The sequence below is a fragment of the Bos javanicus genome, chromosome 9 (assembly GCF_032452875.1).
Source record: "Bos javanicus breed banteng chromosome 9, ARS-OSU_banteng_1.0, whole genome shotgun sequence".
NCBI lineage: Eukaryota > Metazoa > Chordata > Mammalia > Artiodactyla > Bovidae > Bos > Bos javanicus.
The window spans coordinates 19,113,177-19,235,760 of record NC_083876.1 but is presented as its reverse complement, the minus strand read 5'-3'; the positions used below and the strand labels follow the sequence as shown (position 1 = coordinate 19,235,760).

General features: G+C 39.6%; 1 protein-coding gene across 1 annotated transcript; it reads left to right on the top strand.

Moving 5' to 3' along the window:
* The first annotated feature begins 924 nt into the window (after window positions 1-924).
* Window positions 925-59,685, top strand: LCA5 (lebercilin LCA5). The gene is made up of 8 exons (XM_061427275.1): window positions 925-1,182; window positions 17,706-18,086; window positions 23,158-23,687; window positions 53,176-53,313; window positions 54,221-54,317; window positions 55,130-55,272; window positions 57,469-57,601; window positions 57,971-59,685. The coding sequence occupies exons 2-8, from the start codon at window positions 17,894-17,896 to the stop codon at window positions 58,789-58,791; spliced, it is 2,055 nt and encodes a 684-aa protein (XP_061283259.1). The 5' UTR covers window positions 925-1,182; window positions 17,706-17,893; the 3' UTR covers window positions 58,792-59,685.
* The last annotated feature ends 62,899 nt before the right edge of the window (window positions 59,686-122,584 follow it).

Here is a 122,584-nt window from a genome sequence, read left to right as displayed (position 1 = left end):
ACAGTGTAAGTCTAAAACAAGGCCAAGCAAGAAACGGAATTATCATAATCCATGGTCAGAAGGTTGATTAGAAACGCCTTTGCCTTCAAGAATTAGATTGTCTGCTGAATGGAAGTTTTAGACCTTTTAACAATGGCGAGACAGCGGAGTGTGGTGTTAAAACCATCTTGATAATCAGAAGGCTTAGAAAGGCTTAAAAGAACCTTCAGCACAAAGAGTAATTTTTTTTTAACCTTCCTCGCCTCCCGCAATTAATGCCGTTTAATACACTGTCCATTGTTTTTAAAGGGAAAATATGCCTACAGCAGCTCTTAATGGCATGCGCCACAGACGTTTTCTTTAAAAAAAAAAAAAAAAGCGCAAATGTTTCATATGTCATTCCATCTCAAACCCTTTTTAAAACATGGGGCGCTTTCGTCTTTCACGAAAGCCAGGACTTCGAGGCAGAAGAATCATTATGGTTACTCTACATCCTCTTGAAAATCAGCAATTTCAGTGCTAAAAACAGAGAAGCGACTGGCTTTTTCTAACTTCAAACCAAGTGATTTCCAAAAGCGATCTGAGACAATTTTCAGTGTTTTCAATTAGGCAGTGGCTCATTTTTACAATTCACTTCACCAGAGGCCTTCACCTCCCAGCCACACACGAAGCCCCTAGACCCTCCTGCGGCCACGACTGCCTCCGCGCAGCCTAAAAGGGGCCGGGCGCGCTTCTCTGGGCTGCGGCTTGCACAGCTTCGCCCCTCTCCTCTGCTGCCACAGCTAGAGCGGTCAGCCAACGGCCGCCTTCCGTTGTACGCATCGTTCCGCCTTCCAGTTCCACCGAAGCCAATGGAAAGAGAATCCAGTAGCAACAGAAGCCAATGGGAGGTCGGGGGCGGGCATATCATTGGCTGCGCGCGCCCCGCGGTGCAGTCTGGGCCTCCGCCTCCGTTACCCTGGAGCCGAGGTCGCCGCGCCGCGGCCGCCCACGGCTGGCTGTCTCCGCCCCTGCTCTGGCGCCGTGTTCAAACCTCCCGCACCCCGGCCCCCTCCGCCCCCGCCCCGCAGCTTCCCCTTCCCCCCCGCAGCCTAGTCAGGCACCCCCACCCCCTCTTTAGCCGACAGACGCTGAGGCCCCGCGGAGAGAGGCAAGGCGGCGGGCGCCCAGTCGGTGCTGAGGAGGGGCCGGAGGCGGTTGGAGGTGGGCTTCGGGGTGGGCGTGGAGACAAGGGGGGAGTTGGGGGTGCGGGGCGAGGCCGGGCTTTAGGGGCGCTGGCGAGGTGGCTTTCGTGGACTGGCGCCTGCGAGTGGACTTGTTAAAGGATTAGGAATGGAGGAGGATTTGGGGACGCGGGGAGGAGAAAGCCCCTAGGAAAGTAAATCTCGAGCCCGGCACTAGGAGGGTCCCGGGAAGAGGGGAATTTGAGGGGAACGAGTTGGGGGGAAAGGTTGATTTGGTGATCGGGAAGAGAAGGAAGGGAACGCATTGCAGGAATACTTAGGGGTTCAGAGTTATTAGAAAACCCCAGAGGCCTGTAGACTGAAGATGGGAAAGGAGGACCAGAGTCCAGAAGGGGAAAGAGGCTGTGAGGCTTTGGGTATCTCTGGGATGATAAATGATGGGAAATGAAGAGTGGTTACCGTGGAGAGGATCTTTGGTGCAGGCTGCGAAATTTTTATGACTCCTTCAGAGATGGGATGAGAGGAGGAATGAGTTGGCGCCCAAAATTGCCTTTTTGGCCTAGATGAGTTGGAGTGGGTGCTCAGACACTTGGTGTTTTAAGTTGGCAGGACCACGGGATAGTGTTTTAACAGTGGTGAAGAACACGGGTCCGATTCACCTGAGCTGCATCTGCTCTCTTGGACTCACCTGGGCTTAATCCCCTCTCATTATCTCACCTGAACGTAAATCCCTCTCATGCACTTTGTGGCTGTGGATAATCTACAAACATCAATTAGTAACAGATTCCTGGCTGGGAACAAATGACTAGCATCGTATTTTCCCATTTCAGAATGGGAATGGCATAGATATCGTGAAGATTAAGTTTATTGAGACTGTTCACATCTATTCCTACATAAGTGAAAAAAGAATTGGATATTAAATAGTCTGCTCTGAGTGGTGATTTTCAGTCGTGAAGCACCCCCTTGAAAGTCTGAAGAAAGTTTTGGCTCCTGTCTCTACAAAAGTACACTTGGGCACCTATATGTTTATGATGGTCCTTTACTTCAGGTTAAGAGTTTGGATTAGGTATCTCTTTGGGATCAAAGTCATCATTTAAATGATTTTTGTTGTTGTTGAAGGGGCTTCAGGCAATTTGGAAAACAGTAAAACAGAAAAGGATACAGTTCTGGAGATTTCTTTACTTTTTTTCTCACTTTAGTGTGGTTATTATTTTAATCTTTTTCAGTTGTAGTTTTACATTTGAATTTTATATTACTGTTCTAAATATTTCACTTTAGGATTTTGCTGAATGTTGACTTGCATGTTTATTCAAAACATGAGAGGAAATAATTTGTTTTGATTCTCTTAGGTTGACAGAGTGTCATTTTAGATGTCAGAAACTATCTGTGACTTCAGAAAAGTGATTTTTCTTTTGTCAGAGTCGCATCTCTTCTGTTAAACAATCATGGAACCATAATTCTGTATGACACAGTGGAGGACTGTTAGGATCAACATGCTAATCTCTCTCCTGGTTCTTCTCCTGCCTGTCATTCCTCATCTCCTGTATGGAATCCTCCTTTATCCACCACTTAATTATTGTGTTTCCTCATAATTCAGTCTTCTGCCTTCTGTTCACTCTGTGTTCTTTTCTTGGCTGAGTTCATTCTCAGGCTTTTGATAGTCTTTGCTTCCACCTTCCATATTTTTGTCAATATACAATGCATTTTTTTTTTTTAAATCTCTTTCCTGGAACACTTGAGGTAGCTACAAATTTATATAATTGATTTTTTGGTATTTCCACATAGATTTCCCATAGGCATCCTCAACTCACTGTGTCTGATATCAAACTCATCAGGTTTCCCCGCCAAATCTATACTGTTGAATGGTACCATATTCACCCAATTTTTCAAGGGTTTATTTAGGTTCGTTCTCCTCCATATATAATTGGCCTCAATGTCCAGTTTATTTTACTTGATAAACATGTCTAAATCAATTCTACATTCTGTATTTCTAAGTTACCGAACCTTAGTTCAAACTTCTATCATTTGTCACCTGATCTCAAGGCCAGTTGTTATTATTCCTTAAGCTTTATTGCTCTCCAGTTCTTGGGTTGAGGATGAATCATTGTATTTTTGAATCGTCGTCAGATCTTTGTCGGTGTGGTTATTTTAATCTTATTGAAGATCCTTTGCTTTCAATGAACTTCAGTTCAGTCGCTCAGTCGTGTCCGACTCTTTGTGACCCCATGAATTGCAGCATGCCAGGCCTCCCTGTCCATCACCAACTCCCGGAGTTCACCCAGACTCACGTCCATTGAGTCAATGATGCCATCCAGCCATCTCATTCACTGTCGTCCCCTTCTCCTCCTGCCCCCAATCCCTCCCAGCATCAGAGTCTTTTCCAATGAGTCAACTCTTCGCATGAGGTGGCCAAAGTACTGGAGTTTCAGCTTTAGCATCATTTCTTCCAAAGAAATCCCAGGGCTGATCTTCTGAAGAATGGACTGGTTGGATCTCCTTGCAGTCCAAGGGACTCTCAAGAGTCTTCTCCAACACCACAGTTCAAAAGCATCAATTCTTCAGCGCTCAGCCTTCTTCACAGTCCAACTCTCACATCCATATATGACCACAGGAAAAACCATAGCCTTGACTAGACGAACCTTTGTTGGCAAAGTAATGTCTCTGCTTTTGAATATGCTATCTAGGTTGGTCATAACTTTCCTTTGCATAAAAATCCTTCTTGTAATGGTCTCTTACACTTAACTCTGTTTTACTTATTATTATCAATACTTTATCACTACCTCCAGTCAATACAGTCATTTTAAACCAGCATTGTCCAATAGAAATATAATGTGAGCTGTATATATAATTTTCAGGATCAGCACAAGAAATACATACAGGTGAAATTAATTTTAATAATGTTTTATTTAACCCAAGATATCCAAAATGCTGTTTCAATACATATTGAATATTAAGATTATTAGAGGTATTTTATGTTCTTTTCATGTATTGTTTTCAAAATCCCATGTATATTTTTTACCTAACAGCTTATTTCTGTTCTAACTAACTGTATTTCAGGTTCTCAGTCATCACTGTTTTGGACAGCACAGTCATGAACTATTTACAGTTTTTCTCATGCCTTTTACTTCTGCACATGTTGTTTCCTCTTACCGAAATAGGGTCTTCCTTCATCAACTGTCTTCTTTTGCTAACCTTAGCTGTCATCTTGCCCCCACAGAACACAAATACACAACCCAAATCATACTTGTACTTGACCTCTGCTAATACCAAATAACTCAATTTTAGGCATTTTATCCTCTGGCAGTCTTCCCAAACTCCCTTCTGTCCTCTAATCGTAGTTTAGGGTTTCCTCAGCTTCCGTTACTTCCCTTTATCATTAGTATTTAATACTACTTATCTTTCTTTTCAGGCTGGGAGTTTCTTAATAGGGATTAGTTGTCTCATTTTTGTGTCTCCAGCTTTATCCATAGTTCAGTGCCTGATGGTAGTATTCAGTAAATGCCGAATGAATGAATATTCTGTGTTTTCATTTGACTGAATGAAGTTTGGGAATACATACTGTAGTTAAGATGCTTTAGTTTGACCCATGTTTCAGTGTGCTATTTAAAAGAAGTTGATTATACCTTAAATCTTAAGTCTAACCTTTACTGTGATCTGACCTAGAGTCTAGAAAACTATACTTAAAACCTAAACACAGTTTGATTTTTAACCAAAAGTCGGTGTTGTGTAAATATATGTAGAATAAGGAACCACTTAGCAACATCCTAGAATGTCGAGAAGTAGAGAAATGGAAACACTTTACTTGTTTCTAATCATTTCTCCCTTATAGGAGAGAAAGAGTTATAGCTTTAATGCAGCAATATTGTTTTTACCTTAATCTCATCTTCAGTTGTTTGTGGTTTTGGTGGGAGAGGGTAGATATTGCTCGTTATCTTTCTCTCCTGGTTTATTTTTATTTCACTCATCTAGTTGGCTATTATGTGAACTCATGCTGGCAGCAGAGGTAGCCAGGTAGCAAAGTTTTATGCAAAGAAGCTGAACACAGGGAAATGACAGGAAATTAACAGTTCTTTGATTTTACATAGGTTGTTTTTTTTTTCTTTTTCTTAAAATGAATTTTTCTTAAAGTCACGTGGATCAGACGCTTATTATGATATTCAGTATACAGTGGACTCTACAGCTTTGGTTTACTTTCTGATTCATTTGAAACTGGATTTGTGTATCCTTTATAGGAGGCAATTCTGTTACTGCAGAAGCTTGTGGTAATCTTTTTTCTGACTTGTGACATGTACTACTTGGGACTTTTAAAAGATGAGTTGGAAAATGATAAGTGCTAGATTTGATGGCTTTCTAGCATTGCCACAGTAGCACTCCTGGCCACTTTTGGAAGATAAACAATTCTTAGAAATTGAAATTGGACAAGATTTATAGTTTTTGTTTTCATCTGGTTACCCTTGTACAATTAAGAGAAACAGATGAACAACTGTTAACTGACTCATTCTATGTCACAAAAAATTAGTTTAAATTAGCTGGAGAGCTGTACCTGAAGTATAAATCTTCAGTGTTCTCTGTTGATAATTTTTTAAGAAAAAAAATTTTATTCACTTAATATGACTAGTTTATATTAGTCTAATAGAAATGTTTGTAACTCGGGTGAAATTTATTTTGTCTGAAGCCCTATAGGTTATTCCCATCATTTAAAAGTAACCCAGTAAGAATATTCCAACTTTATGATGGGAATGGCTCAGAGCAAAACTTTTGACTTGTTCATTTTCTCCCTTCTTAGGCATTTTAGAGATGTATGTAAGTCTTATACAATTAGTTGATTGTGGGACAGTTTAATTTCCTTTAAAATAGAAAGGTTCATTTTGTTGAACGAAACTACTAATATTATATTCAAAATAGCATTATAGATTAATCATTCACTTCACAAAGATTAATACATGGTATTATGATTATTCTGGTGAACTAGACAGATAAGATTTCTGTTCCCATGGGTCTTATATTTAACAGGAAGAGACAAATGTGAGATTATTCCCAATAGTAACGAAGTCTGTGAAGAAAATAAAGCAGAGTAATCTCACCCTTGTGAAATTCTAAGGGAAGGTCCTAGGTAAAAGGTGCAGCAGATCTCTGAGTTGGTGACATGTTTAGCACATTAGATGCACAAAAGAATGCCACTGTGGCTGCAAAAGATGAGGGGAAGAAATAAGGCATGAGGTAAGGGTGGAGAAGTAGGCGGGAGGGCCAGGTCTTACAGGAGTTTGCAGGTCTGGTTAAGGAGTCTGATGACTATTGGAAGCCACTGAAAGGTATTAAGTAGAAGGTCTGCTTGATGCTGTTTGATCTCTGTGTCAGGTAGCTTTCTGTAACTGGGGCAGCAAGAATGAAAGCAGGATATCAGTTAGGAGGCTATTGCGGAGAGAAGATGGTGGTTTGGACCAGGGCAGTAGCAGTGGGGATGATAAGGAATCATCCAATTTGGAATATATTTTGGAGATAAACCAGCCTGGTTTTACAGATGGTTTGGTTGTGGGATGTAAGATTAAGAAGAAATCCAGGATGATCCTTCGATTTGTGACATGGATAATTTAGTAGATGGAAATGCCATTTAATGAGGTCAGAAAAATAGGAAAGAGTTGGTGGGAGTAGAAAGCGAACAGATCATGATTTTGTATTGGCATGTTTAGATACCCAGCTGGAGTTGTCAAACAGGAAGGTGAATATATGAATCTGGAAGGCAGGGTAAGTGAGGTCTAGATGAGATCACCTAAGAGGAGAGTGTAGATAAAAGAGCGTCTAAAACATGGTGCCTTGTGTATTCCAGCCTTTAGAGATCAGAAAGAGGAGACAGATTCAACAGAAAAGACGAAGAGATGGCCAATGAGGCAGTGAGAAAACCAGGAAAGAGGAGGCTATGAAAGTTATAAAGAGAGTGTTGTAGGAAGGAGGGAATGGGTAGTCTTTTCCAACGCTCTGTGAGGTCAAGGACAAATAGGACAGAAAATTGATTTTTGGATTTCTCCAGGGTGAACGTCATTGTTTGTTTTGATGAAAGCTATTTCAGGGGAATGGTCAAGATGAAAACCTGACTAGTGTGAATTTAGAAAAACGTTGGGAAGGAAGTAGAGGTGTAACGTTCTAGATTATCATATAGTATAATATTCTAGTACAGATTGGGCTTCTATGGTGGCTCAGTTGGTGAAGAATCCGTCTGCAATGCTGGAGACGTGCTTCGATCCCTGGGTTGGGAAGACTATTTTAGTATAGATAGAATAGTCTTTTATTGGAAGATTGGCGTGGAGAAATTGGGTTGTAGATGCAATAGGGACCTGGAGCCAAGCAATAGCTTTATTAGAGCCTCTTTGTTAGTAGGAATGATCCAGTAAAGAGGGTTGAGTTGCAGGTGTACAGTCCTTGAGATGGAGAGGAGGAGTGGGGAAGAAGGTAGGTGAGTTTAGCTCTTAAAAGGAGCAACAGCGCTTCTTCAGTCTTAGTAGGAGAGCACCACAGAACCGTGTGGTTGCAGATGGAGGCGCCTGTAAAGATACGGTCGTCCTCACCTGATTGTTGCTATTGAAATATTGAATAGGTCCCTCAACTAAGAGTCAGAAAACTTGTAGTCCATTTCAGATTTTACTAATTTAACTCTGTGACCTTAGGTAAAATGCCATCTTGGGTAAATCACTTTGTTTTTCTGGGTCTTAGTTTCCTTAATCTATGCAAAGAAAGGACCGATTTCTCAGGGTTCCTTCCAGTGCTAAATTGTTACGCAGTCTTGTATAGTAGTAATTCATGGGTTTTTATTTGCTTGTACTTTGTAGCAAAATTATTAGTTATTATTCTAATAGTTGCATTATCTTGTCTGTATCCATTTCTTGCCTTTCATCTTTTTGGTCTAATACTTTGTGTATGTTCTTTAACTTGTTTTGTTTTTCTGTTTGCTTATTTGAACTGTGTTTTTCTGGCAGTAGTGTTAGCCAGGCAACTGTGTTTTTACAAGGACTAAGACCTAACTTTATAAAAGAAAATTTTCACGAGTGTCTAAATTTCTATTCTCTCAGATCAGATCAGATCAGTTGCTCAGTCGTGTCTGACTCTTTGCGACCCCATGAATCGCGCCAGGCCTCTGTCCATCACCAATTCCCGGAGTTCACCCAGACTCACGTCCATCGAGTCAGTGATGCCATCCAGCCATCCAGCCATCTCATCCGCTGTCGTCCCCTTCTCCTCCTGCCCCCAATCCCTCCCAGCATCAGAGCCTTTTCCAATGAGTCAACTCTTCACATGAGGTGGCCAAAGTACTGGAATTTCAGCTTTAGCATCATTCCTTCCAAAGAAATCCCAGGGCTGATCTCCTTCAGAATGGACTGGTTGGATCTCCTTGCAATCCAAGGGACTCTCAAGAGTCTTCTCCAACACCACAGTTCAAAAGCATCAATTCTTCAGCACTCAGCCTTCTTCACGGTCCAACTCTCACATCCATACATGACCACATGATAAACCATAGCCTTGACTAGATGAACCTTTGTTGGCAAAGTAATGTCTCTGCATTTGAATATGCTATCTAGGTTGGTGATAACTTTCCTTCCAAAGAGTAAGCGTCTTTTAATTTCATGACTGCAGTCACCATCTGCAGTGATTAGGAACACTTAGATCTTTGGATTGCAGTACATTCTAAGGAATGCTTGTTTGTTGTCATGAAGAATTGTAACATAATATGGGATACATATTTTAAAATATGGGATACATTTTTTGGCATAGATGCTAAGTAATCAGAAGCAAGAAAAATATTGTCTAGTGTTCCAGGGACTATTCTCTTATTTTTTTAATTTTATATTGGAGTATAGTTAATTTACAATATTGTGTTAGTTTCAGGTGTACAATAAAGTGATTCAGTTTACATATATCTATTCTTTCTCGGGTTTTTTCCCCATATCACTTATTACAGAATATAGAGTAGAGTTCCCTGTACTGTACACTAGGTCCTTGTTGATTATCTATTTTTTATATAGTAATGTGTATATGTTTGGAGAAAGCAATGGCACCCAACTCCAGTACTCTTGCCTGGAAAATCCCATGGATGGAGGAGCCTGGTAGGCTACAGTCCATGGGGTCGCCAAGAGTTGGACACAATTGAGCGACTTCACTTTCACTTTTCACTTTCATGCATTGGAGAAGGAAATGGCAACCTGCTCCAGTATTCTTGCCTGGAAAATCCCAGGGACAGGGGAGCCTGGTGGGTGCCGTCTATGGAGTCGCACAGAGTTGGACATGACTGAAGCGACTTAGCAGCAGCAGCAGCAGCAGCAGCAGTGTATATGTTAATCCCAAACTCCTAATTTATCCCTTACCCAGTGTTTCCCCTTTGGTAAACGTAAGTTTGTTTTTGAAGTCTGTGAGTCTGTTTCTGCTTCATAAATAAGTTCATTTGTATCGTTTTTCTTTTAGATTCCACTTGTAAGTGACATCGTATGGTACTTGTTTTTCTCTCTCTGGCCTACTTCACTTAATATGATAAATCTCTAGGTCCATCCATGGCATCCGCTGCAAATGGCGTTGCTTCCCTCTTTGAAAGGCTGAGTAATATTCCATTCTGTGTATGTACTCTATCTTCTCTATCTGTTGCTCTGTCAGTGGACACTTAGATTGCTTCCACATCTAGGCTATTGTAAATAGTGCTGCAGTGAGCATTGGGGTGCATGTATCTTTTCAAATTATAGTTTTCTCTAGATATATAACCTGAGGCTGACTTTATCACCTTAAAAAATGTTTTCATGTAGTTAACATGTAATATTTCTAGGGAATATATAAAGGATACATAGCATAATTTATTGTGATTTTTTTCTTAACTGGCCATCTTTGATGGAAGAGCCAGACCCTACCTTAAAGGAACTCCTAGTGTGTTTTGCTCATCTTAATTTCCTCATTGTCTTTAAATGGCATCTGTAGCCATTAGTAATTTAGTAATTTTTGTTGACTGAATTGAATAGGTGTATGAATTGAATAGTAGTTTCATAAACTTTGGAAAAGTGATTGCTTGTATCAAGTTCTCTTAAAAGTTTGAGACTTATTATTAGGAATAATTAGCCAAAGATGACTCATCCTGTGGCTGATTGATGTTGATGTATGGCAGGCACCAACACAACATTGTAAAGCAGTTATCCTCTAATTAAATTTAAAAGAAATAGCCATTTACTTAAAGAGTTATACTTGCTGTTAAAGATGTAGATCTGACCATATGTATTTTTCTTCTAGTTGGAGACAACATTAAAATCATATTAAGGATAAAAGAGAATAAACCTTTAACATTGAAAGGATGATAGAGTACCCTCAGTGGATGAGAGATTATTAATACAACACATTTCTGAAACAGGAAAGGAAAATGATGCATGGAACAGATTAGAACAGAGAGAACTATGTCACAAGATACTCAAGAGGGAAAGAAGTATTCTGATGTATCCTGCAGATTCTCAGAGAATCTTAGGATTTAAAAAGAAAGGAAAAATTAAAAATGGGAAGAAAGAATAATTGAAAAACTATCAATGGAATAGTTGTGTCTCAAGCCTGTGCACATCAACAGTGTGATTCTCTCTGCCCTTCACCCCTTCCTCTCTTTCCCATTAAAAAATACAGACTTAGTTTCTTCTGGAAATGAAAACAAAGATAACACTTAAAAAGTAGAGTTGCCATGGTGGACATTTGTGTTTGGAGATAATCCCTCCTCTTTGCTAACTTTCAGTAAGTCCCCCGTATAGTGCTGGTTCTCCGCTGTTCATCTTGAAGCAACGTGTGCTTGTCAGGAGGCCATGCTCACGTGCAGTTTTGTTCATTCTTTCCTATGGGTGACCAAAAATTCACAGAAATAAAATTGGCAGGATTTAAAAAGCCTAGGCTAAACAAAGTGAAAAACTGTAGCTATGTGAAACATAATTTCTGCATCAGAAGAGATCTTAAACAAAATGTCTAGAGTGTTCTCAGGGGAAGAAAAAAAACGTATTGCCTCATTAAAGCAAGAATAGAATAATTGTTTAAAAAAATCAAAACAAGAAAGAGTTCTTAGAAACTAAGATTTTTGCACAAATTCAAAAATCCTGGATGGTTATGAAGATAAATTGAGTAAATGTCATTGAAAACAGAACAAAAAGACAAAGAGAGAAAGTCTGTTATTTTACCAGTAGAAGTTTAAAAAAGAGTAAAGGGAAAGTCAATTATCAAAAATGTAACCTAAGCACAATAAGGAAGAGGGAAGCAAAGGGCAACGCAATGAAAAAAAAAACAAAAAACCTCACACCTATGTGTGCATCTTTGTGACATTTCACTACAGCAAGAGGAAAGGTCCTAAAGGCAACTAAGGAGTTTTTTGTTTTCTTTAAAGGTTTCTATAAAGAATGAGAATCAAGTGGACATAAGTGTAAACTCCTTAAGGCAGAGATTTTTCGTTGTTTTTTTTTTTCATTTCTTTTGCTTAATGAGAGCACAAGAAACATATGTTGAATAAGAGAACGACTGTCACATCCCATAAGCAGCTCTGAGGTTTTAAAGACAGTGGAGCAGTGTCTCCAAAGTTCTGAGAGAGACGGACTTAGAATTTGGAACCTAGAAAAATAATCAAGTATGATGCAAAATAAAGACATTCTCAGGCATACGAAGACTCAGAGCTTTCACTTCAGGTAACCCAGAAGAAGTTGCGTGAAAGTATGGAGCAGTGAGACACAATGAAAACTAATACAAATGACATGGACTACTAGAAAAGGTATATTAACACAGAAGTACAATAAAAATAATTCCAGAATGACAGTCGTACAGCAAGTAGAAAGTAATTAGTTTAAGTTAGAATAGGAAATTACTCCAAGAAGAAAATGTCTTTAAGAAGAATAACAGATTTCAGGCTACAGATAGAATGACTAAGAAACTGATTGATATCAGTGACATGGTAAGAAGGATGTTTTTTTCCTTTCAAAAAAAAAGGACAGCAATTCTAAAGAAAAAACTCTGCATAACCAACATGTAGTTGCATGTTGCAGCCATTTAAAAATGAGATGTGAGTTAAATCCTTATCTTTCATAGTCTAAAATTACTAGTTGAAGAAATAGTATAAGCGCACTACTATATATAAAACAGTTAACCAACAAGGAACTGCTATAAAGCACAGGAAACTATACTCAATATTTTGTAATGACCTGTAAGGGAAAAGAATCTGAAAATGAATATATATATGTATGTATATATAATTACTGTGTTGTACACCTGAAACTTCCCAGGTGGAGCCAGTGGTAAAGAACTCTTGCCAATGCAGGAGACTTAAGAGACTCAGATTCGTTCCCTGGGTCGGAAAGACCCCCTAGAGGGGCATGGCAACCCACTCCAGTGTTCTTGCCTGGACAATCCATAGACAGAGGAGCTTGGCGGGCTGCAGTCCATAGGGTCACAAAGAGTCAGACACGACTGAAGCGACTTAGCGTGCACGTACACACACTGAAGCTAACACAATATTTTAAATCAACTATACTTCAGTAATAAAAAGAAATAATAAAAGCAAAAAAGTATAGGCCATTAAAATAGTTGTCCCAGGGAACAAGACTTGGATAATGGGGCAATGGATATTTCCTTATTTTTTTTTTTTAAAGATGCATATATTGGGGGCAGGGGGTGGGTAGGGAGATAGCTAGTGTTGGTACATAGGAGGTGAATGACAGGTAATGTTTTTGTGGATTCTTACCCTTTGCAAGAAAAGTTAGGTGGATTCCTGACTTAGAGGGGATAGGTCATAGGGAACTACTTCTGCTGTATGCATATAAACAGAAATATATGTTATTATTTTTGCATATATCATATAGTTAACTTTTAATTATGCTATTAAAATTAAAACTGAAAGTCATTGACAGGGAACGTTAATCAGAACTTACCGATCATCTTGTATGTTTGTATTATAAATATAATTATTGATATTTACCAAGTGCTTACTGTGGGATAGTAAATTATTCCATTTAGTTGTCACAGCAGTTTTCTAAGGAAGATACCATTATTATTTCCATTTTACAGGTGAGAAAATTGAGATTTAGATGTAGATTGAGGTTTGCACAGCTGATAAGTGATGGATCCACTTAATTGCCTTAATTCATTATCCTTTTTTCTTCGACAGTTTTTTACGTGTGTAAATATTTTCTTTCATGATTTGCAAAGTGAAAGATTCAGACTGATTTATATATTTCTAATATTAGTCCTTGCCTTTGCTGATTTCAGCTCAAATAGCTAATTGTAACAGAGAGTGAGATTGCTAGGCAATAAAATCTAAGTTCTAGTTTGCTTGATTTTTTAAAAATATTTTTTTACTAAGGAAAATTTCAAACAAATACAAAAGCAGTGATATTAGAGTAATGAAGCCGCAGGTGTCACAGTTTTTACATTGTTTTACTAACTCATGGCCAGTCTTATTTAATATATACTTTTACCTCCTTCCCCGTGGATTATTTTGAAGTAAACTCCAGGCATTATTTAATTTTATCTATAAATATCTCAACATCTACCTTGAAATATAAGGACTCTTTAAAAAAAAAAACCATATCATGATCTTACCTAAAGCAATAGCAGTTCCTTAATGTCATTAAATATCTAGTCAGTGTTTTAATTTTCTCAGTTTTATAATTTTGCAGAATTTGTTTGAATTAGGATTGAAACAAGGCTCATAGATGGCAGTTGTTTGTTTTCCTGAGGCTTTTAAAATATATAGATACCTTTTCCTATCTCTTCCTTTTCTGCTTGCAATTTATGTTAAAGAAGCCAGTTGGTCCTACAGAATTGGCCACAGAGTAGATTTTGCTAATTGCTTCCTTGTACCTCTGTCCCCTGAATTTTCTATAAATTGTCATTTCAGTTTAGAAGCTTGATCAAAATCAGATTTTATTTTTCTTGTAGAAGGAATCTATTACCTCAGTGGAATTGTTGCGTCTCCTCTGGAGGCACACTGTCTGATAATTTTCTGTGGTGTTAGCCATTAGTGAGCATGATCTAGTTTCATTATTTCGTTAGTAACTGCAAAATGACAATGCTCTAATTCTGTCATTCGAATAATCCCCTTTTTAATTGACTAACTAGAGTAATTCTGTAAAGAAATACTTCCTCTTATCTACTATTTTGTTGTTCTAAGATACAGCTTGTAACAGTGTAGACAGGATACATGTTGGATTTTTTTCCTCTTCATGTATCAATTTTCAGATGAATGAGTTGATTCCTTAGTATCTTTCAGGGGTAACTCATTAGTTTTTTAAAATAACATATGACCTCATGAATTTAAACATGTTCTATGTGTTTTAATCCTTTGCTGATACAGTTCTTATTGAAGATGCAATTGTCCCATCGTTGACTGGTCAGAGCTTCCTGGAGCACTGTCCTGAACCCTTCTGACAGTGTTTCATAGCTTTCTTGCTCTCTAGTATGACCACATTTCTAGATTGTAGGATGGCACCCCACTCCAGTACTCTTGCCTGGAGAATCCCATGGATGGAGGAGCCTGGTGGGCTGCAGTCCATGGGGTCGCTTAGAGTCAGACATGACTGAGCGACTTCACTTTCACTTTTCACTTTCATGCATTGGAGAAGGAAATGGCAACCCACTCCAGTGTTCTTGCCTGGAGAATCCCAGGGATGGGGAGCCTGGTGGGCTGCCATCTATGGGGTCACACAGAGTCGGACACGACTGAAGCGACTTAGCAGCAGCAGCAGCAGCAGCAGAATAATACCAGCAATGCAATTATTGAAAATTGTTTTTAGAAAAATTTTGGACCTCTTTTGTCAGTAGGATCATCTTCCTAGGGATTGTGTTCTTTAAAGTTGTTAGTACTGGTTAATGTGTGTAGCTTTGCTGCCAACTGTATATATGAAAGTGAAAGTGTGAGTTGCTCATTGAAAGTTGCTTTGTTGGGTCTGACTCTTTGTGATCCCATGGACTGTAGCCGCCAGGCTCCTCTGTCCATGGGATTCTCCAGTCAAGAATCCTGGAGTGGGTTGCCATTTCCTTCTCCAGGGCATCTTACCCACCTAGGGATTGAACCTGGGAATCCTGTATTGCAGTTGGATTCTTTACTGTCTGAGCCACCTTCAGTTAGATTTTCTTTTGATTCATAGGAAATGCTTTTTAAAAACCTAATTTCCACAAAGTATGATTTCCAGCATTGAGTCTACAGAAGTTAAGGTAAAGAAGTGTAACTCCTATCCCTGTCCCTCAGCTCAGCTTCCTCCCTTCCTCTGCAGCTGTATCGTCCAGTCAGCTAACCACCAGTGCATTTGGCTTTTAACAGTTAAAGTTCAACATAATTAAAAATTAGTTCCTCATTCACTCTTAGCACATTTCAGTGTTCAGTAGCTGCATGCGGCTAGCTATCATACTGAACTGATTTTAAAACATTTCTGTATTCTAAAATTGAAGTATGGTTGATGTACAGTGCTGTGCTAATTACTGCTGTACAGCAAAGTGACTCCATTATACATATACATACCTTGTTTTTTTTTTTTTTAATACATACCTTCTTTTTCCATTATGGTTTATCATAGGATACTGAATGTAGTTCTTTGTGCTGTGCAGTATCCATTCTATATATAAAAGCTTACATCCGCTAACCCCAACCTCCCACTCCATTCTTCTCCCAGCTCTTTCCCCCTTGGCAACCACCAGTCTCTTCTCTAAGAATATTTCCAGTCTTGCTCATAGTTCTGTTGGACACCCCTGCCATGGAGAACCCATTGTGTTTTCATGAACTGTATAGTTTATTCCTCTACTTTTTAAAAATATGCAAGTTATAGATATGAATTTATAACCCTCCTTCAATAAGTGGTAGCGTACTACGCATGCCTTTTTCCCTCTTCCTTTTCTTAGTGTCTCTTGGCGATCACTGCAGACTGCAGAGATTATGCAGAAGTAGTCCTCATTGCCTTAAGAGCTTGGTAGCACAGTACTTTGGAGAAGGAAGTGGCAACCCACTCCAGTATTCTTGCCTGGAGAATCCCAGGGACGGGGGAGCCTGGTGGGCTGCCATCTATGGGATCACAGAGTCGGACACGACTGGAGTGACTTAGCAGCACGGTACTTCGATGTGTGGGGGTGTCCAGTGTGGGTAGCCGGTTCCCTGCTGATGGTCATCGGGATGGACGTGGTCCTTTCCCACTGCAGTGCCGCAGTGAACGGCAGTAATGCTGCCTTGTGTATGTCTCTTTCATTTATGACCAGGCCCAGTATTCTTTTAACACTAATTTCCTCAGTGGACTTTGTTTCTTCTAAATATTAAGAACAGTTGTTCTGATTATAAAAGTAATCTGGTTTCATTTTACTAGAAAATTAAACTCTGTTAAACAGACTAACTTATCTAAAATTCGTGTTGCCCAGACAGAAATTATTTTTGTGTACATGTATACCTTGGTTTTTACAGGTGTGTGTGTGTGTGTGTTTTCCCCCCAGTTCCTGAGCTCAGTAAAAAAGAGTACTCAGCATTTTTCAATGACTGTAGTGGAGATCATATTGTATACAACACTTTGAATTTTTCCTTTACCATAATAGTATAAGCATCTTCCTTGTTAAACTTTTTGTAAACATTTTTGACATCTGCATAATATTATGCTGTATTGATTTTTTCAATACTTTTCTTAATTTTTTATTTTGCAATGGTTAGACATTTAGGTTACTTTTTTTCTTTTTAATTGTGCCACAGTCAACATTTATGCATAACTTTCCTCCTGTTTTTAGGGTAATTTTCTTGGTATCCAGGAGTAGAATTATTGGATCAAAGGTTAAAAGCATAATTAAAGTTTTAACCTATTTTGCCAGCTTTTTTTCCCCAGTCTTGTCTTGATACTCAGTTTGGAAGCAGTGAGTGTTATTTTGAGGAATCTTTGGAAATTTGATAGATTTAAAAATGATGCATGAATTTGAATATTTTTTGTGCCTATTTTTGTATTGCCTGCTGTGGGTCTTAACATGTATTTGCCCATTTATCTTTTGACCTCCTATCTTTCTTGTGGCGTGATATGAGGTATTTATTGATTGTTAAGGATGGTCATGATTTTTCTGTCATGTTGCAAATATTTTTCTTCAAGTGCTTTAATTTGATTAATTTTTCTCATGGTTCAGTTTTACATTTTTATGCAGTCAGTCTTAGATATTTTTCTTATTTTTGTTAGCAGGCTTGTTCTTTACCACATTTCTCCCTACCCCCACCACCAAAACCAAAAACTGGTGACTTTATTATTCACCTAGCATTTGTGTTTGTTATAAATCTTAAGATTCAAGGGAGTCAGATTCAGTTATCATTTCTTCAGAAGCAAGTGTATGTCAGGTACTCTAGATGTTCTCTGTCTAGTCTATGACAGTCTATCTTTTCTCCAAGTGCTGTAGACAACTATGTATGAAAATACAGATGATTTAAATTATGGCCTCTCTTTAAATTCTAAGCAGTATGTTATTTTGCTTTTGGTATCTTTCATTGTAATTAACTCTTGAAATCTATTTCATGAAATATGATGAGTTTCCCTCCCTCTTCCTTAATTGTAGAGGAAAAAAGCCGATCTTCTGGTTGCTATTGTGAATTGTGGACTAAAGATACATAGAGAAAACAGATAGTACAGACCTGAATATTATCCCCAGGATCTGAAGACTCAGAAATTGCTCTTCAGGCTTGTTGTGGAGTTTTCTGAGAAGAGTCTGTGAAATGATGTGACTAGAGACTATTTTGCAAAGCCATGGGGGAAAGAGACAGAAGTCCAGCTACTGATCGAGAAGGTAAGACAAGCAGAAGCCATTACTGTTCATCTGATTTTGGAACTACTCCACAGTCTTCTGGCCGGTCGTCGCTGGTGCATCCCTCCCCACCTGCAAGTATTAAGGGAAAACATGATAAAAAACAAGCTTCAGATAGCCAAGTGCATCATCACGGTAAGCATCCTTTAAAAGACTCCAGTAGACCTAGAATATTCATTCTGAGTGCTTAAGGAAACCTGTGTGAATGAGAATAGGATATATTTTTATAAATGTTGTTTACAGTGTACTATCCTTTGTTACATTCACAGCCATACTGTATCCAGAAGAAAGAACTCTGAGGTTTCTCATTTTTGTTTTCGCTTGTTCCTGAATAAATGATTGTCTTGGGGTTTGTAAAGGCGGAAAAAAAATCACAAAACATTTGTACCTTTCTTTATTTTCAGAAAGTTGTGAAAAGCATGGATATAAAGTGGTTAAGGGACATTTTTATAGATTGGGTAAAATTACTTCTACTTACTGAAAAAGTTCAAACTCAGCTTAGAAATGAAATTTGGGACCACCAGTCTGTTTTCTATTAAATGGTGTTATAATGGAACAGCATAAATCTTTAGAAATAATTTTTCTTGTTAGAATGTTATTAGGCTGGAGCTAGGTATTAATACATATTTGACTGCATAATGTTGTGGAAATCTCTTCATCTTAATAAATCCCTAGTCAAGAAAATCTGTATGTACTTAGTAACAAAATATGTAAGGACCGCTAGTACATCATAGGTAAGCTAAGGGAAATGAGGTTTTATTTGTTGTTATTCAGTCGCTGAGTCGTGTCCGACTCTTTGCAACCCCATGGACTACAGCACGCCAGGCTTCTCTGTCCTTCACTATCTCCCAGTGTTTGCTTAGATTCATGTCCATTGCGTTGGCGATGCTGTGTAATCATCTCATCCTCTGCCACCCCCTTCTCCTTTTGCCTTGGGTCTTTCCCAGCAGTAAAATGAGGTTTTATAGTATCGGTTAATAGATACAATACAGCCATCACATTAGTAGCTTGCTGCTGCTGCTGCTGCTAAGTCGCTTCAGTCGTGTCCGACTCTGTGCGACCCCATAGACGGCAGCCCACCAGGCTCCCCGGCCCCTGGGATTCTCCAGGCAAGAACACTGGAGTGGGTTGCCATTTCCTTCTCCAGTGCATGAAAGTGAAAAGTGAAAGTGAAGTCGCTCAGTCGTGCCCGATTAGTAGCTTAGAGTGGTAAGATTGCAAGGCAGGAAGTAGTATGTAAGCTGAAAAGGAAAACAGGTGAGGTCATGAAATGCCTAGAATGTGTTAAGATAGTGACTGTTTCTGTGGGGGGGATAGTTAGCTATTGAAAAGTTCGAAGCAGGGGTTTGATTACATTTGCCTTTATAAATTTTTACTTTGAAAAGTAACATTTGCCTCTTTAAAATCTGCAAAGAATGTGTGTTCCTTTTGAAAGCAACCTTTTCGGTGAATCCTTGATCAGGCTTCCCAGAGACGTTGACACTTTTAACAACTTTTAACAACAACTTTTAAAAACTTTAATGAGTTTTTTCTTTTTTTTTTTTTCTATATGCTTTTTGCTGGTATGTTTTTGTTTGTTTATTTTTGCTACAAGTACAGTGCTGCAGGTTTCATAGTCTCTTCCTCCAAATCTGTCTGTGTCATTTTCTTGTTTTGATTTTGTGGTTGAGAGCATGATCTGATATTAAACTTTTGCTGCATAATTAAGAATAAACAGACCTTAGGGTTGAATCTTAGAAAATGACTGTTTATTCCCAAGAAATCATTCACATACCTTGGGAATTATTGGTAGGAATACTTTAATTTTTCACTCCTTACCTAGAAGCAGTTTTATTTAAGAAGATAATTGAGAAAAAGCTGTGAGAAACATTTTGAGTATCACCCAGAAAAATTTCAACCTGACTTGTACTGTTTTCTGGTTTGCATTGTCTTTTCAATTAAAGTCTGTGGTAATATGTCTACTTTAGTGCAAGCCAACAGGGCCAAACTGATAACGTCCTTAAACACTGATTTCTTTTGGCTTAAGTTGGCAATTATCAGTGTGTAGACTAAACTGAGTTTTTCCTGGTGGCTCAGACGGTAAAAGTGTCTGCTTGCAATGCGGGAGACCCGGGTTCAATCCCTGGGTCGGGAAGATCCCCTGGATAAGGGCATGGCAACCTGCTACAGTACTCTTGCCTGGAGAAGTCCATGGACGGAGGAGCCTCACAGGCTTCAGTCCATGGGGTCGCAAAGAGTCAGACACAACTGAGCGACTTCACTTCAGACTAAACTAAGGAAAAACCAAATGTGATTTAAAAAGCATCTTGAACACTTGAATTTGCAGAATTTCACATTTGGTAACATAGTCTTCCTTCTTCCTTTTATATTTTCAGCTTATTTTATTATTTTGGAAATAAAATTTGTGCTCTATCAGGAGTTACATATATAATACAATTTAATAATAATTTAGGTTATACATATGTATATATTGCATATTATGTACATATTCTATTTCTCATTTTATCAGTAATATAAACATACTAAGTTTTTGGTAGATGCATAGTTTATCTTTGTTACATGTTTTTTTAATGAGTCATACTATAATTTTAACACCTAATGGAAGGAAAACAGTATTTGTCCGCCCTCTTTTTGGTGGTAACTTAATAAGGGGGAGATGAAGAATGATATATACAACAGTCAGTTATCTTTCTTCTGAGTGTTACTAGCCCTGTATTTCATCTTGATCGTTTTGAAAATGAAAGAGATAGATGAAAGGTGAGAGATATTTTTTGAGTTCTGGTTAATAGAATATAGTAGAAAACAATGTTCAGATTTTTAGGATGTCAAATGTTGGTGGCAGAAGCCCTTTTTGTCTGGCTATATCATAGAATAAGATATTAATGGAGAATTTGTAACCTGATTCGTATAATATCTGCTTCTGCTGCTAAGTCGATTCAGTTGTGTCCGACTCTGTGCGACCCCATAGACGGCAGCCCACCAGGCTCCCCCGTCCCTGGGAAATCTAGGCTTTCACTTCTCAAATTAAGTTTCCATGTGCATAAAATCTTATTTGCTGAGCAATATAATTTTATACATAAAAATCAGATTTGGGATGATTAACATTTATTCTTATGTACAGCCATTTTTATGTATAAAGTTTCTGTCATTCCAAGAGCTGAATACATACTCTGTAATAGCACATAGACACTAAAACTCTGTTCACTCAGTATGTTGGGAAAGAAAGAAAACTGAAATGATAGATACTCCAATTTAAAATTGGAGCAGTTTCTCCAATGGAAGTATTATGCAAATCACAAATGCAAGCCACACATACAATTTTTTATTGCCACATTTAAAAAGAAAAACAGGTAGAAAGGTGGAATTAATTTTAATAATTTTTATTTAACCCAGAATATCCAAAATATTATCATTTCTAAATATATATAGTTAGTATAAAACATAGTGTGTGGAATATTCTGCATTCCTTTTTTTTTCTTTGAATTAGGTGTTTGAAACCTTGTGTGTATTTCAGTTATGGACTCAATTTGGATCACCCACATTTCAGTTTTCAGTAGCCACATGTGGCTGCTGCTGCTGCTAAGTTGCTTCGGTCGTGTCCGACTGACTCTCTGCGACCCCATAGACAGCAACCCATCAGGCTCCCGCATCCCTGGGATTCTCCAGGCAAGAACACTGTAGTGGGTTGCCATTTCTTTCTCCAATGCATGAAAGTGAAAAGTGAAAGTGAAGTAGTTCAGTTGTGTCTGACTCTTAGTGACCCCATGGAGGACCCCACTAGGCTCCTCCGCCCATGGGATTTTCCGGGCAAGAGTACTGGAGTGGGGTGCCATTGCCTTCTCCACTACATGTGGCTAGTGACTACTATATTGGATAGCATAGTTTCAAAGTTACTAATAGGCTTTCCTTCATTTCTTTTTATTACTACTTCCTTTCAAATATTCAGGCATGTATAGAGCTGTAATCCCAAATCAGTACACATTTAATATACCCTCACAAAATTTCTGTCTCTTTAAATGAAACTTTATAATGTTAAATTGTAAACATGTTTTTCTTTACCTGTTTACATAATAAAATCCATGGCTCCTGAAGTAGGTAGGGAAAGATTGGATTTTCTAGTTTTTCTTCATTTTTTCCCCTCTGGAATGCGTTTCCTTCTAGAAAAAATGCAGTCACCTTGGAGATTCAAGTTTGCTGTTCTCCACTATGGCAAACTTCCAGATGCCTCTTTTAAAGGGCAGGTGCTCTGTATATTGAGGCCAAGGTTTAATGAACTTTGAGTAAATAATATTCAAAATTTTTGTGAAATGTGATATGTACACTTTAAAGATTTCGTGTGCTTTTATTTTTTTAGGCTGGAGTCATTTATCTTGTTCTTAAATTATGCCAGATGTTTTTGATTTGAACATCACACAAAAGAAAGCCTCTGAGAAAGCATTTAGAATCACATCTGTACTGCTAAAGTGTTTTCCATTTTCAATCACTGATACATGGGATTAAGTTCTTAATACTGACGAGAGTATTTTTGGAGAATTTTTGTCTTATACGCATACTTCAGTTAATCCTCACAACAAAAGGAAAAATAGACCTGGAAAGGGTTTAAGTTGAATTGCCCAAGGACCAGTGAAGTGGTAACTCCAAGTCTCAAATGTTCTGTCATGTTGTCATCATCTTTCCAGAAACAAAGATTTCTAATTAATTTTAAAAACCATCATTAATTAATGAGATTAATTAATTAATCTAATTAATTTTAAAAAACCATCATTTCAAATTATAATCCCAAATATCTTGGCACAGATGACTTGATTATCATGACATTTTGTATTTATTAGGCACCATGCTAATGCTGACGGTGACCATCTTATCTGCAGAGGTAAAAATGGTGGAGCCTGGTGTTGCCATCTTTTAAAACAGTGTAAAATAATTCCTTGTAAACCATGAGATATTGTTTTGCTGGATCAGAATATGTTTCTTGAACTGTCTTAAAAGATTTCAAACATTTCTTAATAAAAACAATGTATTAAAAGCTCTAAGTAAAACCAAATATTTAAATATTGTAAAATCATTTAAAAAAAGTTTTAAAAAATGTTTCCTTAAAGGAAACAAAATGACTAAAGAATGTTATGGAGTCACTTGTGTTAGGATAAGTCAATAATTCTATATCTGATACAGCTTTCACTTTACGTTATTACTGTTTCTTTTTCAGCCCCTAGGAAACCAAGCCCTAAGTGTCCTCCAAACAGAAAGGGAGTCCGAGCAGGATTTCGCTCCCAGAGCCTCAGTAGGCAGCCATTTCCGAAAGATCCTGATCTTGTTACAAAACAGGTTCTTTCTGCAAGACTGCTAAAAATCAACGAATTGCAGAATGAAGTAACTGAACTCCAGGTCAAGTTAGCCGAGCTGCTAAAAGAAAATAAGGCTTTGAAAAGGCTTCAGTACAGGCAAGAAAAAGCCCTGAATAAATTTGAGGACACAGAAAACGAAATCTCACAACTTATTGCTCGTCATAACAATGAAATTACAGCACTCAAAGACCGCTTAAGAAAATCTCAAGAGAAAGACCGGGCAAATGAAAAAAGGGCTAAAGAGACAGAAGGTGAACTACTTAAGACCAAAATTTCCTTACAGAAACTGAAAAAGATCTCTGAAGCTAAACACCTACCTGAACGAGTTGATTTAGCAAAGAAACTTGCTTCTGCAGAGTTAAAATTAGATGACACAGAGAGAAGAATTAAGGTAAAATTCCCACAGTTTCTAATTGTGCTGTTTTGTGTTATTTTTCATTGGGCATTTGATGTGCACTTTTAAGACTGCTTATTGCAGTTCAGCATTTGCTTGGAAATTAAATCTGATTTTTTTTTTTTAAAGTATCTTTCTGAGTAAGAGATTAGGAAAAATTTAAGATTTTATTTTTAAGAGCAAGATGTGAAAGATTGTATACATTAACGGGCCACATGATAATAGATGTTTAATTCCCAAAATCTTAGCTATTTGGGGGAAATACACTGTTTGATTATGTGATTATTTCTTTAAAATTGAAAATGATACTATAAGAGCTATGCTGAGTCACTTAAGTTGTTTCCAACTCTGTGCGACCCCATAGACAGTAGCCCACCAGGCTCCCCCATCTCCGGGATTCTCCAGGCAAGAACACTGGAGTGGGTTGCCATTTCCTTCTCCAATGCATGAAAGTGAAAAGTGAAAGGGAAGTCGCTCAGTTGTGTCCGACTCTTAGCGACCCCATGGATTGCAGACTAACAGGCTCCTCCGTCCATGGGATTTTCCAAGCAAGAGTACTAGAGTGGGGTGCCATTGCCTTCTCCAACTATAAGAGCTATAGTATATAAAACTGACATTTGGGGCCATTGTGTAAGAAATGCCACATGAATAACTTCTGTTTTTATTTCTTTGAACATTTGTGAAAGATATATTTTGGGGCAGGGTGTGCTTCTACTCCCTCAAGTAAGACTTGATGTGAAAAGTGGGTGGAATGATGCTGAGTTAATAGTCTGAGAATATAGCAGATCTTACAAAAAATTTTTTTTTCTTGAAATTAAAGGAAAAGAGTACTACCCCATGACTGTTATATGGAGAACATATATTAGATGCTACCTGGTGTGTGTGTATATATATATAAAATCTGTTTAGAAAGTAAAGGTTGGGGAAAAGTATGAGAATAATGTTTGCTGTAAGAATTCTTTGAACAAGAGAGAGTCAGAACTATAAACTAGCTTCTCTGCAATGTATTAATTAGATGTTTTTAGTACCTGGTATATACATAGTACTTCTTAGTCTATGTACTATACCAGACTCTCTATACCAATGCCCTGCCCAAAGAGAGTGGCTTATTAAATAGAGTATATATCAGTGGCCAGAAAAAGAACTTAGCTTATTCTCAAAAATTAGCAACCATTAACTTTTGCTTCAGTATACAGAAGATATCTTATTGCATAGGTTCCACCAGTGATCAAGTCAAACTGCAGAGCAAACATATGAAAACTTACTTTGTAGGACCATTTACCTACCTATGTAGTGGGGTGAGGGTAGGGGATAGAAGCAACTATTGTCATGAATAGCTGACGTTTATTTTTAAAGGGAAGTACAAAATGTGACCATATGGATTTTAAAATTAGGAACCAAGAGCGCAGAAGGTTGATTATTAAGTATGGTTAAAAACAACCCACACCTCAGTGTGTATTTCTGTAAAACTAGAGAGAACATGGAATTGTAGTGCACACGCATGTACGCACACACCCCACACATGTATACTGCAGTTCTGTCTTATAGCCTGTTATGAAGGGGGTTGTTGGAATGATAGAGGAGGAAAGAAAGAGAAGGAAGAAAGGAAAACTTGAACAAATCTGTGGATTCTGTGTTGTAGATGGAGTTGAATTATGTGGCTACCCACTTGAGGGCATGAAAATCAGTCATCTGTGATAAGTGTGAAAGTATTAGTCAGTCAGTCACGTCCGACTCTTTGTGACCCCATGCTCTGTAGCCCTCCAAGGTCTTCCGACCATGGGATTCTCCAGGCAAGAATCCTGGAGTGGGTTGCCATTTCCTCCTCCACGGGATCTTCCTGACCAAAAGGGATTGAACCCGCATCTCCTGTGTCTCCTGCCTTGCAGGCAGATTCTTTACCCGCTGAGCCCTCAGGGAAGCTTCAGGTCTTTGAAATACTTACTGTATAGTGTTCTCAATACTTAGGTTTTTCTTACTGGAATAAGAAAAAAAGAAATTGGTGTTAATTGTAGATTTACATGTATTTAAAAAAATTAGATCACATAGTCCCTCCATCCATTTTCCCCAGTGGTAACATATAGCATAAATAGACTATAATATGTTGTTGTTTGGTCACTTTTGCAACTCCATGGACTGTAGTGCACCAGGCTTCTCTGTCCATGGGATTATCCCAGATAAGAATATTGGAATCGGTTGTCATTTCCTTCTCCAAGGAATCTTCCTAACCCGGGGATTGAATCTGTGGCATCCACTGATCTGTTCACCATTTCTATAATTTTTTAAAGAATGTAATATAAACAGAATCTTCTAGTATTTAATCTTTCAAGGTTGGCAGATTATTTTTTCTCTTGAGCTCCATCAGAGCTGTTGCATGTATCAATAGTTCGTTCCTTTTTTATTCCCAAGTAGTAGTCCATGACATGGATATCAAGAGTGTTATGGTATATTCTGTTGAAGGAAATTTGGGTTGTTTCAAGTTTTAGTTATTAACTAATGAAGCTGCTGGCTTCTCTGGTGGCTCAGACAGTAAAGAATCTGCCTGCAATTCAGGAGACCTGAGATGTCTCAAGACATTTCCGTGAGAAGAGAATGGCAACCCAATTCAGTATTCTTGCCTGGAGAAGTCCATGGACAGAGGAGCCTGGCAGGCTACAGTCCTTGGGTCTATGGCCATTCAGGAACAGGTTTTTGTGTGAACATTAGTTTTCATTTCTCTGGGTTATATGAATGAAAGTTCACTTGATGAATTGTTCGATAAGCACATTTGGTTTTGTAAGAAACTGCCATTTTCTTTTGTAAAGTAGTAGTACCATTTTACATTTTTACCAGCAATGCATAAGTGATTCACTTTCTCCACATCCTTGTCAGCATTTGATGTTACCACTTTTTAAAATTCTAGCCGTTCCTATAGGTATGTAGCGATATCTCTTAGTGTTAATATTATTCCTAATGGCTTATGATGTTGAACATCTTTTTAAATGCTTATTTGCCATTAGTAGATCCTGTTCATTTGCTTGTTTTTTGCCTATATTTCTAATTGTTCTTTTACTGTTGATTTTCGATAGTTCTTTATATATAATAGATACAGGTTCTTCGTCAGATACATGGTTTGCAAATATTTTCTCACTGTGTAGCTTGTCTTTTCATCCTCTTACAGAGTCAGAGAGTTTTTAAAATTTGATGTGGTCCAATTTGTCAGATTTTTCTTTCATGGATTATCTTTTTGGGGTCAGGTCTAAGAATTCTTTGTCTATCCCTGTCAGCCTTTGCCTGTAGACCTAAAGATTTTCTACTATATTTTATCCCCAAACTTTACAGTTTTATGTTTTACTTTAAAGTTCATGATTCATGTTGAGCTGATTTTTATGTAAGTTGTGAGGTTTAGGTTGAAATGCATTTCTATTTTTTTCCCTGCCTATGTAGTACCTAGTTGTTCTAGTACCATTCATTGAAAAGGCTATTCTTCCTTCACTGAATTTGGCACCTTTGTCCAAAATCAGTTGGGCATATTTTTGTGGGTCTATTTCTGGATTCTTTAGTCTCTTCTTCTGATGTATATGTCTTTTCCTCTGCTGACACCACATTCTTTTCATTATAGACTACATCATAAACCTTATATATGTGATTATGGTAGAGTGATTCTGCTCATCTTATGCTTTGTTTTTAAAGTGACAGTTGCTCAGTCATGTCCAACTCTTTGCGATCCCATGGTCTATACAGTCCATGGAATTCTCTAGGCCAGAATACTGGAGTGGGTAGCCTTTCCCTTCTCCAGGGGATCTTCCCAACCCAGGAATGGAACTGGGGTCTCCTGCACTGCAGGCGGATTCTTTACCAGGTAGTTGTTCGGGTTTTTTTGTTTCATGCCTCATTCAGTTTTTCAGATTTTACTTAATCTTTTTTCTTCCCACCTCAGTACCACTGACTGTAAGGGTAAGGGAGGAGTCTAAGAACTATTGTGTTTCATTTTGCAAATGAACTAAAATCAGAGAAAGTCCTGAGCGTCCCTTGAAATTGCAGTAAAATCCTTGTAGTGCTGACTTTAAGTTTTATGCTATTCTCTGCTAAGGATGACTGGTGTTTTTTTGGTTTTGTTTGGTGTAGCCTAGTAGCTCAGATGGTAAAGCATCTGCCTGCAATGCAGGAAATCCGGGTTCAATCTCTGGGTCTCGAAGATCCTCTGGCAGGAAATGGCAACCCACTCCAGTATTCTTACCTGGAGAGTTCCAAGGACAGAGGAGCCTGGCAGGCTACACAGTCCATGGAGTCTCAAAGAATCAGAAATAACTGAGCTACTAACACACAGTATTTTAAGAGTCCTTAAACTGGAACTTGTGACAGGCAGATTTGTTTATCTGTTTGTAGATTGCCTCATCCCGGAAGGGATTTTAAGCCACAATTCTTATTCCCCTTGTGTTGTATTTTCTTTTTAGGTGAGGAAAAAGAAAGCATTCTTCAAGGTTACCTCTAAATAGTTGAGCTGTGAAAAACTTATCTCTGCACCCTCTATAGGTTGTTTTCAGGTTTATTTTGTTAGTTGATGAAAGTGACAGAATGCATAGTCTAAGTATAGAGCATAGTCTTAAGTAACTTAAGAGTACAGTGGCTTAGAAGTAGATAGATGGTTAGATAGAACCAAAAAAAGTATGAGTCGGGACAGTCACCCATGGGAGTTGCTTCTTGCCAACCTTGTGTGATGTGGTCTGCTGGGTCCTCGGCCATATGTATACTTGGGATAAAGAGCTGCTTGACAGGGTTAAATTTGTTAAATTTAAAATTGGTTAAATTTGAACTCTGTCCGAAAGGGCAGACAGCTAAATCAGGCTGCATGTTTATTTCTTTATTTACAGTTGGCTTTATACCTTCATTTTGGCTTTTACTTCAGTAAGATTGTTGAATAGAGTCCTGTCAAAGTATCAGCCCCATTTAAATATATTTATTTTCATATTAATAGGTATATCAAATTATTAATATTTAAATAAAACTGCAACAAACTGTAAAAAGCTGCAAAAAAAAAAAAAACCTGTTAAGGTGCTAACATTTATGGCAGTAAAATATTAATAGTTATATAATGCAGCAATTCTCAAAGTTTTTGTTTTGAAGACCCTTTTATACTCTTAAAAATTATTTCACACCCCCCAATACCACAGGAGTTTTGTTTATGTGGGTATATCTATTGATATTTACCATATTAGAAATTAAAATTGAGAACATTTTAAAATGTTTCTTAATTTATTTAAAATTAATAAAAACCTACTACATGGTATCATAAAATCTTTTAATGAAAAACATCTATTCTCTAAACCAAAATAAATTGGGTCAAGAGTGGCATCATTTTATATGTTCACAAATTTCTTCAGTGTTAGGCTTAATAGAGGACAGCTGGGTCCTCATAGCTGCTTCCACATTCAGTCTGCTTCGATATGTTGTTGTGGTTGATAAATACAAGAAAATTCAGCCTCATACAGATGTCTATAGGAGTTAGAAAATAGAAGAATATTTAAAAGCTTTTCAGATTAACTGGATATTCTTTTATACTATTTTAAAACTTGGTAAGTGGTATTCTCAAAGGTTTGTTGCAATGTGGAATCTAAAATCATATCAAAGAACTTTTCATACTCTATCGCATTAAAATCCCTTGGTCTTCTACTTTGAATGAATGTTTTATCCATGAATGATTTTGTATTACCATACATTACTCATTTGGAAAATGTTCATTTGTTGCATTAAGCAATAAATGTTGACGTTTCATTCGTTATGATACATTCATGATGGTGAGTGAAAATAGCAAGCAATATTGTATCATAAAGTAGTTCTGACCTTGCAGACTCCTGAAAGTGTCTCAGATCTTTAGGGTCCCTGAACCACTCTTTGAGAATCACTGACTGAATATCAGTGGTTCATTGTTATCAGCTTCATTAGCAGTTTCCCCAGTTTGCAGTTTCTATTAATGACTGCCCAACTGCACTGTTGTTCACTGGACCTGGAACTGGTCTCCAGTAGGGGCTGAAGACACCAGTTCTCTCCCATCCCTTGTAAGAAAGACTTACAGTGGAGGTTGCTTTCCTGATCTAAGGATGTGGTAGAGATGAGTCAGAGCCACGATCAACTCTGTCATAAAGCAGATACCAAGAGTTGCTAGCTATTGTAAGTATCCTTAGTCACTAAATGGGAAATTATCTACTAAGCTTTATGAAAAGATCGTAAGTGTTAATAGCATGTACATAATTATTACAAGTACTCCAGTAAACTGTAGGACACACATTTTTAATACATTAAAAAATCCAGCTCTGTTTTAAGATTAAATTGGCACAGAGTGAATAACCTTGTCAGAAAAATATAATCAAACTATTAAGTAGGCTTTCTCTCCCTTTTAAGAAATTTCTAAAGATTTGGGGAAATGATTTGAGTAGCCTGAATATCATAGCACTCTCAAAGAAAGTTTGAATAGACTTCTTTCTCTTCTGTTAGTTTTTCTTACAAGAAACTGGCATTCAGATTCCTTTCACCCGAAAGCTGCCTTCAAGTAGGTATTTGTTTCTTGTTGATAAAATAATAATATCATCCTCCACTGGAAATCCGTTTCAGAAGAAAGAATTGATTCAGCCTTGTCTTCCCTACCCTTCCTAGTTTATTCAGAATGAGAACTGAGCTGTGCAATGTTGGCCAGGTAGATTCCTTTTTCTGAATCTTTCCCTGCCATTTAGGTCTCTGCTCTAAATGTTTTTCTGCTCTTTTACTTCCCCATTCCCCACCCCCACGCCCTGAAACTCAAATCCAGAAGGCATGTTTGCCTCACCTACCTGCTTTGTGTCTTAATAAAAGAATTAAGTTAACTAAGACAGAGTAATAGAAGTCAAACCAGGAGTTCAGCTCGATTCTTCCCTGCTCTGTTGCTGTGAGCCCTCTTAATGCTCAGACTTCGGTTGCTTCATTTGTGGAATTAAATGATTCTGAGGCCACTCTCAGGTCTGAAAGCTGATGAGTCTAAATAATATTTTTAAACTTTTCATGTGTCAAAAGGTTTTAATATGGTAAACCATATTTATTTAAAAAATTATCCTTATGTCTATTACTGAATGTTGCAGAAATGAAACATTTCTGATGTTGAAAAAAGGAACTGATTTATTACAATTTATTTATTGTAAAATAAATATTTATTGAGATCCTGTTAATTTTTTATTGCAGAATAATTTAAGAAATTGGCTAGATTTTGTTATTTACAAGTTTCTTTTTTTTTTTTTATCATTTTTGGTAGACAAAGATTTACAATGAAATTATAGGATCTGTGATTGAAGCGCAGTTTAAACCATTGCAGAAAGTAAATTTTGTAGTGTTCTTAAAACTGCCCATTTAGATAGAACAATTATTATAGGAATTTCAAGTTAATATTTAAAATCATAACTGTCTACTGAAAAAATAATAGAAGCACTAAAAAAGGCCTGAAAGTTCAAATAATACAGAGAGGTGTGTAATGCTATGCTATCCTTTGTAACCCTCTTCCCAAGAATTAATGCACATGGTTATATATGTGTATATTTTTTACTCTCTAACTACAAGTGAAGGTGTACCATACACATTGCTTCATGTTTTTTTCACTGAAAATGTATTTTGGTGCTCTTTACATATCCTTGTGGATATATGTGTAATATATATATGTGTGTACACTCACATACACATATATTAAATCTGCCTCACTTTTATTTTCTGTTTTTCCGGTTTTATTGGGGTGCAGTTTGACATATGTATACGTTTAATGTGTACAGCATAAAGATTTGACATAAATATTGCAAAGATATTCCTGCAACAAGTTTAAATCTCCATCACCTCATATAGATACAGTGAAAAGAAAAAGCAAAAAAAGAACTTTTTTTTTGGTAATGAGAACTCTCTGGTTGCTCTGTTAAACAACTTTCATATATATTCTACAGCAATGTTACCTTTAGTCCTCATCCTATATATACATCAAATGCCTAGTACTTTTTAAGTAGAAGTTTGTACCTTTTGACTACTTTCATCCAATTCTCCTCACCACCCCTGCCCCCTGCCAAGTCCACCACCGCTACTGGTAACCACAAATCTGACCTCTTTTCTCTATGAGTTTCTTTTTCTAAAGATTATTACATACACACACATACACACCCCTCACAACTTCTTTATCCACTGATGAATAATGGACATCAGTGGACACTTAGGTTATTTTCATGTCTTGGATATTATAAATATATGCTGCTATAAACATGAGAATGCACATATCTTTTTGAGTTAGTATTTTAATTTCCTTGAGCTATATTCCCAGAAACAGAATTGCTGTATCATATAATAGTTCTATTTTTAATTTTTTGAGGATCCTCCATCCTTTATCCCATAGTGGCTATACTCGTTTACAATCCTACTACCCATCGTTCTAATGGGTATGAGGTGTTAACTCATTGCGGTTTTGATTTGCGTTTCTCTAGTGATTAGTCATGTTGAACATGTACTTTTGGCCTTTCGTATATTTTCTTTGGAAAAATGTCTATTCAGGTCTTTTGCCCATTTTTTACTTTGGTTATTTGTGTCTTTTGTTAACCAGTTGAATGAGTTCTTTATGTATTTTGGATATTAACCTCTTAGTACAAATAATTTTTTCCGCATTCTGTAGGTTTTCTTTTCACTTGATGGTTGTTTCCTTTGCTGTACAGAAGCTTTGTAGTTTGATGGACTGTCACTTATCTGTTGTTGCTTGTGCTTAGGTGTCATATCCAAAAAAAGTCATTGCCAAGACCTATATTGAGGAGCTCACTTTCAGTGTTTTCTTCTAAGGGTTTCATGGTTTCACATCTTACATTTTTTAATCCATTTCAGATTGACTTTTGTGAGGCATAAGATAGGGGTATAGTTTCATTCTTCTATATGTGATTAGTTAATTATCTCAGGACCATTTGTTGAAGAGGCTATGTTTTCTCCACGGAATGTTTTTGACTCCCTTGTCAAATGTTAGTTTTGACTTTATATGTGTGGATTGATTTCTGGCTCAAAACTGTTCCATTGATTCTTTGTTTTTATGCCACGGCCATACTGTTTTAATTACTGTGTGATTATGTGCATCCTCAGTTATGTCTGACTCTTCGTGACCCACTAGGACTGTAACCCACCAGCCTCCTCTGTCCATGGGATTTCCCAGGCAAGAATGTTGGAGTAGGTTGCCATTTATTTAGGGGATCTTCCTGACCCAGGAATTGAACCTAAGTCTCTTGTGGCTCCTGCATTGTCTGGTAGATTCTTTACCACTGAGCCACCTGGGAAGCCCCTTTAATTACTATATAGTATTAGCTTGAAGTCAGGAATGTGTGATGCCTCCTGCTTATTGTTGTTCTTCTTGAGGATTGCTTTGGGTAATAGGGGTTTTTTGCCATTCAATATAAAATTTAAGATTGTTTCTTTCTGCTTTTGTTTAAAAAAATGCCATTAGGTACAGCAAAAACTAATACAACATTGTAAATCAGATATACTTCAAATAAAAAAGATAATTTTAAAAATAGCATTGGAATCTTAATAGTGATTGCATTGAATCTGTAGATGGCTTTGGAAGTGTGGACATTTTAGCAATATTCTTCCAATCCATGAACACTGTATACCTTCCATTTACTTATGTCTTCTTTGATTTCTTTATTAGTATCTTGTATCTTTCAGAGTAGAAGTTTTTTTAATTTCCTTGGTTAACTTTATTGCTAAGTATATTATTGTTTTGATGCTGTTGTAAATGGGATTGTTTTCTTTCTTTTTCAGATAATTTTTTAGTGTATAGAAATGCTACTAATTTTTGTATTTTAATGTTAGGTTCTCTAATTCTACCCAATTCAGTGATAGCTAACAGTTTTTTGGTTGAAGTCTTTGGCATTTTCTGTATATAAAATCATGTCATCTGCAAATAGAGACAGTTTTTACTTCTTCCTTTTTAATTTGGATGCCTTTTCTTTTCTTGCCTGATTGCTCTGGCAAGGACTTTCAGTGCTATATTGAACAGGAGTGGTGAGAGTGAGCACCTGTCTTATTCTTGATCTTAGAGAAAAAGTTTCAGCCTATCACAGTTGAGTATCATATTAGTAGTGGGCTTGTCATATATGGCCTTTATTATGTTGAGATATAATTCTTATAATTTGTTAAGAATTTTTATCAAGAACAAATGTTGAATTTGTCGCATACTTTTCCTGCATTTATTGAGATAGGAGGTTTTTTTTTTTTTCGTTCTGTTAATGTGGTGTACTACATTAATTGATTTACATGTATTGAGCCATCCTTGCATCCCAGCTATAAATCCTACCTAATCATGATCATCCTTTTACTGTGCTACTGACTTTGATTTGCTAGTATTTTATTGAGAATTTTTGCATCTCTATTCACCAGAGATATTGATTGGTAGTTTTTTATTTCCTGGTACTGATACTTTCTATCTTTAGTGTTAGGGTGATATTGGCCTTGTAAAATGAATTTGGAAGCATTTCCTCTACTTTTATTTTGTTTTTGTTGTTCAGCAAAGTTACTGGTGAAGCCATCTGGGTTCTGTTCTTTGCTTCACTGCATTTGGTTGCTGATTCAGCCTCCTTACTAGCAATTGGTCTATTCAGGCTTTGTTTCTTCTTGAACCGGTCTTGATATATATATATATATTTTTTAGTTGAAGTATAGTTGGCTGTACAGTATTATGTAAGTGACAGGTGTACAATATAGTGATTCAAAAATGTTAAAGGTTATACTCCATTTATAGTTATTGTAAAACATTGGCTGTATTTCCCTTGTTGAACAGTAATATATCATTGTAGCTTATTCTATACCTAGTAGTGTGAACCCCTACCCCTGTATTGTTCTTCTGCCTTCTCTCTCCCCACTGGTAACCGCTACTTTGTTCTCTATACATGTGAATCTGGAGACAGGGAGAGACACAGGCCTTGCTCTCCATTCAAGTGCCACTGTCAGCAGGGCTGTCGGGTGGGCTCCACAGCCTGTGGTGTGCTCTGCTGAGGCTTCCTGGTCAGGCAGGCTGAACACTGTCTTCAGCAACAAGTGAGGCTGTGAGTTCGTTTCCCGACCCGAGCTCATCAGCTAAGTATCTCCAAGGCCACTGGTGCTCTTTGTGGGCTTGACTCAAGTCAGCCTGCGCCCCAGGTTCACTGGCTGAACAGGTGCTACTAACTTTGTTCTGGGGGCCACCCGTTTTGCCACTTACCTGCCCATCAGCTCAAGAACTGCTGGGTTGTGCAGCTTCCGGGTGTTCTTGTCAGCCCTTCCCGTCAGATGGGGGCCAGCAGGGACCACACTCCATGGTGGACAGGGCTGTGACCTGACTTCTGCCTGGGTAGAGCTGGGAGAGCCCACTTCAGGCAGCTCCTCAGTTTTCCTGAACAGTTTCTCTGGTAGGAGGGGCTGGGCGCCATGATCCACATGGTGGGGCAGGGGGGCTAAAACTCAGCTCCTCTGTTGGATGTGGGCAGACCAGGCTGCAGGGCTGGGAGATCTCTTCATTTGAAGGCCCGAATTAGGCAGACTTGCGCCCCACCCGAGTTCCCTGGCCAGACTGTGCCAGCCACTTGGGCTGCAGCAGAGCAAGCTGCTGGTTGGGTTTCCTGTGTGTGCTCTGCAGGCAGGAGCTCTGTCCTCCAGGACCCCAGTGCTGCTGGCTGGAAGCCCCTCCTCCCTTTCTCTGTCACAGTCAGATTCCCAGTGGTTGAGCCCACAGATGCTCTGTGATTCCCATGGGGCGAAACCAGAGCAGGAGTTCCCAGAGGTGACCCCCAGTGCTGGGGGTGCTGGATGTCAGCCCTGTGCGCTCCTTTGCCCCTGGAGCTGTAGGCAGGGTGCTACACTGGGGAAAGGGCCCTCGGTCAGCGCGTAGCTGTTCCTCTCACCCTTTCTTGCAGTCTGTCGCGATCTGTGTGCTGCGGGACGTGCTTCAGCCTCATTTCTGTGTTCTGAGATTCGCTCAGCAATGTCTTATTCTTGCATAGTTACTTGTTTTTCTTTTAAAGGGGAGCCAAGTCAGGAACAACTGTGTCATCATCTTGGTTATGCCATTCTTGCCTTCTCATTCTTTTTAAAGGCTCTGTATTACTCCACTGTATGTATCTCATCCTCTGTCGTCCCCTTCTCCTCCTGCCCCCAATCCCTCCCAGCATCAGGGTCTTTTCAAATGAGTCAGTTCTTTGCATCAGGTGGCCAAAGTATGGAGTTTCAGCTTCAGCATCAATCCTTCCAATGAATATTCAGGACTGATTTCCTTTAGAATGGACTGGTTGGATCTCCTTGCAGTCCAAGGGGCTCTCAAGAGTCTTCTCCAACACCACAGTTCAAAAGCATCAGTTCTTCAGCGTTCAGCTTTCTTCACAGTCCAACTCTCACATCCATACATGACTACTGGAAAAACCATAGCCTTGACTAGATGAACCTTTGTTGGCAAAGTAATGTCTCTGCTTTTTAATATGCTATCTTGGTGGGTCATAGCTTTTCTTCCAAGGAGCAAGCGTCTTTTAATTTCATGGCTGCAATCACCATCTGCAGTGATTTTGGAGCCTGAGAAAATAAAATTGGTCACTGTTTCCATTGTTTCTCCCATCTGTTTGCCATGAAGTGATGGGACCAGATGCTATGATCTTAGTTTTCTGAATGTTGAGCTTTAAGCCAACCAACTTTTTCACTCTCCTCTTTCACTTTCATCAAGAGGCTCTTTAGTTCTTCTTCACTTTTTGCCATAAGGATGGTGTCATCTGCATATCTGAGGTTATTGATATTTCTCCCGGCAATCTTGATTCCAGTTTGTGCTTCATCTGGCCCGGCATTTCTCACGATGTACTCTGCATATAAGTTAAATAAACAGGGTGACGATACACAGCCTTGATGTACTCCTTTCCCAATTTGTACAGAGATTGAATGACCACCTAACTAGGAATGTAAAAACTGTTCCTATAGGGTACACGGAGGTCCTTGGTTATACAAGGGTCTAAGGCCTTTCTAATTAAGTTACAGTAACACTGAGGTATACACAAAACAACTGACATTTGTAGACCTGTTTTAACAATGCAGTTATTAAAGTATATATTGCTTTATTAACTAATAGAAAAATAAGTGAAAATAAATTCAGTTATTCTTTGGGTTTACTTGCAAAAATTCAATTCTGTAAAGCTTTATTTCTCTCTTTAAAGAGTTAGAATTCTATCTTATTTCTTCAGATATTTACATTTTTTTTTCTGTAATGAAAATGTTTGTTACAGTTTTAGACAAGGGCTTCCCTAGTGGCTCAGAGGTTAAAGCATCTGCCTGCAATGAGGGAGACCTGGGTTCAATCCCTGGGACAGGAAGATCCTCTGGAGAAGGAAATGGCAACCCACTCCAGTATTCTTGCCTGGAGAATCCTATGGACAGAGGAGCCTGGTGGGCTACAGTCCATGGGGTCGCAAAGAGTCGGACACAACTGAGCGACTTCACTTTCACTTTCAAAGTGAAATAGAGGAAAAAACACCCATGGTCCTTCCAATCAAAGATTTTTTTTCTTTTTCTATCCCACATCTTCAGTTTCTTAAAATATTTGAAATTTTTCCTTATGAAATACTTTGAACATAGAGAAGACAACAATATTTAAAACATTCTACCTATTTGATATTTTGCTAATTTTGCTTAGATCATTTTTTTAAATTCACCCATTCCAGTCCATTTTAGTTCACTGATTCCTAGAAAGTCGACGTTCACTCTTGCCATCTCCTGTTTGACCACTTTACAGCATCGGACCTTGCTTCCATCACCAGTCACATCCACAACTGGGTATTGTTTTTTGCTTTAGCTCCATTCCTTCATTCTTTCTGGAGTTATTTCTCCACTGATCTCCTGTAGCATATTGGACACCTACCAACCTGGGGAGTTCCTTTTTCAGTAACCTATCTTTTGCCTTTTCATACTGTTCATGGGGTTCTCAAGGCAAGAATACTGAAGTAGTTTGCCTTTCCCTTCTCCAGTGGACCACATTCTGTCAGACCTCTCCACCATGACCCATCCGTCTTTGGTGGCCCCACACAGCATGGCTTAGTTTCATTGAGTTAGACAAGGCTGTGGTCCAAGTTATCAGATTGGCTAGCTTTCTGTGATTATGGTTTCAGAGTGTCTGCCCTCTGATGCCCTCTCACAACACCTACCATCTTACTTGGGTTTCTCTTACCTTGTGAACTTGGGTTCACTCTTGGCAAGAGTGAACGTTGACATTCTAGGAATTAGCGAACTAAAATTAACTGAAATGGGTGAATTTAACTCAGATGACCATTATATCTACTACTGTGGGCAGGAATCCTTTAGAAGAAATGGAGTAGCCCTCATGGTCAACAAGAGAGTCAGCAATGCAGTACTTGGATGCAATCTCAAAAACGACAGAATGATCTCTGTTCAATTCCAAGGCAAACCATTCAATATCATGGTGATCCAAGCCTACGCCCCAACCAGTAACGCTGAAGAAGCTGAAGTTGAACGGTTCTATGAAGATTTACAAGACCTTTTAGAACTAACACCCAAAAAAGATGTCCTTTTCATTATAGGGGACTGGAATGCAAAAGTTGGATGTCAAGAAACACCTGGAGTAACAGGCAAATTTGGCCTTGGAATACGGAATGAAGCAGGGCAAAGGCTAATAGAGTTTTGCCAAGAGAACGCACTGCTCATAGCAAACACCCTCTTCCAACAACACAAGAGAAGACTCTACACATGGACATCACCAGATGGTCAACACCGAAATCAGATTGATTATATTCTTTGCAACCAAAAATGGAGAAATTCTGTACAGTCAGCAAAAACAAGGCTGGGAGCTGACTGTGGCTCAGATCATGAACTCCTTATTGCCAAATTCAGACTTAAATTGAAGAAAGTAGGGAAAACCACTAGACCATTCAGTTCAGTTCAGTTCAGTCGCTCAGTCGTGTCCGACTCTTTGCGACCCCATGAATCGCAGCACACCAGGCCTCCCTGTCCATCACTAACAACCGGAGTTCACTCAGACTCATGTCCATTGAGTCATTGATGCCATCCAGTCATCTCATCCTCTGTCGTCCCCTTCTCCTCCTGCCCCCAATCCCTCCCAGCATCACAGTCTTTTCCAATGAGTCAACTCTTTGCATGAGGTGACCAAAGTACTGGAGTTTCAGCTTTAGCATCATTCCTTCCAAAGAAATCCCAGGGCTGATCTCCTTCAGAATGGACTGGTTGGATCTCCTTGCAATCCAAGGGACTCTCAAGAGTCTTCTCCAACACCACAGTTCAAAAGCATCAATTCTTCAGCACTCAGCTTTCTTCACAGTCCAACTCTCACATCCATACATGACCATTGGAAAAACCACAGCCTTGACTAGATGGTCAACAAAGACCATTCAGGTATGACCTAAATCAAATCCTTTGTGATTATACAGTGGAAGTGAGAAATAGATTTAAGGGACTAGATCTGATAGGTAGAGTGCCTGATGAACTATGGATGGAGGTTCACGACATTATATAGGAGACAGGGATCAAGACCATCCCCATGAAAAAGAAATGCAAAAAAGCAAAATGGCTGTCTGAGGAAGCCTTACAAATAGCTGTGAACAGAAGAGAAGCAAAAAGCAAAGGAGAAAAGGAAAGAAATTCCCATTTGAATGTAGAGTTCCAAAGAATAGCAAGGAGAGAGAACAAAGCCTTCCTCAGCAATCAATGCAAAGAAATGGGAAAAAAAAAAACAGAATGGGAAAGACTAGAGATCTCTTCAAGAAAATTAGAGCTACCAAGGGAACATTTCATGCAAAGATGGGCTCGATAAAGGACAGAAATGGTATGGACCTAACAGAAGCAGAAGATATTAAGAGGTGGCAAGAATACACAGAAGAACTGTACAAAAAATATCTTCCTGACCCAGATAATCACGATGGTGTAATCACTCACCTAGAGCCAGACATCCTGGAATGTGAAGTCAAGTGGGCCTTAGAAAGCATCACTACGAACAAAGCTCGTGGAGGTGAGCTTTTCCAGTTGAGCTATTTCAAATCCTGAAAGATGATGCTGTGAAAGTGCTGCACTGAGTATGCCAGCAAATTTGGAACACTCAGTAGTGGCCACAGGACTGGAAAAGGTCAGTTTTCATTCCAGTCCCAAAGAAAGGCAATGCCGAAGAATGCTCAAACTACCGCACAGTTGCACTCATTTCACATGCTGGCAAGGTAATGCTCAAAGTCCTTCAATCTAGGCTTCAGCATTGTGTGAACCAAGAACTTCCAGATGTTCTTGATTTAGAATAAGCAGTGGAACCAGAGATCAAATTGCTAGCATTGATTGGATCACAGAGAAATCAAGGGAATTCAAGAAAAACATCTACTTTAGCACTGACTGTGCTAAAGTCTTTGACTGTGTGGACCACAACAAACAGTGGAAAATTCTCAGAGGGATGAGAATACCAGACCACCTTACTGGTCTTCTCAGAAACCTGTATGTAGGTCAAGAAGCTGTAGTTAGAACCAGACATGGAAGAACAGATTGGTTCAAAATTGGAAAAGGAATATGACAAGGCTGTATGTTGTCACCCTGCTTATTTAACTTATATGCAGAGTACATCATGTGAAGTTCAGGGCTGGATGAATCACAAGCTGGAATCAAGATTGCCGGGAGAAATATCAATAACCTCAGATATGCAGATAATACCACTCTAATGGCAGAAAGTGAAGAGGAACTGAAAAAGAGCCTCTTGATGAGGGTGAAAGAGGACAGTGAAAAAGCTGGCTGGAAATTCAACATTAAAAAAAAACTGAGATCATGGCATCCGGTCCCATCACTTCATGGCAAATAGAAGGGGGAAAAGTGGAAGCAGTGACAGATTTTATTTTGGGGGGCTCCAAAATCACTGATCACAGTCATGAAATTAAAAGATGTTTGCTCCTTGGAAAGGAAAGCTATGATAAACCTAGGCAACGTATTAAAAGGCAGAGATCACTTTGGCAACAAAGGTCTGTATAGTCAAAGCTATGGTTTTTCCAGTAGTCATGTACAGATGTGAGAGACAGACTGTAAAGGAAGTAGAGCACTGAAGAATAATGCTTTTGAATTATATTTCTGGAAAAGACTCCTGAGGATCCCGTGGACTATAAGGAGATCAAGCCAGTCAATCCTAAAGGAAGTCAACCCTGAATTCATTAGAAGATCTGTTGCGGAAGCTGACTTTCCAATACTTTGGCCACCTTATGCAAAGAGCTGACTCATTAGAAAAGACCCTGATGCTGGGAAATAGTAAAGGCAAAAGGAGAAAAGGATGTGGCAGAGGATGAGGGGGTAAGATAGCACCACTGACTCAATGGACATGAATTTGAGCAAACTCCAGGAGATACTGGAGGACAGAGGAGTTGATATGCCTCAGTCCATGGGGCCACAGAGTCAGATATGACTTAGCAACTGAATAACAAGAAATGATTTTAAAATTTCTACTACTTCTATAGTTATATGCCCCATTTTAATTCCTAATACAGTGAATATGTTCCTCCTCTTCTTGATAAAGCTTGCCAAAAAAATGTAGCATGTATGGAAGCTGTGTTATTTATAAGTTCAGAATTAAAAGTAAAACCAGTTCAGGTTTGTTTACCTTTCTGGTGATTGTTTTGTTTTGTTTCACATTAAATAAAAAATCTTCTCTCTCTAATGCTTTCGTCTTAAAGCCTATTTAATCTACACTACTTTTCTTTTTTTTCTTTTGCCTAATATATTTTTTCCTTTACTTTCATCTTGTTTGTGTTAATGTTTTATCTCTGTGCTTGTACAAAATTTGACTAAATTAATTTTTAAAACTAATTCAGCATAAGAATGTCTTGTTCCACATTTATTTACTACATTTGTTGGCATTACTGAGATAGATCTACATGGGTTATTTTTTTTAAACAATGTTATTATCACCTTTTCTCTGCTGCTTTTTTTCATCCTGCCTCTTACTCTTTTCCCTGCCTTTGCATTGATTTCAGAATGACAGATTATACTACTTTTCTTTTAGAGTTTAGCCTCGAATTTTTAAGATAATCTGTATTTGAATTAAGGGAGTCTAAAGTCTCAATACTTGTGTTTTTTCAAATTCTATCAGGACAGTGGAACATTTTCTCTAGTCTCGTGTCATCATATTATTGTCTGTTTTAATTTACCTTATTTAAAAACTCCTCAATTCTTCAATCATTTTTATGGGGTTTACAGTTAGTTTCTGGCACAATGTTATTACTGGCATGTCACTATTTTTCATTAGTGTTCACCTTTCCTTCAGGGCTCACTTTCTTTCTGATCCTTTTGGTCATCCTTTCAATGAGGGCTTTTGAGTGGTTAGTTTTCTAGTCTTTCTGTTTAATTTATCTTCATTCTTGAGTGATAAATTTACTGAGTCTTAGATTCCAGGTTGACAGTTACTATCATTTAGAATTTGATTTTCTCTTTTAACCTCCAGTAGCTTTTTAAACATTTTGCTTGAGTTCAGTGGTTTCTTGTTTTGCCTCTAAGTGTCTAAAGGTACACTTATTTAAATTAACTTTTTATATGGGGATAATTTTAAGGTTATAGAGAGTTGCAAATATATACATAGTTCTAACAACACTCTCATACTCTTTCCCCAGATTCACCTTTGTTAACATTTGCCCCATTTATCTTATGTACACATATCCTTTCTCTGTCTTGTGTGAACACAAACATACATGTGCCCATACATACACGTGGAATTTTTTTCTCAGCTATTTGAGAGAAAGTTCTATGTGTTTCCTCAGTTGCTTAGTTGTGTCCTACCCTTGGTAATCCTGTGAACGGTAACCTTCTGGGCTCCACTGTCCATAGCATTCTCCAGGCAAGAATACTGGAGTGGATTGCATTTCCTACTTCAGGGGATCTTCCCAACCCAGGGATCGAACCCATGTGTCTTATGTCTCCAGCATTGGCAGGCAGATTCTTTATCACTGCACCACCTGGCAAGCTCCTGAAAGTTCTATACACATGCTTTTCACCTCTAAATGTATTGCTGTTATTTCCTAAGAGTAAGGATATGTCCTTGTATAAACCAATTATGATATAAATTTACATTTAGAAAATAATTTTCTAGAATCCCTCCACAATATATTGTTTTTTTTCAGTTGATGTAATAATGTCTTTTATACTACTTTACTGCTGTAGTACAAGATTCAATCTAGAGTCAAGTATTGTGTTGATTGTCCAGATATCTTTAGCCTCCTTTATTCTGGAACATTGCCTCATACTTTTGTTGTCTCTTTTACGACATTCATATTTTAAAAATTTTAGTTCCCTGACCAGGGATTGAACTCATGTCCCCTGATTGGAAGGCAGTCTTAACCACTGGATCACCAGGGAAGTCTCAACATTCATGTTTTTGAATATGGTACCCCATCCCTCTTCATTTAATAGAATATTGTTAATTTGCATTTCTCTGATGTTTTATTAGACTGAGGTTTTTGTATTCTTCTCCAGAATACTGAATAAGTGATGTGTTACTTCCTTGTTAAGCTCTCACAGCTGGAGGTACATGATGTTCACCTGTCCTTTACTGTTGATGTTAATTTTGATCACCTTGCCTATGTATTGCTTGATAAAATTACTGTTTTCCTTTTTCATTGAAACCAATAAGCAATCTGTGGTGAGCCACTTGGGATGTATATATATCTTTTACCCATTAAAATTTAACATCCACTGATGATTCTTTCGTAATTCCATCTTTATCATGATGGTTTTCCAGCTCTAATCTCTCTTTTTATATCTTTAGTTCTAGAAATTTTGTAGCCTTTTTGTTTTGTTTTTAATATTGTTTTCCCCCATTTTGTCATTGTCTTCTAAATTCCTGTTACACTATATTAAACTGTTTATAAAGGATATGGATGGCCAATAAACATAAAAATTAACTTCAGGATTATTAATCCAGGAGATAGAAATTAAAACAGTAATATTCTGTTTTTTGCTAGTCCACCGATTTTAAAATGTCAGTATCCAATCATTCCAAGAATATAGTAAAATAAAGGCTATTAGACTTTTGAAGAGAATGTAATTGTTACAATCTTTCCAGAGGGCATTTTGATAATGCTTTTCAAAAGCTTTAAAATCATATAAATGTCAGTCAATCCAGAAACTTCATTCCTTTACATTTACCCTGAGGAAATAATATAAAACTAAGTTGAAATGTATATATAATAGGATGTCCACCATAGGAGAAATTGAAAATGCTTGGATGTTGAGAAGCAGAATATGGTTAAATAATGATAATTTATTGTAGAATAATAAATTATTCTACTGTAGGCAGTGTTCTCTCCTGTTCATTTTTTTGGAATAGTTTGAGAAGGATAGGTATAAGTGCTTGACATGTTTGGTAAATTTCCCCCATGAAGCCACCTGGGCCTGGACTTTTTTTTCTGGGTGTTTTTTTTTTTTATTTTTATGAATTTTTAATTAAAAATTCTATGTTACTTCTAGTGATCAGTCTATTTAAATTGCCTTTTTCTGCTTGACTCAGACTTGGCAGACTGTGTGCTTCTAGAAATTTGTCCATTTCTTCTAGATTGTCCAGTTTATTGACATTTAACTATTCATAGTATTTTCTTACGATTTTTTGGATCGCTGTTGCATTGGTTGCTATTTATCATTTTTCATTGCTTATTTACTTGAGTCCTCTTTCTTTTTCCTCACCTCTTTCTTGGCGAGCCCAGTTAAAGGTTTATCAATTTTATCTTTCAAAAAAAACAGCCCTTGTTTTCATTTGATCTTTTCTACTGTTTCTTTTAAATCTTTATTTCCTCTCTGATTTTTATTATTTCCTTCCTTTTGCTGACTTTGGCCTTTGTTCTTTTTCTTATTCTTTATTCTTTTTCTTATTAAGGTGGTAAGTTAGGTTGTTTGAGATTTTTTCTTGCTCTTGAGGTAGGCCCATATCACTATGAACTTTCCTCTAAGGGTTCATTTTGGTGTATTTTGGAAAGTTGTGTTTTCATTTTCATTAGTCTCTAGGTATTTCTGATTTCCTCTTTGATTTTATCATTGATCCATTTTTTTTATTAGCATTAATATGTTATTTAATTTCTACATGTTCTTTAGCTACTTTTCTTCCTGTAATTGATTTCTAGTTTCATACCGTTGTGGTTGGAAGAGATGCTTGAAATAATTTGTCTTAAATTTGTCAAGGCTTGTTTGTGATTTTGGTGTGCGATCTACACTGGAGGACGTTCCGTGTGCATATGGTATGTGTGTGTGTTCTGCTTGTTTTTTGCATGTAGCTTCATGCAGGTATCAATTAAGATTAGCTGGTCTGTTGTGTCATTTAAGGCCCCTGTGCCTTTTTGGTTTTCAGTCTTGATTATCTGTCCATTGATGTCAGTGGGATGTTAACCTCTCATACTCTTGTTGTATTATTATCAGATTCTCTCTTTGTGTTTGTTAGTATTTGCTTTCTGTGTTTAGGTGCTCCTGTATTGGGTGTGTATATGTTACCAAGTGTAATACCCTCTTATTATATTGATCCTTTTATCATTATACAAGGCCTTCCTTGCCTTTATTATAGTTTTTATTTTAAAGGCTGCTATGATTTTCTGTGAGTGTTGCTACCCACACTTTGTCATTTTTATCTTCATGGAACATCTTTTTCCACCCTCTTACACACCGTGTGTGTCTTCAGCCCTGAAGTGAGTCTCCTACAGACAGCATATTTAAGGGTCTTGGTTTTTGTTTTTAAATCCAGTCAGTCACCTACATCATTTGACCAGAACATTTAGTCCACTGACATTTAAAGTAATTATTAACAGGTATGTACTCACTGCCATTTCATTGCTTGTTTTCTGGTTGTGGCTACCATGGGGTTCACATATGTTGACTCATATCTACTTGCTTTAAACTGGGCAGTCTTAAATGTTTGAACTTTAATGTTCAAATACATTCTGAAAGATCTACATTTTTAAGCTGCATAACCCACATTCTGTATATTTGATATCACATTTTACATCTTCCTGATTATTCCTTAACTGTTTTAGTTACAGTTGCTTTTCTACTTTTTTCGTCTTTTAATCTACATACTGCCTTTCCTACAGGGATTTTCTTACTTCATTTCAATTTACACAAGACCCTTCAACATTTCCTTAGGGTAGTTTTCGTACGTTGAATTTTTTTTACTTTTGGTTGTCTGACAAGTTGTTTATCACTTCTATTTTAAATGATAAATATCTTTCAGAGCAGAATATCGTAGGTTACAGGTTTTTGCCTTTCAGGGCTTTGACTATATCATGTCACTCACTCCTGGCCTGCAGAGTTTCTGCAGAGAAATCAGCTGATAGCCTTATGGGGACTCCTTTCTCCTTTGCATATGACTCTTCTTTTCTCTTGCTGCCTTTAGAATTCTAACTTTTACCATTTTATTGTATATCTTGGTGTAGGTCTGTTTGGGTTCATCTTGTTTGGAACCCTCTGTGCTTTATCTGAATATCTGTTTTCTTTTACAGGTTTGGGAAGTTTTCAGTCATAATTTCATGGTATGAGATGGGACTTCTCTCTGTTCAGTGGCTGTCACCTCTTTGTCAGGGGCAGGGTCTGATCCCAAGTTGCCAAAACAGAAGCTCTTCATGTCAGGCACAAGCTGCCTCTGTTCCCTTTAAGTGTCTATGTTTCTCTCTCTCAGCACCAGGACCTTTGCCCCCAAGCAGGGCGTGCTGAAGCAGGTGGGGCCTGTTCACAGACAGAGGTTCAGCGCACTGCTCGGGCAGGTGTCTGTGGCTCCTTTGGATGCAACCCATGGCAGAGTCTTTTCCCTGGTCATGGCCATCCCACATCCAGTGCCACGCTGTGGCATGGACTGAGCAGGGATAGAGCATTTGCTTGGCTTTGGCTGGGGCACATAGTGAAGTAGTTCCAGGAAACTCAGAAACCAGCCAGACCTCTCCTCAGAGGCATGGCAAGACCCCTCACAGCAGATCACTGTCCCCAGTCTCCACTTTGCTCCACAGGGGAGGAGGAGCCTGTGTGGTTTCTCTGCATTTGTGTGGCAAGGGATATTGAGGTGTGGTACAGTGGCTGCTCCCAGAAATATGTCTTGCTTCTGGGCACTGCTTTAAAAAGTGCCAAAAATGGCTGCTGCAGACCCACCTGGGCCCTGTTCCAGGACTCTGCTGCCTCTGTGTCCAAAGGTTGAGTCTTTTCCCTGATCCTGGATACCCCAGATTTATTGCTGCATAGTGGCATGGAGTGAGCAGGGCTTGACTATTCACTTGGCTTGAGCTGGGGCTTGGAGTGACATGGTTGTGGGAAACCCGGTAGCTGCTAGAGTGGACCTTCCTCCACCCAGCCTCAGAGGCAGGCCAGTGTTCATGTGCTCCTCTTTAGTGGAGTCTAGGGTTCCCCAGCCTTTCCGTCTGTCCAAGCAATCCAGGGTGCTTCTCTCCTCCACTAAGACCCTAGGACTGGGACCCCAGTCTGTGGCTCAACATACTTACTCCCCATGTAATTTCTCATTTCCTGAGTTCTTGCCCAGAAGCACAAGTCCCTACCCAGTCACTTTTCTTTCATTCCTATTTACCTGTTTATCTTCCTTACAGCTTTGGTTATACAGCCCTTTTTTCAGTTTCTAGTTAGTTTTCAGTGAGAATTATTTGATCTGTAGACATATTTTTGATGTGTTCATTGGGGGAGGTGAACTCCATGTCCCCTTAACTCCACCATCTTGATCTCCTTTCTTCCATGTTGGGAATTTGATTATTGATTCAGTCTCTTTACTCATTATTAGCCTATTCACATTTTATGTTTTTTCCTGATTCATTTTTGGTAGGTTGTGTGTTTCATTTTTTCTAGGTTATGTAAATTTTTAGCATGTAAATTGTTCATACTAGTCACTTATGATTCAGAGCATTTCTGTAGTATTGGCTGTAATCTCTCCTCTTTCATTTCCAGTTCTTTTTTCCTTAGTCCAAGGTAAAGATTTGTCAGTTTTGTTTATCTTTTCAAAGAACCAGCTCTTAGTTTCATTGATCCTTGCTGTTGCTTTCCTGGTCTCTATTCCACTTACTTCCACTTTGATCTTTATTATTTCCTTCCTTTCGCTAAATTCGGTCTTATTCTTTGAGCTCCTCAAAGTAAAGTTCAGTTCAGTTCAATTCACTTCAGTCGCTCAGTTGTGTCCGACTCTTAGCTACCCCATGAATTGCAGCACGCCAGGCCTCCCTATCCATCACCAACTCCCAGAGTTCACCCAGACTCTTGTCCATCGAGTCAGTGATGCCATCCAGCCATTTCATCCTCTGTCGTCCCCTTCTCCTCCTGCCCCCAATCCCTCCCAGCATCAGAGTCTTTTCCAATGAGTCAACTCTTCGCATGAGGTAGCCAAAGTATTGGAGTTTCAGCTTTAGCATCAGTCCTTCCAAAGAACACCCAGGACTGATCTCCTTTAGAATGAACTGGTTGGATCTCCTTGCAGTCCAAGCGACTCTCAAGAGTCTTCTCCAACACCACAGTTCAAAAGCATCAATTCTTCGGTGTTCAGCTTTCTTCACAGTCCAACTCTCACATCCATACATGACCACAGGAAAAACCATAGCCTTGAGTAGACAGAGCTTTGTTGGCAAAGTAATGTCTCTGCTTTTGAATATGCTATCTAGGTTGGACATAACTTTCCTTCCAAGGAGTAAGGGTCTTTTAATTTCATGGCTGCAGTCACCATCTGCAGTGATTTTGGAGCCCCCAAAAATAAAGTCTGACACTGTTTCCCCATCTATTTCCCATCAAGTGATGGGACCAGATGCCATGATCTTCGTTATCTGAATGTTGAGCTTTAAGCCAACTTTTTCACTCTCCTCTTTCACTTTCATCAAGAGGCTTTTTAGTTCCTCTTCACTTTCTGCCATAAGGGTGGTGTCATCTGCATATCTGAGGTTATTGATATTTCTCCCTGCAATCTTGATTCCAGCTTGTGCTTCTTCCAGCCCAGCGTTTCTCATGATGTACTCTGCATATAAGTTAAATAAGCAGGGTGACAATATACAGCCTTGACGTACTCCTTTTCCTATTTGGAACCAGTCTGTTGTTCCAAGTCCAGTTCATGTTGCTTCCTGACCTACATGTAGGTTTCTCAAGAGGCAGGTCAGGTGGTCTGGTATTCCCATCTCTTTTAGAATTTTCCACAGTTTATTGTGATCCACACAGTCAAAGGCTTTGGCGTAGTCAGTAAAGCAGAAATAGATGTTTTTCTGGAACTCTCTTGCTTTTTTGCTGTTCCAGCAGATGTTGGCAATTTAATCTCTGGTTCCTCTGCCTTTTCTAAAACCTGCTTGAACATCTGGAAGTTCACGGTTCACGTATTGCTGAAGCCTGGCTTGGAGAATTTTGAGCATTATTTTACTAGCGTGTGAGATGAGTGCAATTGTGCGGTAGTTTGAGCATTCTTTGGCATTGCCTTTCTTTGGGATTGGAATGAAAACGGACCTTTTCCAGTCCTGTGGCCACTGCTGAGTTTTCCAAATTTGCTGGCATATTGAGTGCAGCACTTTCACAGCATCATCTTTCAGGATTTGAAATAGCTCAACTGGAATTCCATCACCTCCATGAGCTTTGATCGTAGTGATGCTTTCTAAGGCCCACTTGACTTCACATTCCAGGATGTCTGGCTTTAGGTGAGTGATCACACCATCATGATTATCTTGATCATGAAGATCTTTTTGATACAGTTCTGTGTATTCTTGCCACTTCTTAATACTTTCTGCTTCTGTTAGGTCCATACCATATCATTTATCAAGCCCATCTTTGCATGAAATGTTCCCTTGGTATCTCTAATTTTCTTGAAGAGATCTCTAGTCTTTCCCATTCTGTTGTTTTCCTCTATTTCTTTGCACTGATCACTGAGGAAGGCTTTCTTAGCTCTCCTTGCTATTCTTTGGAACTCTGCATTCAGATGCTTATATCTTTCCTTTTCTCCTTTGCTTTTTGCTTCTCTTCTGTTCACAGCTATTTGTAAGGCCTCCCCAGACAGCCATTTTGCTTTTTTGCATTTCTTTTCCATGGGGATGGTCTTGATCCCCGTCTCCTGTACAATGTCACGAACCTCATTTGCCGGGGACCAGCCCCGGCTGATCCAGGGTACTCGAAGGAGAGACGGCGTCGGCGAGGGTCAGGATACGATAGCTTCAATTAGATATTAATTAGAGATATAAAGAGTAATAGAATAAGGATAGCTCAGTAGGAAAATTCAGTGGAGAAAAGAGGCTGAGTAGCTTGGTTTACGCGGGGGACCAATAAAACTTCAAGACAAGAAGCTTGCACCACTTACGTAGGCCGCAGGCGTCCTTCTGTTCTCCCGAAGGAGAGGAGACACTGAGGCCTCCCCGGTCGGATCTTAGAAGCCCAGGCAAAATTAGTAAGCATGGTGGGTTCCGCGCTCCAGATGGAGACTCAGCCAGAGGGAGAGAGAGACATGGGGAGACCAGTATTTCGAGAAACTGATCCCAATTCTTTATTTTCCAGAGTCTGTTTTTATACACTGAGATGTTATACAAAAGTCACATGGGGACAGCAGTCCTGACTTTTATTAAAGTCAGGTGCTTCACACAAATGTATACAGAGGTCTTAGGGGTGTTACATCATCTTCTGGCCAGGGGGGCCTGCTGACAATTTACGACCCTCTCCTTGTGACAGCGGTCAGTCAATCAGGACACTTATTTCTCCAGGGCTGATTATTCTCAAAACAGATGCCACCCAAGTAAAGTTACATTCCTACAGGGTGAGGGTGTAGTGGGTTTTAGTTAAGGAAAGAATTTACTTAGCCTAAGGTCTAACGTGATTAATATCAAAGGTTAATTCTATATATTCATTAATGTGTGTAAGGGCAGGGGATATGGAGACTTAGCAACAAACATTGGCTCAACAAATGAAAAACCCTTCACCAATACAATTTCTAATCAGCCCATTATACTTATAGTTTTCTAACTTCTCTAAAGAACCTGTTTTTAGAGGGTTTAAAGCATCTTGTGCCTCTCACGGTTGGGAGGCTGTGAGCGATCACATGTGGCCGGACAAGCCTGTCAGGCAGGCCAGAGAACCTTCAGAGGAGTTTGTAGGTTAAAACACTCTTGTCACACCCAAGAGTTTTTATTGACTGGAGCTCTAGGTTAACTCCTTCTCCGAAAGAGGTGGTGGGGGACAGCCCCCCGTAAAGTCAGAGGTGTAGGTAAGAGCACAAAGTAGTAAAGTAGGCAGGCTCTGGTTATGGGGGTAGACGCTTGAGGATTTCCAGGGGGACTCCTGAGGCTCGATCCCGCCTTTGCGTATGTCGAGCCTCCTTCCTCATGACCTTTGCCATGGGCAGAGTACCTCACTCTGGCCCCCAACACTCATTCCATAGTTCATCAGGCACTCTATCTATCAGATCTAGTCCCTTAAATCTATTTCTCATTTCCACTGTATAATCATAAGGAAATTGATTTAGGTCATACCTGAATGGTCTAGTGGTTTTCCCTACTTTCTTCAATTTAAGTCTGAATTTGGCAATAAGGAGTTCATGGTCTGAGCCACAGTCAGCTCCTGGTCTTGTTTTTGCTGACTGTACAGAGCTTCTCCATTTTTGGCTGCAAAGAATATAATCAATCTGATTTCGGTGTTGACCATCTGGTGATGTCCATGTGTATAGTCTTCTCTTGTGTTGTTGGAAGAGGGTGTTTTTTATGACCAGTACATTTTCTTGACAAAACTCTATATTAGTCTTTGCCCTACTCCTTTCCGTATTCCAAGGCCAAATTTGCCTGTTACCGCAGTTGTTTCTTGACTTCCTACTTTCACATTCCAGTCCCCTATAATGAAAAGGACATCTTTTTTGGGTGTTAGTTCTAAAAGGTCTTGTAGGTCTTCATAGAACAATTCAACTTCAGCTTCTTCAGCGTTACTGGTTGGGGCATAGGCTTGGATCACGTGATACTGAATGGTTTGCCTTGGAAACGAACAGAGATCATTCTGTCGTTTTTGAGATTGCATCCAAGTACTGCATTTCGGACTCTCTTGTTGACCATGATGGCTACTCCATTTCTTCTAAGGGATTCCTGCCCACAGTAGTAGATATAATGGTTATCTGAGTTAGGTTGCTTATTTGAGATATTTCTAATTTCTAAATATATGCATTAATACTCTAAACTCTGAGTTTTCACTGCATAACACAAGATTTGTTGTGTGTATTAAATATTTCCATTTTTGTTGGTTTTAAGATAATTTTTTAAATTTCCCTTTTGATTTCTTTTTTGACCTAGTGGTTGTATAGACATGTGTTCTTTTATTTCCACATTTATAAATCTTTTCACTTTGTTCTTGTTGATTGATAGCACTAGTGGTAAAGAACCTGCCTGTCAGTGCAGAAGACATAAGAGACAAGAGTTCAGTCCTTGGGTCGGGAAGATCCCCTGAGGAGGGCCTGGCAACCCACTCCAGTATTCTTGCCTGGAGAATCCCAAGAACAGAGGAGCCTGGTGGGCTACAGTCCATAGGGTCGCAAAGAGTCAGACATGAGTGAAATGACTTAGCACAAGCATACAAGCATAAGTCATCAGAAAAGATAGTTGGTATGATTTCATTCTTCTTAAATTTGCTAAGATTTGTTTTGTGATCAGTATGATCAATCTTGGAGAATGTTTCATGTGTACTCGAGAAGAATAAGTATTCTGCTACTGTTGGATGTAGTGTTCTGTATATATCTGTTATTTCATTTGTTCTAAAGTGTGGTTCCAACATTTCCTTGTTGATTTTCTGTTTGGACAGTCTTTCCATTGCTGATAGTGTGGTATTGAAGTTTCCTACTGTTATAGTATTGTTGCTGATTTCTTCCTTAAGATCTATCAGTATTTGCTTAATATGTTTCAGTGTTTGGGTGTTGAGAATGTGTATGTTACGATTGTTATGTCTTCTTAATGTATTGACTGCTTTATCATTGACCTTTGTTTTTGTTACCTTTTTTGGCTTGAGGTTTATTTTATCTGATACAAGTAAAATTATGCCACTTTCTTCTGGTTTCTGTTTGCTTAAAATACCATATTCCATCCTTTCACTTTGATCTTGTATGTCTTTTGAGCTGAAATAAGTAAAAACTGGGATGATGCTCTCTGCACCTTGAATAGTGCTGTGTAATTTTACACAGCTGTCTCAGTTTCTGTTTGCTAAACAATGATTCCCAAAGCCAGTGTTTCTCATCACATCTTTTAGCTGTCTTTTGCTCCCAATTTAAATGACTGTCCATGTACTCTTCATGCAGCATTTATATATAAATCATTGTGAAAAACAGTAAGTGAAATAATAGGCTAAATATCTTACTAAATTGTTGATAAATCTGTGTTCCATTTCATTGTATATTTATGAACACAAAGCCCAGTCTAATTTGTGTCTTGTTTGGTACCACAAAAAATGTCATTTTGACACTGTGTGCAGTATTTTACTGTTGAATCATTTTTTAAGTACTTTTTTCTATGTATTTATATACATATCATAGGATCTATCAAGAAACCTTGAGCTAAGTACTAACAGTTACCAGCGACAGTTGCTTGCCGAAAGGAAAAGGGCATGTGAGGCTCGTGATGAAAATAAACTTCTTCAAAAAGAGCTACAAGGACTGAAAGACAAATTAAAGGTAAGCATTTTATTTTAAATTGCATCGTTTCTCCCTATGATATATATTAGATGAAAACTCCATATTTTAACATTGTTATCATTTATATTTGGAACTTTGATTTTGACACTTATAAAGAAAATATTTATTAATATAATCACTGTAACTAAAAATGAGACATTAGATTCACTAATGTAGATAGAAATGCAGCAACTGAAAAAAGTTATAGAATCCTGGAAGGAAAATTATGGGTCTAGAGTCTTTCTGTGTTGCATGGTTGAATAATCCAATGTTTTTCCTCATATAACCCCATGATTGATTATTTTTAAAGTTGTTTCAAATAATGCCCATTCTTTTCATAGTTTTTAGAGGAAACATTCAAATTATTTAATTTTGTTGAAATAGATGTTCTTAATTCTACCCAGAGGTCACTGATGGGTTGACATATTGCGCAACTTAAAGCATTTATGCATTATCTTTCATAGAATTTTCATTTTGATAATCAAATTTTCAGAGAGAGAAAGTCTTAGCTGCAAAATGGTGAAAAACACTTGTGTTTCTAAAAAAAAGGTCTAATTTTTAACTCATCTTTAATTTGGAACTCAAATTTGAGAGATGCTAATTAAATTCTTTGTCTCTGAGGCTAGGCCTGGAAGTCAGTTGAAGACAATAGGAGTGGGTAGAAAAAGACTTTTGCTTTATTCTGATTTTCTTGACTGCTAGTGTGTATTGGATTTTTAATGGAGAATCATTGGTCTCCCTAACCTAAATGCCCTAACAGCATTCCTTTCTATAGTTGGTAGTTGCAAAGGGAAGCTGGACTTAAGTGTATTCCAATTTGATGAGGAAAATACCAGTGGACAAGATGAGGATTTTTATTTTAAAGTGAAACTCTATACATTCTTAATTATATTGGGTTTGTTTTTAGGAAAAGGAGAGAGAACTGGACATAAAAAACAGATATTCTAATCGTCTGCCAAAGATTTCTCCAAAGAAAGAAAAAGAATTTACATCAACAATAAATGGTATAGTAGTTGTTATTGTTGAAAGACATATTGCAGTTTTTATTATTAATAAAATAAATTAATAAATTAATTTTTAAGTAGAAGGAAGCTGAGGGGAAAGAACTTTATTGAAATAAATTTAAATTCCCTTATAGGTACTTTTCAGAAATCTTTCACTTTCTCAGCTTTTTCCCTTGAGGTCATTAAAGTTATTTTTTACATAATTAAAAATGTTTTTAATACAAGTTATTTTTTTATCTTTTATGAAAAAATATAAGCATACCCTAAATTGGAGATTATAGTATAATGAACCTTTATTTATGGATTACCTACCTTTTAATAGTTATACATTTTACTAATTTTATTTCATCTAGTTTGTCTACTTTTTTCTACCTTAGAGGAAATCCCATCTGTCATTCATTTCACTCATAAATACTTTGGTGCTTTTATGCATATCCATACTTTTTTTAAAAAACAAAAGTGTAAATTTCCTTCTTCTCTGAATTCCAAAAAGTTAAAAACATAAACTTCCAAAAAGTTTAATAGAATTTATTCCTCAGAACTGTCTTCAAGTCACAAAGTGAAAGTGAAGTCGCTCAGTCATGTCCGACTCTTCACAACCCCACGGACTGCAGCCCACCAGGCCCCTCCGTCCATGGGATTAAGTCACAAAATTGCCAGCAAATCCTAGAAATAAACAAATAGTAATAGTGAGTAGTCATGGACCTAAGAAACATGTATTATCTCATGTAGAGCATGAACATATACCAGTTGAATTCCATATATCTTAGCACTGTACAATTAGAAAAATTCTTTTATAATTTTCATGGTAGCTGCATGCCAGAGTGATTTTACAAACCAGTGTACAAAAGGAGTACAAACTAATGAAGACTTCAAGCTGGAGGAATATCCCATAACACCACAGACAGTTATGTGTTATGAAAACAAAAGGGAAGAACCTGAACGTCTTTCTTTGGTGAGTTTAGCAATATGATTAGGTACTAAACTCCAGGTGTGGAGTATTCCTAAATACACAATATCAAGCATTTACAAATCTCAACAATGAAGTGAGTGCTATAGCTGTATAAATATGCAAATAGCCTATTATAAGGAAAAAGATAACATCTGTGCTTTTTATTAAACTCCTTTGGATTGACTGTCAGTTAACACTATCTTTCAGGTGCTTCAGAAAGGTTATACTTTCTGGACTGGAGGAAGAAGAAAAGTTTTTAAGTGTCTTAACCTTTTTATGTCTCTTACCAGTTAGTCTCTAAAAATCCTTCTTGCTTTTGTGTTTAATAGCAAACTATAGTAGCTTTCAAATGATTTGTTAGAATTTGACTATTTTTTTGGCCTCCTGCATAAGAGACTTTTATAGGTTAGATGAATGTTGAACCAAGTAAGTGCAGTAGAATCTGACTTTATATCATTCAAATTAGAGTGGCATTCAGGAGCTCTGTGTTGGATCTTCATTAAAAAGGATTCATTGAGTACTGAAAGGTCCTTTTCTCTAATAGCGTTTTGTCTTTGGTGTTTACAGTTGAGATCTCCTGTGGTATAAAATAGAAAGGATGGACTAAATTGGTTCCTGTGTGTACTCTAGTTTTTTCCTTTATTTCATTTTGTTTTACAATATAAGTTATTGTATCTCTTTCTTTCTACATTTGAATATCATTGAAACTGTGTGTGTGTGTGCTAAGTCAGCGTGTTCAGCTTAGTGACCCCATGGACTGTAGCCCACTAGGCTCCTCTGTCATGGGATTCTCCAAGCAGGAATATTGGAGTGGGTTGCCAGGCACTCCTCCGGGGGCATCCCCCCAACCCAGCGATCAAACTCGCATCTCTCATGTCTCCTGCATTGGCAGTTGGGTTCTTTACAACTAGCACCACCTGGAAAGCCCATCTCATTGAGACTAGATTATGTTAATTTATTTTTAAAGGTAAAGCGTAGAATACCAAAGCAATTCTTAATTTTAGAAAGGTAAAAAAAAAAAAAAAGTTGCTCTTTTTTAAGAGTCAGCACAAGCAGCAGCAATCTGGTGTGGTGAAAGAGAGGATGTGGCCTTGGAATTAGCACTGCTTTTTAGTTAAATTATGATTCTCACATTTTAGTGACTTGTATGACTTCTTGGAACATCAGTTTCCTAATCTACAAAACAAGGGTGGGTTACCCTTCAGGTCTGTGGTAGTAACTAATCAGGAAGCTTATCCTGTAACTTTAAGGGGTCCCAGCAGATGGGAGCTGTTACTATTGGAAAGAGACCTAGAATACAGTGGTGCAAGCAAGAATCAAGACACTTTCTCTTGTAATAAACTGAAGGCCAGGGGATAGTCCAGGATGGGTGGACACCTTTGTTCCATGGTGGCCATTCTTTGCCTGTTTTTCAGTCATAAAGAATGTACCCTCATCTGTGTGGTTGGAATTGGCTTACCATACCTGGGAGAAGGAGGAATGAGGAAGTGCAGGGCAAGCAGTTTTTGTTTAAATAAATGTGGTCAGAAGTTGCATACATATTTCCACTCACTTTCCACTGTTCCTGTCTAGCTTCAGGGGAAGGCTAGCAAATGAGACCTCCAGTTAGGGAGCTCTATGCTCTGCTGAAACTCAAGGGATTCTGTAACTAAAAGGAAGGAGGAGGAAGTGGATACTAGGGGACAGTTCTTTCTTCTGCATGTCCACTAATTATATATTCTACTTTTATTAAGAAAAATCACACACACATATGAAAGGGACCATAAGAAACAATACATTTTAAGTTTACATTTTTTACTGATTTTAAATGTTATGAGATTTACTAATTGGAGGCCTTGGGCATAGTATAAACTTGAAAGATTGAGTGCGTCACTTGGGCCTTTAATAGCCTTTTCTTGTTAACTGAATTCATCAGATTTTGTTGTGAAATGTATGAAGTAAGGGTACTTTAGAATTTTATGTAGGATATTGGTTCTGATATGTCTTCCAAATGCCTCTTTAAAAATTTAAGAATTTTGTGTGCTTGTGAAAATCTTTCAAAGGTGGTAACTTGTGGCTTGCTGCTTTAGAAATGGAAAATTTGCTTTAATTTCTAACTTAGTTGGAATATGCTTAATGGGAGATAAATTTATGATACTTACTTTTCCCCCTTTTCTGGCATGTGAACTTGCTTTTTTTTTTTTTTTAAACACATAATAGGATATGGAATCTCAAGAGAGAGATAATCTTGGAGAAGCTGGGATTCTAAACCCAACTGTGGAAAGAGAAGACAAATTTGCTAAAGGTCAAGGACTCCGTGTTGTGAAACAGAATGTTGAGAAGCTGGAAAATGGTAAGAGTTTAAGCAAATGATGAGTCAACATCCCTTGGGAAAGAAAGGGTTAATATCCCCTAATATCTTCCAGCTGAACAGTGAACTGGTTATACAGAACAAGGAAAGGTTGAGACAGTGGTGGGGGGATTCTTATCAAGAGTCACAAACATCTGAATGAAGTTTTGAAGGAAAGAAAAAGAATGAAGACTTTAAGTCTTTAAGTATGTTTTTTAAACCCAGAATATCAAGTATAAAAATGAAATTTATAGTGTACTGATCATACACAAATTAGCTGAAACTGGTTTGTAAATTAAGATGAGAGTTGTTTTCTTATTTGAAAATACTGACTACTATAAAATCCCATTTTAAAAATTTGATTTCTTACAGGTTGGGAAAAAGAACTTGCTAAAAAGCCAAAGGAAAAGAAATCTTTGTTGGAGAGAGAAGGAAAGCCAGTGGAAATGTACCAAGTTCAGAAAATTGATAAACTGGAAGAAGAGAGGCTAAAGAAAGAAATGCTACCTGCTAAACTGAATGAAATCAACAGAGAACAAGACTCTCAGAATGTAAAATATCCTTCGCTGCCACCACTTCCCGACTTAAAACGAAAACTGCGTTCCCCAGAGAGAAACCCCAGAACACACATGTCCTCCGGATCCTCAGAGAGATTATTTAACGGGCATCATTTGCAAGACCTCAATCTTTCAACGACCAAAGGAGATGGTCAGAATCCAGGCCATACTCGAAGCGCAGCCTCTCCAGTTGAGCTTGTGTTTGGTAGCTATGTGCCTTCATTTGCAAAAACACCAGCAAGGTCAAATCCAGTTAGCCAAAAAAGTGACCTTTTGGGTTTCTCAGGAAATAATACAGAGAAATTTAGTAAAGACGGTACAGATTCAATTTCCAGACAAGAAAGAAAAGCCAACCTGATGGAACTGCTGTTTGGTACCAGTGGCAGCAGCAGCCTTTCCTCTAAAAACAGTGACCCAAATTCTCTGGCTGCCACTAAAGACGGTGACCCTCTAGATTTTCTCCCTGGAGATAAAAGCAGCTGGGGTAGGGAAAATAGAGATGATGATGACTCTTTGCTCAGCGAAGAAAGAAGTTTTAATCCAAGTAGACACCGATTAAGACGTGCAAACAGTAAGCCAGCGGTAAAAGTAGTTGATTCTGTAGAAGATGAAATTGAAGAAGTAGTGCTGAGATAATTGACTAGAATGTTTTTTTCCAATTGTAATTATTAAGATATTTTAATACAGTATTTAGCTAATTCAAGAGGTAAAACCTATTTGCAAAAAGGAAGTGAGATACATCTCTATTTGCACAAAGAAAGTAAGATACATCTCTATTTTTGGTTTCATTCAAAAGAGCCTCCTTCCTTATTGGCAAACTAGCTACATGGTGTGGTATGAGCTACTTTTCACTGTATTTATATACTAAAAATTATTCCTTAATAAGGACTTTTTAATACATTAATAAAAAATATAATACATTAATAAAAATATATTAAGTCCTTATTAAGGAATAATTTTTAGTATATAATTAGAGACCTACATCTTCTAAATTGTGTTCCTGTTACTTACTAGGAACTGAATTTCTCAAAAGTGCTAAACTATATCAAATTTTTTTATAAAGAGATTTTTGGATTGATATAAATAAGCATTTACTATGTTGTAAATCATTCTAATATATGTAAACCACAATATTTTTGTAATGCAGTCCTTGATATTATCTAATGTTAATTTTTTTCATAGCTGCTAATTTTTCAGCCAAAAGTATTCTAATTTTTAGGCTGTTTTTTTTATTAAAGGCTTTTTTCTTTCAAAAGTCCTTTAGTAAAGTTTTAAATTCAAGTCATTTTTTTCTACTTGATGTTTTCCAGTCTTTTTAACCAGATGTAATACGGCAGAATTGTTAAAATTAAATCTAAAGTTATAGACTTAGAAGCATTATGGAGTTAAGCATTAAAATTGGAGATTAAAATGTACAGAACAGGTTTTTCTTTATGAACAAACCTTAATGGATACATTTTTTTCTAAATGTCAAGTTAAATTTATTTGTACTCCAAACTCTTACGAATAAAAATTTAAAATACACTGTGACTCTGTTTGAATGATACTTTCCTTAGGTCACTTAGGAAATATATAGTGGAAATAAGACCTAAAGGGTTTTTATTTCCTTATTCACCTTTTTAATTTTCCTGTTCAGTATTTTTAGTTGAAGTAGATGAATTTGCCTTAAATCAGGTTAGACAGTATGCTTAGTCTTATCAGATAGTTTTAATTAATCATTTCACCCTAAATAGCTATCATAATGGCATATATTGCTCATAATATTCAAAGGTAAGGAGGATTAAACTGAATCATAAATCCATTTCATGGCTGACTCACTGTTGTTCTGATGCTCCTCTCCACCTCATTTTCAGACATACCTCACTTCTGTCCTGGGCTGGGTGTTACTTGGGTAGAGCCCGCAAGTCTGCCTGGTGAAAAGGGGACGGGAAATTTGTATTACTGTGACAGTGTGGACTTTCTAGGATTAAAGAAGTTACCATAAATTGTCAAGAAAGGATCTGCTCTTAAAGCTTTTTTTCTTTCCACACAATAAGTGCCCCTTTCACATTAAAGTCCCCTTTTATATCACTTGAAAGTGCTTTTTTACTTTTGTGAAGAGCATGGCATGTATTCATTCATTAACTGTTTGAGTGCCTCCTGAAGGTGCCCTGCTCAGCGTTAGGTGCCAGGAAGAGTCAGACCCTGCCCCACCCTCGGTGTGGACATGGAGCAAGGCCACCCCTGCCCTTTGTCCACTCCCTAGGTGGCCTTGGGTTCCTTAGCACTCTCTGGTCTTTTATAATACTGCTTGGGCTTCCCAGGCGGTGCTAGTGGTAAAGAATCCGCCTGCTGATGCAAGAGATAGGGATTCAATCCTTGGGTTGGGAAGATGCCCTTGAGTAGAAAGTGGCAACCCACTCCAGTATTCTTTCCTGGAGAATCCTATGGACAGAGGAGCCTGGTGGGCTACAGTCCATGGGGCCACAAAGAGTCAGACGTGCTATGAGGAGTAAATACTTGGGTTAAGCTTTGGCAGGGGGCCTGGTACCTGACAAACAGTAAACACCAACTGTCGTCCCAGCTATTTATAGAGTTTCCTTGAGGGAATAATTGGAAAAAATAGAGCAGAGATGTGTACATGATAGATGACACAATACTTTGAGTACAATATAAGCAAAAAGAGCTGCTAAACCTCTTAGGCCTGCACTTCGCACATCCCTTACTGTATTCAGCACTGACCATGCAACGTGATTGATGAGCTGCTTTCCTAATCTACAAATGCGTAGAATAGCTAAATTTTGGAAAGGTTTCCTGAAGACAGGTTTAGTGACAAAAGGAGGAGAGTTAGCTTCATAAAACAATGAAATCCAAAAAACCCAGGACGTTACAATGTGTGTCCCAGAGCTCCCTCAACGTGTGTGTCCCTGGATACTGCCCTTCGCCTCTATAAGATGGGCTAATTGTAGTCTCTAGCTCATGGTACTTGCATACATTAAATGAGTTGATGCATGAAAAACACTTAGAACTATCTAATGCTCAAGTTGTTGATATTTTGGAAAGGTAATGGAGGAAAGGGGGAATGATGTGGTATTGTTGAATTCTATATGTGGCAGTTGGCATTTTTAATGTACATGCTCTAGTTCATTGAATCCTCACAAAGTTTTTTTCTAAAGAAGGTACTTATTGCTCTCCTTTTATCATTGAGACTAACAGATTGCAATATGTGCTAAATCTATCACACACAGGTAATAGACTGCATTCACCAGTCTCAGTTTGCGTCCAGAGAAATAGAATATTTTAGGAAGAGTTTTGCATTAGTACTTTTTAAGTGGTAAAAGACAGATACCTAAATTTATGAACCAGGAGATTATTTTGGCTTGAATCTGGAAGGCTCAAGAAAATGTAGTTTACTCTGGAGGTTAAAAGAGGAGTGCTTACTCTGTCCACCTCTCAGCCTTGCTGGTATCATTTCCAGTTTTAATTCTACGTTTGCTAATAGTATGGGAATTAGTAGCCTCAAGCCACAGCATCCCTTCAGCTCGCACCTGCCTCAGAAAAAGAAAATCTTTTCTGTAGTTTTGGCAAAGGTCTGCTTGGCTAGTTGATGTAACGTGCTCGCCTGTAGGGCTGGTGGCGGGGGAGAGGTAGACACCCTACTACATCTCTTCATGGAATGATCAGTATTGCTGTGGAATGGGGAAGGCATTTTTCTCTGATGACACTTTGGACACAAAAAACCATATTTACTGCATTGCCCAATTTGTTAAAAATTAATGGCTATTGCCTGGTGGCTCACATGGTAAAGAATCTGCCTGCAATGCGGGAGACTCAGGTTTGATCCCTGGGTTGGGAAGATCCCCTGAAGAAGGGAATATCAAGAAAATTCCATGGACAGAGGAGCCTGGTAGGCTACAGTCCACAGGGTCGCAAAGAGTTGGACACAACTAAGTAACTAACACTTTAACAGAGAAAAATATTGGAAGGTTCTTAGTGGACTAGTACTAGTTACTTACTCAACAAGCCTTATTCCTAGGAATAAGCCATTTTGGGGATAAGATCTTGCTATGAAGTTCATTTTGTTGTTGAAGGTGAGCAGTTTCAGCAATAGATGAGTCTGCAAGACATTTAAACTATGCTTTAGAGTTTATAGAAAAGGCTTAGCCATCCAGATACATATTTTCTCATACAAATACTATATTTGTGAAATCTACATCCATAGAAAACAAAGATATTCCATCTCAATCCAGAATAGAACAAAAATTAGAAGTAAGTGGCCAGGGTAGCAGAGAAAGAACATAGGCTTTGGGGTTGGGAGTTTGTAACTTAAACTACGTACAACTTTGGTCAAATAATTTTTCTTAAGGATCCTCAGATGCAAAACAGGGCAGATCATATCTTACAAGGGTATTGTGAGGATGAATGAGACGATGTATTCTCAAGAAAAACTGCAGCAGGTCAGCTGAGGGACAGCACCACCTCATCAGTATTTTACTTCTGTCTCAACACCCCAAACTTCTCTTTAACAAGAGACACTTGTTAATGTGGAACCGAAGAAAGTAAAACGTGCTGTTTTACCCTGTGATCTGCCATCTTGGAAGTGGCTCTTGTCTTTACAGACCCACATGGAGGTTACGGTCTTTGGCAGAAGGCACTTTGCTGCTTCTGGGAATCAGCAGCCCTTGGGAGGAGCAGTTTTACATACATAGTTTTGCTTCACCAACCGTTTCCATGGAGGAGGAATAGATGGGAATCAGGAGCCCACACTGTGGTCTGAAGACGGCATTGAAATGCAGGGTGAAGCCTCCTTGCCACGGAGCGAGGGTCGCCCTGAATAGCCTGGCCAAATGCAGCTGCCTTGCCTCTCTAACTGGCCTGAGTATCAGATTTCAGAATTCCTGTCCCATGTGATCTGTGATATTGATCCTGGCTAGGAATACTTTTCACCCAATCTATATAAAACAGGACATCATAGATTTCAGATATTTTTTTTTATCCTGATGGAAAGAACCCAAGAGTTACCTACCTAGGCAATCATGGATACTGAAAACTTCTGGGTATATCTGGGAGCAAATGTGTATTGGAGTCTTTTTGTTCTCTAAGAACTTCCCCCTCTAAATCTTAAATTTAGCTTCAATATTTGCTTCTAGTTTCAATGATATCTGTAATATTTACTCTCCCTAAGCACTTACAGAGGAGCTCCTTGAAGTAATCAGCACAAAGCTATTCTTTACCTAAAATATTTTCAGTAGAGAAGAAAATCTGTTCATGTTATCACCTCAAACATTATCACCAGGGTTCAGAATCAATGCTGCCTATAACTCTGAAGTCAAACTGTGTAATAAATACACAGTCCTTGGTCCCAAGCAGGAAAGTATGGCATTTCCCTGTACAATAACCACAGTTTTCCTCCTGAAGAACAGACTCGGCATCATTTAAATAGACATTTGCTTTATACTTGAGGCAGTAGTTCTCAAAGTGTCTCACCCCCTGACACACACCCCACGGAGCTGTCGCAGTATCCCATGAGAACTTGTTAGAAATGCAAGTTCTTGGGCTCCTCTCCAGACCTCTGAAACCAGAAATTCCCAGGGGTGAGACAGTCTGTATATGAAGAGTCCCTCTAGGGAATTTCAATGCAGTTCAAGTTTGAGAACTGTTGGTCTAAGGTCACACGAGGCGGTGAGGGTGGGGGAATGTTGCTATACAGACCGACAGGGCTGCCTGCAGGATTTGGCAGCTTTGAATCCAGCACGTAGGACTTGGGGTCACAGTGAGCAGCTTCAGGATATGGACTCACCTTTGTCCATCTCACTGCCTGCCACCTAGACTAGAAATAATCCACTTTTTTATGGCTGTAACCAGATATGGTCTGTCAGCTCTCTGTGGATAGTGTATCAGAAGATTTGATCTAGTCTTCTAGTTCAAACTAGTCTTCTATTCAAAGATTTGAACTAGGAAAGCGAAATGCCTTTAAACAACCAGTGCCAAAAAGATTGGGTCACTCCTCTGTCACAGCCTGTAACCCCCAAGCTTCCAGAAAAACCTTCTGAACATCCTCCAACACTCCCTGAAGGAAAACTAATCAATGGGGTTTACATTTGAATTCTTCATGAACATGTATTTTGTCATAGAAACACATTTTTTAAATTTAATTTTTATTTCATATTCAAGTATAGTTGATCCAGGTGGTGCAATGGTAAAGAATCTGCCTGCCAATGCAGGAGACACAAATTTGATCCCTGGTCAGGAAGGTCCCCTGGAGTAGGAAATTGCAACCCACCCTAGGAAATAGCAACCCACCCTAGTATTCTTGGCCTGGACCCTTTAAAATTTACAAAGCACTTTCACAAGAGCTTCCCTGGTGGCTCAGACGGTAATGAATCTGCCTTCAATGTAGGAGACCTGGATTCCACCCCTGGGTCAGGAAAATCCCTAGAGAAGGGAATAGCTACCCACTCCATTATTCTTGCCTGGAAAATTCCATGGACAGAGGAGCCTGGTGTGCTGCAGTCTGTGGGGTCGCAAAGAGTTGGACATGACTGCGCAACTAACACTTTCACTTTTTTTACTTCATAGTTGATTTACAATGTTGTGTTACAGCAAAGTGACTCAGTTACACATACACTCGCTGTTTTTCAGATTCTTTTCCCATATAGGTGATTTGAGAATTTTGAATATAGCTCCCTGCTATACAGTAGGTCCTTATTATTTATTTTATATATAGTAATATGTATATGTTAATCCCAAACTCCTAATTTATTTTCCCCTTCCAAGACCCAGTCAATTTCTACAATAAATAAATTTTAAATGGTCAATTTCAAACAGTAAATAAATAGGTGTCATGGAGGAAATGTAAAGAATAGGAGACTGGTTGCCTATTCAGATCCTCATAAAATAGGAAAACGACAAACTATCTTGGAGCAAGCTACTCAAAATATGATCTGTGGGCCTGTCCTTGTTACTGACATAAGTACTGCAATCAAGGGTAAACATTTAGAAACTTCTAGGGCAAGTTTATTGGATGAATTAGGAGCCTGGAATTAGTAACAAGTTTCTTAAATTTAAAAGTTCAGCTTTCTCAAAGTTTGAGGTGTGTGTGTGTGACCTGTGTGTGTGTGTGTGTGTGTCTGTGTGTGTGTGTGTCTGTGTGTACTTAACGACCCAGGCAAGTAGCTTCTGTACCTGAGGTTTGAGAAATATTAAAATTATCTAAAAGAAATTAGCCTGTATACAGAGACTATGTTAAATAAAATAAAAATGAGACCTATGTATTCAGATTTCTTGAGTCCATTCCTTAGTGCTGGTGAAGGCAGATGTAAATAAACAAGAATGCCTATAGATGTCCGGAGGAAGTTTTTATTTATAGATAAAGTAGGTCATGTTTTCACAAGTGTGGATTTTGTTTGCTATACAGAGTCTCCATCTGTCTTTCTCTGGCTTCTTAAAAAAAAAAAAAAAAACCCTACCTCATCTAGAACAGAACTGTTTCTATATAATCTGTTATAAACAGATATAGATATAAACAGATCCAGATGGGGCCAAATATCAAGCCATGTAAAATAATGGGGATGATTAGTGGGTTTGGGGACTGGTGGTTGAAGGAGGTAGTGATGATGAAATTAGCTCTATTTCCTAATGCTTGGTCAAGAGAAATGTGTTTCTCCAGGGCTTAGTCTCCTTAAAATACATCAATGCATCACCACTAGAAAACATACATGTAGGAAGTGCCTTGAAAATGTAGTGGGGTTTCAAGTTTATCTATCAAGCTATGATTATTCCCATGTAACTTTTGACCCTGGGACTAGCAAGCTCTTAGAGTAATTAATATATTGGTTCTAACACCCCTACTGTTATCATAACTTTACCAATTTCATTGCTACTCTTTTTGATAAACATGTTTCAGAGTAAAAATTTCTCTTTATAGTCAAGAAATTCTTCCCTTATGCCCTTTTACCAACAGTTCTAATTTTCAGCTGTGGGCTTAATTTCTGTTTCGGTTTATAAGTATCTTTTTGATTAACTGCATAATTTGCTGGAGACCAGCAGCATAATTAAATTGGTGTATATTGTCATCTGGGTCTTTCCTTAGCTCCTGAGGGGTTTCTGGGATGCTCTCTTAAAGGTACAATTCTCTTGACTAACTGTAAAACCCAGATTACCCAAAGTAGCATTTTTATTGATTCATAAAAATACAGGTCAGGATTACACTTAAATTTATAGCAAGATGAGTGTTATATATCTCTGGATGCTTTTAATTTTATAGAAATGTGTGTAGGTACATTTACAAAGGTTGTGTTTTTAATAACACATTCTTAATAATTTAGTAGATGAAAATTAGTCACTTTTATTTTTTAGGGAGAATATTCCTTTGTGTTGCACAACATATGGATTTAGCACTGAAAGAATTCTGCATTTTAAATTACCATTAAGAAAGACATCTCTACTGTGTCTATAGTACTGCCAAAATCCTCTTGTGATTATTATAATTATTATTTACTAGTCTTTTCAACTCCAGAATTTCTTAAAATTGCCATCACCGTCTCTGGTTGATTTAATGAAATAAAATCAAGAAACTTACAAAGAAAAACAATTTCATCTGTAATGGTTTGATGTGATTGGACAGCTGTTTCAGAGGTTAAATTCTAGCAAATCCTTTTAATTGGTTGGTATTTATTCTAACAATTGATTTATAGCTAATAAGTCTGAAAATAAAAGTGCCTAAATCTACTCACTGCTCATCATCCGGGTGTTCACTTATTTGTTTTTTTAACAAGAGTTTGTGGAGCTTCTGTTATACAAAATGAAACTTCCTAGAAGTCAAAGAGGACTTTTGATGACATAAGGGTTTCATTTTGGAACAATAATTTCTATACCAATGTGGAAAATGGGTTCAACTATTTAGGAACTGTTTAGATCAGAAAAAAAGAATGATGCCACCAAGATGGTGGCACAGATCATTCCCGACTTGACTCCCCTTCCCACAAAGAACAACTAACAACTATGCAAGAATAAGACATCGCTGAGCGAATCTCAGAACACAGAAATGAGGCTGAAGCACGTCCCACAGCACACAGATCGTGACAGACTGCAAGAAAGGGTAAGAGGAACAGACACGCGCTGACCGAGGGCCCTTTCCCCAGTGTAGCACCCTGCCTACAGCTCCAGGGGCAAAGGAGCGCACAGGGCTGACATCCAGCACCCCCAGCACTGGGGGTCACCTCTGGGAACTCCTGCTCTGGTTTCGCCCCATGGGAATCACAGAGCATCTGCGGGCTCAACCACTGGGAATCTGACTGTGACAGAGAAAGGGAGGAGGGGCTTCCAGCCAGCAGCACTGGGGTCCTGGAGGACAGAGCTCCTGCCTGCAGAGCACACACAGGAAACCCAACCAGCAGCTTGCTCTGCTGCAGCCCAAGTGGCTGGCACAGTCTGGCCAGGGAACTCGGGTGGGGCGCAAGTCTGCCTAATTCGGGCCTTCAAATGAAGAGATCTCCCAGCCCTGCAGCCTGGTCTGCCCACATCCAACAGAGGAGCTGAGTTTTAGCCCCCCTGCCCCACCATGTGGATCATGGCGCCCAGCCCCTCCTACCAGAGAAACTGTTCAGGAAAACTGAGGAGCTGCCTGAAGTGGGCTCTCCCAGCTCTACCCAGGCAGAAGTCAGGTCACAGCCCTGTCCACCATGGAGTGTGGTCCCTGCCGGCCCCCATCTGACGGGAAGGGCTGACAAGAACACCCGGAAGCTGCACAACCCAGCAGTTCTTGAGCTGATGGGCAGGTAAGTGGCAAAACGGGTGGCCCCCAGAACAAAGTTAGTAGCACCTGTTCAGCCAGTGACCCTGGGGCGCAGGCTGACTTGAGTCAAGCCCACAAAGAGCACCAGTGGCCTTGGAGATACTTAGCTGATGAGCTCGGGTCGGGAAACGAACTCACAGCCTCACTTGTTGCTGAAGACAGTGTTCAGCCTGCCTGACCAGGGAGCCTCAGCAGAGCACACCACAGGCTGTGGAGCCCACCCGACAGCCCTGCTGACATACAGTTCACATGGCACCTGAACAGAGAGTATAGCCCATGTCTCTCCCTGTCTGCAGGGCAAAACTGCTGGCCTCACCTGACCAGGATATTCAGCACACACACTCTTGCCTGATTTAGGTCCCAAAACAATGAGCTGCCCAGGCCCTGGGTCCAATCCCATAACCCCACGAGGGCAGGGACGCTAAGTCATAGCCCGGACCCCTGCTGAGGATAGCACCCGGTCTGGACTGTCTGGTGAGACATCCAGCGAAGCCAAGCAAAAGCGAGGCCATCCCGCAGCCTCATCTGTGCAGGGAACCAAGCCAGCCATCCACCCAGCTGCGTGCAGCCAGAGGCACACCCACCCCTCCTAACCTCAGAGCTCAAGTAGTTGTCTCAGCCAAAAACAGACCTTAAAATCAGGGCCCCCCACCCGTCCAAGGATGTGACCAGCAGATGCATCCAGAAACCCAAACTGAGCTAACTGGTAAAGAAACATCTCTGCCCAAGCAAACCTGAAAAGTTCAGAAGAGCACACCACTCAAACACAGAGATAACCAATGCCAAGAATCAAGGATCCAAAAAAAAATTAGGTAAATGTGACACCACTGAAGGAAACTATTAAAGCTCTGATAACTGACCCTAAGGAAATGGAGATCTATGAACTTTCAGTCAAAAGGATTCAAAATAATCAATGTATGAACAAAACAAGAAGTTCATAACAGAAACAATAAAAAGCAAACAGAAATTCAAGAGTTGAACACTAAAATAACTGAAGAACTCAGTAGAGAGCTTCAAAAACAGAGTTGACCATGTAGAAGAAGGAATCAACACCCTGGAAGTAGGACGCTTGAAATTATCCAATCAGAGGAACCCAAAGAAAAAGGAAGAGAAAGGAGTGAAGAAAGTCTGTGGGACTTAACGGGACAAAATGAAGAGAAACAATAATTGAGCTATGTGAATTCCAGAAGGAGAAGAGAATGAAAAGGGGGCAGAAAGTGTATTTAAAGCAGTTATGGTTGAAAACTTCCCAAATTTATGGCAAGAAACAGACTTCATCTAAGAGACCCCAAAGACTCCAGATATGCTGAACCCTAAGAAGGCTAGACTGAGATACATTGTGATTAAATTGTCAAAAGTCAGACTTCAATAAAGCAACAGAAAAAGGAAGGGAGAGAGAAGTTACATAGAAGGGAAACCCTGTAAGACTATGGGTAGATTTCTCAACAGATCAACAATGTAGACAACTTATGAAATGGGACAAAATATTTGCAAACCATATATCTGATGAGAAGTTAACATCTAAAATATATAAAGAACTCATATAACCCAATAGCAAAATTCAAATAACCCCATTTTAAAATGGGCAAAAGACATTCTTCCAAAGAAGATATTTGTCAGGCCATCAGGTACATGAAAATGCTCAACATCACTAGTCATTAGGGAAATACGAATCAAAACCACAAGGAGAGATTACCTCACACCTGTTAAAACGGCACCATCAAAAAGATGAGAGATGACACATGCTGGTGAGGGTGTGGAGAAAAGGGAATCCTTGTACACTGTTGGTGGGATTGGTAAATGGTACAGCCAGGATAGAAAAGAGTATGGAAGATCTTCAAAAAATTGAAAACAGAACTACCATATGATTTGGCATTTCTGCTTCTGAGACAAGGAAATGAGAATAGACTCAAAAATAATATCTGCACCCCCGTGTAATAGTAGCTCTATTTACAATCGCCAAGACATGGAAACACTAAATGCCCATTGATAGATGAATAGATAAGGAAATCGTAAGCTATATCTGTATTTACATCTATGTCTGCATCTTCCCTGGTGGCTCAGCTGGTAAAGAACCTGCCTGCCAATGCAGGAGAGCCAAGAGATGGGGGTTCTATCCCTGGGTCAGGAAGATCCCCTTGAGGAGGGCAAGGCAACCCACTCCAGTATTCTTCCCTGGAAAACTCCATGGACAGAGGAGCCTAGCAGGCTACAATCAATGGGGTTGCAAGAGTTGGACATGACTGAGCACAAGTGCACACACATACACACACGTCTATGTCTATATAGATACATTAAATATATTAAAACAGCCATAAAAACCAAGGAAATTCTGCCATCTGCAACAGCATGGCTGGACCTCGAGGGTATTAGGCTTGGTGAAATTAAGCGAAATAACTCAGAGAAAGACATATACTATACGATCTCATTTATATGTGGAATCTAAAAATGGACAAAAAAGCTCATAGAAAAAGATTAGTGGTTAACAAAGAAGGCAGGGTAAAGCAGAGGCAGAGGAATTAGAGGAAAGTAGTCAAAACTACAAACTTCTAGTTATAAGAAACCTAAGTATAAGGGATGTAGGGTATAATACGATGACTATAGTTAACCCTGTTGTATCTTATACACACGGAGAAGGAAATGGTAACCCACTCCAGTATTCTTGCCTGGAGAATCCCATGGACAGAGGAGCCTGACAGGCTACAGTCCATGGGATTGTAAAGAGTCGGACATGCCTAAGCAATTAACACATACACATATGTTATCCCATGGACGGAGGAGCCTGGTAGGCTGCAGTCCGTGGGGTTGCTAGAGTCGGACACGACTGAGCGACTTCACTTTCACTTTTCACTTTCATGCATTGGAGAAGGAAATGGCAACCCACTCCAGGGTTCTTGCCTGGAGAATCCCAGGGACGGGGGAGCCTGGTGGGCTGCCATCTATGGGGTCGCACAGAGTCAGACACGACTGAAGCGACTTAGCAGCAGCAGTAGCAGCAGCATATGTTATACATAACTGTTATTAAAAGAGTAAATCCTTACAGTTTTCATCACAAGGATTTTTTTATTTTTTTTAATTAAACTATAATCAGATGATGGGTGTTAACAATTTCATTTCACAATATACCTAAGTCAAACCATTATGCTGTATACCTTAAACTTATACAGTGACATATGTCAATTATATCTCAATAAAACTGAAAAAAACAGAAATAATGAGAGACAGAATCAATGGGAATACCCTATGGATGAACTGAGTTATTTTTGAGAGAACTGACAGCACTTGGTAATCCACTGGATATGGGAGCGGGGAGAGAGAAGAGGCACCATGTAAGTGAGGAGGTGACAATGCTGCAGGCTGAAATGGGGTCTCAAAAGAGCAAGTATGAGAGGCAGGAGGTGGGAGAGCGTGTTGAGTTTGTTGTGGGTTGTCCACATGGACACGTCCAGCAAACTGAAGGAAGATCTACACCAGAGATACTGATTCAATCACACATGTAAGGAATTTGTAGCCATGGGTCTGCACAAGGCTCCGAAATATAAGTGAAAAAGTGAAAGTCACTCAGTTATGTCTGACTCTCTGCAACCACATGGACCATAGCCTGCTAGGCTCCTCTCTCCATGGAATTCTCCAGGCCAGAATACTGGAGTGGGTAGCCATTCCCGTCTCCAGGGGGTTTTCCGACCCAGGGATTGAACCCAGGTCTCCCACCATGTGGGCAGATTCTTTACCACCTGAGCCACCAGGGAAGCCCTTCTAAATATATAAAAGATGCAAATAGAAACATCAATCATAGCAGACATGATCCTGTCAGTTTCCCTAAAGATCATTTCTCACTTTTAATTGAGTTTCATGAATACCTGTGTTATACAATTAATGAAGTTGCTGGACCTTTCTCCTTTCTTTTGTCCTTCAAATCCTTCAAAGGAAGAAATGCATCTTTAACAAAAAATATTGGAGAGGCACTCAGTTTTTTAACATTGTTATGAAGATGAATTCTCTGATTCTCAAAAGGCTTTGATCCATAATCATTTGCCTCTGCTAAACTTTCCAAGAGTGATTAAGGACATTTAATTATTTTTCTAGTGCTTCAGAAGAAACAAATTCATTGAAGAAATAGACAATACAGATAGGGAAAAAAATGGGGTGTGTGTGTGTGTGTCTATTATTGGACTTTGTGACTTCTTTTAATCTGCCTTTTCTTACACTAGTACCACAGATCTTACTGTTGCATCTTTTTTTTTTTAATTAAACATTTTTGCCTAGGTAATACATTCCATGGTTCAACAATTAAAATATGAAAAAGTTTCCTTTCCTTGTCCCTAAACAGTTACACACAGGCACATATATAACTATGAGGATCCTTCCAGAATTTATGCAAATACAAACAATAAGAATCCTTATTCTTACTCTTGTAAATAAAACAGAGCATATTTTATATACTGTTGTGAACCTTGACTTATTCTTCACTTAATATATTATTGGCAATTGTGATATCTCATTTTATGTGTCAACTTGGCTAGCTGTGGTACCAAGTTATTCAATCAAACACTAATCTAGAGAAGAACAGCACATGAGGAGGCAGGCAGGTATTAAAGTGGTGTCTACAGGTGAAGAAACACCAAGGGTTGCCTGCAACCAGTAGTATCTAGGAGAAAGACATGGAGCAAACTTTCCAGGATCTTCAGAGGGGATGTGTACATGCTCAGTTGCTCAGTCCTGTCTGACTCTTTGTGACCCCGTAGACTGTAGCCCGCCAGGCTCCTCTGTCCCTGGGATTCTCCAGGCAAGAATACTGGAGTGGGTTACCATTTCCTCTTACAGGCAATCTTCCCAACCCAGGGATAGAACCTGCATCTCCTGCATCTCCTACATGCACAGGTGGATTCTTTACCACTGAGCCACCTGGGAAGCCCTGAGAAGGAATGTGGCCCTAAAAACATCTTGATCTCAGACTTCTCATCTCCAGTAAAAGAATAAATTTCTGTTGTTTTAAAGCCACTCAGTTTGCGGTGATTTGTTACCGCAGCTTTGGGAAACTAACTCAATGATCTTTTTACATCATTACATAAAAAGCATCCTTATTTTTTTTAAAATAGCTCTTGCCAGAAGATACATCATTTGTTACTTTGCCAGATGCTACAGTATTACCGTCCACGGTTTTAACCAATTCACACTCTTATCAGCAATATAAGTGCCTGATTTGCCTTTTTGAAGATCTCTAATATGGCTTTTATTTGCATTTCTCTTACCAAGTGTGGGATTGTGTTTAAGAGTCATTTACATTTCTGAAATGCCCATTCATATTTGTTTCCATTTTATAGTAGGTTATTAACCTTTATTTCTAGGATTTATTTACCTATTAGATAGATTAGCTCTTCACCTGTGATATGACTTAGAAACTTTTCCCCCATATTATCCCTTTTTTTTTGACTTGCTTATGTGTTTTCTCTTTTCACATAATTCTTTTTTATGCACTGGTCATTTATTTTGAATCACTATAGGGTTATAATTGGAGAAGGAAATGGCAACCCACTCTAGTATTCTTGCCTGGAGAATTCCATGGATAGAGGAGCCTGGCGGGCTACAGTCTATGGGGTTGCAAAGAGTTGGACATGACTAAGCAAGTAACTCGCACATGGGGTTATAATAGAATTCTTCCTTATTTTCATCTAACAATTTCTTAGTCTCATTTTCTATAGAATTTATACTCATATATGCTTTCCTGATGGCTCAGTGGTAAACAATATGTCTGCCAACACAAGAGAAACGGGTTCAATCCCAGGGTCTGAAAGATCCCCTGGTGAAGGAAATGGCAACCCATTCCAGTATTCTTGACTGGGAAATCCCATGGGCAGAGGAGCCTGGCAGTTTACAGTCCATGGGGTTGAAAAGAGTCAGACATGACTTAGCAACAACAACAATCCTTGTATATACTGTGAGATGTGGCTTCAACTTAATTCTTTTCCCAAATGGCTATCCAATTGTCATGACACTATTTGTTAAGAGTTCATCTTTGGACCTTGATTTGAAATTCCGTCTTTATTATATACTAAATTGTTTTATCTATTTGGATGTATTCCTGGTATTTCTATTTTGTTCCTCTGGTTTTCTGTCTATGTACTTGCCAATATTACATTGCTTTAACTTTTGAAACCATAAAATATATTTTAATATCTAGTGGTACTAGACCCTCCACCCTATTACTCATTTATGTTTTTCAGAGCTCTCCTTGCTATATATTGCTTTCTGCATTTTAACATTCAGAATCATTTTGTCTAGTTCTTTTAAAACTTTTTGGTATTTTTATGAAAATTATACTAAATTGATGCTTTTATAATATTTAGCTGACTTATCTAAGAATATAGTATGTGTTTCCATTTGTTCAATTTTTCCGTATCTTTCAGAACATTTTACAGTTTTGTTATTGTTTTTGTATGTGATTAATCTTTCAGTCATGTCCGACTCTTTGTGACCCAATGGACTGCAGCCCACCAGGCTCCTCTGTCCATGGGATTCTCCAGGCAAGAACCCTGGAGTGGGTTGCCATGTCCTCCTCCAGGGGATCTTCCCCACCCAGGATTGAACCCAGGCCTCCTGCATTGCAGGTGGATTCTTTACTGTCTGAGCCACCAGGGAAGTCCTGTTTTTGTATAGGCTTGCACATTTCTTGTTAAGTTCATTCCGAGGTTTTAAATATTTTTGCTGCTACTGTAAATAGTAACTTTACTTTCATCATATATTTTATCTGATTATTATTTGTGTATGTAAAAGCTGCTTTTTGAGTTTTCCTGGTTTGTGATTATTTTGATAACAGTAGTTTTAGCTCTTTGGTTTCATTCCACATCTCTAATTTCTTTTTTGTTAGTGACTGCATTGTCTTCTTTATCCAGCACAGTTTTATAGAATAGTTGTGATAGCAGTTGTACTTGTTTTGCATACGATTTTTGATAGAAATACTTCTATTGTTTTCCCTTTAAGCATGATGCTGACTTCTGGGCTGAAAAAGATTTCTTTTATCATGTTAAGCAAATAATCATACTTTCCCATTTCTCTTGAGTATTTGTAATCAAGAATGATTGTTCAGCTGTTTTCCAAGCTTTTTTGGTGACTATAGATAGGATTATATGATTGTCTCTTAAGGTCTAATAATGCAGTAAATTATATTAGTATTAGTAGACTATGTTTCTATTTCTCCTTATAGGTTCTGTAATTTTTGTTTATAAAATTGCACCAGCATTATTTAGTGCATGAAAGTCTCTTAATTACATGCTTCCTGAGAATTATGCCCATTTAGGGTTAAGAAAGTCTTTTTGTGTGTGTATTGTTCACTGCTTTTTGGTATGAATTCTACCTTTTTTGATATTAAGATCCTGACCCTATTTTTATTTGGGGAAGTCTTTCCTTAGTATTTATTTTGAAATGTTCCAGGTTGTTTAATTTTTTTACACTTAAAACATTATACTTATTTATTTTGGCTGCACTGGGTCTTCATTGTTATGCATGAGTCTCCCTGGTGGCTCAGATGGTAAAACGTCTGCCTACAATGCGGGAAACCCGGCTTCAATCCCTGGGTCGGGAAGATCCCCTGGAGAAGGAAATGGCAACCCACTCCAATATTCTTGCCTGAAAAATCCCGTGGACAGAAGAGCCTGGTAGGCTACAGTCCATGGGGTCGCAAAGAGTCGGACACAACTGAGCGACTTTCTTTCTTTCTTTCTTTTTCTTTAATTTCAGAAAGTGAGGGCTACTTTATAGTTGCAGCGTGTGGGTTTCTCAGTGTGATGGCTTCTTTTTGCAAAGCACTGGCTCTAGGGCACAAGAGGCTTAGTTGCTCTGCAGCCTGTGGAATCTTCCTGGACCAAGGATTGAACCCATGTCCCCTGCGCTGGCAGGCAAGGTTTTAACCACTGGACAACCAGGGAAGTCCTAGATCATTTTGGTTTAGACCTGTGTTTTGTATAAAACATACAGTTGGGTATTATTTTGTGATCTAATCTGAAAATCTTTCAATACACAAAGTAAATTTACATTTATTGATATTCAGATAAGCTTAATCTTTGTTCCATTGTATTATTTTATGTATTCTATTTTAGCAGTTTTTAAAATGTCTTGCATTATGTGGCCTGTTTTCTTTGCATGTAAATATGCCTCTCTGTGTGTATTTTGTCTGATATTAAGAGAGGTTTGTGGCTTTTCTTCCCCCTACTACCTAGTACTCTTACTTAATCTTCCACTACTTTGGACAATATCTACTAATTTCCTACCCCGCAATGTTAAAAAAAAAAAAAATTAGCATGTTTCTTCCCCCATCCCCTTTTCTTTTCTCCAACAAATTTTAGCTGATATTATCTTCTTGTTATATTGTTAAATGTTATTATATTTCTACTTCTTGGGTCACTGGCCTTAAATGATATCTTTTAATTCTGAACTATTACAGATGAAGAAATTAATGTTCTTATAATAGCTATTTCATTCTCCCTTCTTTCCCCAAGTTTTATTAGTTTTATCATTTCCCTAATACCAGGACATAAAACATTTACACTCTGTTATGACACCCTGCATTTGCTTTAGTCTTAATTCTAAAGTTAAATATACTCAGCACTCATAGGCATCCTTTCCTGGCAATATTCTCAGTCCTGTCTCAACCACCTGAAGTTCATCCCCCCACAGTGGGGTTCTTATTGCCACCTGACTGGTGAATTGGTTTTCAGATACCATCCTGAGGGTAAACTTTCTAGAACCTCGCTTGACCTAACTTGTATTCCTGGGAAAGGAACAAGCGAGCCTGAGACAAGAGTTTGTGTACAAGTACTTTTTTGGGAAGTGATACCAGAAGCAGGTGGACTTCCCCGGTTGGTGAGATAGTAAATAATCCCCTAGGAATGCAGGAGAGGCAGGAGATGTGGGTTCAATACTGGGTTGGGAAGATCCCCTGCAAGAGAGCATGGCAATCTACTCCCGTATTCTTGCCTGGGGAATCCCATGGACAGAGGAGCCTGGCAGGCTACAGTCCAAAGGGTCGCAAAGAGTCAGACATGACTCAAGTGACGCATGCACGCACGCACCAGGAGCAGGAGTGAGAGTCTAGGGAAAGAAGGGACATTCAACGCACGTGTGCATTATTGAATTGATGATCATTATGTGAAAAGAAAGCTGAGCGCCGAAGAATTGATGCTTTTGAACTGTGGTGTTGGAGAAGACTCTTGAGAGTCCCTTGGACTGCAAGGAGATCCAACCAGTCCATCCTAAAGGAGATCAGTCCTGGGTGTTCACTGGAAGGACTGATGTTGAAGCTGAAACTCCAAAACTTTGGCCACCTGATGCAAAGAGCTGACTTCATTTGAAAAGACCCTAATGCCGGGAAAGACTGAGGGCAGGAGGAGAAGGGGACGACAAAGGATGAGATGGTTGGATGGCATTACCGACTCGATGGACATGGGTTTGGGTGGACTCCAGGAGATGGTGATGGACAGGGAGGCCTGGTGTGCTGCGGTTCATGGGGTCACAAAGAGTCGAACACGATTGAGCAACTGAACTGAACTGAACTGATGTGAAAATGGCCCTTGATTTTAGAAGGACATTCTGAGGACTGCATTGAATGTGTCATAGAATTGTCTCCCCAAAGGACAGGAGTAAGAATTTCTTCTCCACTGACTGCCAGCCCCATTGGCTGAGGTCTTAACTTACCCACACGTCCTGGTTGAGAATCCATGAGCGCTGAGTATGCCCACCCTTGAGGGGCATGGCTGTCCACACAAAACAAGCTGAAGCCTGTGGGGAAATACTTGCTGAGATACAGATGGAATTAGAGGTGAAACCAAGAAGGATGCAAGGTGCACAGGCAGCATCTGATGTAATTCATCTTAACTTTCTGAAACTGTGACTTGAATTGTCTCTTCAACTAGCAGGTTTTACTGTTGTGATTCAATTGCTAAGTTGCATCTGACTCTTTGCAACCTGTGCACTGTGGCATGCCAGGCTTCTCTGTTCTCCTCTGTCTCACTGACTTTGCTCAAATTCATGTCCATTGAGTTGGTGATGCTGTCTAAGTACCTCATTCTCTGCTGCCCTCTACTTTTGCATCTATCTTTCCCAGCATCAGAGTCTTAGTTCTGAGTCAGCTCTTTGCATCAGGTGACCCAATATATTGGAGCTTCACCTTCAGCACCAGTCCTTTCAATAAATATTCAGGGTTGACTTCCTTTAGGATTGAATAGTTTGATCTCCTTGCAGTCCAAGGGATTCGCATGAGTAATCTCCAGTGACACAATTTGAAAGCATTAATTCTTTAGTGCTCAGCCTTCTTTATGGTCCAACTCTCACATCTATACATGACTACTGGAAAAACCACAGTGTTGACTATACAGACCTTGGCTGGCAAAATGATGTCACTGCTTTTTAATATGCTGTCTAGGTTTGTCACAGCTTTTCCTTCAAGGAGGAAGCGTCTTTTAATTTCATGGCTGCAGTCATCTCCACAGTGATTTTGGAGCCCAAGAAAATAAAATATGTCACTGTTTCCACTTTCCCCCCTCCTATTTGCCATGAAGTGATGGGACTAGATGCCATGATCTTAGTTTTTTAATGTTGAGTTTCAAGCCAACTTTTTCACTCTCCTTTTTTACCCTCAGAAACTAGGATTACTTAATATTTTTAATTTATTTAAAATTTTAGTTTACTGTTATTTGTATTGGTAATTTTCAGTTTCATTTTTTACAGTCATAGGATATAGCAGGTAGAATTGTCACTTGTTGAATTTTATTGAGTTTCTATTTGGGCCTTAGTATATGAACAAATTTTGTAAATTTTCCTAAGAATACATAATAAGAATGAGTATCCTCTCTGTTCGCAGAGTACAAATTTCAACTTACCTTTTCATTTCTATTCTTATTATTTGTTCAAATTCTCTATCTCCTGTTCTACTTTTTGTCCTTTCATTAAGGATAGAAACAATGTTTAAGTATTCCTTCTAGAATGTGGTTTTGTCAATTTCTGCTTATACATTGCTTTAATGCATTTTCATTAAAGTTAATGGCCTCCATTTTGGAGGTTTGGAGGGTATAATTACCCACAGCTCTCTCTTTTCTAGTTTGTAAACTAATTGGGAAAGATACTCAGAAATCAGATTGAAATGAAATATTAACTTTGTTGTGTACTAAACTGATCTGGAAGATTTAGCTTGGATTTCTGCCAAACTGGGCTTCCCTGGTGGCTCAGATGGTAAAGAATCCACCTGCAATGCAGAAGATGCAGGGTTCGATCCCTGGGTCAGGAAGATCCCCTGGAGAAGGGAGTGGCAATGCACTCTAGTATTCTTGCCTGGAGAATTCCATGGACAGAGAAGCCTGGCAGGCTACAAGTCCATGGGGTTGACAACAGTTGGACAGGACTGAGCAACTAACACTTTCACTTCTAGCCAAATTATTTCTACTACTGACTTCATTTAGTCATTAACTCAGCAGTGGCCACAGGACTGGAAAAGGTCGGTTTTCATTCCAATCCCAAAGAAAGGCAATGCCAAAGAATGCTCAAACTACCGCACAATTGCACTCATCTCACACGCTAGTAAAGTAATGCTCAAAATTCTCCAAGCTAGGCTTCAGCTATATGTGAACCGTGAACTTCCTGATGTTCAAGCTGGTTTTGGAAAAGGCAGAGGAACCAGAGATCAAATTGCCAACATCCGCTGGGTCATGGAAAAAGCAAGAGAGTTCCAGAAAAACATCTATTTCTGCTTTATTGACTATGCCCAAGCCTTTGACTGTGTGGATCACAATAAACTGGAAAATTTTGAAAGAGATGGGAATACCAGACCACCTGACCTGCCTCTTGAGAAATCTGTATGCAGGTCAGGAAGCAACAGTTAGAACTAGACATGGAACAACAGACTGGTTCCAAATAGGAAAAGGAGTTCATCAAGGCTGTATATTGTCACCCTGTTTATTTAACTTATATGCAGAGTACATCATGAGAAACACTGGGCTGGGTGAAGCACACGCTGAAATCAAGATTGCTGGGAAAAATATCAATAACCTCAGATATGCAGATGACACCACCCTTATGGCAGAAAGTGAAGAAGATCTAAAGAGCCTCTTGATGAAAGTGAAAGTGGAGAGTGAAAAAGTTGGCTTAAAGCTCAACATTTAGAAAACGAAGATCATGGCATCTGGTCCCATCACTTCATGGCAAATAGATGGGAAAACAATGGAAACAGTGGCTGACTTTATTTTGGGGGGCTCCAAAATCACTGCAGATGGTGATTGCAGCCATGAAATTAAAAGACACTTGCTCCTTGGAAGAAAAGCTATGACCAACCTAGACAGCATATTCAAAAGCAGAGACATTACTTTGCCAACAAAGGTCTATCTCATCAAGGCTATGGTTTTTCCAGTAGTCATGTATGGATGTGAGAGCTGGACTAAAAAGAAAGCTGAGCACTGAAGAATTGATGCTTCTGAATTGTGGTGTTGGAGAAGACTCTTGAGAGTCCCTTGGACTGCAAGGAGAAAACCAGTCCATGCTAAATCAGATCAGTCCTGAATGTTCATTGGAAGGACTGATGTTGAAACTGAAACTCCAAAACTTTGGCCACCTGATGCGAAGAGCTGACTCATTTGAAAAGACCCTGACACTGGAAAAGATTGAAGGCAGGAGCAGAAGGGGACAACAGAGGATGAGATAGTTGGATGGCATCACCGACTCAATGGAGATGAGTAAATTTCAGGAGTTGGTGATGGACAGGGAGGCCTGGCGTGCTGCAGTCCAAGAGGTTGCAAACAGTCGGACGTGACTGAGCGACTGAACTGAACTGAATGGAGTAGCCAGGATACGAAAGGCAGTGGCCCCAGGATTTCTATATTGTTGGAGTGATTTTGTATAGTGAAGTTGGCAGAGCATGGCAGGGAGCAGACCTCGAATCTGGGTCTACAGAGCAAGCATACTGTTTCACTGTTCACTCTAGTGGCTTCAGTGGGCACCTTGCAAGGTTTCCCCAAAGCCACTCACTAATGGAATCATTCTATGGTCCAGGGAGATTTCCAAGTGGAACTCATTACAGTTTTAGGTAGGTGGCTCTAAGACATTGTGCACAGAGAGGAGTTCATGAGCGTACACTGATCCTTGTCCGATTTCACAGATCATAGAAGCCATCCCTTGGAAGGGACATCAGAAAGCAAAGGAGAAAGTCCTTCTGGAGGTGGGACGCTTCTATTGTAGGGAGGGAGACAATGGCATCTCTCCTTCTGGTCATCACTGTGCAATTTTCAACAACATTAAAATCTCCCCTTTTCTCCGGATAATTATTTTTTTACCTTGAGTTTTATATATGGGGTGTTGATATCAAGACCTCCAACTTCTTTATGGTTTGCATTTCTCATGATATCTTTGTTTATCCCTTGAATTAGTTTGTGCATTCTGTATGATTTTGTTTTTGATAGATTGCTTATAAAAAGCATATAGCTGGATTTCTTTAAAAGCCAGCGTAAGTGTTTTCGGTTTTTACACTTACAACTGTCATTATCCACTTTTATTTTACATCTGTTAAATAATGCTAGAATTTCTTGGTGCTTTTTCTCCATTAGGCTTTCTCTCTCTTTTTACTTGAAAGCTATTAATCCTAATACTTTGCTGTTACTTTAGCATTAAATATGTATGTATGTTTTTATGTATATGAATATATTTATTTTCCTTTTTAGCATCAAGAATGAATCTAATCAGTGTAGAATATAAAAATTAGTATACTTTCTTCATTCCTCCTCCTCACTTCCTGCCTTCAGTCTTTCCCAGCATCAGGGTCTTTCCAGTGAGTCAGTTCTTCACATCAGGTGGCCAAAGTATGAAGAGGACAAGAGAGGATAAGATGGATGGATGGACATGAGTTTGAGCAAGGATCAGGAGTTAGTGATAGACAGGGAAGCCTGGCATGCTGCAGTCCATGGGGTCACTTAGAGTTGGACACAACTGAGCGACTGAACTGAACTTCATTCCTCCTTTCCCACTTTTTAGTTTTTTGTTGAAGTATTATAGGATTTTAAATTTATACTGTTATTATTATCATCTTACTTTATCTTTCAAGACTTTTGCTTAACGTGCATTTTAAGTTTAGTAGCCATATTAACAATTATTTAGACTATTTGATTGGTTTTATAGTTTGCTGACTTTTCTTCTAAATCCTGTCTCTGCTTTTTAAATTCTGATTTTTTTGGTGCCTCAAATATTTCCCTACTATCAGATCAGATCAGTTGCTCAGTTGTGTCCGACTCTTTGCAACCCCATGAATTGCAGCACGCCAGGCCTCCCTGTCCATCACCAACTCCCGGAGTTCACTCAGACTCACGTCCATCGAGTCAGTGATGCTATCCAGCCATCTCATCCTCTGTCATCCCCTTCTCCTCCTGCCCCCAATCCCTCCCAGCATCGGAGTCTTTTCCAATGAGTCAACTCTTCGCATGAGGTGGCCAAAGTACTGGAGTTTCAGCTTTAGCATCATTCCTTCCAAAGAAATCCCAGGGCTGATCTCCTTCAGAATGGACTGGTTGGATCTCCTTGCAGTCCAAGCGACTCTCAAGAGTCTTCTCCAACACCACAGTTCAAAAGCATCAATTCTTCGGGGCTCAGCCTTCTTCACAGTCCAACTCTCACATCCATACATGACCACAGGAAAAACCATAGCCTTGACTAGATGGACCTTTGTTGGCAAAGTAATGTCTCTGCTTTTGAATATGCTGTCTAGGTTGGTCATAACTTTCCTTCCAAGGAGTAAGCGTCTTTTAATTTCATGGCTGCAGTCACCATCTGTAGTGATTTTGGAGCCCAGAAAAATAAAGTCTGACACTGTTTCCACTGTTTCCCCATCTATTTCCCATGAAGTGGTGGGACCAGATGCCATGATCTTAGTTTTCTGAATGTTGAGCTTTAAGCCAACTTTTTTACTCTCCACTTTCACTTTCATCAAGAGGCTTTTGAGTTCCTCTTCACTTTCTGCCATAAGGGTGGTGTCATCTGCATATCTGAGGTTATTGATATTTTTCCCAGCAATCTTGATTCCAGCTTGTGTTTCTTCCAGTCCAGCGTTTCTCATGATGTACTCTGCATATAAGTTAAATAAACAGGGTGACAATATACAGCCTTGATGAACTCCTTTTCCTATTTGGAACCAGTCTGTTGTTCCATGTCCAGTTCTAACTGTTGCTTCCTGACCTGCATACAAATTTCTCAAGAGGCAGATCAGGTGTTCTGGTATTCCCATCTCTTTCAGAATTTTCCACAGTTTATTGTGATCCACACAGTCAAAGGCTTGGGCATAGTCAATAAAGCAGAAATAGATGTTTTTCTGGAACTCTCTTGCTTTTTCCATGACCCAGCAGATGTTGGCAATTTGATCTCTGGTTCCTCTGCCTTTTCCAAAACCAGCTTGAACATCAGGAAGTTCACGGTTCACATATAGCTGAAGCCTAGCTTGGAGAATTTTGAGCATTACTTTACTAGCGTGTGAGATGAGTGCAAATGTGCAGTAGTTTGAGCATTCTTTGGCATTGCTTTAAGAATAGTTACTAGGACTATATTTTTTACATCAAATTGAAGTGCACTAGTGGAGAAGGCAATGGCACCCCACTCCAGTACTCTTGCCTGGAAAATCCCATGGACAGAGGAGCCTGGTGCACTGCAGTCCATGGGGTTGCAAAGAGTCAGCTACAACTGAACGACTTCACTTTCACTTTTCATTTTCATGCACTGGAGAAGGAAATGGCAACCCACTTCAGTGTTCTTGGCTGTTCTTGGCTGGCAGTCCTGGTGGGCTGCCGTGTATGGGGTCGCAAAGAGTCGGACACGGCTGAAGTGACTTAGCAGCAGCATTTCCCAAATAATGACTGTCACTCTGTGAGTTTGGGAAATACCAGGGTCAACAAAATTAAGCATGCTTCCTTATTGTAAGCTTCTCAGAGTCTGTACTGTGTAATTACATATTATGAATCTTTACATGGAACACACATCATTTCCAAAACTTGATACCACTCCAATTCTCTTGCTGTTTAGTATTAGAGAGAAGAACTATTATTCTCATTCAAATCTCCTCCCCTTAATAACTTCTTTTTTTGCCTAGATTTTCTTTCTTTATTACTGAAATAAAAATATCAACAGGCCATGTTAACTGACAGTGTCTCCTATTTTTCCTGGTACTCAGTGTATCAGACAGAGTTTAGCATAAGACAGAAACCACTCTAGAGACTTTGAACAGAATGGATTTAATACTGGGAATGAAGTGCTTGGGCTTCCCTGGTGGCTCAGATGGTAAAAAATCTACCTGCAGTGCAGGAGAGGTGGGTTTGATCCCTGGGTTAGGAAGATCCCCTGGAGGAGGGCATAGCAACCCACTCCAGTATTCTTGTCTGCAGAATCCCACAGACAGAGGAGTCTGGAGGGATACAGCCCATGGGGTCATGAAATGGGACATGACTGAGTGACACAGCACAGCACATATGAAGTGCTTATGAAAACAGAAGAACTGGAGGAGTGAGGCCGAGACTGGACTCCTACAACTCACTCCCAAAATACTGCCTGACTCATCACTGCACAGTCAGGGGCTCCCTCTGACTTCAAGAATGCATTATCAGGGACTTCTCCAGTGCTCCAGTGGTTAAGACTCTGCCTTCCAATACAGTAAGTGCGGTTCGATCCCTGGTTGGGCGCTAAGATCCCACAGGCCTCACAGTCAAAAAATCAGAACATAAACAACAGAAGCACTACTGTAACAAATTCATAAAGACTTTAAAAATGGTCCACATTTTAAAAAAAAAAGAAAGGAAAAACAACAACAACAACAAAGGAACGAGTTATTGCTGCTGCAGTCAGGGAATTAAAAGCTGGTTTTGGAATACCATCACCTCGATTGCTGGACCCTGGAGCCCAGAGTTCAGTTCCTGCTGCCTCAGCAGTAACTGGAAGCCGCACATAGGGTTTCCACAGTCTTGGCTGCCAGCAGAAAAAAACAAAGTGCCCCAAACTGAGAGAAGGTAGCTTTCACTTCATTGCATCCAGAACCCTGCTGCTGCTGCTGCTAAGTCACTTCAGTCGTGTCTGACTCTGTGCGACCCCATAGATGGCAGCCCGCCAGGCTCCCCGTCCCTGGGATTCTCCAGGCAAGAACACTGGAGTGGATTGCCTTTCCTTATCCAATGCACGAAAGTGAAAAGTGAAAGTGAAGTCGCTCAGTCCTGTACGACTCTTCACGACCCCATGGACTGCAGCCTACCAGTCTCCTCTGTCCATGGGATTTTCCAGGCAACAGTACTGGAGTGGGGTGTCATTGCCTTCTCCGATCCAGAACCCTAGGTACATGCAAGTCTGGGGAATGTCATCTTTAGCTTTCTAGTCTTTGGAACTCAGGAAACTGATGGGTCCTGACCGGTGGAATCTTATACAGCTGGAGTGAGCCAGTCTAATGGAGGCCAAATGCCTCCAGGGATTGACCCTGTAACCTGTACAACTGCAGAAAATGTCCTCAGGATTTATTTTCATTCTCTTTATCAGCAGGCTCAGAAAGCAATTGTTTGCAGTGCATATTCTGACCCCAGGCTCATTTGGTAACAGGCCCACTGACCCCTACCAGCTCTTTCTTCCTCATCCCGTCTTACATGTGTGTGCTCAGTTGCTCGGTTGTGTCCGACTCTGTGCGACTCTATGGACTGCAGCCCGCCCGTCTCTTCTGTCTGTGGGATTATCCAGGCAAGAATGGAACAAGTTGCCATTTCCTCCTCCAGGGGATCTTCCCGACCCAGGGATTAAACCTACATCTTCTGTGTCTCCTGCATTGGCAGGATTCTTTACAACTAGCAACACTGGGAAGCCTCCATCCTATCTCACTGCACTTCAAATCTATCCCAAACTGTTCCTACTCTTCTGGTCACCAAAGCAATGCACAAATCCAGCAAAACAGAAGTAAAATGTATGAAAATAATTGCCCCATTATCCACAAGAAACATCATGAATGACTCTATAATTGAATGACTACGGTGTGCTGGCAGAAGGTTCCCATATATACAGGACACAATCCTTTATCTAACTGATGCAGTGCCCACACCCTGTCACTCTGCACTTCCAGCCCAACACAGAGCAGAATCCTAGTATCAGGGCCAGTTTTCCTGAACAGCCAAAAGACCTGTGATGTATTCCTGAACATCCTACAGGAGATCTGAAAAGGTACACATTTACTCACTGCTTTTCATCACCTACCCCTAAAAGCCACAAGAAAATGCTATCCTTTTCAGCCCCAAATTCTTACCAAGACAGTGAACACTTCAAGATGCTGTCTCCAGAAAGATCTTGGAGAGGGGAGACCAAGGGGAAGTTACTTTCGATCTCTTCTCATTAGTGTTAGTCCCTTTTTCAGATTGCGTCATGGAAATCAAGTGCAGGAAAGAAAGAAGATGGGTATATGACAGAAAGCAAAGAGCACTGCTCACACAGTGGAGCCAAGGGTTGTCAGCCGGCCAAGTGTCCTCAGACCCAATCATTTCATTTCCGCCTTGGTTTCCTAGCAGCGCGGTAGGGATAATAATCTTTGCTCTTCTACCTTGTGGAGTTGCAGTCCATGCCATGTTCGAGCAGGACAACCATACCAAGCAGTATAATAATAATCATTCACAAGACAAGGCAGAACTGGTTTGTGACAGTGAGAAGAACCACTCCCAGTGGTTATGGAGTCAGTAGCATGGGGGTTCCCTGGTGGCTCAGACGGTAGAGAGCTTGCCTGCAATGCAGGAGACCCAGGTTCTGTCTCTGAGCCAGGAAGATCCCCTGGAGAAAGGAATAGCAACCCACTTCAGCACTCTCAGCTGGATAATTCCACAGACAGAGAAGCCTGACAGGCTAAGTCCATGGGGTCACACAGTCAGACACGACTGAGCAAGTAACACACATAATAACTTACCAGCCCCCTCTCCCACCCTCCCTGCTCAGGGCTGCAGGCTCTGACCTCAGACAGAGTTTAGTGCATAAAACAGAAATTACTGTGGACTTCTCTGGTGGTCCAGTGGCTACGACTCCATGCTCCCAATACACAGGGCCTGGTTCAGTATCTGGTCAGAAAACTAGTTTCCACTTGTTGCAACTAAAAACTGATTCCACATGCCACAACTAAAAGAGCTTTCATGCTGCAACTAAGACCCAGCAGAGCCAAAAAAATAAATATTAAAAGAAAAAGTACTGCTTCTGTTCACTGGCCAAGGCACTGAAGGCAGACAGCTTCCAGCCCTCAGTTGTACTTAGACTGTTTCTTGGTTAGAAGCGTTCTTGCTCACCCATCCAGAAACCCCCATGAGCAGAAACTCCATCAAGAGCCATTTTGTTTTTCCCTAAGTGGAGGCTTGGTTCCAGAAATGAATTCTGAAAATGCTGGGAGAAGGCTGCCCACATCCCACCCACACTGAGATGGGCAGTCAGAACCAGGGAGCTCTATGATCCGGGTCCTGCCAGCTACTGTGTTGGGCGGTGGTGGTGATATACCCTTAGAAGTACATCTTCAGCACCTACATTAAAATAGCCTCCAAGTTGAAAAGGATAAGTCATAGGAGGAGGGGGTTTCGTGTAACCTCCTGCCCTGGAGATTTAAAGAAATCTATAGTTTCCAGAATATGCCTTTTCCAAGAGCTATTTGGAAGGGAAACAGAAATGAACATTTAAAACCCCTTTTAACTCTAGCCTGTGAAGTTCAAATGCATTCTAGGAGGCCCGTGAGTCAATGTAGTGCTGTAAGTGAGCCATTGGCTCCTGGTAGCTTCCACACACCTGCTGCTCTGATGATATACCTTTTGGCTTCAGTCGTAGTTTGGGGAACCTGCTAAGAATGACTCTAATTGCTGTAATTCTCCAGTCAAATGAATCACATCTAATTAAGATGGTACTTGCTCTACTAACCATGGGCTTCCCTGGTGGCTCAGTTGGTAAAGAATCTGCCTGCAATGTTTGATCACTGGGTTGGGAACACCCCCTGGAGGAGGGCGTGGCAACCCACTCCAGTACTCTTGTCTGGAAAATTCTGATGGAGAGAGGAGTCTGGTGGGCTGCGGTCCATGGGGCTGCAAAGAGTCAGACACGACTGGGCGACTAAGCATACACACTTACTACTGACCACAGCCATCTCTCCTGAACCGCCCCAAAAGGTGGGGGACAGCTCTGCTGTGGCTGTTGGATCATCTTAGCAGATTTTTAATTTCCTCTCATCTTTAACCTCACATATCTCCAGGTGTTTTAATATTCTAATCAATAAGTAGCAAAAAGGATGATGAGAAATTAAATGCTTATGTGGTTTCTTTCATAGAATAGGCTCTGTTACTGTAAGAGTTGACCTGCTCACATCACAAGGTCAGTGGGAGGCTCAATGCAGTCTTATATTTGGATGTGCCAGGTCTCACCTGCTAAAGGTGTATGTGCTGAGTGCCACCCTCACCGTGATCTTTATCGGCTGACAAAACTGAACATGAAGACTGAAGCAGGAAGTTGTGGAGTACATTTGTGAGTGAGAGAGCAAGGACCTACTCATGTGCACGAGGGAGATGTGGCCTTGGGATAGGAGTGCAGTCCTCTTGCCTACTTTGATGACAGGGAAGACAATGAAAAGATCAAGCCCTGACCCTTTGGAGTGGAAGCACTGACTCCAAGACCCTACACTACCAGAGAACTAACCCCAGGGAGTACCAAATAGTGAACTCACACTAAGGAAACCACTTGAATACAAGACCTGGCATCACCCAACTACCAGCAGCACCCTGTACAGGACACCTCATCTAAACAACAAACAAAACAAATACAAACCCAATCATCAGTAGACAGGATCACCACCTCATTCAGCCTTGCCCAACAGAGGAAGAACAAGCAAACAAAAATAAAAAGTCAGCACAAATCTCACCCTATACGAAGCTTACACAAACCACTGGACCAAACTTAGGAAGGCAGAAACCAAAAGTAAGAAAGAATTCAACCTTGAAGCCTGGGAAAAGGAGACCTCAAACACAATAAGTTAAAAAAAATATATATATATATATATATATATAAATGAAAAGGCAGAGAAATATTGCATCAACAAAGGAACAAATTAGAAACACAGAAATTCAAATAACTGAAGAGGAATTAGGCAAAGTACCTGAAAAGTAATTCAGAATCATGATAGTAAAGATGGTCAAAAGCCTTGAAAACAGAATGGAGAAAATGCAAGAATCAATTAACAAAGATCTAGAAGAATTAAAGAATAGACACACAGAGAAAAACAACACAGCTACTAAAATTAAAAATACTCTGGAAGGAATCAATAGCAGAATATCTGAAGCAGAAGAATGAATTAGTGAGCTGGAAGATGAAATGCTTGAAACAACTTCTGAAGAGCAGAATAAAGTAAAAAGGATGAAAAGAACTGAGGATAGTCTCAGAGACCTCTGGGACAATATCAAGTGCACCAACATTCAAATTATAGGGGTCCCAGAAGAAGAAGAGTAAAAAAGAAAGGGTATTAGAAAATTTTTGGAGATTAGAGTTGAAAATTTCCCCAACATGGAAAAGGAAATAGTCAATCAAGTCCAAGAGGCACAAAGAGTGCCATACAGGATAAACCCAAGGAGAAACATGCCAAGACACATACTAATCAAACTAACAAAGACTAAACATGAAGAAAGAATATTAAAAGCAGCAAGGGAAAAGCAACAAGTAACATACAAGGGAAATCCCATATGCTTAACAGTTGATATTTCAACAGAAGCTCTGCAAGCCAGAAGGGAATGGCAGGATATATTTAAAGTACTGAAAGGAAAAATCTACAACCAAGATTACTGTACCTGGCAAGGATCTCATTCAAAATTGATGAAGAAATACAAAGCCTTTCAGACAAGCAAAAGTTAAGAGAATTCAGTACCACCAAACCAGCTTTACAACAAATGTTAAAGGGACTTATATAGTCAAGAAATACAAGAGAAGGAAAAAGATCTACAAAATCAACCCCAAACTGCCAGGAGCTGGCATATTGCATATTGAGTGCATATTGCATATTGCATATTGAGTGCAGCACTTTCCACAGCATCATCTTTCAGGATCTGGAATAGCTCAAGTGGAATTCTATCACTGCCGGGAGCCAGCGTGAGGAACTCCGCCCATGACAAGGGTCATGAGGAAGGAGGCTCGGCATACGCGAAGGCGGGATCAAGCTTCAGGAGTCCCCCTGGAAATTCTCGAGCATCTACCCCCAAAACCAGAGTCTGCCTACTTTCTGCTTTGTGCTTTCACCTACACCTCTGACTTTACGGGGGGCTGTCCCCCACTACCTCTCTCTGAAAAAAGAGTTAGCTTACAGTTCCAGTTAATAATTCCTGGGTGTGACAGTGTTTAACCTACAAACTCCTTTGGAAATCCTCTAGCCTGCCTGAATAGGTTTTTCCGGCCACATGTGATTGCTCAGAGCCTCCCAACTGTGAGAGGCATGAGATGTTCTAAACTGTCCAAATACAGATTCCTTCGAGCAGTTAAAAGATTGACTAGAAATTGTATTGGTGAAGGGATTTTCACTTGTTGGGCCAATGTTTGCTGCTAAGTTTCCATATCCCTTACCTGCTGTGTCCCTGGCAGTGTATTGATTAATAGAATTGGTGTAAGTAGTAGCTTTAATGTTTGTAACCTGGGACCCTTGAGTTAATTCTTTTTCTTGTTATAGCCCACCACACCTTTGCTCTGTAGGAATGCAACTTTATCTAATGCTTTTGGAGGGTGGCTCCTGACCAATCGCCTTTAGAGAAAAATAAGTTTTCTGAAGAAAGGGTCTTAAAATGTTAACAGGCCTCCGGGCCAGAAGATGATGCAAATCACCTAAGCTTTTTCGTATGATAAGTTTGCAGGAAGAAAGCCTGGCTTCGATTAGGACCAGGAGCTGCTGTCCTTGCATGACTCCACCCCTTCCCCCATTATCCTCTATGCACAATTTAAGGTATAAAAACTACTTTGGAAAATAAAGTGCGGGCCTTGTTCATGAAACTTGGTCTCCCCATGTCGTTCTTTCTCTCACCTTCTGGCTGAATTATTCAGCCTCTTTTCTCCACTGAATTTCCTCACTGAGCTATCCTTATTTTATTACTCTTTACATCCTTAATTAACGTTTAATTAAGCAGTTGTTTCCTGATCCTCGCCGATGCCGTCCCCGCTTCGAATTCCCTGGATCCACCGGGGCTGGACCCCGGCACCAAACAAGTAAGAAAATGGCAATAGGAACATATATATCAATGATTACTTTAAATGTAAATAGATTAAATGCTCCAACCAAAAGACACAGGCTGGCTGAATGGATACAAAAACAAGACACATATATATGCTGTCTACAAGAAACCCACTTTAAATCTAAAGACACATATAGACTGAAAGTGAGAGGATGGAAAAATATATTCCATGTAAATGGGAAGCAAAAGAAAGCTGGAGTAGCAATCCTCATATCAGACAAAATAGACCGTAAAATAAAGAATATTACAAGAAATAAGGAAGGACACTACATAATGATCAAGGGATCAATCCAAGAGGAAGACCTAACAATTGTAAATATCTATGCACCCAACATAGGAGCTCCTCAATACATAAGACAAACACCAAGAGACATAAAAGGAGTAATTGACAGTAACACAATAAAAATAGACTTTAACACCCCACTCACACCAATGGACAGATAATCAAAACAGAAAATTAATAAGGAAATACAAGTCTTAAATGATATATTAGATGAGATGGATCTCATTGATATATTCAGGACATTCCATCCAAATGCAGAAGAATACACCTTCTTCTCAAGTGCACATGGAACATTCTCCAGGATAGACCACATCTTGGGTCACAAATCAAACCTCAGTAAATTTTAAAAAGTTGAAATCATAACAAGTATCTTCTCTGACCACAATGCTATGAGACTAGACACCAGTTACAAGAAAAAAACTGTAAGAAACACAAACACATGGAGATTAAACAATACATTTCTAAATAACCAACAGGTTACTGAAGAAACCCAAAGGGAAATAAAAAAATTTTCTAGAAAGAAATGACAATGAAAACATGACAACTCAAAACCTACAGGATGCAGCAAAAGCAGTTCTAAGAGGGAAGTTTATATCAATACAACCCTACTTCAAGAAACAAGAAAAACATCAAATAGACAACTTCACTTTACACCTAAAACAACTGGAAAAAGAAGAACAAAAAAACCCCAACATTAGTAGAAGGAAAGAAATCATAAAGGTCAGAGCAGAAATAAAAGAAAAAGAAATGAAAGAAACAATAGTAAAGATTAATAAAACTAAAAGCTGGTTCTTTGAGAAGATAAACAAAATTGACAAACCTTTGGCCAGACTCATCAAGAAAAAAAGAGAAAAGAAATCAACAAAATTAGAAATGGAAAAGGAGAGGTTACAACAGACAATGCAGAAATAAAAAGGATTATAAGAGATTATTATGAACAACTATAGGGCAATAAAATGGATAACCTGGAAGAAATGGACAGGTTCTTAGAAAAGTTCAATCTTCCAAGACTGAACCAGGAAGAAATAGAAATTATGAACAACATAATTACAAGCACTGAAATGGAAACCGTGATCAAAAATCTCCCCCCCCAAAAAAAAGCCCAGGACCAGACGGCTTCACAGGAGAATTCTATCAAATACTTATAGAAGAGCTAATGCCTATCCTTCTAAAACTCTTTCAAAAAATTGCAGAGGAAGGAACACTTTCAAACTCATTCTACAAGGCCACCATCACCCTGATACCAAAACCAGACAAAGACAACACACACACAAAAAAACTAGAGACCAACATCCCTGATGAACATAGATGCAAAAATCCTCAACAAAATTTTAGCAAACAGAATTCAGCAACACACCAAAAAGCTCATACACCATGATCAAGTTGGGTTTATTCCAGGGATGCAAGGATTCTTCAATAAATAGAAATCAATCATGAAAGATAAAAAACATATGATACACTCAATAGATGCAGAAAAAGCCTTTGACAAAATTCAGCACCCATTTATGATTAAAACTTTTCAAAAAATGGGCATGGAAGGAACCTACCTCAACATAGTAAAGGCCCTATATAAGCCTACAGCAAACATTATTCTCAATGGTGAAAAACTGAAAGCATTCTCCCTAAGATCAGGAACAAGACAAGGGTGCCCACTTTCCCCACTATTATTCAATATAGTTCTGGAAATCCTGTCTACAGCAATCAGAGAAGAAAAAGAAACAAAGGAATCCAGATTGGAAAAGAAGAAGTAAAGCTCTCACTATTTGCAGATGGCATGATACTGTACATAGAAAACCCTAAAGATAGTATCAGAAAATTAGAGCTAACCAGCGAATTTAGCAAAGTTGCAGGATACAAAATCAATACACAGAAATCACTTGCATTTCTCTATACTAACAATGAAAAATCAGAAAGAGAAATTAAGGAATCAATCCTATTCACCATTGCAACAACAAGAATTAAATATCTAGGAATAAACTTAACTAAAGAGGCAAAAGAACTACACACATAAAATTATAAAACACTAATGAAAGAAATCAAAGACTACATAAACAGATGGCGGGATATTCCATGTTCCTGGGTAGGAAGAATCAATATTGTGAAAATGACTATACTACCAAATGCAATCTACAGATTCAGTGTGATCCCTATCAAATTACCAATGGCATTTTTCACAGAACTAGAACAGAGAATTTCACAATTCATATGTAAACACAAAAGACCTCAAAGAGCCAAAGCAATCTTGAGAAAGAAGAATGGAGCTTGAGGAATCAACCTTCCTGACTTCAGATTATACTACAAAGCTACAGTCGTCAAGACAGTACAGTCCTGGCACAAAAACAGAAACATATAAAAATGGAACAAGATAGAAAGCCCAGAAATAAACCCATGCACCTATGGGTACCTTATTTTTGACAAAGGAGGCAAGAATATACAATGGGGCAGAGACAGCCTCTTCAATAAATGGTGCTGGGAAAACTGGACAGCTCCATGTAAAAGAATGAAATTAGAACACTTCCTAACACCATGCACAAAGATAAACTCAAAATGGATTAAAGACCTAAACGTAAGACCAGAAACTATAAAACTCTTAGAGGAAAGCATAGGCAGAATACTTAATGACATAAATCAAAGCAAGATCCTCTAGGACCCACCTCCTAGAATAACGGAAATAAAAATAAAAGTATACAAGTGGGACCTGATAAAACTTAAAAGCTTTTGCACAGCAAAGGAAACTATAAACAAGGTGAAACAACAACCCTCAGAATGGGAGAAAATAATAGCAAATGAAACAATGGACAAAGGATTAATTTCTAAAATATACAAGCAGCTTATACAACTCAATACCAGGAAAACAAACAACCCAATCAAATAGTGGGAAAAACACCTAAACAGACATTTCACCAAATAAGACACACAGATGGCTAACAAACACATGAAAAGATGCTCAATATCATTCATTATTAGAGAAATGTAAATCAAAACTACAATGAGATATCACCTCACACTGGTCAGAATGGCCATCATCAAAAAGTCTACAAACAATAAATGCTAGAGAGGGTGTGAAGAAAAGGGAACACTCTTGCACTGTTGGTGGGAATGTAAATTGATACAGCCACTATGGAAGACAGTATGGAGATTCTTTAAAAAACTAGGAATAAAACCACCATATGACCCAGCAATCCCACTTGTAGGCATACACCCTGAGGAAACCAAAATTGAAAGAGACACACGTATCCCATTGTTCATTGCAGCACTGTTTACAACAGCTAGAACATGGAAGCCACCTAGACGTCCATCGACAGATGAATGGATAAAGAAATTTTGGTACATATACACAATGGAATATTATTCAGCCATAAAAAGGAATGCCTTTGAGTCAGTTCTAATGAGGTAGATGAACCTAGAACCTATTATACAGAGTGAAGTGAGTCACAAAGAGAAAGATAAATATCGTATTCTAATGCATATATACAGAATCTAGAAAAATGATACTGAAGAATTCACTTACAGGGCAGCAGTGGAGAAACAGACATGGAGAATAGACTTATGGACATGGGGAGAGGGGAGGAGAGGGTGAGACGTATGGAAAGAGTAACATGGAAACTTACATTACTATATGCAAGATAGACAGCCAACGGGAATCTGCTGTATGGCTAAGAAACTCAAACAGGGGCTCTGTATCAACCTAGAGGGGTGGGATGGGGAGAGAGATGGGAGGGAAACTCAAAAGGGAGGGGATGTATGTACACCTATGGCTGATTCAGGTTGTTGTTGACAGAAAACAACAAAATTCTGTAAAGCAATTATCCTTCAATAAAAAATAAATAAAAAAAAAAAGACTGAAGCAAAGTTTTCAAAACACACATAACACTATGTGTAGTTTTGGCCACAGAAGAAATGAAATATTTTGAACTTTATCCTCAGCCATCTCAGAATGACAATAACCTGCTTCAGCAATTTATATCTGGGATTCACATCTCCTGTACTTATTGATTTTTAATGTCTCTAGGGCAGATATTAATCTCCAAAGCTTATCCCACTCCTAATCAATAGTAACAATACAAAATTGTGCCCAATATTTCTTGTAACATTATCAAGTCATTTGTGACTAATTCCCTGTGTATCATGCAAGATAGAAGAAAGATGAAAGATTAAATCACAAAATTAGATAGATACAAATCCATAAATGTTTCATATCACTATTTTCTTTTAATTTATGTGTGTTTTAACCAGACAAGACTGTCTGTCCCCTTTGAATACAGCTGATTTGGCTGTCTTCCCAATATACAGGTTCTACGAGTTGGCCCAGGGCAAAAAGCTGATGAGGCTTCCTTGGAACTCGGTCCTACACACTTTTTCCTTTCAGGTAGCACACCTTCCCACCAAGACACATACCTGGATTCCCTGCAGAAACTGTCACTTTTTCCCTTCCCGGGAACCTTCCACCAGGATGGTGACAACAGATCACAGTGAGCAGAAGAATGGTCTATCTGCTCTAACAGTCCCTAACTGGGGTGGGCAGTTCCCTAAGACACTTATGACAAGGGCTGGCCTGCATTCTTTTTATAATTTTGAATTCATTTTTGGATTTACAATTGAGTAACATTTTAGCAGAATGGCTGCTGAATTAAACCTGGATATGGAATGTACCTCACATGGATTTCCTTTAGAGGGCACTATTGATTCTCTGGAACCATGGAAACCTTCAGGTTTCCTTGGTAAAGATGGCCAATTCTGAAATCATATTGGGTTTCATTATCTACTCATGCAGGGAATAGTAGTACGATACTCATTACCAAATATATACTTTCAAAAGATTGTCCATGTGCAGAACATTTCAGAAGCTAAACCAGAAAACTGGTTGTCAGGAGAAGTCATCAATATAACACTTATAGTTCTATATTTGGAAACATCAACTGGTCTGTTTGCTTTTGAAAATTCTTTAAATGGAAATTTCCTTTTATCTGGTGATGCGAAACAATCAATTCAGTCTTTTGTCTAGGAAGACAAATTAGCACCTTTTATGAAACTAATGTTTCATTCTAGAAATGGATAATTATTAACATATTTTGGGAAGAAACCATATTTATGGTATTTTCATTCAGATATTAAAGACTGGAGATAAGTTTACTCAGATTCGTTCTTCAAATTTCTTGTGTTTCATAGCCTCTGCCAATTCAGACTTTTGATAAAGGCCATGGGGAAAAATTTTCTTTTCTTTTTTCACTCTTTAAAGTGAACAGAAATATAAATTTGTAAGCTAGTTCATTGCAGTCTGTAATTTCAAAATAATAGGAAATTGAAACTAGTTTAAAGCTCAGAAACACAATTTTTCAGACTATAAAATACATTCATGCCACCATCTACCAGAGTTCACTTACCTTTCATAGCCTAAGATACTATTTCAACACATGGGCCTTGTATAGTAATTTTTCATTACTTTACCAATATTCTGGGATAGTAATGGGTAGTAATTCCACAAGTGTTTTGCAAAAATTAAATAAATAAAAATGTCATTCATGTATGTAATAAAAATAAGAGAAAAAGTGGTGGATCTTCAAAATTTAAATATAAGTTAATCAGACCAGCCTTTAAGACTCTTCCCAGGATGGTTCTAGTCTGTCTTCCCAGCCTCAGCTTTCCCTACCAGTAACCTAAGTTCCCAGCAAAAGGCACCACCTACTATTACCTGGACATTCATGCTTTTCCATATTCCTGCCTTTATTCACCCAGAGTCTTTCACTAGAAATGTATTCTCTCTTTCAACTGCCACCCCAGACCCAACAGAATCCCAGTCCTTTGAGTGCCATTTTGAATACCCCTAATTGAAGGAAAAGTTTCCTAATTGACTCAGTGGTAAAGAAATCTGTTTGCAATGCAGGCAGTTCAATGCCTGGGTTCGATTGCTGGGCCAGGAAGATCCTCTGGAGAAGGAAACAGCAACCCACTCCAGTTTTCTTGCCTGGGAAATTCACGGACAGAGGAGCCTGCTGGGCTACAGTCCATCAGGTCACAGAGTCAGATGCTACTTAGCGACTGAACAACAAGAACAACATTCAAATGAGCTCCCTTCAGAAGTGGTCTACCCATCTTGTGAATTTCCCTAGCTAGTCAGGTATCATTTCCATGTGAAATTTTTTATCAATTTTTTGTATTTAAGTGGTTTAGGTGGTCATTTCATCACTTTGCTAAACTCCAAATTTTTTAGAGTTCATTTCAGGATCTGTACCAAACTAAGTGTCCAACATGTGGTAAGAACTCACTACAGTAAGTCCCCTAAATACTAACCTTCAAGTTTTGAACTTTAAAAGACAGAAACATGTGTTGGCATATCCAATCATGTAAATTAGTTCACATCTCTGGCATACAACGTCACAGGGGCACATCCTTTACAAGTAGTCGTACTTCTGTGTACTTTACTGTACAGAACTGTATAGAGTACAGTATCAAGCCCAGGATGTCTGGAAGCAAGCGTAAAAGCGAGGCACTATAACTTGTACTGCTAAGAAGCACCAAGTGGTAACGATGGAAACATAAGTAAAAAAAAAAAAAAAAATTGAGAGAATGGAGCAAGGCAAAAAGATGGTAGACATTGCTCATTCTTATGAATCATTCAACCATCAGCACAATTCTAAGGAACAAGGACAAGATCGTGGAACACGTGAAGTCTGCTGTGCTGATAATGTTGACAATAATATCAAAGAAACGTGGAAAATCGAGGAGATGAAGAAACTTCTCAGTGTGTGGATGCAGGATCAGCATCAGAGTTGAGTCTTGCTCAGATTAATGCTGATTCAAGAGAAATCTAAAAGCCTCTGAAGATCTGCAGAAGAGACATGGAGAAGAATCAGAGGGTTTATCCTTTAATGCCAGTCATGGCAGGTTTTATGGGTTCAAGGCTAGAGTCAACCTTCACAGTGTAAAAGTAAGTGGCAAGGTAATGAGTGTCGATACGGTAGATGCCAGGAATTTCCTGAACTGCTTCAAGAAATTATTGACGAAGGCGTGTATTTACCTGAGCAGGTTTCTAGTACAGATGAGACAGGACTGCACTGGAAGAGGATGTCAGACTGAAGTTACATCAGTAAGGAGGAAAAGTTGATACCAGGCTATAAAACAGCAAAGGATAGGCTAACTCTGTTGTTTGGTGGCAATGCTTCTCGTGATATGAAGCTGAAGCCTCTCTTAGTTTATCATTCAGAGAACCCAAGAGCCCTTAGAAACATAGCCAAGTGCTGTCTTCCTGTTGTGTGAAGCGTAACCCCAAAGCCTGAGTTGTTGTTTAGTCACTAAGTCGTGTCTAACTGTTTGTGATCCCATGGAGTGCAGCCCACCAGGCTCTTCTGTCATGGGATTTCCCAGGCAAGAATACTGGCATGGGTTGTCATTTCCTTCTCCAGGGGAACTTCCTGACCCAGGGATCAAATCCATGTCTCCTGCATTGGCAGGTGGATTCTTTACTGCTGAGCCACCAGGGAAGCCTCAAGCCTGGGTTACACAGGCCATTTTCCAGGACTGGTTTTCTACCACTTTATCCTGGAGATAGTGAAATATTACTTGAGAAGGACATCCCCTTCAACATTCTTTTGCTGTTTGACAGTGCTCTGGGCCACCTCCATCCACAGATGACTTTCATCCCAATGTCAAAATAGTGCCTCTGACACCAAATACCACATCACCTATCCAACCTATGGAGCAGGGAATTGTAGTGACTTTCAGAAAATATTATTTACGTCACACTTTTTGCCAGGCAGTAAAGATGAGTAACAATCAGGAACAACCTTGTGACAATTCTGGAAGGACTAAAACATCTACAAGGCCATAAAAGACATTGACTTTGTTTGGTGTGAGGTCATGGCTATCGCCAAAGAACTTTTGCCTGAGTTTGTTCACAATTTTCATGGAATTGAGGAGGAGTCCAAAGAGGTCTTCAGCAACTTCATGACCCTCAGCGAGAAGCTGGAGTTAGATCTGCCAGAGGACAACATCACTGAAGTCCTTGCTGTGAACATGAGGAGCTTACGAATGAAGACCTGATGGAATTGGAGGCCCAGAGAAACGATGAAGAGAGACAAGAGGAAGAAGTTACTGAAGAACTGAGGAGATCCACGTTGCAGGAAATGACAAGGGGACTTTCTTTATTTGGGGAAGTGCTGTTAGATTTTGAGGCACAGAACCCATAAAATGGTACAGGCAGGTTGCAGCAGCCATTCGGAATGAATCATGATAGGCAGGAGGAAATGGCTACCCATACCAGTATTCTTGCCTGGAAAATTCCACGGAGAGAGGAACCTGGCGGGCTACAGTCCATGGGGTCTCAAAAAGTCGGACACGACTGAATGACCAAACAACAACAACGAGGGCACTTGGACACCGTGTCTACTCTGCATGACCTGTTTTAAGAGGCATGCCAACAATTCAACAACCTCCAGATTAAGTGTGTCAGGGCCATGGAAGGGTTAGGAAACCACAAAAAAAAAGGTCAACTAAACTAGGGATGTTACACTGAAGGAAAGAAGATTTAGGGAGGAGGAGGAGCAGTCTTTAAATGACTGAAGAGCAGTGATGTGTAAGGAATTGGATTTATTCTACCTGTCTCCTGAGGGCAGAGGGGGCCCCAGCTAGTGGAACCTATAGGGAGGTAGGTAGGAGTTTCAGTTAAGAGAGAATCCCCAAATATTTGGATTAGTCTGTAAACGGAATGAGTTATCCGGGGACTTAATGAGTCACTGAATTCAATGACCTCAAAGTCCCTTCAACTCTAAGATTTAAGGATTTATCATCTTTCAAATCTTATCTAGTTCATGCAGAGAGATCACTACTAATCTGGTGTAAATAGCCCTTCGGGGTTTTCAATGCATGTTTATCTGTATTTTGGTTTTAATTTTCATTTATTTATTTTTAGCTGCGCTGGGTCTTCATTGCTGTGCACCGGCTACTCTCCAGGTGCAGCGTGTGGGCTTCTCATTGCGGTGGCTTCTCCTGTTGTAGAGCATGGGCTCAGTAGTTGTGGTGTATGGGCTGAGTTGCCCCCAAGGCATGCGGGATCTTCCTGGACAAGGGATCAAACCCATGCCCCTGCATTGGTAAGCAGATTCTTAACCATTGGACCACCAGGGAAGTCCTATAAGTATTATTTATTCATATTCTATGTATTTTATCTTCATAAAATAAGAACTTTTCTGTGTATGCTGATTATAATCTGATTTTTTTCTCTGAACATATACTAAATATTTTTCTGTGTTATTACATGATGTGGATGCTATACAACTATGCAACCATACAACTATGCAACCAGCCCCCTATTCTGGGATGCTTACACTGTATCCTATTTTTAAATGACTATGAATAATCATGTAATGAATCTGTCTATGTTCTCTTCAGTGAGAAGGAACTCATCTTTAAGGAGAAGAGGTCTCATGGCTATATCAAACAAACCAAGATTCAAGCCAAATAAAACAGCTTGTCCCTGGAGAAGGAAATGGCAACAATGGTAACCACTCCAGTATTCTTTCCTGGAAAATTCCATGGACAGAGGAACCTGGCAGCTACCGCCCATGGGGTCGCAGAGTCGGCCACAACTGAGCACATCAGCTTGACATTTAAAAAGGATCTAATTTTCCTTAGCCTGGGAAACATTTTGAGGTAGGAATTCTGGCTCTTAAATGTTCTCTGCAGCAGGGAACACACCAATCATTTTGTATGATTTTATATTTTTCCATTTATAAAATTGTGCGCTTCATGTTAAAATTGCCTCAGGGTTTGAGTACAAGCTACAAAACATTTAATTAAAATATATAAAGCAGAACACTAGAATGGTAGCAAAATCAATGTTAATGACAATATGAAAATACAATAGTGATTTTTGAGAACATCAGAGAAAACCCTAGGTTAGTTTTTAAAATACAGGATATGAAGTATTTCAAATTACAGTTTCAAGTAATAAGATAAAGTACCACATATGGCCGCCTTAGATACAAATTACATTATATTTAAATAATGCTGTTTACATTCCCTATTTATTCCATTTCACAATTCTGATATAAGAGCACTGGAAGCAACACACTTAAAACAAGAGGGTTTTTTGCCCCAAGATCAAAAAGCAGATGTGGGTAGGTATGAGCACATTTGAAAGGGCTTCCTTTGGCAAATAATGATCATTTCTCTCAGTTCAAGCCCTCTTATTTTTGTGCTGTTTGATTTTGTTGGATAAGTGCTTATGGAAACATTTTATTTGCAAATAAAATCCTTTAGCATCTATAATGTAGGCCTAAACCCAAAGCTGAGCCAAATCTATTTTTTTCCAAGAATTTTTTAAAAATGTTTAAGGCAGGCAACCCTCATGGAAATCTCTAGAGATGTTTAAGCAAGCCTGAAGATGAGCTATGATTCAAAGTGGTGGCTGATCTAGGAAGAAAACAGCTCCCCATTATTGGAGAAGGCTTTCTCAAGGCTAAGCATTCACTGAAGGATGACCAAGAAAGGAATCACAAGTAAAACAAAAAGACCCCTGGGATGGTTTTAAAGGGAACTGTCTCAAGGCTTTGAGGGAGCCTGACCTGAATCACATAGTCACTTTTTTTGTGGTAACTTTTTTTTTTAAGATATCTCATTGAGAATATATGGCCCCAGAATAAGTCTTCAACACTCCATTCCTGGCAGAGAGAGGGGGTCCCTATGTTACCAAAGAAATCAGACTTTTAGTCCTTGGCCCCCAAGGTAAATTTTGTTGTAATTTCCCAAGTTAGTAGAACTTGCAGATAACATTCTCCAGGGACCTGGCACCATGAGATCTGCCCAGCGCCCTCCGTAGAGTTCATCAAGCCAAGGATAAAGACATGTCACTGACCCCGTTCTCATTTCTTGCAGTCCAGTCACTACTGACTGTAGCCTGATCTGACAGCAGCCATGAAGAGGGTGTTCGGGACACAGATTGTTTTGAACCTTAAAAGATATGGGGAAAGGCAGAAGGAAGGGACAGAAATATGAGGTAGAAGGGACAAAATGGGTGAGAGAGTGTGACTTGAGTGTGTGGTAAAGAATTAACCATACCCAAAGGGAGGTCTGGCTTTTCCCCTTGGGAGGTGACCTCTGAACCCTTGAAATGTTGTGTATGATCAGAGTGTCTGATGGCCACTGTCCAACAATGTGGCTCTCAGGGTGGAGGCTTTGGGTCATGTGGTACAAGTGAGACCTCCAGAGGGGCTAGACACTGAAGTCAGCAATGTGGGTGGCCATTCAGGTCTATATAACTGAGCTCTAATAAAACTCTGGACACGAAGGCTTGGGTGAGCTTTGCTAGTTGGCGTGATGCATTCCACGGGGTCCCAAAGAGTTGGACACGACCGAGCGACTGAACAACAACAATACTTTGTGCTCATTGTCTCACATTGCTCCAGGGAAAGTTTCCACGTTCCACACTCCAGTTGGAAACTCTGGGTTCAGACCTCTTCTGGACTCTGCCCCATGCATCTCTTCCCTTGGCTCACTTTCATCTGTATCGTTTCACTGTGATACATTATCACCCTGGTTTAACACGGACAATAGCTTTCAGTAAGTTCTGGGAGACTTTCTGGCAAATTATTGAAACTGAAGTTGGCCCTGAGTCCCCCCAGACTTGCACTTGGGGTCAGTATGAGGGTGGTCTTTTGGTCAGCTCCCTAGCTCTGCACTTGGCAGCCCTACAGCTCCCCCACACTGTTCCTTATCATGTTCCACCTGTGACCTGTCATGCCCTCTTTGGCCCCCATCCCACCAGTCTATAACCCAGCACGTCCACTGCTATATAAGATCGCCCACCAAAATATTTCTCCTTAACCTTCCATTACGCCCCCTCCAGGAGGACCCAGCTGTCCCAGTCTGGCTGCTCCGCCTCTGGTTTCCCTCCCACATGGATATACCGTCTTGGGATAATTTTGGGGGGAGGGGTAATTTTTAAAAATCTTTTAATTTTGTATTGGCATATAGAGGATGAGATGGTTGGATGGCATTGCCGACTCAATGGACATGAGTTTGGGTAAGCTCCGGGAGTTGGTGATGGACAGGGAGGCCTGGCGTGCTGCAGTCCATGGTGTCACAAAGAGTCGGACACAACTGAGTGACTGGACTGAACTGAATAGCTAATTAACAATGTTGTGACAGCTTCAGGTGGACAGCAAAGGGACTCAGCCACACATATACATGGATCCATTACTCTCTAAACTCCCCTCCTAGCCAGGCTGTCACATAAGATTGAGCAGAGTTCCCTGGGCTATACAGTAGGTTCTTGTTGGTTATCCATTTGGGTGAATACACTGTCTTTTCTCAGGCTGTTTCTCTTCCTTGATTGTCCTGTTCCCCTCCTGCAAATCCTACCCGGATGAACATTCAAAAAGAGAGGGAGAAAAAGTACAATGTCTTGGAAAGCCTGCTTGAAATCAAGGTCAATTATAAACTAGTAGAACCCAAGGAGAGATAATATTCTACAGCGGAAGGTAAGAAAATAGAAACAATATGGGTATCACCAGAATCCGAGCCACAAAATTCTTCATCTGTTTCTCAGAGGGACTGTAACTTGCTGATACTTTAGCCTACTAAGGAGCCTCACTAACCCAGCGAAGAATGACACGATTAGTGCTCTGTGCTCACCAGTGTCTTCCTCACACCCAGGCAGCAGCAGAATGTTTGGGACTTGAACACTCAACCTGTTCCAGGTTGATGATATTTCTGATTTGAGGGTTCTCTGTGGATCTGATTGAAACATTATTGGTCCCACTCCCAATTTTCTGAATGTATTCTTTTTCCTTGTGCAGATATAAGGAATAAAGTAAAAATACAGTTACACTGCACTGCTGGTGACGCGGACAGTAAAGAATCTGCCTGCAATGCGGGAGACCTGGGTTTGATCCCTGGGTCAGGAAGATCCCCTGGAAAAGGGAATGCCTACCCTCTCCAGTATTTTTGCCTGGAGAATCCCCTGGACAGAGGAGCCCGGTGGGCTACAGTCTATGGGGTCATAGAGTTGGACACAACTCAGCAACTAACATACGCAGTTTTAACCCAATAGCACCAAAACATAGACATACAAATGACCTAGAACCGTCACACCTTTTGAGTTGCTGAAAAGACCGCTATGATATTTCTCAGGTTACCTGTATAATATGCACAGCCATTTCCCTAGGGCTTAGGTGGAGCTGGTGACATCAGAGACTGGTCATTTAAAGATCAGAGGATACATACATCTCGCTTAAAGCTGCACATCACTACAAGTTATCCAGAATGGTTTTATTATGTGATTTATGTTATAAATATAATAGTAGAGTTACAAAATGGATAATCACTCAAAAAGGTCCTTTTGAAACATTCCGTGTCAGGCTTGCTTTCACTTCTTTAGTAAATGACCTTGTTCCATTTCTGCACTTGTTTGTTCACAAACAAAAAATCTCTATGACATTTAAAAAAAAAAAAAAAAACCCTTTTCACCTCTCTAGGGAAATAAAGTTCTTAAAATGTCATGTCCTGACTTTAGTGGGATGTTTACAGATTTTTCCTGCTGCCCATTTATCTCAATATAGACGAGGGGGTGAGACATCTGCAAAGAGTGGGTTACTTGGCCTTGGACCTACTGAGAGTTCTGGTGGTAGCCCTGTCCTTGTGTTTAGGAAAACCCCAGTTCTTCAGCTTTGGGGAGGAAGCTTTAACTCGGCAAACAGTTTCCCCACCTCTTTTCATTTCAGAGCTGCTCCAAAGTTCACATGTCCTTAGGCAACTGTCAGGCTTCTCAGATAATGCACGAATAGCTGTCAGGTTTTTGCTAAGCTCACCACTGCCTCAAACACAGTTCAGCTGCTCCTTTCTCTCAAGGGGAATCTTTCTAGCATCTTTCTTTCCTCCTCCATTGACATCAGTTGCCCTCTTCATCCCCCTGCACCTGCCTAGTCTCTTCCACATCTTTGACACCCAGATAATGTTTTCTCTTTGCCTCATCTCCCCAACCTAGCAGTCCTTCATAGCAAGCCCCAGTAACCTCCTCCATCAGGAAGACCTCTCTGCAAAAAAACTCCTTCCAATTGTAATTTCTCACCTCTCTGACCTCCAAAGGAACTCAAATATTCACACACTCATAAAGTGTTTAGTTGGAAGGGACTTGGGAGGCTTTTCAATTCAGCCTCCCTCTGAACGCAGAACTCAGTCTGTGTCTGAACTGGGAGGAAATCACAGTGCAGCTGGCTGGTGTGCCTCTGGTCAGCTGTCCCATTAGGAGCACTCCCTTATGCTGAGCAATGGCTGCTACCTTCTGCCTCGGTCTGTCCTCTACAGCAAAATCAAATTCAACAAAGTCTCACTTCAGGCAGGGTTTTTATTTTAAAGTAAGCAGATGAGTTCAGTGTGACCCTTGAAAATCTCAGTCATCACTCAGAAATAAATGATAGTAAATCATTTCTGAACGATAGTGTACATAGTACCGTCATTGAGAAAATCCGTCACGGCCCGTCTTCCCTCCATTCTGGGGACAGATTTCAATTTCTTTGGCTGAACGGAGGCTGCAGTTGTTGACTTGCAACTAGAGGTCATATATATAAAACACTTAAAAAAAAAGAATTACCATCACATTGATAAGAGAGACTGACAAGACACCTGAGACCAGTCAAAATGATTCTAGTACTCATTCCCTCCAGGACACACCTACTCCCCGTCATATATGATGGGATACACACACACACACACACACACACACACACACACACACGGAAGTGCAAGTGCTAGTCGCTCAGTAGTGTCCAACTCCTTGGGACCCCATGGACTGTAGCCTGCCAGGCTCCTCTGTCCATGGAATTCTCCAGGCAAGAATACTGGAGTCAGTAGCCATTCCCTTCTCCAGGGGATCTTCTGACCCAAGGGGGATTCAACCTAGGGTCTCCTGCATTGCAGGCATATTGTTTACCATCTGAGCCACCAGGGAACCTCCATACATACAAACACACACACACATATATTTAATTTTTCTTTCTTTCATATTTTTGTTTAACTTTTTGGCCATGCCACACGGCATGAGGGATCCTATTTCCCTGACCAGGGATTGAACCCACACCCTCCTGCAGTGGAAGCTGGAGTGCCGGAGGAGTCCCCAGCTTCACATACTTACTGGTAAGCCTCCCCAGTTATTTGTGCTGCTTTTGTCACTTTGATGATCCTCCCTGCCTCCCACTACTCCCCAGTGCCTTTGTTTTTTTACCAGACAGCTCTGATGTTGATGTTGTAAACCTTCTGGGTTTTCTGAGAAACAATATAGCTTCACGTTTAGAAATTCCGGTGAGAGTGGAGCAACCAAAAAAGAGAGACAGGCTGGGAGGCAGAGAGACAGGCAAAGTATTATACCTGGAGTTCAGGCAAGAGATCAGAAATGAAAACCTAAACACTTAGAACCATGCTTAGGAAGGTGACCATCTTGGCTTCCCAGAGAGATTATATACATTCCAGAGGCAGGACTGCTCCATATTTCTCCAAAGCCTCACATCAGGAGAACAGCTCAGCAAGAACTAAACATATATGTGCTTGATTACCAGTCAATCCAAGTTCTAGGGAGCCCCGAATAAAAATACAAGTAATTCAGAAAAGAGGGGGCTACTGTTGAGCGTGTTACATTCTTATGAACAAGAGACTCACTTTCATCTCCACTGGCCTTGAGACAGGGCTTCCCAGGTGATGCTAGTGGTAAAGAACCTGCCTGCCAATGCAGGAGACATAAGAGTCACAGGTTTGATCCCTGGGTTGGGAAGATCCCTAGAGAAGGGCATGGCAACCCACTCCAGTATTCTCACCTGGAGAATCCCATGGACGGAGGAGCCTGGTGGGCTACAGTCCATACAGTCACAGAGTTGGTCACAACTGAGGTGACTTAGCACGCACATACACACCTCTAGACAGGCCTGCACACATACATGCTCCCTGCACGCCCTTGAAAGCAGGTCTGTGCAGAATCCCTCAGATGCAGGGAAGAGGACAGGCTATAGGGGCGGGGGGGCGGGGGGTGGTGTGCTCTCCACTTCACCTCCAGCAAAGCAGCCCTGCTTTTAATCTATTCACACAGAGCCTTCTGGTAAGAATTTCTTTGACAAAAGCATTTGCAAGAAGTAGCATCTGGAAGATGATGAAGAAGAAGGAGGATAAGGAGGAGGGGAGAAAGAGGAGAAGGAGGGGGAGGAATGGGGAGGAAGGGAGGAGGTTATAACCACCACTCCAGCCCCCAGGAGAAGACCAATATGAAAGCCATCTGGGCAAAAGAAATCTCAGGCTGAGGCTGTCCAAGTCCTCATTCTCAGGGTTAATAGCTAAAGGATATTCAGTCCACCTCTTGCTTCCACTATGCTCACTTCAGTCGCTCAGTCCTGTCTGACTCTTTGTGACCCATGGACTGCAGCATGCCAGGCCTCCTGTCCATCACCAACTCCCAGAGCTTACCCAAACTCGTGTCCTTTGAGTCAGTGATGCCATCCAACCATCTCATCCTCTGTTGTCCGCTTCTCTTCCCACTTTCAATCTTTCTCAGCATCAGGGTTTTTTCAAATAAGTCAGCTCTCTGCTCACTAACAATCTTCCTTTTTTTGTTTTTTGTTTTTTTACTTTATTACTTCTTATATATTTTGTTGCAGAGACATTACTTTGTCAACAAAGGTCCATCTAGTCAAGGCTATGGTTTTCCCAGTGGTCATGCACGGATGTGAGAGTTGGACTATAAAGAAAGCTGAGCACCGAAGAATTGATGCTTTTGAACTGTGGTGTCAGAGAAGACTCTTGAGAGTCCCTTGGACTGCAAGGAGATCCAACCAGTCCATCCTAAAGGAGATCAGTCCTGAATATTCATTGGAAGGACTGGTGTTGAAGCTGAAACTCCAATATTTTGGCCACCTGATGTGAAGAGCTGACTCATTTGAAAAGACCCTGATCCTGGGAAAGATTGAGGGCAGGAGGAGAAGGGGATGACAGAGGATGAGATGGTTAGATGGCATCACTGACTCGATGGACATGGGTTTGGGTGAACTCTGGGAGCTGGTGTCGGACAGGGGAGGCCTGGCGTGCTGCGGTTCATGGGGTCTCAAAGAGTCAGACATGACTGAGCGACTGAACTGAACTGAATAGTCTGTTGAACTCATAACACGTACCGTGGGGCACCACTGAAGAAGAGAAAGCAGCAGTATAGCTCTGGCAAGTCTAGATTTTGCACTTTGGAAAACTGAATACAATGCTTCTGTCTCCAGGGTCTGTATCATGACATGTATCTTGATCGTCTCTAGAATGTGTCTGATCTATGGCTCTGGTTCAGTGAAAAACCCAAACACTCCTTTGCAAGGGAGAATATACACATGGCAGTTGGGATGAGTAGTGAGATGTGAAAATAGAAGTTTGAACTCAAATGAGTGGAGGCAGGACCTGGGAACACAACTGGGGGTGGGTGAGGTGGGAGACCCATCCAGCCAGAGTGACAAATGGCAGGTAAAGCTGAAGGGGGTGGGTGTCAACTGGGGAGCCCTAAGCACCCACCTAAACAACTTGGACTTTGTTCTCTGGGTAAATCCAGCTCTGAATATAAACTCTGTGACCTCAGGGAAGCTACTGCAAAATGGGATGATAAGAAGAGGACCTACCTTCTAGGGCTGCTATGAGAATTAAATTTGAGGAATGCAAAGCCCTTAGTAAGTATACTGCTATCAACAAAGTGAGAGGTATCATTAGGATATTGTTAGAGGGAATGGAAAGGAGCAATTAAATGTGAGCAACATTGTTAAGATGGAATATGATGATGACTGTCTGTGAAAGATATGGTAGCCTCAAGATAACAGTGAGAAATCCCTTCTTAATGATCTAGAGAAAGTGGTGTCATTAAAAGGAACAAAGCCAGAAGCGGGATAAGCCAACTTGGAGGACTCAAATTCATGAGCTTGTTTTGGGGTTTCTTGAATGTGCTGACAAGACATCCATACGGAGCTGTCCGGAAGATGGACAGCATTGCAGGAATGAAACTAAAGATCAAGGCCAGGGCTGCCTACACAGGCCACAGGTGTTCATGTGTCAGGGTCAATGTCTGAAGTTGTGACATTGACTGAGATCACCAAGAAGAGTGTGAAGGAAAAAAACGACAGAAGATAGACACTTTGGGAAGTTTAGAAAAGTCTCCCCCCCGCTTTTAAAAAGCTTTTTTAATTGAAGTATAGTTAATTTACAATGTTGTGTCAATTTCAAGTGTACAGCAAACTGATTCAGTTACACATATACATATCTATATTTTTTCAGCTTCTTTTCTATTACAAGATATTAAGTACAGAGAAATGTCCCTTTAATAACTAGTTTTTAATGTGTACAATGTTATCTTTCCAGAATAGTTTAAGAATGAGGAGGGAGAAAGCTGTGTCTCATGATTTTTAGGAACTTTTGAGCTATTATAGTAACACTTGCTCCCTGTAAATAATTCATAAATACAGTAAAGTGCAAGAGAAGGAATAATAGTAGCCCCAAAGCCCACTACTAACATTTAAATACATTTACTTCCAGATAACTTTATTTCTGTCTCAATGAGAATTGTACTATTTTAAAAGTTTTATATCCTAGTTTTCTTTGCGTAGAAATTGTCTGATCCTCCCAAGAGAACTTTCTCCTGTCACTGAAGATTTTAAGGAAGTATCATAGTGAATGGCTGTGTAGACCTTATACACACATTTCTGAAAATGGAGAAGTCAAACATACCAAGTGGGGCATAAATATTTCTGTCCGAATTTGAGGGGGAAGAGGAGCCGGGACTTCCTGTGACATGACACCTCCCATCTCTATGGTGAGGCTTCTAGCATCTCACTCTAAGGAAGCAACCACCCCGTGAAACATTTAAGCTGGAATGAACAAGAACAGCTGCTAAAAAACCAAGGCTATTATTCACACTCAGTCACTGCCAATTAGAATTTTCTTTCTGGAAACAAGTATAATCCACCAATGTTTGAACACCACTTCTGAAGAAAGGAATTCTTTGGCTCTTTAGCCAGTAGACTCTACCATCTTCCACATTAGTAGTAAAGACTTGATCTCAATAGGTGCTTTCAGCCTGTCCAAGAGCATGAGATTATCTCTAAGACAATTTATAGCAATACTAGATGAAAAAAAGTGTTTATTAACTTTATTATCAGAATCTCACAAGTTAAACAGATGATTTGGGAGGAAGGAATTGGTTAATTGTTCCCCTAAGCTCATAAATCTGAGTTATCTGCAAAGGTGTAATACATCAACTTCTCCCGTTAGGTCTCTTTATCAAAACAATTCTACTTTGTTTACTCACCAGAAAACAGAAGAAGGTGAAATTAAAACTTCGTTGGCTTGTGATAATAAAACATACAGGCCGAACGATGGGAGGATCCATAAATTCCCCTTGAACCCTGCCTTATCTGCTCAGGTGCAAGATAAATCTCTTAGCTAGCACATATGATGGGTTCCCCAAGTTATTTAAGTTCAGTAGATGCTACGGAATTGCTCAGATAGTCCAAAAGACAGGTTTATCAAAAGAAGGAGAGAAAAAAATTATTTTCAAAATGAATTTAGAACCTAAGTAAAATGATATCTCTCCATTTTCCTTCATGTTGTTTGGGACTCATGTAGTTTGTTTTGTGCAGACAAGAGGCAGACTCTTCCAGAGAACAGAATATACCGGCCTTTTGACTGAAGCATAAAGTTGGCTTACAATCAAGGTACTTTTTAGATAATAATGTATTCTCTATTGAAATTCCAATAAAAATACAAGATTTCAGAATGACATATAAAGCAAAAGAAAATTGAAAACTTCATCAAAAAGCTTTATTTTAAAGAAGATTAATATCTCATGTTTCTGCTTTTTTGCCATGAGAAGAACATGCTTTGTTTAGCTGTTGGTCTAGGGAGAACGATAGGCTTTTGGAGCTGACATGAGCCCAACCTGTAGTGTGAGGCAACTCTAAGCAATCCACAGGTGTGGAGTGAGAAATGAATGCTTATTGCTTTATGCTATTGAAATTTTATGGTTGTTTGTTACACAGTGTTATTGCAGCAATGGCTGACTGATACAACACATATTTAAACAGTACTGTAAAGTGCCATGTGTTCATTAGGTATTTAATCCCCACAGCAACCCTATGAGGTAAGCACTAGTATCATCACTATTTACAGTTAGGAAGCTGAGGCACAGAAGTTAATGAACTTACCTGATGCTCCCGAGCAAACAAGTGGTGGCAGATTAGAACCCAAGCCACCCAGCCCAGAGGCTGAGAGCGCAATGGCTGCCTCTTATCACAAACTGCTGATGCTTCCATCCACCACCTTTGAAAAGTTTTTCACTCACCTGAAGCTAATTATAAGAAAACTCATCATTGATTCAAATATCTAAACACATTAAACATTTGCTAAGTCTAATATTTTTGTAAAATGTGAGTTGAATGGGGCTTTCCCTTCCATTCAGTTTTGTATACCTTTGGATGAATCACTTACTGCTCAAATGAAAGAATTCAGATTGAAAAAATCTTGTTCACATAAGTAAGAAAGAAAGAATCTGTTACAACAGTGTCACTCAATTCCTTGAATTCCATTTGAGTTGCATGCCAAAAACAGAGTAATTTACTTTAATATGTCTTTGTTATTTTTTGGCCGTGTTGCATGGCATGCAGGATCCTGGTTTCCCAGCAAGGGATTGGACCCATACCCCTGCACTGGAAGTACAGAATCTTAACCACTGGACTGACAGGGAAGCACCTATGTAGTAATTTATAACACAATATTGTTTTCATGTTTTTACGTTCTGTGTATCTTCTACTTACCTTTCTACATCCAAGTCATTCTCTTCAACCCCACCTTTGTGTCTGGAGGCTGACCTGTCCAGACTACATCAACGTGCTTTCTTGCCCTCTTGCTTCCAGTTGGGTTTGGCCAATGAAGATCTTTTGGCAGGAGATGATGCAAAGAGAAGGATATCTATTCTCCCGGCTCCTTCCCTGCTAAGTTTTCTCTTCTTTCAAGGTGACATCTGTGACTATTTTTTTGTGAGTTCTGGGCAACACTCCATCCTCTTATCCTTTCGGACCCAAAGACAGTAACAACTTTCCTGTTACTATCCCTAGGGTATTGTACTATTTGAAGGCATTTTTCTATATCCTACTCATACTTATCAATAGCCCATTTAGTAAACCTTCCTGGAATTATTCTCCTAATGTGCATATGCCATATATTCCTTGCCATGTGACCATGGGTGGCTGCCATGCCTCATCCAAAGTATTAGCAGACAACACAGTTATGTTCTTCTTTAATTTTTTGAAAGAAAAGAATTATATACCACTTAACCAGCAAAAGGACTTGTTAGATCTGAACTGTCTGGTATAGTCGTCACTAGTCACATCTGAAGAAATTTCAATTAATTAAAATTAGCATTTAAAATTTAATTCCTCAGTATACAAACCATATTTCAAGTGCTCAATATTTAAATATGGCTGATTGCTACAGCATCAGATAGTGCTTCTATCATTGCAGAAAGTAATATACTAGACAATTGTGAAATGGTGATTATAAAACCAAAAATATATACTGGGACATTTACAGTTTCTAGAAAAACTCATTTATAACATGAAAAATTATTTTCCTTATATTTATTGACCTATAAAATCATTCAACTCAAAAAACATTTTTTAAATAAAAATTTTCTGAAGATTAATAAATAATAATACATATCAACATAGATCAAGAAATTCTGGGAATAGAACCTAGTATCAAATTGGACAAGACTTGGAGAGTCTTTACAGGAGCTGACTAAGGTTTACATGTGGAAGTGATGTAAATGTCAGTGCCCTGAGGGCAGACTGTGGTGGGTTTGTCAGCAACTAGAGCCAATGATAACTCATCTCATCCCTGTATGCCTGTTCCACTTCTCTGACCAAGAAGGCAGGTCTGTCTCCCCATACCTTGGATCTGCACTGGACTTGTGATTCACTTTGACAAGTTGAATGCAGCAGAAATGACAGTTTGGGATTTCTGAGCCCAGGCCTTCAAAGTTTGTATAGCTTCTGTTTTCAATTACAGGGGAAACCAGAGGACATTTAAAGAATCCTTATAAAGAGAGGCCACATGGAGAAACAGAGGCTTTGGAGTAGAAGCGTCTATGAGGAGGGAGGAAGTAAATGAGAGAGAGAGAGAGAGAAAGAGCCAGAGAGTGAGACCTAGCCAGACCCCAGTCATTTCAAGCAACCAGTTAAGAAACCAAACATGTGAGGAAGGCTATCACAGATTCTGCAACCAACACCACATGATCCAGAAATGAACTTTCCCTTCTGAGTACTATCTGAATTCCTGAACACCAGAATTGTGAGGATTAAACAGTTGTGTGTGTGTGCATGTCCAATCATGTCTGACTCTTCGCAAACACATGGACTGTAGCTTGGCCACCAGGCTCCTCTGTCCATGGGATTTACTAAGGAAGAATACTGGAGTAGGTTGCCATTTCCTTCTCCAGGGCATCTTCCCAATCCAGGGATCGAAACTGCATCTCCTGTGTTTCCTGCGTTGGCAGGTAGATTCTTTAGCATGGCACCACCTGGAAAGCCCACTAAATAGTTATTTTAAGTCAATTAGTATTGGGAAGATTTGTTACACAGGACTGCTGAGTTTCTATTTTTTTGCATTTATTTGACATGCACTTGATTATTATTTCCCATGTGTTACAGACTGATGTTTGCATCCACTCCCTCAATTCATATGTTGAAGCTTTAAGCCCTTGGTGTGACCATATTTGCAGCTAGGACCTCTAAGGAAGTAAAGTTAAATGAGGTCATGTGGGTGGGCCCTTATCCAATAGAATTAGTATCCTTTTAAGAAGAGACACCACATAAGCACAGAAGAAAAGCTATGTGAGGGTGTTGGGAGGAGGTGGCCTGAAAGAGAGGTCTCACCAGGAAGCAAACCAGCTGGCCCCTTGATCTTGGATATCCCAGCCTTTAGTACTTCAAGAAATAAATTTCTGTTGTTTAAACCTAAGTCTGTGATTTTGTTGTGGCAGCCTAAGCAGACTAATCACTGCAGATGGTGACTGCAGCCATGAAATTAAAAGATGCTTACTCCTTGGAAGGAAAGTTATGACCAACCTAGATAGCATATTCAAAAGCAGAGACATTACTTTGCCAACAAAGGTCTGTCTAGTCAAGGCTATGGTTTTTCCTGTAGTCATGTATGGATGTGAGAATTGGACAGTGAAGAAGGCTGAGTGCCGAAGAATTGATACTTTTGAACTGTGGTGCTGGAGAAGACTCTTGAGAGTCCCTTGGATTGCAAGGAGATCCAACCAGTCCATTCTGAAGGAGATCAGCCCTGGTATTTCTTTGGAAGGAATGATGCTGAAGCTGAAACTCCAGTACTTTGGCCACCTCATGCGAAGAGTTGACTCATTGGAAAAGACTCTGATGCTGGGAGGGATTGGGGGCAGGAGGAGAAGGGGACGACAGAGGATGAGATGGCTGGATGGCATCACTGACTCGATGGACTTGAGTCTGAGTGAACTCCGGGAGTTTGTGATGGACAGGGAGGCCTGGCGTGCTGTGATTCATGGGGTCGCTAAGAGTCAGACACGACTGAGTGACTGAACTGAACTGACTGAAGCAGACTAAGATACCACATTTGCCACCATGTTTGTTTTATCAGGAAAGCTCTGCATGCCATCTCTGATGGGTGAGTGAGAGTTATGTCCATGTGAAAAGGTTAATAAAAGAGGGAATAGGCTGTTGCTGGCCACCCTTCAGATCTAACCCATGTCAAAGCAACAGCTCTTCTCTGCACACACCTGTCAGAAGTTGGACATGCAAAGTGGAGGTCTACCAAACCCATTCCAGGTGACTTTCATTCAACTCTTGGTAATAATATTGAGGTAAATATTAAAATATCCAGGACAAATGCTAAACTGGATGGGATGTTGAGGTCATCATCCAGTATCTGCCAAACTAAAAGCCTTCAGTTTCTCAGTTTTTAGTAAATATACTTTGATACTAACCAGAGAAGACAATGGCACCCCACTCCAGTACTCTTGCCTGGAAAATCCCATGGATGGAGGAGCCTGGTAGGCTGCAGTCCATGGAGTCGCTAGGAGTCAGGCACAACTGAGAAACTTCACTTTCACTTTTCACTTTCATGTATTGGAGAAGGCAATGGCAACCCACTCCAGTGTTCTTGCCTGGAGAATCCCAGGGACAGAGGAGCCTAGTGGGCTGCCATCTATGGGGTCGCACAGAGTTGGACACGATTGAAGTGACTTAGCAGCAGCAGCAGCAAGACTATAACCAACTGATGGTTAGTTATACCTATTATACTCTCTTTAGGGGTTTCTCATTTGTGGAGCTGGATTTGAACCAAACCTGGTAAAAACAAATCTCATGAAACCTGAGACTGAAATGATTTTTTCTTTGCCCACAAACAAAGACCTATTTTATGCCAATTTCAATATTCTAGGCTGACTCGAAGGACCTTAAAAAGGCATGACAGATGGCTCTAAAGACAGACAGTTGAGAATGATTACATATGGACTGTTTAGGAATTTCATTTCCTGGATGAAAATTACTAAGTTTATGATTACACACTTGACAGTATTAAAATATAAACATCTGAGTGGAAGGAACTAATCCTTATTAAATACAGATGATTGTCTAAAGTTCAGGTTATTACATCGTAGATTGCATTTTGAGAATATGTTGTCATATACCTATAGTAGATGCTCCACTTTAAAGAGTGCAGTTTACTCTTCAGGGAATTAACAGCAAAAAGAAAGTATTTAGTCCCTAGTAATTGTAGAGTTTACAAAAAGTGAATAAAATTGTTGTTAAGTGCATTATCTATAGAAGAGCAACGTGAAGCACACAAATAAACGGAATGAATGATGAGTGTCAGTGAGGAGGAAATTTGTGCTTATGTTAAAAAAATTTCTGTTATAATCTTAAAAATTTTTATGCAAGTAAACATGGACATTTTTATCTCTTCTTCCTTAAAATCATGCAAAATATGCAACTGAGATACAGGCCAAGACACAGGTTAACAACATGAATCACCAAGCTCATTCTCGCTGTGAATTGTCAACAGGCAGAGAGAACACATTTCTTTGCTGATTGTAAATTCCCGGCATGCTCTTCATAGTTCAATATTCTAATTCCATGATAAATAGATAAAAACCTTTGATGAAAAAAATAATTTCAAGAATCTGTCACCTGCATGAAATGAGGCATCTAGACCCTAGATATTTCTTCCTGATGATGATTTTTTTTTTCCTGCGCCATTATTTTTTTACATGTTAAGTAGTCCCACTGTTTGGATGAGAGGTTTTTCTACCCTGAAAGAATGCAACATGGCTGGATTCAAGAAGAAAGACGACAAGAAGTTTGTTCTTGTTTGGTGAAGTGAGAGAAAGAGGGTAGTGACCAGAAGAGATGGGTGTCTGTAGGCAGATGGGTGAGGATCTGGGGCCTTTAAAGCTACACACAACAGGGCTCTTAGGGCCACTGCCATGTACACTGCTGCTGCTGCTGCTAAGTCGCTTCAGTCGTGTCCGGCTCTGTGCGACCCCATAGACGGCAGCCCACCAGGCTCCCCGTCCCTGGGATTCTCCAGGCAAGAACACTGGAGTGGGTTGCCATTTCCTTCTTCAATGCGTGAAAGGGAAAAGTGAAAGGGAAGTCGCTCAGGCATGTCCGACTCCTAGCGACCCCCTGGACTGCAGCCTACCGGGCTCCTCCATCCATGGGATTTTCCAGGCAAGAGTACTGGAGTGGGGTGCTATTGCCTTCTCCGGCCATGTACACTAGTAACCACTTATGTTTACTTGAAGAGCACTGCCTTTCATTGTCTTACATTTGGTAATCAGGCCCTTTTTAATTGGTTTATCCATAATGGATAATATGCATTGTCATAGCCTGAAGTGTTGATGTACTCATTTCTGCCCAGGAAGCCAAGAGTATTTCATGTGTTTCTTATTTTTGTGACTTTCAATAGGATAAGAATTCAAATTTACGCATTTTACATCATCTCTCTGAGCTTTCCCTATGTGCTTAAATACTTACATTTTTTTTGAATCCAGGTGTCTTATATTTCAGTAATTACCAGAACTCACCTGATTTAATGATGCCAATCTGTTATTTTCAAGAATTCGATTTCAAAAATCCCCCTTTCCCTGTGAATATCATGTGTCTGTGGCTTTCTGAATTTAAGAATAGTTTCAGAAATTTTATAATTTTATAAGAGATCATTTAAACAGGTTTACTGAGTTTTTATCTTATTCTGTAACAAAGCTTAATAACAAAGATTATAATTTTGCAGATTAATATTTTGGGCAAATTCTAAAATGCATTTCTAGCAAAGATTTCCGTACTTCCTCATGAATACAAAGCAATCTGTTTCTATTTTTCTGGAACTGGAAGTGGATAGTACAGTGATAAAACTCATTCAAAACACCACTATGGCTCCATATTAAAAACACTTTTGCTTAAATAATTAACATTTTTTGCTTATCCATAAAGAAGCCACATGAGAAAGGGAAAAAAAAGTTGTCCCAGATGGTTCTTTTTTCATTAATATTACTAACCCAGACATCAAACACAAATAATAAGGTGTTGAAATGTATAATATGAGCCAAAATATCAAAGCCTTGAATGTTTAAAGGACTTTGCAGTTTTAAGAGGACAGCTGGGTATGCAGGGGAAGTCAGCTTGCTTACGCCTCTCACCTCTCTTGTGTTTCCCTTTTCTCTACAGTCATTATGTGAACAGCTTCCTTCTCATGGAAATGGAGGAAGATTACTGTTCAACCATTACCGAACTTGGGAAAGACACAGACGTATTTATCTGTTGTAAAGGAAAAAACAAAACCCAACCTAGAAACAGTTGTTTTTCTTTGCCTGGTATACATTTATTTATTTATTTTTTTCTAGTAAAATAACCCATATTTGGAGGGAGAACCACCACTTTTCCAATCTTATCCAAGTGAGAGTAGTAACTTCAGGGCTAAGCCTATGATCCAGGTTGGCTGATCAGAGATTCAAATTTCTCAGCCACTGGATTGGTTCAGGAAGGGCACACGCTCCAAATTGGGTCAATGAAATAAATCTGGGGACTTTAATAGAATAGTTGGGAAAAGAAAAAAGTTATCTTGACCAGGAACTGCTGGAATTACTACATGGTGATTACTACATGGAATTACTACATCCAAAAGGAAACTTGACCTGAGATATGGCAGAGGGAGATGGGGTGATGGAGAGTGGGGGAAGGAGAAGGGAAAGGGGATAAAGACATGGTTTGGGGTATTTTAACCACATGAACCAAGAATTCATTCATCGCTTAAGTCAGTATGAGTTTCTCTGTCACACTTGCACCTGAATGAGTTCTAACACAAAATCTATCCAGCTACAATCATGTTCAGATGGGGCAGTTTATAGCGAGTTATCTCCTCACATAAATCAGAATGGCCATCATCAAAAAGTCTACAAATAACAAATGCTGGAGAGGGTGTGGAGGAAAGGGAATCCTTATACTGTTGGTGGGAATGCAAATTGGTGAAGCCACTATGGAGAACAGTATGGAGACTGCTTAAACAACTAAACTTAGAGTTACCGTAAGACCCAGCAATCCCATCCTGGGCGTGTATCTGTAGAAAACCATAATTTGAAAAGATATGTGCATCCCAATGTGCACAGCAGCACCATTCACAACAGCCAAGACACAGAAGCAACCTAAATGTTCATCAAGAGAGGAATGGATAAAGAAAATGTGGTACACTTATACAATGGAATATTATTCAGCCATGGAAAAGAATAAAATAATGCCATTTGCAGCAACATAGATGGACCTAGAGATTATACTAAGTCAAGTAAGCAAAGACAAATATCATATGATATTGCTTATGTGTGGAATCTTTAAAAAGTGATACAAAGGAAGTTATATACAAAACTGACATAGATCCACAGATACAGAAAACAAACTTATGCTTACCAAAGGGGGAAGGAGAGGAGGGATAAATTAAGAGTTTGGGATGAACATATACACTCTACTATACATACAGAAGATAAACAATAAGGACCTACTGTACAGCACAGGGAACTCTGCTCAAGATTCTGTAATAACATGATTGGGAAAAGAATTTGGAAAAGAATAGATACATATATGTGTGTAACTGAATCACTTTGCTGTATATACCTGGAACTAACACAACATTACAAATCAACAGAATGTCAATTTTTAAAAAATGGAGCAATTTATCAGATATGAGGACCTTCTATGTGCCAGACACTGTGCTGGGCCCCAGGGACATTCAAAAATCAATAAGGTAGGGCTTTGCTGTATAAGGATGCTGCTTCAAAACACTTGAACCTTTCCCCAACCTCCCAGTGACCGTTGTGCAATCTCTTTTTCCAAGCAAGATGTCTTTTTATAAAGATTTTTGCAAGTAAGGGGAAAAAGCCAGGGGAGAGACTCCTGATTGTGTGTGTTACTATAAGGTAAACATATTTCTTAACTCCTAGAGAAATAGCTAGTGCTTAAAAACATTTTTTTTTTTTTTTGGACTTGAAGAAGGGCCATTATTATCTAAATGATAGCCTTAGACAGCAATCCTTGAAGAGGATTAAAGACAGTTAATAGAACTACCCAGTTGAAGTTGGAGTTATATATTCATTCTAATGAGATATCAGATGATCAGTAAAATACTAAATTACACTGCTAGATACTCAACTACATATATTATATATATATATACATATATATGATTTTTTTGTAGAGGGACAAATATTTTAGATTGCTCCTAGCTTATACATGAAGAGTTTTATCTGCTTAAGATTTCTCTTTACTATTTCAGTAAGATCCCTATGTCTACCAAATATACATATACCTCATATCAGTGGAAAAGGATGATCATCATCATACTCTAAGATAAATTTTACATTTGAAAGACTCATGACTCAAACATTTTAAAAGAGCTGGTTATTGGAAGAAATAGAGCAGCAGAGATGGCCAGTCATGAATAGTCCTCAATGGGCTCAATGAATTCACATATACAGAAGTATTCATAATTCAGTGAGGTGAGGAAATAACATCATTTACAGACTAATAGTCAGTGGATCTTCTCACTGCTCCAAGTCAGAGGTCGTCAAGACCTGTGACCAGCTATAAGATGACACCTGAACACTGGACATCCCCTCCGGCCCCCTGGTGCAAAGTTGGGCAGACAGGGCGGCCCACTGGGTGTACTCTCACCGTCTCTCGTCTCTGCAGAGCTCCCTGGGGAGCAGCGAGCCATGCTTCTTCCTCTGTAGATTCAGCCTCAGGTGTCCCACCGCAGACACAACCTGGATGTCAAGGCCTTTAGAGATGAGCTCTGCCGAATCACACCCTCAACCCATTTCCACCCAGGACACACCCACAGTGCTGGGGTTACTGGTGCAAAGAGGTTCTAAGATAGGCTGTGCCCTGAATTCAGCATTAGTGTTCTGCTCAGCTGATTAAAGCCTTGGCATGGAACCAAGGTCACAACTGCAAACTCTCCAGGCTTACAGCAGACTGTATCTCAGACTTCATGGCCCTTGCTGGCCATCTGGCCTCTACTAGGGCTTTTGAGTCCCATCAGGCCACTTTGACAACTCTGGCCCTGAGAGTGGAGGAGTCAGTTGGATGCTGACAGGCTATGAGACCCCCATCTACCTACAGAGCCAGAGCCTGGGGCCCAACCCCACAAACACCCAGCTATTTCTTCCCTCCGCACTTGGATGCTATTTCCTTTACATTTTTATCACACAAGGGACTATCTGGGAATTTTTTCTACCCCAAATGAAGCCAGTTCCAAAGGTAAGCTTAGATTTTCATCATTAGAAACAGAAAATTACCAATGATTTTTAACTAAACTGTTTCCACTTTAAAAGCAAACAGAACTTCCTTAGTGGTACAGTGGATGGGAGTCTGTGGTACCTGCCAACGCAGGGCACATGGGTTTTATCCCTCCTGGTCAGGGAAGATTTCACACGGCACACAGCAACTAAGCGTGTGCACCACAACCACGAAGCCCACATTCTAGAACCTGTGAGCCACAGCTACGTGGCCTGTGTGCTGCAACTACTGCAGCCCATGTCCCTAGGGCCTGTGTTATGAGCAAGAGAAGCCACTGAAATGAGAAGCCCACACTTCTCAAAGAAGAGTAGCCCCAACTCGCCACAATTAGAGAGAAGCCCAAGTGCAACAACGAAGATCCAGAGAAACCAAAAATAAATAATTTTAAAAATCAAATTGTATACCCTATGTTTAATACATTTTAAAAGGAACCAGACAGATCAAATACCTTTAACATTGAAACTATGATGAACATAGGTTTTGAATAATTAAGAAGCTCTCTCAACAGTTCCTGAGATCATTCTAGAAGCACAGGAATCCCAATTAGCAGAGCATCTCAATGAATAGAAGCCTGATTACAAGATCATTTGTTCTACTTACCATGTATTCACATACAATTGAAGGATTTAATAATTTTATAAAGTCTTCATTACCTTAGCCCTCAGTTCAGTTCAGTCGCTCAGTCATGTCCAACTCTTTGCAACCCCATGAATTGCAACATGCCAGGCCTCCCTGTCCATCACCAACTCCAAGAGTTCACTCAAACTCACATCCAATGAGTCAGTGATGCCATCCAGCCATCTCACCCGCTGTCGTCCCCTTCTCCTCCTGCCCCCAATCCCTCCCAGCATCAGACTCTTTTCCAATGAGTCAATTCTTCACATGAGGTGGCCAAAGTACTAGAGTTTCAGCTTTAACATCATTCCTTCCAAAGAACACCCAGAACTGATCTACTTTAGAATGGACTGGTTGGATCTCCTTTCAGTCCAAGGGACTCTCAAGAGTCTTCTCCAACACCACAGTTCAAAGGCATCAATTTTTCGGTGCTCAGCTTTCTTCACAGTCCAACTCTCACATCCATACATGACCACTAGAAAAACCATAGCCTTGACTAGACAGACCTTTGTTGGTAAAGTAATGTCTCTGCTTTTTAATATGCTATCTAGGTTGGTCATAATTTTCCTTCCAAGGAGTAAGCGTCTTTTAATTTCATGGCTGCAGTCACCATCTGCAGTGATTT

What these genes read in the sequence shown, in the direction of transcription:
- LCA5 (XM_061427275.1), top strand. Translation starts at nt 17,894, where the DNA reads ATGGGGGAAAGAGACAGAAGTCCAGCTACTGATCGAGAAGGTAAGACA. An exon ending in ATTTACATCAACAATAAATG is followed by an intron (nt 54,318 to 55,129) that starts GTATAGTAGTTG and finishes TTTTCATGGTAG; the next exon opens with CTGCATGCCAGAGTGATTTT. An exon ending in AACCTGAACGTCTTTCTTTG is followed by an intron (nt 55,273 to 57,468) that starts GTGAGTTTAGCA and finishes AACACATAATAG; the next exon opens with GATATGGAATCTCAAGAGAG.